This window comes from Microcebus murinus, chromosome 16 (genome assembly GCF_040939455.1).
Source record: "Microcebus murinus isolate Inina chromosome 16, M.murinus_Inina_mat1.0, whole genome shotgun sequence".
Taxonomy (NCBI): domain Eukaryota; kingdom Metazoa; phylum Chordata; class Mammalia; order Primates; family Cheirogaleidae; genus Microcebus; species Microcebus murinus.
Genome location: NC_134119.1, coordinates 56087938 through 56198737, shown reverse-complemented (window position 1 = coordinate 56198737; position 110800 = coordinate 56087938). Strand labels below are relative to the sequence as shown.

General features: G+C 62.9%; 24 non-coding genes and 4 pseudogenes across 24 annotated transcripts; all 28 read right to left on the bottom strand.

The window, feature by feature from the left end:
- Window positions 1-2798: 2798 nt before the first annotated feature.
- On the bottom strand, window positions 2799-2917 carry LOC142861219 (5S ribosomal RNA). Its single transcript, XR_012912586.1, has one exon. It is a non-coding gene; the product is annotated as a 5S ribosomal RNA (ribosomal RNA).
- A 3769-nt stretch (window positions 2918-6686) lies between these two features.
- On the bottom strand, window positions 6687-6805 carry LOC142861217 (5S ribosomal RNA). The gene has a single exon (XR_012912584.1). It is a non-coding gene; the product is annotated as a 5S ribosomal RNA (ribosomal RNA).
- Window positions 6806-10585: 3780 nt separating this feature from the next.
- LOC142861216 (5S ribosomal RNA) lies at window positions 10586-10704 on the bottom strand. Its single transcript, XR_012912583.1, has one exon. It is a non-coding gene; the product is annotated as a 5S ribosomal RNA (ribosomal RNA).
- Window positions 10705-14474: 3770 nt separating this feature from the next.
- LOC142861215 (5S ribosomal RNA) lies at window positions 14475-14593 on the bottom strand. The gene has a single exon (XR_012912582.1). It is a non-coding gene; the product is annotated as a 5S ribosomal RNA (ribosomal RNA).
- Window positions 14594-18373: 3780 nt separating this feature from the next.
- Window positions 18374-18492, bottom strand: LOC142861214 (5S ribosomal RNA). Its single transcript, XR_012912581.1, has one exon. It is a non-coding gene; the product is annotated as a 5S ribosomal RNA (ribosomal RNA).
- Window positions 18493-22260: 3768 nt separating this feature from the next.
- LOC142861213 (5S ribosomal RNA) lies at window positions 22261-22379 on the bottom strand. The gene has a single exon (XR_012912580.1). It is a non-coding gene; the product is annotated as a 5S ribosomal RNA (ribosomal RNA).
- Window positions 22380-26148: 3769 nt separating this feature from the next.
- On the bottom strand, window positions 26149-26267 carry LOC142861212 (5S ribosomal RNA). The gene has a single exon (XR_012912579.1). It is a non-coding gene; the product is annotated as a 5S ribosomal RNA (ribosomal RNA).
- Window positions 26268-30047: 3780 nt separating this feature from the next.
- On the bottom strand, window positions 30048-30166 carry LOC142861261 (uncharacterized; annotated as a pseudogene).
- Window positions 30167-33947: 3781 nt separating this feature from the next.
- LOC142861211 (5S ribosomal RNA) lies at window positions 33948-34066 on the bottom strand. The gene has a single exon (XR_012912578.1). It is a non-coding gene; the product is annotated as a 5S ribosomal RNA (ribosomal RNA).
- A 3778-nt stretch (window positions 34067-37844) lies between these two features.
- Window positions 37845-37963, bottom strand: LOC142861210 (5S ribosomal RNA). Its single transcript, XR_012912577.1, has one exon. It is a non-coding gene; the product is annotated as a 5S ribosomal RNA (ribosomal RNA).
- Window positions 37964-41743: 3780 nt separating this feature from the next.
- LOC142861209 (5S ribosomal RNA) lies at window positions 41744-41862 on the bottom strand. The gene has a single exon (XR_012912576.1). It is a non-coding gene; the product is annotated as a 5S ribosomal RNA (ribosomal RNA).
- A 3771-nt stretch (window positions 41863-45633) lies between these two features.
- LOC142861208 (5S ribosomal RNA) lies at window positions 45634-45752 on the bottom strand. The gene has a single exon (XR_012912575.1). It is a non-coding gene; the product is annotated as a 5S ribosomal RNA (ribosomal RNA).
- Window positions 45753-49529: 3777 nt separating this feature from the next.
- Window positions 49530-49648, bottom strand: LOC142861206 (5S ribosomal RNA). Its single transcript, XR_012912573.1, has one exon. It is a non-coding gene; the product is annotated as a 5S ribosomal RNA (ribosomal RNA).
- A 3770-nt stretch (window positions 49649-53418) lies between these two features.
- On the bottom strand, window positions 53419-53537 carry LOC142861205 (5S ribosomal RNA). Its single transcript, XR_012912572.1, has one exon. It is a non-coding gene; the product is annotated as a 5S ribosomal RNA (ribosomal RNA).
- Window positions 53538-57308: 3771 nt separating this feature from the next.
- LOC142861204 (5S ribosomal RNA) lies at window positions 57309-57427 on the bottom strand. Its single transcript, XR_012912571.1, has one exon. It is a non-coding gene; the product is annotated as a 5S ribosomal RNA (ribosomal RNA).
- Window positions 57428-61207: 3780 nt separating this feature from the next.
- On the bottom strand, window positions 61208-61326 carry LOC142861260 (uncharacterized; annotated as a pseudogene).
- A 3780-nt stretch (window positions 61327-65106) lies between these two features.
- Window positions 65107-65225, bottom strand: LOC142861203 (5S ribosomal RNA). Its single transcript, XR_012912570.1, has one exon. It is a non-coding gene; the product is annotated as a 5S ribosomal RNA (ribosomal RNA).
- A 3771-nt stretch (window positions 65226-68996) lies between these two features.
- On the bottom strand, window positions 68997-69115 carry LOC142861202 (5S ribosomal RNA). Its single transcript, XR_012912569.1, has one exon. It is a non-coding gene; the product is annotated as a 5S ribosomal RNA (ribosomal RNA).
- Window positions 69116-72891: 3776 nt separating this feature from the next.
- Window positions 72892-73010, bottom strand: LOC142861558 (5S ribosomal RNA). Its single transcript, XR_012912782.1, has one exon. It is a non-coding gene; the product is annotated as a 5S ribosomal RNA (ribosomal RNA).
- Window positions 73011-76782: 3772 nt separating this feature from the next.
- Window positions 76783-76901, bottom strand: LOC142861557 (5S ribosomal RNA). The gene has a single exon (XR_012912781.1). It is a non-coding gene; the product is annotated as a 5S ribosomal RNA (ribosomal RNA).
- Window positions 76902-80680: 3779 nt separating this feature from the next.
- On the bottom strand, window positions 80681-80799 carry LOC142861556 (5S ribosomal RNA). The gene has a single exon (XR_012912780.1). It is a non-coding gene; the product is annotated as a 5S ribosomal RNA (ribosomal RNA).
- A 3780-nt stretch (window positions 80800-84579) lies between these two features.
- Window positions 84580-84698, bottom strand: LOC142861555 (5S ribosomal RNA). The gene has a single exon (XR_012912779.1). It is a non-coding gene; the product is annotated as a 5S ribosomal RNA (ribosomal RNA).
- A 3794-nt stretch (window positions 84699-88492) lies between these two features.
- LOC142861554 (5S ribosomal RNA) lies at window positions 88493-88611 on the bottom strand. The gene has a single exon (XR_012912778.1). It is a non-coding gene; the product is annotated as a 5S ribosomal RNA (ribosomal RNA).
- A 3778-nt stretch (window positions 88612-92389) lies between these two features.
- On the bottom strand, window positions 92390-92508 carry LOC142861552 (5S ribosomal RNA). The gene has a single exon (XR_012912776.1). It is a non-coding gene; the product is annotated as a 5S ribosomal RNA (ribosomal RNA).
- Window positions 92509-96291: 3783 nt separating this feature from the next.
- Window positions 96292-96410, bottom strand: LOC142861374 (5S ribosomal RNA). Its single transcript, XR_012912639.1, has one exon. It is a non-coding gene; the product is annotated as a 5S ribosomal RNA (ribosomal RNA).
- A 3804-nt stretch (window positions 96411-100214) lies between these two features.
- LOC142861276 (uncharacterized) lies at window positions 100215-100333 on the bottom strand (annotated as a pseudogene).
- Window positions 100334-104108: 3775 nt separating this feature from the next.
- On the bottom strand, window positions 104109-104227 carry LOC142861363 (5S ribosomal RNA). The gene has a single exon (XR_012912637.1). It is a non-coding gene; the product is annotated as a 5S ribosomal RNA (ribosomal RNA).
- A 3799-nt stretch (window positions 104228-108026) lies between these two features.
- Window positions 108027-108145, bottom strand: LOC142861349 (uncharacterized; annotated as a pseudogene).
- Between the last annotated feature and the right edge of the window lie 2655 nt (window positions 108146-110800).

The following is a 110800-nucleotide window of genomic DNA, read 5'->3' as shown; positions in this document are numbered from 1 at the left end:
ACCCTGACCAGGTTCACCCGTGGGTGGGTGGCGAGCTAGCGGCATTCAGAAGAGCGAGGCCCGCAGTCTGTGCGGAAGACACCTGCGCTCGGGTGTGTGTGGCGGCGCGATTCACAAGCAGCTCTAGATGTTAAACCAAGGAGAAGCCAGGGAGTTCCCAACGCCCCAGGTGTCCTCAGCCCACGACTGGCTGCTGTGGGAATGCGAAGCCCGGCTCCTTGTCTCAGAGCGGGGTTCCCAGGAGGATCAGGCTGAAGCTGGGACTTGGCCTCAAAGTGTCCCCTCGCATGGCCACCCCCTTCCCCTTCCTGCTCCTCTACTCCTGGTGCCCCTCCATCCAGGGGCCAGACCTTAAAGAGTCACCGCAAGAGAATCCTGGTCCCAAAGGAGCCTTCTGGGGGACCGGTGCTGAGAGAGGTTGTGGGCATGGCCCGCTGGGGCTCTGCCCGACCCAGGGCTGAGAGATGCCACCTCCCAGCTCTGGGTCCCTGCAGGAAGTGTTGGCAAGCACAGGGCCGGTCCTCCAAAGGCCCAGGTGCAGGGAGCCCAGGCCAAGCAGCCTGTGGAAGAAGCCACTTGCCGTGCCACCCCGGGAACAGGACTGCAGGCCCCGCCCTTCCCACCTCCTCCTCCTCCTCCTCCTCCTCCCCCCCGCCCCGCCCCCACAGGGCACAGGGCTCAGAGACACCTCAGACTCTTGCTACCCAAAGTGCAAAGGGCATCAGTTGCTCCTCCAACACCCCCCCCCCCGCCCAGCAGACCACGTTGTCCAGCCAGCCCCCGGGCCTCCCTGGGGTGCCCAGCACAAAAGTGCAGACACCCACCGGACCCTCAGTCTCAGTTTTCGGAGGTTTTTGCCACTCTAAGGACCCGCAGGCCAGCTGGGCCTTCGGGCAGGACAGAGAGCCCCGGAATCCGACGTGGAGAGCTGCGTGTACGTCCCCATCAGGAGGCGGTCCCCACCTCCGCGGCTCTCCCCTTGCGGGGAGCGGCAGCCCAGCCGGCAGCCGCAGGGCCTCAGGGAAGACACCAGGCTGGGCCCCCGCGGCACAGCGGGGGCACGTCCCCCGCACTCACGCGACTTAGGGACGGCTGCTGGAGACTGCTGCGGCCACCCTGCTGCCGGGTTTCTGGAGGGCTTCCTGGAAGCAGCATCCACACCAAGCCCTTGGAAGGCCCAGGCGACGGAGGAGCCGGTCAGGCAGGGGCCGAGGACGGTGAGAGGCCGGGCGGGAAGGAGCGTGTCAGACAGGGGCAGAGGACGGTGACAGGCCGGGCGGGGAGGAGCCGGTCAGGCGGGGGCCCAGGACAGTGACGGGCCTGGCCGGGGAGGAGTGCGTCAGGCAGGGGCAGAGGAGACGGGCTGGGTAAGGGTTAGGGTTACAGTTAGGGCACAATTCACAATCCCAAAGACGTGGAAGCGACCCGAGTGCCCATCCATCCAGGAGTGCATCAATAAAATGTGGCACGTGGACACCACGGAGTGCCATTCGGCTGTGAGGAGCAGCGGTGAGAGGGCGCCTCTCGTGTTCTCCTGGCCAGAGCTGGAACCCGTTCCAGTAGGCCAAGTATCCCAAGAATGGACACACGAGCACCACGTGAGCGCGCTCACCAGCAAATTGGTACGAACGGATGGACGCCTAAGTGGACAGAGAGGAATCACCTTCATCGGGTGGGTGTCGGGCGGGTGGGGGGAGGGGAGGGGCATACACATCCATTAGGCATGGGGTGGGTGCGCACCGACTGGGGGATGGGCGCACTTGAAGCTCTGACCCGAGGGGGGAGGCTTGGAGAGGGCAAGGCACCCGACCTTAACATTGGTACCCCCACAATACGCTGGAACAACATGAGAGGTATATGAATAAGAACACAGGGGGGGCCGGGCGCGGTGGCTCACGCCTGTAATCCTAGCTCTCTGGGAGGCCGAGGCGGGCGGATTGCTCCAGGTCAGGAGTTCGAAACCAGCCTGAGCAAGAGCGAGACCCCGTCTCTACTAAAAATAGAGAGAAATTAATTGGCCAACTAATATATATAGAAAAACACAGCCGGGCGTGGTGGTGCATGCCTGTAGTCCCAACTACTCGGGAGGCTGAGGCAGCAGGATTGCTTGAGCCCGGAGATTGAGGTTGCTGTGAGCTAGGCTGACGCCATGGCACTCACTCTAGCCTGGGCAGCAAAACGAGACTCTGTCTCAAAAAAAAAAAAAAAAAAAAGAACACAGGGGGGAGGGCGGCACGGGCAACACATGTCACCTGAATACTTGTACTCCCATCATCTGCTTGAAAAGAGAGAGAAAAGAAAATGCAATCCTAGAGGTAAGAGACACTTTTTAAAAATAATGAATCCGAAGAGAAAAGTAAAAGGAGGCCTGTGGAGCAGGTCTGGGTGTGACTCCGGATCCCCCAACATCAGGTGCCACCACCAAAGATTCCTGCGTGTAGCCCATAGAACCCCAAAAGCAACGGGACGAGTTCTGGTCACATACTCCCTCAAAATGACATCCTGGCCTTCTTCTGGAACTCCCTCCCCTCTCAGACTCTCAAGGTTTCCTCCAGCGTGTCGGTTCCCACAGAGCAGACCTTTGGTCTGAGACCTGACAGTCCAGATGCCACGCATGCTGCCGCGTGGCGGCGGTGTCGCGGCTTGGGACAAGAGGAGGCCCCACGGTGCGGGCTGGGGCGCCAGGCACCGCGCGCGCGCTGAGGGTGGGGGTGACCCCCACCCCGGGCCGCCGCCGCGCTCCCAGAAAGGGGACAGAACAAGAGGCAAAAAAAAAAAAAAAAAAAAAAAAAAGCAGCAGCCTGTGGCACCCGGTATTCCCAGGCGGTCTCCCATCCAAGTACTAACCAGGCCCGACCCTGCTTAGCTTCCGAGACCAGACGAGATCGGGGGCGTTCAGGGTGGTGTGGCCCTAGACGGCGGCGGAGGGCGCCCCTGCCCCGCTCGAGAAGCCGAGCCTCTCTGGGCTTCCCCGCCGCCGCCTCCCGCCCCAGGCCCCGCGCCGGGCCGGGCCGGGCCGGCCGGGTCCCGCGGGCTCCCAGGGTCGGGGGTGATGGGCGGGGCGGGGCGGGGTGGGGGGCTGTCTCTCTATACACACACACACACACTCACACTCACTCACACTCACACAAGATGCGCCTCCACGGCTGGACTCGCCAAGGTGGAGCCCTCCCAGCCCCCCTCGTCTCCTCGCCCGGCCTCCTTCACCTACCCGCTGCCCACCCCCAGCGCGTCGCTGCCGCTGACTGCGCACGCGCGGGACGCTCGCCCTTTGACCCCAGCCAGGGGCCGCCCTCCCCCACAACCCCTTTCAGCTGCGCCCCCCCCTGGCCCTGTGGGTGGGCTGCCGCCTATTCCCCCGGGCCAGGGCTGGGGCACAGCCAGTGTATGGGGCGTCTCTCTCTGGGGATGTGTCCCATGGGTGGGGTGGGGTGGCGTGGTTTGGGGGGCGCTGAAGAAATCAGTCCCCTCCATCTCCTACCTCTGGAAAACGCCCAAGCCCGTGGAGAACTGCCGGCACCGCTTCGTGGGGGCCGGGACCCTCCTCCGTGTCCTCCTGTGGCCCAGTCCAAGGGGCCTGGGCCTGGCCGGGGCTGCATTGGACCCCGACCACCCTGGCGTGTGGACTCGCTAAAAATCGGCCATTAGATATTGGATTCCAGCTTCCTGGAGGTCATTTCACTAATGAGTGCACCGGAAAGAGTTTCCTAATCCATCTGTGAGGGTGGCAACTGAAAGAGAATTTTAAAGCTGACAGAATAGGCGAGGGAAGGCATAGGAGATTTCCACAGCCAGCAAGGAAGACTTTCCCGAAATGGAAGAAAGAAACGAGCAAACAGAGACACCGGTAGCCCGCCCGGAAAAGAGTCTGCCCCTGAGAGAAAGCACCCTGACCAGGTTCACCCGTGGGTGGGTGGCGAGCTAGCGGCATTCAGAAGAGCGAGGCCCGCAGTCTGTGCGGAAGACACCTGCGCTCGGGTGTGTGTGGCGGCGCGATTCCCAAGCAGCTCTAGACGTTAAACCAAGGAGAAGCCAGGGAGTTCCCAACGCCCCAGGTGTCCTCAGCCCACGACTGGCTGCTGTGGGAATGCGAAGCCCGGCTCCTTGTCTCAGAGCGGGGTTCCCAGGAGGATCAGGCTGAAGCTGGGACTTGGCCTCAAAGTGTCCCCTCGCATGGCCACCCCCTTCCCCTTCCTGCTCCTCTACTCCTGGTGCCCCTCCATCCAGGGGCCAGACCTTAAAGAGTCACCGCAAGAGAATCCTGGTCCCAAAGGAGCCTTCTGGGGGACCGGTGCTGAGAGAGGTTGTGGGCATGGCCCGCTGGGGCTCTGCCCGACGCAGGGCTGAGAGATGCCACCTCCCAGCTCTGGGTCCCTGCAGGAAGTGTTGGCAAGCACAGGGCCGGTCCTCCAAAGGCCCAGGTGCAGGGAGCCCAGGCCAAGCAGCCTGTGGAAGAAGCCACTTGCCGTGCCACCCCCGGGAACAGGACTGCAGGCCCCGGCCCTTCCCACCTCCTCCTCCTCCTCCTCCTCCTCCCCCCCGCCCCGCCCCCACAGGGCACAGGGCTCAGAGACACCTCAGACTCTTGCTACCCAAAGTGCAAAGGGCATCAGTTGCTCCTCCAACACCCCCCCCCCGCCCAGCAGACCACGTTGTCCAGCCAGCCCCCGGGCCTCCCTGGGGTGCCCAGCACAAAAGTGCAGACACCCACCGGACCCTCAGTCTCAGTTTTCGGAGGTTTTTGCCACTCTAAGGACCCGCAGGCCAGCTGGGCCTTCGGGCAGGACAGAGAGCCCCGGAATCCGACGTGGAGAGCTGCGTGTACGTCCCCATCAGGAGGCGGTCCCCACCTCCGCGGCTCTCCCCTTGCGGGGAGCGGCAGCCCAGCCGGCAGCCGCAGGGCCTCAGGGAAGACACCAGGCTGGGCCCCCGCGGCACAGCGGGGGCACGTCCCCCGCACTCACGCGACTTAGGGACGGCTGCTGGAGACTGCTGCGGCCACCCTGCTGCCGGGTTTCTGGAGGGCTTCCTGGAAGCAGCATCCACACCAAGCCCTTGGAAGGCCCAGGCGACGGAGGAGCCGGTCAGGCAGGGGCCGAGGACGGTGAGAGGCCGGGCGGGAAGGAGCGTGTCAGACAGGGGCAGAGGACGGTGACAGGCCGGGCGGGGAGGAGCCGGTCAGGCGGGGGCCCAGGACAGTGACGGGCCTGGCCGGGGAGGAGTGCGTCAGGCAGGGGCAGAGGAGACGGGCTGGGTAAGGGTTAGGGTTACAGTTAGGGCACAATTCACAATCCCAAAGACGTGGAAGCGACCCGAGTGCCCATCCATCCAGGAGTGCATCAATAAAATGTGGCACGTGGACACCACGGAGTGCCATTCGGCTGTGAGGAGCAGCGGTGAGAGGGCGCCTCTCGTGTTCTCCTGGCCAGAGCTGGAACCCGTTCCAGTAGGCCAAGTATCCCAAGAATGGACACACGAGCACCACGTGAGCGCGCTCACCAGCAAATTGGTACGAACGGATGGACGCCTAAGTGGACAGAGAGGAATCACCTTCATCGGGTGGGTGTCGGGCGGGTGGGGGGAGGGGAGGGGCATACACATCCATTAGGCATGGGGTGGGTGCGCACCGACTGGGGGATGGGCGCACTTGAAGCTCTGACCCGAGGGGGGAGGCTTGGAGAGGGCAAGGCACCCGACCTTAACATTGGTACCCCCACAATACGCTGGAACAACATGAGAGGTATATGAATAAGAACACAGGGGGGGCCGGGCGCGGTGGCTCACGCCTGTAATCCTAGCTCTCTGGGAGGCCGAGGCGGGCGGATTGCTCCAGGTCAGGAGTTCGAAACCAGCCTGAGCAAGAGCGAGACCCCGTCTCTACTAAAAATAGAGAGAAATTAATTGGCCAACTAATATATATAGAAAAACACAGCCGGGCGTGGTGGTGCATGCCTGTAGTCCCAACTACTCGGGAGGCTGAGGCAGCAGGATTGCTTGAGCCCGGAGATTGAGGTTGCTGTGAGCTAGGCTGACGCCATGGCACTCACTCTAGCCTGGGCAGCAAAACGAGACTCTGTCTCAAAAAAAAAAAAAAAAAAAAGAACACAGGGGGGAGGGCGGCACGGGCAACACATGTCACCTGAATACTTGTACTCCCATCATCTGCTTGAAAAGAGAGAGAAAAGAAAATGCAATCCTAGAGGTAAGAGACACTTTTTAAAAATAATGAATCCGAAGAGAAAAGTAAAAGGAGGCCTGTGGAGCAGGTCTGGGTGTGACTCCGGATCCCCCAACATCAGGTGCCACCACCAAAGATTCCTGCGTGTAGCCCATAGAACCCCAAAAGCAACGGGACGAGTTCTGGTCACATACTCCCTCAAAATGACATCCTGGCCTTCTTCTGGAACTCCCTCCCCTCTCAGACTCTCAAGGTTTCCTCCAGCGTGTCGGTTCCCACAGAGCAGACCTTTGGTCTGAGACCTGACAGTCCAGATGCCACGCATGCTGCCGCGTGGCGGCGGTGTCGCGGCTTGGGACAAGAGGAGGCCCCACGGTGCGGGCTGGGGCGCCAGGCACCGCGCGCGCGCTGAGGGTGGGGGTGACCCCCACCCCGGGCCGCCGCCGCGCTCCCAGAAAGGGGACAGAACAAGAGGCAAAAAAAAAAAAAAAAAAAAAAAAAAAGCAGCAGCCTGTGGCACCCGGTATTCCCAGGCGGTCTCCCATCCAAGTACTAACCAGGCCCGACCCTGCTTAGCTTCCGAGACCAGACGAGATCGGGGGCGTTCAGGGTGGTGTGGCCCTAGACGGCGGCGGAGGGCGCCCCTGCCCCGCTCGAGAAGCCGAGCCTCTCTGGGCTTCCCCGCCGCCGCCTCCCGCCCCAGGCCCCACGCCGGGCCGGGCCGGGCCGGCCTGGTCCCGCGGGCTCCCAGGGTCCGGGGTGATGGGCGGGGCGGGGCGGGGCGGGGCGGGGTGGGGGGCTGTCTCTCTCTACACACACACACACACACTCACACTCACTCACACTCACACAAGATGCGCCTCCACGGCTGGACTCGCCAAGGTGGAGCCCTCCCAGCCCCCCTCGTCTCCTCGCCCGGCCTCCTTCACCTACCCGCTGCCCACCCCCAGCGCGTCGCTGCCGCTGACTGCGCACGCGCGGGACGCTCGCCCTTTGACCCCAGCCAGGGGCCGCCCTCCCCCACAACCCCTTTCAGCTGCGCCCCCCCCCTCGCCCTGTGTGTGGGCTGCCGCCTATTCCCCCGGGCCAGGGCTGGGGCACAGCCAGTGTATGGGGCGTCTCTCTCTGGGGATGTGTCCCATGGGTTTGGTGGGGTGGCGTGGTTTGGGGGGCGCTGAAGAAATCAGTCCCCTCCATCTCCTACCTCTGGAAAACGCCCAAGCCCGTGGAGAACTGCCGGCACCGCTTCGTGGGGGCCGGGACCCTCCTCAGTGTCCTCCTGTGGCCCAGTCCAAGGGGCCTGGGCCTGGCCGGGGCTGCATTGGACCCCGACCACCCTGGCGTGTGGACTCGCTAAAAATCGGCCATTAGATATTGGATTCCAGCTTCCTGGAGGTCATTTCACTAATGAGTGCACCGGAAAGAGTTTCCTAATCCATCTGTGAGGGTGGCAACTGAAAGAGAATTTTAAAGCTGACAGAATAGGCGAGGGAAGGCATAGGAGATTTCCACAGCCAGCAAGGAAGACTTTCCCGAAATGGAAGAAAGAAACGAGCAAACAGAGACACCGGTAGCCCGCCCGGAAAAGAGTCTGCCCCTGAGAGAAAGCACCCTGACCAGGTTCACCCGTGGGTGGGTGGCGAGCTAGCGGCATTCAGAAGAGCGAGGCCCGCAGTCTGTGCGGAAGACACCTGCGCTCGGGTGTGTGTGGCGGCGCGATTCACAAGCAGCTCTAGATGTTAAACCAAGGAGAAGCCAGGGAGTTCCCAACGCCCCAGGTGTCCTCAGCCCACGACTGGCTGCTGTGGGAATGCGAAGCCCGGCTCCTTGTCTCAGAGCGGGGTTCCCAGGAGGATCAGGCTGAAGCTGGGACTTGGCCTCAAAGTGTCCCCTCGCATGGCCACCCCCTTCCCCTTCCTGCTCCTCTACTCCTGGTGCCCCTCCATCCAGGGGCCAGACCTTAAAGAGTCACCGCAAGAGAATCCTGGTCCCAAAGGAGCCTTCTGGGGGACCGGTGCTGAGAGAGGTTGTGGGCATGGCCCGCTGGGGCTCTGCCCGACCCAGGGCTGAGAGATGCCACCTCCCAGCTCTGGGTCCCTGCAGGAAGTGTTGGCAAGCACAGGGCCGGTCCTCCAAAGGCCCAGGTGCAGGGAGCCCAGGCCAAGCAGCCTGTGGAAGAAGCCACTTGCCGTGCCACCCCGGGAACAGGACTGCAGGCCCCGCCCTTCCCACCTCCTCCTCCTCCTCCTCCTCCTCCCCCCCGCCCCGCCCCCACAGGGCACAGGGCTCAGAGACACCTCAGACTCTTGCTACCCAAAGTGCAAAGGGCATCAGTTGCTCCTCCAACACCCCCCCCCCCGCCCAGCAGACCACGTTGTCCAGCCAGCCCCCGGGCCTCCCTGGGGTGCCCAGCACAAAAGTGCAGACACCCACCGGACCCTCAGTCTCAGTTTTCGGAGGTTTTTGCCACTCTAAGGACCCGCAGGCCAGCTGGGCCTTCGGGCAGGACAGAGAGCCCCGGAATCCGACGTGGAGAGCTGCGTGTACGTCCCCATCAGGAGGCGGTCCCCACCTCCGCGGCTCTCCCCTTGCGGGGAGCGGCAGCCCAGCCGGCAGCCGCAGGGCCTCAGGGAAGACACCAGGCTGGGCCCCCGCGGCACAGCGGGGGCACGTCCCCCGCACTCACGCGACTTAGGGACGGCTGCTGGAGACTGCTGCGGCCACCCTGCTGCCGGGTTTCTGGAGGGCTTCCTGGAAGCAGCATCCACACCAAGCCCTTGGAAGGCCCAGGCGACGGAGGAGCCGGTCAGGCAGGGGCCGAGGACGGTGAGAGGCCGGGCGGGAAGGAGCGTGTCAGACAGGGGCAGAGGACGGTGACAGGCCGGGCGGGGAGGAGCCGGTCAGGCGGGGGCCCAGGACAGTGACGGGCCTGGCCGGGGAGGAGTGCGTCAGGCAGGGGCAGAGGAGACGGGCTGGGTAAGGGTTAGGGTTACAGTTAGGGCACAATTCACAATCCCAAAGACGTGGAAGCGACCCGAGTGCCCATCCATCCAGGAGTGCATCAATAAAATGTGGCACGTGGACACCACGGAGTGCCATTCGGCTGTGAGGAGCAGCGGTGAGAGGGCGCCTCTCGTGTTCTCCTGGCCAGAGCTGGAACCCGTTCCAGTAGGCCAAGTATCCCAAGAATGGACACACGAGCACCACGTGAGCGCGCTCACCAGCAAATTGGTACGAACGGATGGACGCCTAAGTGGACAGAGAGGAATCACCTTCATCGGGTGGGTGTCGGGCGGGTGGGGGGAGGGGAGGGGCATACACATCCATTAGGCATGGGGTGGGTGCGCACCGACTGGGGGATGGGCGCACTTGAAGCTCTGACCCGAGGGGGGAGGCTTGGAGAGGGCAAGGCACCCGACCTTAACATTGGTACCCCCACAATACGCTGGAACAACATGAGAGGTATATGAATAAGAACACAGGGGGGGCCGGGCGCGGTGGCTCACGCCTGTAATCCTAGCTCTCTGGGAGGCCGAGGCGGGCGGATTGCTCCAGGTCAGGAGTTCGAAACCAGCCTGAGCAAGAGCGAGACCCCGTCTCTACTAAAAATAGAGAGAAATTAATTGGCCAACTAATATATATAGAAAAACACAGCCGGGCGTGGTGGTGCATGCCTGTAGTCCCAACTACTCGGGAGGCTGAGGCAGCAGGATTGCTTGAGCCCGGAGATTGAGGTTGCTGTGAGCTAGGCTGACGCCATGGCACTCACTCTAGCCTGGGCAGCAAAACGAGACTCTGTCTCAAAAAAAAAAAAAAAAAAAAGAACACAGGGGGGAGGGCGGCACGGGCAACACATGTCACCTGAATACTTGTACTCCCATCATCTGCTTGAAAAGAGAGAGAAAAGAAAATGCAATCCTAGAGGTAAGAGACACTTTTTAAAAATAATGAATCCGAAGAGAAAAGTAAAAGGAGGCCTGTGGAGCAGGTCTGGGTGTGACTCCGGATCCCCCAACATCAGGTGCCACCACCAAAGATTCCTGCGTGTAGCCCATAGAACCCCAAAAGCAACGGGACGAGTTCTGGTCACATACTCCCTCAAAATGACATCCTGGCCTTCTTCTGGAACTCCCTCCCCTCTCAGACTCTCAAGGTTTCCTCCAGCGTGTCGGTTCCCACAGAGCAGACCTTTGGTCTGAGACCTGACAGTCCAGATGCCACGCATGCTGCCGCGTGGCGGCGGTGTCGCGGCTTGGGACAAGAGGAGGCCCCACGGTGCGGGCTGGGGCGCCAGGCACCGCGCGCGCGCTGAGGGTGGGGGTGACCCCCACCCCGGGCCGCCGCCGCGCTCCCAGAAAGGGGACAGAACAAGAGGCAAAAAAAAAAAAAAAAAAAAAAAAAAGCAGCAGCCTGTGGCACCCGGTATTCCCAGGCGGTCTCCCATCCAAGTACTAACCAGGCCCGACCCTGCTTAGCTTCCGAGACCAGACGAGATCGGGGGCGTTCAGGGTGGTGTGGCCCTAGACGGCGGCGGAGGGCGCCCCTGCCCCGCTCGAGAAGCCGAGCCTCTCTGGGCTTCCCCGCCGCCGCCTCCCGCCCCAGGCCCCGCGCCGGGCCGGGCCGGGCCGGCCGGGTCCCGCGGGCTCCCAGGGTCGGGGGTGATGGGCGGGGCGGGGCGGGGTGGGGGGCTGTCTCTCTATACACACACACACACACTCACACTCACTCACACTCACACAAGATGCGCCTCCACGGCTGGACTCGCCAAGGTGGAGCCCTCCCAGCCCCCCTCGTCTCCTCGCCCGGCCTCCTTCACCTACCCGCTGCCCACCCCCAGCGCGTCGCTGCCGCTGACTGCGCACGCGCGGGACGCTCGCCCTTTGACCCCAGCCAGGGGCCGCCCTCCCCCACAACCCCTTTCAGCTGCGCCCCCCCCTGGCCCTGTGGGTGGGCTGCCGCCTATTCCCCCGGGCCAGGGCTGGGGCACAGCCAGTGTATGGGGCGTCTCTCTCTGGGGATGTGTCCCATGGGTGGGGTGGGGTGGCGTGGTTTGGGGGGCGCTGAAGAAATCAGTCCCCTCCATCTCCTACCTCTGGAAAACGCCCAAGCCCGTGGAGAACTGCCGGCACCGCTTCGTGGGGGCCGGGACCCTCCTCCGTGTCCTCCTGTGGCCCAGTCCAAGGGGCCTGGGCCTGGCCGGGGCTGCATTGGACCCCGACCACCCTGGCGTGTGGACTCGCTAAAAATCGGCCATTAGATATTGGATTCCAGCTTCCTGGAGGTCATTTCACTAATGAGTGCACCGGAAAGAGTTTCCTAATCCATCTGTGAGGGTGGCAACTGAAAGAGAATTTTAAAGCTGACAGAATAGGCGAGGGAAGGCATAGGAGATTTCCACAGCCAGCAAGGAAGACTTTCCCGAAATGGAAGAAAGAAACGAGCAAACAGAGACACCGGTAGCCCGCCCGGAAAAGAGTCTGCCCCTGAGAGAAAGCACCCTGACCAGGTTCACCCGTGGGTGGGTGGCGAGCTAGCGGCATTCAGAAGAGCGAGGCCCGCAGTCTGTGCGGAAGACACCTGCGCTCGGGTGTGTGTGGCGGCGCGATTCCCAAGCAGCTCTAGACGTTAAACCAAGGAGAAGCCAGGGAGTTCCCAACGCCCCAGGTGTCCTCAGCCCACGACTGGCTGCTGTGGGAATGCGAAGCCCGGCTCCTTGTCTCAGAGCGGGGTTCCCAGGAGGATCAGGCTGAAGCTGGGACTTGGCCTCAAAGTGTCCCCTCGCATGGCCACCCCCTTCCCCTTCCTGCTCCTCTACTCCTGGTGCCCCTCCATCCAGGGGCCAGACCTTAAAGAGTCACCGCAAGAGAATCCTGGTCCCAAAGGAGCCTTCTGGGGGACCGGTGCTGAGAGAGGTTGTGGGCATGGCCCGCTGGGGCTCTGCCCGACGCAGGGCTGAGAGATGCCACCTCCCAGCTCTGGGTCCCTGCAGGAAGTGTTGGCAAGCACAGGGCCGGTCCTCCAAAGGCCCAGGTGCAGGGAGCCCAGGCCAAGCAGCCTGTGGAAGAAGCCACTTGCCGTGCCACCCCCGGGAACAGGACTGCAGGCCCCGGCCCTTCCCACCTCCTCCTCCTCCTCCTCCTCCTCCCCCCCGCCCCGCCCCCACAGGGCACAGGGCTCAGAGACACCTCAGACTCTTGCTACCCAAAGTGCAAAGGGCATCAGTTGCTCCTCCAACACCCCCCCCCCCGCCCAGCAGACCACGTTGTCCAGCCAGCCCCCGGGCCTCCCTGGGGTGCCCAGCACAAAAGTGCAGACACCCACCGGACCCTCAGTCTCAGTTTTCGGAGGTTTTTGCCACTCTAAGGACCCGCAGGCCAGCTGGGCCTTCGGGCAGGACAGAGAGCCCCGGAATCCGACGTGGAGAGCTGCGTGTACGTCCCCATCAGGAGGCGGTCCCCACCTCCGCGGCTCTCCCCTTGCGGGGAGCGGCAGCCCAGCCGGCAGCCGCAGGGCCTCAGGGAAGACACCAGGCTGGGCCCCCGCGGCACAGCGGGGGCACGTCCCCCGCACTCACGCGACTTAGGGACGGCTGCTGGAGACTGCTGCGGCCACCCTGCTGCCGGGTTTCTGGAGGGCTTCCTGGAAGCAGCATCCACACCAAGCCCTTGGAAGGCCCAGGCGACGGAGGAGCCGGTCAGGCAGGGGCCGAGGACGGTGAGAGGCCGGGCGGGAAGGAGCGTGTCAGACAGGGGCAGAGGACGGTGACAGGCCGGGCGGGGAGGAGCCGGTCAGGCGGGGGCCCAGGACAGTGACGGGCCTGGCCGGGGAGGAGTGCGTCAGGCAGGGGCAGAGGAGACGGGCTGGGTAAGGGTTAGGGTTACAGTTAGGGCACAATTCACAATCCCAAAGACGTGGAAGCGACCCGAGTGCCCATCCATCCAGGAGTGCATCAATAAAATGTGGCACGTGGACACCACGGAGTGCCATTCGGCTGTGAGGAGCAGCGGTGAGAGGGCGCCTCTCGTGTTCTCCTGGCCAGAGCTGGAACCCGTTCCAGTAGGCCAAGTATCCCAAGAATGGACACACGAGCACCACGTGAGCGCGCTCACCAGCAAATTGGTACGAACGGATGGACGCCTAAGTGGACAGAGAGGAATCACCTTCATCGGGTGGGTGTCGGGCGGGTGGGGGGAGGGGAGGGGCATACACATCCATTAGGCATGGGGTGGGTGCGCACCGACTGGGGGATGGGCGCACTTGAAGCTCTGACCCGAGGGGGGAGGCTTGGAGAGGGCAAGGCACCCGACCTTAACATTGGTACCCCCACAATACGCTGGAACAACATGAGAGGTATATGAATAAGAACACAGGGGGGGCCGGGCGCGGTGGCTCACGCCTGTAATCCTAGCTCTCTGGGAGGCCGAGGCGGGCGGATTGCTCCAGGTCAGGAGTTCGAAACCAGCCTGAGCAAGAGCGAGACCCCGTCTCTACTAAAAATAGAGAGAAATTAATTGGCCAACTAATATATATAGAAAAACACAGCCGGGCGTGGTGGTGCATGCCTGTAGTCCCAACTACTCGGGAGGCTGAGGCAGCAGGATTGCTTGAGCCCGGAGATTGAGGTTGCTGTGAGCTAGGCTGACGCCATGGCACTCACTCTAGCCTGGGCAGCAAAACGAGACTCTGTCTCAAAAAAAAAAAAAAAAAAAAGAACACAGGGGGGAGGGCGGCACGGGCAACACATGTCACCTGAATACTTGTACTCCCATCATCTGCTTGAAAAGAGAGAGAAAAGAAAATGCAATCCTAGAGGTAAGAGACACTTTTTAAAAATAATGAATCCGAAGAGAAAAGTAAAAGGAGGCCTGTGGAGCAGGTCTGGGTGTGACTCCGGATCCCCCAACATCAGGTGCCACCACCAAAGATTCCTGCGTGTAGCCCATAGAACCCCAAAAGCAACGGGACGAGTTCTGGTCACATACTCCCTCAAAATGACATCCTGGCCTTCTTCTGGAACTCCCTCCCCTCTCAGACTCTCAAGGTTTCCTCCAGCGTGTCGGTTCCCACAGAGCAGACCTTTGGTCTGAGACCTGACAGTCCAGATGCCACGCATGCTGCCGCGTGGCGGCGGTGTCGCGGCTTGGGACAAGAGGAGGCCCCACGGTGCGGGCTGGGGCGCCAGGCACCGCGCGCGCGCTGAGGGTGGGGGTGACCCCCACCCCGGGCCGCCGCCGCGCTCCCAGAAAGGGGACAGAACAAGAGGCAAAAAAAAAAAAAAAAAAAAAAAAAAAGCAGCAGCCTGTGGCACCCGGTATTCCCAGGCGGTCTCCCATCCAAGTACTAACCAGGCCCGACCCTGCTTAGCTTCCGAGACCAGACGAGATCGGGGGCGTTCAGGGTGGTGTGGCCCTAGACGGCGGCGGAGGGCGCCCCTGCCCCGCTCGAGAAGCCGAGCCTCTCTGGGCTTCCCCGCCGCCGCCTCCCGCCCCAGGCCCCGCGCCGGGCCGGGCCGGGCCGGCCTGGTCCCGCGGGCTCCCAGGGTCCGGGGTGATGGGCGGGGCGGGGCGGGGCGGGGCGGGGTGGGGGGCTGTCTCTCTCTACACACACACACACACACTCACACTCACTCACACTCACACAAGATGCGCCTCCACGGCTGGACTCGCCAAGGTGGAGCCCTCCCAGCCCCCCTCGTCTCCTCGCCCGGCCTCCTTCACCTACCCGCTGCCCACCCCCAGCGCGTCGCTGCCGCTGACTGCGCACGCGCGGGACGCTCGCCCTTTGACCCCAGCCAGGGGCCGCCCTCCCCCACAACCCCTTTCAGCTGCGCCCCCCCCCTCGCCCTGTGTGTGGGCTGCCGCCTATTCCCCCGGGCCAGGGCTGGGGCACAGCCAGTGTATGGGGCGTCTCTCTCTGGGGATGTGTCCCATGGGTTTGGTGGGGTGGCGTGGTTTGGGGGGCGCTGAAGAAATCAGTCCCCTCCATCTCCTACCTCTGGAAAACGCCCAAGCCCGTGGAGAACTGCCGGCACCGCTTCGTGGGGGCCGGGACCCTCCTCAGTGTCCTCCTGTGGCCCAGTCCAAGGGGCCTGGGCCTGGCCGGGGCTGCATTGGACCCCGACCACCCTGGCGTGTGGACTCGCTAAAAATCGGCCATTAGATATTGGATTCCAGCTTCCTGGAGGTCATTTCACTAATGAGTGCACCGGAAAGAGTTTCCTAATCCATCTGTGAGGGTGGCAACTGAAAGAGAATTTTAAAGCTGACAGAATAGGCGAGGGAAGGCATAGGAGATTTCCACAGCCAGCAAGGAAGACTTTCCCGAAATGGAAGAAAGAAACGAGCAAACAGAGACACCGGTAGCCCGCCCGGAAAAGAGTCTGCCCCTGAGAGAAAGCACCCTGACCAGGTTCACCCGTGGGTGGGTGGCGAGCTAGCGGCATTCAGAAGAGCGAGGCCCGCAGTCTGTGCGGAAGACACCTGCGCTCGGGTGTGTGTGGCGGCGCGATTCACAAGCAGCTCTAGATGTTAAACCAAGGAGAAGCCAGGGAGTTCCCAACGCCCCAGGTGTCCTCAGCCCACGACTGGCTGCTGTGGGAATGCGAAGCCCGGCTCCTTGTCTCAGAGCGGGGTTCCCAGGAGGATCAGGCTGAAGCTGGGACTTGGCCTCAAAGTGTCCCCTCGCATGGCCACCCCCTTCCCCTTCCTGCTCCTCTACTCCTGGTGCCCCTCCATCCAGGGGCCAGACCTTAAAGAGTCACCGCAAGAGAATCCTGGTCCCAAAGGAGCCTTCTGGGGGACCGGTGCTGAGAGAGGTTGTGGGCATGGCCCGCTGGGGCTCTGCCCGACCCAGGGCTGAGAGATGCCACCTCCCAGCTCTGGGTCCCTGCAGGAAGTGTTGGCAAGCACAGGGCCGGTCCTCCAAAGGCCCAGGTGCAGGGAGCCCAGGCCAAGCAGCCTGTGGAAGAAGCCACTTGCCGTGCCACCCCGGGAACAGGACTGCAGGCCCCGCCCTTCCCACCTCCTCCTCCTCCTCCTCCTCCTCCCCCCCGCCCCGCCCCCACAGGGCACAGGGCTCAGAGACACCTCAGACTCTTGCTACCCAAAGTGCAAAGGGCATCAGTTGCTCCTCCAACACCCCCCCCCCCGCCCAGCAGACCACGTTGTCCAGCCAGCCCCCGGGCCTCCCTGGGGTGCCCAGCACAAAAGTGCAGACACCCACCGGACCCTCAGTCTCAGTTTTCGGAGGTTTTTGCCACTCTAAGGACCCGCAGGCCAGCTGGGCCTTCGGGCAGGACAGAGAGCCCCGGAATCCGACGTGGAGAGCTGCGTGTACGTCCCCATCAGGAGGCGGTCCCCACCTCCGCGGCTCTCCCCTTGCGGGGAGCGGCAGCCCAGCCGGCAGCCGCAGGGCCTCAGGGAAGACACCAGGCTGGGCCCCCGCGGCACAGCGGGGGCACGTCCCCCGCACTCACGCGACTTAGGGACGGCTGCTGGAGACTGCTGCGGCCACCCTGCTGCCGGGTTTCTGGAGGGCTTCCTGGAAGCAGCATCCACACCAAGCCCTTGGAAGGCCCAGGCGACGGAGGAGCCGGTCAGGCAGGGGCCGAGGACGGTGAGAGGCCGGGCGGGAAGGAGCGTGTCAGACAGGGGCAGAGGACGGTGACAGGCCGGGCGGGGAGGAGCCGGTCAGGCGGGGGCCCAGGACAGTGACGGGCCTGGCCGGGGAGGAGTGCGTCAGGCAGGGGCAGAGGAGACGGGCTGGGTAAGGGTTAGGGTTACAGTTAGGGCACAATTCACAATCCCAAAGACGTGGAAGCGACCCGAGTGCCCATCCATCCAGGAGTGCATCAATAAAATGTGGCACGTGGACACCACGGAGTGCCATTCGGCTGTGAGGAGCAGCGGTGAGAGGGCGCCTCTCGTGTTCTCCTGGCCAGAGCTGGAACCCGTTCCAGTAGGCCAAGTATCCCAAGAATGGACACACGAGCACCACGTGAGCGCGCTCACCAGCAAATTGGTACGAACGGATGGACGCCTAAGTGGACAGAGAGGAATCACCTTCATCGGGTGGGTGTCGGGCGGGTGGGGGGAGGGGAGGGGCATACACATCCATTAGGCATGGGGTGGGTGCGCACCGACTGGGGGATGGGCGCACTTGAAGCTCTGACCCGAGGGGGGAGGCTTGGAGAGGGCAAGGCACCCGACCTTAACATTGGTACCCCCACAATACGCTGGAACAACATGAGAGGTATATGAATAAGAACACAGGGGGGGCCGGGCGCGGTGGCTCACGCCTGTAATCCTAGCTCTCTGGGAGGCCGAGGCGGGCGGATTGCTCCAGGTCAGGAGTTCGAAACCAGCCTGAGCAAGAGCGAGACCCCGTCTCTACTAAAAATAGAGAGAAATTAATTGGCCAACTAATATATATAGAAAAACACAGCCGGGCGTGGTGGTGCATGCCTGTAGTCCCAACTACTCGGGAGGCTGAGGCAGCAGGATTGCTTGAGCCCGGAGATTGAGGTTGCTGTGAGCTAGGCTGACGCCATGGCACTCACTCTAGCCTGGGCAGCAAAACGAGACTCTGTCTCAAAAAAAAAAAAAAAAAAAAGAACACAGGGGGGAGGGCGGCACGGGCAACACATGTCACCTGAATACTTGTACTCCCATCATCTGCTTGAAAAGAGAGAGAAAAGAAAATGCAATCCTAGAGGTAAGAGACACTTTTTAAAAATAATGAATCCGAAGAGAAAAGTAAAAGGAGGCCTGTGGAGCAGGTCTGGGTGTGACTCCGGATCCCCCAACATCAGGTGCCACCACCAAAGATTCCTGCGTGTAGCCCATAGAACCCCAAAAGCAACGGGACGAGTTCTGGTCACATACTCCCTCAAAATGACATCCTGGCCTTCTTCTGGAACTCCCTCCCCTCTCAGACTCTCAAGGTTTCCTCCAGCGTGTCGGTTCCCACAGAGCAGACCTTTGGTCTGAGACCTGACAGTCCAGATGCCACGCATGCTGCCGCGTGGCGGCGGTGTCGCGGCTTGGGACAAGAGGAGGCCCCACGGTGCGGGCTGGGGCGCCAGGCACCGCGCGCGCGCTGAGGGTGGGGGTGACCCCCACCCCGGGCCGCCGCCGCGCTCCCAGAAAGGGGACAGAACAAGAGGCAAAAAAAAAAAAAAAAAAAAAAAAAAGCAGCAGCCTGTGGCACCCGGTATTCCCAGGCGGTCTCCCATCCAAGTACTAACCAGGCCCGACCCTGCTTAGCTTCCGAGACCAGACGAGATCGGGGGCGTTCAGGGTGGTGTGGCCCTAGACGGCGGCGGAGGGCGCCCCTGCCCCGCTCGAGAAGCCGAGCCTCTCTGGGCTTCCCCGCCGCCGCCTCCCGCCCCAGGCCCCGCGCCGGGCCGGGCCGGGCCGGCCGGGTCCCGCGGGCTCCCAGGGTCGGGGGTGATGGGCGGGGCGGGGCGGGGTGGGGGGCTGTCTCTCTATACACACACACACACACTCACACTCACTCACACTCACACAAGATGCGCCTCCACGGCTGGACTCGCCAAGGTGGAGCCCTCCCAGCCCCCCTCGTCTCCTCGCCCGGCCTCCTTCACCTACCCGCTGCCCACCCCCAGCGCGTCGCTGCCGCTGACTGCGCACGCGCGGGACGCTCGCCCTTTGACCCCAGCCAGGGGCCGCCCTCCCCCACAACCCCTTTCAGCTGCGCCCCCCCCTGGCCCTGTGGGTGGGCTGCCGCCTATTCCCCCGGGCCAGGGCTGGGGCACAGCCAGTGTATGGGGCGTCTCTCTCTGGGGATGTGTCCCATGGGTGGGGTGGGGTGGCGTGGTTTGGGGGGCGCTGAAGAAATCAGTCCCCTCCATCTCCTACCTCTGGAAAACGCCCAAGCCCGTGGAGAACTGCCGGCACCGCTTCGTGGGGGCCGGGACCCTCCTCCGTGTCCTCCTGTGGCCCAGTCCAAGGGGCCTGGGCCTGGCCGGGGCTGCATTGGACCCCGACCACCCTGGCGTGTGGACTCGCTAAAAATCGGCCATTAGATATTGGATTCCAGCTTCCTGGAGGTCATTTCACTAATGAGTGCACCGGAAAGAGTTTCCTAATCCATCTGTGAGGGTGGCAACTGAAAGAGAATTTTAAAGCTGACAGAATAGGCGAGGGAAGGCATAGGAGATTTCCACAGCCAGCAAGGAAGACTTTCCCGAAATGGAAGAAAGAAACGAGCAAACAGAGACACCGGTAGCCCGCCCGGAAAAGAGTCTGCCCCTGAGAGAAAGCACCCTGACCAGGTTCACCCGTGGGTGGGTGGCGAGCTAGCGGCATTCAGAAGAGCGAGGCCCGCAGTCTGTGCGGAAGACACCTGCGCTCGGGTGTGTGTGGCGGCGCGATTCCCAAGCAGCTCTAGACGTTAAACCAAGGAGAAGCCAGGGAGTTCCCAACGCCCCAGGTGTCCTCAGCCCACGACTGGCTGCTGTGGGAATGCGAAGCCCGGCTCCTTGTCTCAGAGCGGGGTTCCCAGGAGGATCAGGCTGAAGCTGGGACTTGGCCTCAAAGTGTCCCCTCGCATGGCCACCCCCTTCCCCTTCCTGCTCCTCTACTCCTGGTGCCCCTCCATCCAGGGGCCAGACCTTAAAGAGTCACCGCAAGAGAATCCTGGTCCCAAAGGAGCCTTCTGGGGGACCGGTGCTGAGAGAGGTTGTGGGCATGGCCCGCTGGGGCTCTGCCCGACGCAGGGCTGAGAGATGCCACCTCCCAGCTCTGGGTCCCTGCAGGAAGTGTTGGCAAGCACAGGGCCGGTCCTCCAAAGGCCCAGGTGCAGGGAGCCCAGGCCAAGCAGCCTGTGGAAGAAGCCACTTGCCGTGCCACCCCCGGGAACAGGACTGCAGGCCCCGGCCCTTCCCACCTCCTCCTCCTCCTCCTCCTCCTCCCCCCCGCCCCGCCCCCACAGGGCACAGGGCTCAGAGACACCTCAGACTCTTGCTACCCAAAGTGCAAAGGGCATCAGTTGCTCCTCCAACACCCCCCCCCCGCCCAGCAGACCACGTTGTCCAGCCAGCCCCCGGGCCTCCCTGGGGTGCCCAGCACAAAAGTGCAGACACCCACCGGACCCTCAGTCTCAGTTTTCGGAGGTTTTTGCCACTCTAAGGACCCGCAGGCCAGCTGGGCCTTCGGGCAGGACAGAGAGCCCCGGAATCCGACGTGGAGAGCTGCGTGTACGTCCCCATCAGGAGGCGGTCCCCACCTCCGCGGCTCTCCCCTTGCGGGGAGCGGCAGCCCAGCCGGCAGCCGCAGGGCCTCAGGGAAGACACCAGGCTGGGCCCCCGCGGCACAGCGGGGGCACGTCCCCCGCACTCACGCGACTTAGGGACGGCTGCTGGAGACTGCTGCGGCCACCCTGCTGCCGGGTTTCTGGAGGGCTTCCTGGAAGCAGCATCCACACCAAGCCCTTGGAAGGCCCAGGCGACGGAGGAGCCGGTCAGGCAGGGGCCGAGGACGGTGAGAGGCCGGGCGGGAAGGAGCGTGTCAGACAGGGGCAGAGGACGGTGACAGGCCGGGCGGGGAGGAGCCGGTCAGGCGGGGGCCCAGGACAGTGACGGGCCTGGCCGGGGAGGAGTGCGTCAGGCAGGGGCAGAGGAGACGGGCTGGGTAAGGGTTAGGGTTACAGTTAGGGCACAATTCACAATCCCAAAGACGTGGAAGCGACCCGAGTGCCCATCCATCCAGGAGTGCATCAATAAAATGTGGCACGTGGACACCACGGAGTGCCATTCGGCTGTGAGGAGCAGCGGTGAGAGGGCGCCTCTCGTGTTCTCCTGGCCAGAGCTGGAACCCGTTCCAGTAGGCCAAGTATCCCAAGAATGGACACACGAGCACCACGTGAGCGCGCTCACCAGCAAATTGGTACGAACGGATGGACGCCTAAGTGGACAGAGAGGAATCACCTTCATCGGGTGGGTGTCGGGCGGGTGGGGGGAGGGGAGGGGCATACACATCCATTAGGCATGGGGTGGGTGCGCACCGACTGGGGGATGGGCGCACTTGAAGCTCTGACCCGAGGGGGGAGGCTTGGAGAGGGCAAGGCACCCGACCTTAACATTGGTACCCCCACAATACGCTGGAACAACATGAGAGGTATATGAATAAGAACACAGGGGGGGCCGGGCGCGGTGGCTCACGCCTGTAATCCTAGCTCTCTGGGAGGCCGAGGCGGGCGGATTGCTCCAGGTCAGGAGTTCGAAACCAGCCTGAGCAAGAGCGAGACCCCGTCTCTACTAAAAATAGAGAGAAATTAATTGGCCAACTAATATATATAGAAAAACACAGCCGGGCGTGGTGGTGCATGCCTGTAGTCCCAACTACTCGGGAGGCTGAGGCAGCAGGATTGCTTGAGCCCGGAGATTGAGGTTGCTGTGAGCTAGGCTGACGCCATGGCACTCACTCTAGCCTGGGCAGCAAAACGAGACTCTGTCTCAAAAAAAAAAAAAAAAAAAAGAACACAGGGGGGAGGGCGGCACGGGCAACACATGTCACCTGAATACTTGTACTCCCATCATCTGCTTGAAAAGAGAGAGAAAAGAAAATGCAATCCTAGAGGTAAGAGACACTTTTTAAAAATAATGAATCCGAAGAGAAAAGTAAAAGGAGGCCTGTGGAGCAGGTCTGGGTGTGACTCCGGATCCCCCAACATCAGGTGCCACCACCAAAGATTCCTGCGTGTAGCCCATAGAACCCCAAAAGCAACGGGACGAGTTCTGGTCACATACTCCCTCAAAATGACATCCTGGCCTTCTTCTGGAACTCCCTCCCCTCTCAGACTCTCAAGGTTTCCTCCAGCGTGTCGGTTCCCACAGAGCAGACCTTTGGTCTGAGACCTGACAGTCCAGATGCCACGCATGCTGCCGCGTGGCGGCGGTGTCGCGGCTTGGGACAAGAGGAGGCCCCACGGTGCGGGCTGGGGCGCCAGGCACCGCGCGCGCGCTGAGGGTGGGGGTGACCCCCACCCCGGGCCGCCGCCGCGCTCCCAGAAAGGGGACAGAACAAGAGGCAAAAAAAAAAAAAAAAAAAAAAAAAAGCAGCAGCCTGTGGCACCCGGTATTCCCAGGCGGTCTCCCATCCAAGTACTAACCAGGCCCGACCCTGCTTAGCTTCCGAGACCAGACGAGATCGGGGGCGTTCAGGGTGGTGTGGCCCTAGACGGCGGCGGAGGGCGCCCCTGCCCCGCTCGAGAAGCCGAGCCTCTCTGGGCTTCCCCGCCGCCGCCTCCCGCCCCAGGCCCCGCGCCGGGCCGGGCCGGGCCGGCCGGGTCCCGCGGGCTCCCAGGGTCGGGGGTGATGGGCGGGGCGGGGCGGGGTGGGGGGCTGTCTCTCTATACACACACACACACACTCACACTCACTCACACTCACACAAGATGCGCCTCCACGGCTGGACTCGCCAAGGTGGAGCCCTCCCAGCCCCCCTCGTCTCCTCGCCCGGCCTCCTTCACCTACCCGCTGCCCACCCCCAGCGCGTCGCTGCCGCTGACTGCGCACGCGCGGGACGCTCGCCCTTTGACCCCAGCCAGGGGCCGCCCTCCCCCACAACCCCTTTCAGCTGCGCCCCCCCCTGGCCCTGTGGGTGGGCTGCCGCCTATTCCCCCGGGCCAGGGCTGGGGCACAGCCAGTGTATGGGGCGTCTCTCTCTGGGGATGTGTCCCATGGGTGGGGTGGGGTGGCGTGGTTTGGGGGGCGCTGAAGAAATCAGTCCCCTCCATCTCCTACCTCTGGAAAACGCCCAAGCCCGTGGAGAACTGCCGGCACCGCTTCGTGGGGGCCGGGACCCTCCTCCGTGTCCTCCTGTGGCCCAGTCCAAGGGGCCTGGGCCTGGCCGGGGCTGCATTGGACCCCGACCACCCTGGCGTGTGGACTCGCTAAAAATCGGCCATTAGATATTGGATTCCAGCTTCCTGGAGGTCATTTCACTAATGAGTGCACCGGAAAGAGTTTCCTAATCCATCTGTGAGGGTGGCAACTGAAAGAGAATTTTAAAGCTGACAGAATAGGCGAGGGAAGGCATAGGAGATTTCCACAGCCAGCAAGGAAGACTTTCCCGAAATGGAAGAAAGAAACGAGCAAACAGAGACACCGGTAGCCCGCCCGGAAAAGAGTCTGCCCCTGAGAGAAAGCACCCTGACCAGGTTCACCCGTGGGTGGGTGGCGAGCTAGCGGCATTCAGAAGAGCGAGGCCCGCAGTCTGTGCGGAAGACACCTGCGCTCGGGTGTGTGTGGCGGCGCGATTCCCAAGCAGCTCTAGACGTTAAACCAAGGAGAAGCCAGGGAGTTCCCAACGCCCCAGGTGTCCTCAGCCCACGACTGGCTGCTGTGGGAATGCGAAGCCCGGCTCCTTGTCTCAGAGCGGGGTTCCCAGGAGGATCAGGCTGAAGCTGGGACTTGGCCTCAAAGTGTCCCCTCGCATGGCCACCCCCTTCCCCTTCCTGCTCCTCTACTCCTGGTGCCCCTCCATCCAGGGGCCAGACCTTAAAGAGTCACCGCAAGAGAATCCTGGTCCCAAAGGAGCCTTCTGGGGGACCGGTGCTGAGAGAGGTTGTGGGCATGGCCCGCTGGGGCTCTGCCCGACGCAGGGCTGAGAGATGCCACCTCCCAGCTCTGGGTCCCTGCAGGAAGTGTTGGCAAGCACAGGGCCGGTCCTCCAAAGGCCCAGGTGCAGGGAGCCCAGGCCAAGCAGCCTGTGGAAGAAGCCACTTGCCGTGCCACCCCCGGGAACAGGACTGCAGGCCCCGGCCCTTCCCACCTCCTCCTCCTCCTCCTCCTCCTCCCCCCCGCCCCGCCCCCACAGGGCACAGGGCTCAGAGACACCTCAGACTCTTGCTACCCAAAGTGCAAAGGGCATCAGTTGCTCCTCCAACACCCCCCCCCCGCCCAGCAGACCACGTTGTCCAGCCAGCCCCCGGGCCTCCCTGGGGTGCCCAGCACAAAAGTGCAGACACCCACCGGACCCTCAGTCTCAGTTTTCGGAGGTTTTTGCCACTCTAAGGACCCGCAGGCCAGCTGGGCCTTCGGGCAGGACAGAGAGCCCCGGAATCCGACGTGGAGAGCTGCGTGTACGTCCCCATCAGGAGGCGGTCCCCACCTCCGCGGCTCTCCCCTTGCGGGGAGCGGCAGCCCAGCCGGCAGCCGCAGGGCCTCAGGGAAGACACCAGGCTGGGCCCCCGCGGCACAGCGGGGGCACGTCCCCCGCACTCACGCGACTTAGGGACGGCTGCTGGAGACTGCTGCGGCCACCCTGCTGCCGGGTTTCTGGAGGGCTTCCTGGAAGCAGCATCCACACCAAGCCCTTGGAAGGCCCAGGCGACGGAGGAGCCGGTCAGGCAGGGGCCGAGGACGGTGAGAGGCCGGGCGGGAAGGAGCGTGTCAGACAGGGGCAGAGGACGGTGACAGGCCGGGCGGGGAGGAGCCGGTCAGGCGGGGGCCCAGGACAGTGACGGGCCTGGCCGGGGAGGAGTGCGTCAGGCAGGGGCAGAGGAGACGGGCTGGGTAAGGGTTAGGGTTACAGTTAGGGCACAATTCACAATCCCAAAGACGTGGAAGCGACCCGAGTGCCCATCCATCCAGGAGTGCATCAATAAAATGTGGCACGTGGACACCACGGAGTGCCATTCGGCTGTGAGGAGCAGCGGTGAGAGGGCGCCTCTCGTGTTCTCCTGGCCAGAGCTGGAACCCGTTCCAGTAGGCCAAGTATCCCAAGAATGGACACACGAGCACCACGTGAGCGCGCTCACCAGCAAATTGGTACGAACGGATGGACGCCTAAGTGGACAGAGAGGAATCACCTTCATCGGGTGGGTGTCGGGCGGGTGGGGGGAGGGGAGGGGCATACACATCCATTAGGCATGGGGTGGGTGCGCACCGACTGGGGGATGGGCGCACTTGAAGCTCTGACCCGAGGGGGGAGGCTTGGAGAGGGCAAGGCACCCGACCTTAACATTGGTACCCCCACAATACGCTGGAACAACATGAGAGGTATATGAATAAGAACACAGGGGGGGCCGGGCGCGGTGGCTCACGCCTGTAATCCTAGCTCTCTGGGAGGCCGAGGCGGGCGGATTGCTCCAGGTCAGGAGTTCGAAACCAGCCTGAGCAAGAGCGAGACCCCGTCTCTACTAAAAATAGAGAGAAATTAATTGGCCAACTAATATATATAGAAAAACACAGCCGGGCGTGGTGGTGCATGCCTGTAGTCCCAACTACTCGGGAGGCTGAGGCAGCAGGATTGCTTGAGCCCGGAGATTGAGGTTGCTGTGAGCTAGGCTGACGCCATGGCACTCACTCTAGCCTGGGCAGCAAAACGAGACTCTGTCTCAAAAAAAAAAAAAAAAAAAAGAACACAGGGGGGAGGGCGGCACGGGCAACACATGTCACCTGAATACTTGTACTCCCATCATCTGCTTGAAAAGAGAGAGAAAAGAAAATGCAATCCTAGAGGTAAGAGACACTTTTTAAAAATAATGAATCCGAAGAGAAAAGTAAAAGGAGGCCTGTGGAGCAGGTCTGGGTGTGACTCCGGATCCCCCAACATCAGGTGCCACCACCAAAGATTCCTGCGTGTAGCCCATAGAACCCCAAAAGCAACGGGACGAGTTCTGGTCACATACTCCCTCAAAATGACATCCTGGCCTTCTTCTGGAACTCCCTCCCCTCTCAGACTCTCAAGGTTTCCTCCAGCGTGTCGGTTCCCACAGAGCAGACCTTTGGTCTGAGACCTGACAGTCCAGATGCCACGCATGCTGCCGCGTGGCGGCGGTGTCGCGGCTTGGGACAAGAGGAGGCCCCACGGTGCGGGCTGGGGCGCCAGGCACCGCGCGCGCGCTGAGGGTGGGGGTGACCCCCACCCCGGGCCGCCGCCGCGCTCCCAGAAAGGGGACAGAACAAGAGGCAAAAAAAAAAAAAAAAAAAAAAAAAAAGCAGCAGCCTGTGGCACCCGGTATTCCCAGGCGGTCTCCCATCCAAGTACTAACCAGGCCCGACCCTGCTTAGCTTCCGAGACCAGACGAGATCGGGGGCGTTCAGGGTGGTGTGGCCCTAGACGGCGGCGGAGGGCGCCCCTGCCCCGCTCGAGAAGCCGAGCCTCTCTGGGCTTCCCCGCCGCCGCCTCCCGCCCCAGGCCCCGCGCCGGGCCGGGCCGGGCCGGCCTGGTCCCGCGGGCTCCCAGGGTCCGGGGTGATGGGCGGGGCGGGGCGGGGCGGGGCGGGGTGGGGGGCTGTCTCTCTCTACACACACACACACACACTCACACTCACTCACACTCACACAAGATGCGCCTCCACGGCTGGACTCGCCAAGGTGGAGCCCTCCCAGCCCCCCTCGTCTCCTCGCCCGGCCTCCTTCACCTACCCGCTGCCCACCCCCAGCGCGTCGCTGCCGCTGACTGCGCACGCGCGGGACGCTCGCCCTTTGACCCCAGCCAGGGGCCGCCCTCCCCCACAACCCCTTTCAGCTGCGCCCCCCCCCTCGCCCTGTGTGTGGGCTGCCGCCTATTCCCCCGGGCCAGGGCTGGGGCACAGCCAGTGTATGGGGCGTCTCTCTCTGGGGATGTGTCCCATGGGTTTGGTGGGGTGGCGTGGTTTGGGGGGCGCTGAAGAAATCAGTCCCCTCCATCTCCTACCTCTGGAAAACGCCCAAGCCCGTGGAGAACTGCCGGCACCGCTTCGTGGGGGCCGGGACCCTCCTCAGTGTCCTCCTGTGGCCCAGTCCAAGGGGCCTGGGCCTGGCCGGGGCTGCATTGGACCCCGACCACCCTGGCGTGTGGACTCGCTAAAAATCGGCCATTAGATATTGGATTCCAGCTTCCTGGAGGTCATTTCACTAATGAGTGCACCGGAAAGAGTTTCCTAATCCATCTGTGAGGGTGGCAACTGAAAGAGAATTTTAAAGCTGACAGAATAGGCGAGGGAAGGCATAGGAGATTTCCACAGCCAGCAAGGAAGACTTTCCCGAAATGGAAGAAAGAAACGAGCAAACAGAGACACCGGTAGCCCGCCCGGAAAAGAGTCTGCCCCTGAGAGAAAGCACCCTGACCAGGTTCACCCGTGGGTGGGTGGCGAGCTAGCGGCATTCAGAAGAGCGAGGCCCGCAGTCTGTGCGGAAGACACCTGCGCTCGGGTGTGTGTGGCGGCGCGATTCACAAGCAGCTCTAGATGTTAAACCAAGGAGAAGCCAGGGAGTTCCCAACGCCCCAGGTGTCCTCAGCCCACGACTGGCTGCTGTGGGAATGCGAAGCCCGGCTCCTTGTCTCAGAGCGGGGTTCCCAGGAGGATCAGGCTGAAGCTGGGACTTGGCCTCAAAGTGTCCCCTCGCATGGCCACCCCCTTCCCCTTCCTGCTCCTCTACTCCTGGTGCCCCTCCATCCAGGGGCCAGACCTTAAAGAGTCACCGCAAGAGAATCCTGGTCCCAAAGGAGCCTTCTGGGGGACCGGTGCTGAGAGAGGTTGTGGGCATGGCCCGCTGGGGCTCTGCCCGACCCAGGGCTGAGAGATGCCACCTCCCAGCTCTGGGTCCCTGCAGGAAGTGTTGGCAAGCACAGGGCCGGTCCTCCAAAGGCCCAGGTGCAGGGAGCCCAGGCCAAGCAGCCTGTGGAAGAAGCCACTTGCCGTGCCACCCCGGGAACAGGACTGCAGGCCCCGCCCTTCCCACCTCCTCCTCCTCCTCCTCCTCCTCCCCCCCGCCCCGCCCCCACAGGGCACAGGGCTCAGAGACACCTCAGACTCTTGCTACCCAAAGTGCAAAGGGCATCAGTTGCTCCTCCAACACCCCCCCCCCCGCCCAGCAGACCACGTTGTCCAGCCAGCCCCCGGGCCTCCCTGGGGTGCCCAGCACAAAAGTGCAGACACCCACCGGACCCTCAGTCTCAGTTTTCGGAGGTTTTTGCCACTCTAAGGACCCGCAGGCCAGCTGGGCCTTCGGGCAGGACAGAGAGCCCCGGAATCCGACGTGGAGAGCTGCGTGTACGTCCCCATCAGGAGGCGGTCCCCACCTCCGCGGCTCTCCCCTTGCGGGGAGCGGCAGCCCAGCCGGCAGCCGCAGGGCCTCAGGGAAGACACCAGGCTGGGCCCCCGCGGCACAGCGGGGGCACGTCCCCCGCACTCACGCGACTTAGGGACGGCTGCTGGAGACTGCTGCGGCCACCCTGCTGCCGGGTTTCTGGAGGGCTTCCTGGAAGCAGCATCCACACCAAGCCCTTGGAAGGCCCAGGCGACGGAGGAGCCGGTCAGGCAGGGGCCGAGGACGGTGAGAGGCCGGGCGGGAAGGAGCGTGTCAGACAGGGGCAGAGGATGGTGACAGGGCGGGCGGGGAGGAGCCGGTCAGGCGGGGGCCCAGGACAGTGACGGGCCTGGCCGGGGAGGAGTGCGTCAGGCAGGGGCAGAGGAGACGGGCTGGGTAAGGGTTAGGGTTACAGTTAGGGCACAATTCACAATCCCAAAGACGTGGAAGCGACCCGAGTGCCCATCCATCCAGGAGTGCATCAATAAAATGTGGCACGTGGACACCACGGAGTGCCATTCGGCTGTGAGGAGCAGCGGTGAGAGGGCGCCTCTCGTGTTCTCCTGGCCAGAGCTGGAACCCGTTCCAGTAGGCCAAGTATCCCAAGAATGGACACACGAGCACCACGTGAGCGCGCTCACCAGCAAATTGGTACGAACGGATGGACGCCTAAGTGGACAGAGAGGAATCACCTTCATCGGGTGGGTGTCGGGCGGGTGGGGGGAGGGGAGGGGCATACACATCCATTAGGCATGGGGTGGGTGCGCACCGACTGGGGGATGGGCGCACTTGAAGCTCTGACCCGAGGGGGGAGGCTTGGAGAGGGCAAGGCACCCGACCTTAACATTGGTACCCCCACAATACGCTGGAACAACATGAGAGGTATATGAATAAGAACACAGGGGGGGCCGGGCGCGGTGGCTCACGCCTGTAATCCTAGCTCTCTGGGAGGCCGAGGCGGGCGGATTGCTCCAGGTCAGGAGTTCGAAACCAGCCTGAGCAAGAGCGAGACCCCGTCTCTACTAAAAATAGAGAGAAATTAATTGGCCAACTAATATATATAGAAAAACACAGCCGGGCGTGGTGGTGCATGCCTGTAGTCCCAACTACTCGGGAGGCTGAGGCAGCAGGATTGCTTGAGCCCGGAGATTGAGGTTGCTGTGAGCTAGGCTGACGCCATGGCACTCACTCTAGCCTGGGCAGCAAAACGAGACTCTGTCTCAAAAAAAAAAAAAAAAAAAAGAACACAGGGGGGAGGGCGGCACGGGCAACACATGTCACCTGAATACTTGTACTCCCATCATCTGCTTGAAAAGAGAGAGAAAAGAAAATGCAATCCTAGAGGTAAGAGACACTTTTTAAAAATAATGAATCCGAAGAGAAAAGTAAAAGGAGGCCTGTGGAGCAGGTCTGGGTGTGACTCCGGATCCCCCAACATCAGGTGCCACCACCAAAGATTCCTGCGTGTAGCCCATAGAACCCCAAAAGCAACGGGACGAGTTCTGGTCACATACTCCCTCAAAATGACATCCTGGCCTTCTTCTGGAACTCCCTCCCCTCTCAGACTCTCAAGGTTTCCTCCAGCGTGTCGGTTCCCACAGAGCAGACCTTTGGTCTGAGACCTGACAGTCCAGATGCCACGCATGCTGCCGCGTGGCGGCGGTGTCGCGGCTTGGGACAAGAGGAGGCCCCACGGTGCGGGCTGGGGCGCCAGGCACCGCGCGCGCGCTGAGGGTGGGGGTGACCCCCACCCCGGGCCGCCGCCGCGCTCCCAGAAAGGGGACAGAACAAGAGGCAAAAAAAAAAAAAAAAAAAAAAAAAAGCAGCAGCCTGTGGCACCCGGTATTCCCAGGCGGTCTCCCATCCAAGTACTAACCAGGCCCGACCCTGCTTAGCTTCCGAGACCAGACGAGATCGGGGGCGTTCAGGGTGGTGTGGCCCTAGATGGCGGCGGAGGGCGCCCCTGCCCCGCTCGAGAAGCCCAGCCTCTCTGGGCTTCCCCGCCGCCGCCTCCCGCCCCAGGCCCCACGCCGGGCCGGGCCGGGCCGGCCTGGTCCCGCGGGCTCCCAGGGTCCGGGGTGATGGGCGGGGCGGGGCGGGGCGGGGCGGGGTGGGGGGCTGTCTCTCTCTACACACACACACACACACTCACACTCACTCACACTCACACAAGATGCGCCTCCACGGCTGGACTCGCCAAGGTGGAGCCCTCCCAGCCCCCCTCGTCTCCTCGCCCGGCCTCCTTCACCTACCCGCTGCCCACCCCCAGCGCGTCGCTGCCGCTGACTGCGCACGCGCGGGACGCTCGCCCTTTGACCCCAGCCAGGGGCCGCCCTCCCCCACAACCCCTTTCAGCTGCGCCCCCCCCCTCGCCCTGTGTGTGGGCTGCCGCCTATTCCCCCGGGCCAGGGCTGGGGCACAGCCAGTGTATGGGGCGTCTCTCTCTGGGGATGTGTCCCATGGGTTTGGTGGGGTGGCGTGGTTTGGGGGGCGCTGAAGAAATCAGTCCCCTCCATCTCCTACCTCTGGAAAACGCCCAAGCCCGTGGAGAACTGCCGGCACCGCTTCGTGGGGGCCGGGACCCTCCTCAGTGTCCTCCTGTGGCCCAGTCCAAGGGGCCTGGGCCTGGCCGGGGCTGCATTGGACCCCGACCACCCTGGCGTGTGGACTCGCTAAAAATCGGCCATTAGATATTGGATTCCAGCTTCCTGGAGGTCATTTCACTAATGAGTGCACCGGAAAGAGTTTCCTAATCCATCTGTGAGGGTGGCAACTGAAAGAGAATTTTAAAGCTGACAGAATAGGCGAGGGAAGGCATAGGAGATTTCCACAGCCAGCAAGGAAGACTTTCCCGAAATGGAAGAAAGAAACGAGCAAACAGAGACACCGGTAGCCCGCCCGGAAAAGAGTCTGCCCCTGAGAGAAAGCACCCTGACCAGGTTCACCCGTGGGTGGGTGGCGAGCTAGCGGCATTCAGAAGAGCGAGGCCCGCAGTCTGTGCGGAAGACACCTGCGCTCGGGTGTGTGTGGCGGCGCGATTCACAAGCAGCTCTAGATGTTAAACCAAGGAGAAGCCAGGGAGTTCCCAACGCCCCAGGTGTCCTCAGCCCACGACTGGCTGCTGTGGGAATGCGAAGCCCGGCTCCTTGTCTCAGAGCGGGGTTCCCAGGAGGATCAGGCTGAAGCTGGGACTTGGCCTCAAAGTGTCCCCTCGCATGGCCACCCCCTTCCCCTTCCTGCTCCTCTACTCCTGGTGCCCCTCCATCCAGGGGCCAGACCTTAAAGAGTCACCGCAAGAGAATCCTGGTCCCAAAGGAGCCTTCTGGGGGACCGGTGCTGAGAGAGGTTGTGGGCATGGCCCGCTGGGGCTCTGCCCGACCCAGGGCTGAGAGATGCCACCTCCCAGCTCTGGGTCCCTGCAGGAAGTGTTGGCAAGCACAGGGCCGGTCCTCCAAAGGCCCAGGTGCAGGGAGCCCAGGCCAAGCAGCCTGTGGAAGAAGCCACTTGCCGTGCCACCCCGGGAACAGGACTGCAGGCCCCGCCCTTCCCACCTCCTCCTCCTCCTCCTCCTCCTCCCCCCCGCCCCGCCCCCACAGGGCACAGGGCTCAGAGACACCTCAGACTCTTGCTACCCAAAGTGCAAAGGGCATCAGTTGCTCCTCCAACACCCCCCCCCCCGCCCAGCAGACCACGTTGTCCAGCCAGCCCCCGGGCCTCCCTGGGGTGCCCAGCACAAAAGTGCAGACACCCACCGGACCCTCAGTCTCAGTTTTCGGAGGTTTTTGCCACTCTAAGGACCCGCAGGCCAGCTGGGCCTTCGGGCAGGACAGAGAGCCCCGGAATCCGACGTGGAGAGCTGCGTGTACGTCCCCATCAGGAGGCGGTCCCCACCTCCGCGGCTCTCCCCTTGCGGGGAGCGGCAGCCCAGCCGGCAGCCGCAGGGCCTCAGGGAAGACACCAGGCTGGGCCCCCGCGGCACAGCGGGGGCACGTCCCCCGCACTCACGCGACTTAGGGACGGCTGCTGGAGACTGCTGCGGCCACCCTGCTGCCGGGTTTCTGGAGGGCTTCCTGGAAGCAGCATCCACACCAAGCCCTTGGAAGGCCCAGGCGACGGAGGAGCCGGTCAGGCAGGGGCCGAGGACGGTGAGAGGCCGGGCGGGAAGGAGCGTGTCAGACAGGGGCAGAGGACGGTGACAGGCCGGGCGGGGAGGAGCCGGTCAGGCGGGGGCCCAGGACAGTGACGGGCCTGGCCGGGGAGGAGTGCGTCAGGCAGGGGCAGAGGAGACGGGCTGGGTAAGGGTTAGGGTTACAGTTAGGGCACAATTCACAATCCCAAAGACGTGGAAGCGACCCGAGTGCCCATCCATCCAGGAGTGCATCAATAAAATGTGGCACGTGGACACCACGGAGTGCCATTCGGCTGTGAGGAGCAGCGGTGAGAGGGCGCCTCTCGTGTTCTCCTGGCCAGAGCTGGAACCCGTTCCAGTAGGCCAAGTATCCCAAGAATGGACACACGAGCACCACGTGAGCGCGCTCACCAGCAAATTGGTACGAACGGATGGACGCCTAAGTGGACAGAGAGGAATCACCTTCATCGGGTGGGTGTCGGGCGGGTGGGGGGAGGGGAGGGGCATACACATCCATTAGGCATGGGGTGGGTGCGCACCGACTGGGGGATGGGCGCACTTGAAGCTCTGACCCGAGGGGGGAGGCTTGGAGAGGGCAAGGCACCCGACCTTAACATTGGTACCCCCACAATACGCTGGAACAACATGAGAGGTATATGAATAAGAACACAGGGGGGGCCGGGCGCGGTGGCTCACGCCTGTAATCCTAGCTCTCTGGGAGGCCGAGGCGGGCGGATTGCTCCAGGTCAGGAGTTCGAAACCAGCCTGAGCAAGAGCGAGACCCCGTCTCTACTAAAAATAGAGAGAAATTAATTGGCCAACTAATATATATAGAAAAACACAGCCGGGCGTGGTGGTGCATGCCTGTAGTCCCAACTACTCGGGAGGCTGAGGCAGCAGGATTGCTTGAGCCCGGAGATTGAGGTTGCTGTGAGCTAGGCTGACGCCATGGCACTCACTCTAGCCTGGGCAGCAAAACGAGACTCTGTCTCAAAAAAAAAAAAAAAAAAAAGAACACAGGGGGGAGGGCGGCACGGGCAACACATGTCACCTGAATACTTGTACTCCCATCATCTGCTTGAAAAGAGAGAGAAAAGAAAATGCAATCCTAGAGGTAAGAGACACTTTTTAAAAATAATGAATCCGAAGAGAAAAGTAAAAGGAGGCCTGTGGAGCAGGTCTGGGTGTGACTCCGGATCCCCCAACATCAGGTGCCACCACCAAAGATTCCTGCGTGTAGCCCATAGAACCCCAAAAGCAACGGGACGAGTTCTGGTCACATACTCCCTCAAAATGACATCCTGGCCTTCTTCTGGAACTCCCTCCCCTCTCAGACTCTCAAGGTTTCCTCCAGCGTGTCGGTTCCCACAGAGCAGACCTTTGGTCTGAGACCTGACAGTCCAGATGCCACGCATGCTGCCGCGTGGCGGCGGTGTCGCGGCTTGGGACAAGAGGAGGCCTCACGGTGCGGGCTGGGGCGCCAGGCACCGCGCGCGCGCTGAGGGTGGGGGTGACCCCCACCCCGGGCCGCCGCCGCGCTCCCAGAAAGGGGACAGAACAAGAGGCAAAAAAAAAAAAAAAAAAAAAAAAAAAGCAGCAGCCTGTGGCACCCGGTATTCCCAGGCGGTCTCCCATCCAAGTACTAACCAGGCCCGACCCTGCTTAGCTTCCGAGACCAGACGAGATCGGGGGCGTTCAGGGTGGTGTGGCCCTAGACGGCGGCGGAGGGCGCCCCTGCCCCGCTCGAGAAGCCGAGCCTCTCTGGGCTTCCCCGCCGCCGCCTCCCGCCCCAGGCCCCACGCCGGGCCGGGCCGGGCCGGCCTGGTCCCGCGGGCTCCCAGGGTCCGGGGTGATGGGCGGGGCGGGGCGGGGCGGGGCGGGGTGGGGGGCTGTCTCTCTCTACACACACACACACACACTCACACTCACACTCACACAAGATGCGCCTCCACGGCTGGACTCGCCAAGGTGGAGCCCTCCCAGCCCCCCTCGTCTCCTCGCCCGGCCTCCTTCACCTACCCGCTGCCCACCCCCAGCGCGTCGCTGCCGCTGACTGCGCACGCGCGGGACGCTCGCCCTTTGACCCCAGCCAGGGGCCGCCCTCCCCCACAACCCCTTTCAGCTGCGCCCCCCCCCTCGCCCTGTGTGTGGGCTGCCGCCTATTCCCCCGGGCCAGGGCTGGGGCACAGCCAGTGTATGGGGCGTCTCTCTCTGGGGATGTGTCCCATGGGTGGGGTGGGGTGGCGTGGTTTGGGGGGCGCTGAAGAAATCAGTCCCCTCCATCTCCTACCTCTGGAAAACGCCCAAGCCCGTGGAGAACTGCCGGCACCGCTTCGTGGGGGCCGGGACCCTCCTCAGTGTCCTCCTGTGGCCCAGTCCAAGGGGCCTGGGCCTGGCCGGGGCTGCATTGGACCCCGACCACCCTGGCGTGTGGACTCGCTAAAAATCGGCCATTAGATATTGGATTCCAGCTTCCTGGAGGTCATTTCACTAATGAGTGCACCGGAAAGAGTTTCCTAATCCATCTGTGAGGGTGGCAACTGAAAGAGAATTTTAAAGCTGACAGAATAGGCGAGGGAAGGCATAGGAGATTTCCACAGCCAGCAAGGAAGACTTTCCCGAAATGGAAGAAAGAAACGAGCAAACAGAGACACCGGTAGCCCGCCCGGAAAAGAGTCTGCCCCTGAGAGAAAGCACCCTGACCAGGTTCACCCGTGGGTGGGTGGCGAGCTAGCGGCATTCAGAAGAGCGAGGCCCGCAGTCTGTGCGGAAGACACCTGCGCTCGGGTGTGTGTGGCGGCGCGATTCACAAGCAGCTCTAGATGTTAAACCAAGGAGAAGCCAGGGAGTTCCCAACGCCCCAGGTGTCCTCAGCCCACGACTGGCTGCTGTGGGAATGCGAAGCCCGGCTCCTTGTCTCAGAGCGGGGTTCCCAGGAGGATCAGGCTGAAGCTGGGACTTGGCCTCAAAGTGTCCCCTCGCACGGCCACCCCCTTCCCCTTCCTGCTCCTCTACTCCTGGTGCCCCTCCATCCAGGGGCCAGACCTTAAAGAGTCACCGCAAGAGAATCCTGGTCCCAAAGGAGCCTTCTGGGGGACCGGTGCTGAGAGAGGTTGTGGGCATGGCCCGCTGGGGCTCTGCCCGACCCAGGGCTGAGAGATGCCACCTCCCAGCTCTGGGTCCCTGCAGGAAGTGTTGGCAAGCACAGGGCCGGTCCTCCAAAGGCCCAGGTGCAGGGAGCCCAGGCCAAGCAGCCTGTGGAAGAAGCCACTTGCCGTGCCACCCCGGGAACAGGACTGCAGGCCCCGCCCTTCCCACCTCCTCCTCCTCCTCCTCCTCCTCCCCCCCGCCCCGCCCCCACAGGGCACAGGGCTCAGAGACACCTCAGACTCTTGCTACCCAAAGTGCAAAGGGCATCAGTTGCTCCTCCAACACCCCCCCCCCCCGCCCAGCAGACCACGTTGTCCAGCCAGCCCCCGGGCCTCCCTGGGGTGCCCAGCACAAAAGTGCAGACACCCACCGGACCCTCAGTCTCAGTTTTCGGAGGTTTTTGCCACTCTAAGGACCCGCAGGCCAGCTGGGCCTTCGGGCAGGACAGAGAGCCCCGGAATCCGACGTGGAGAGCTGCGTGTACGTCCCCATCAGGAGGCGGTCCCCACCTCCGCGGCTCTCCCCTTGCGGGGAGCGGCAGCCCAGCCGGCAGCCGCAGGGCCTCAGGGAAGACACCAGGCTGGGCCCCCGCGGCACAGCGGGGGCACGTCCCCCGCACTCACGCGACTTAGGGACGGCTGCTGGAGACTGCTGCGGCCACCCTGCTGCCGGGTTTCTGGAGGGCTTCCTGGAAGCAGCATCCACACCAAGCCCTTGGAAGGCCCAGGCGACGGAGGAGCCGGTCAGGCAGGGGCCGAGGACGGTGAGAGGCCGGGCGGGAAGGAGCGTGTCAGACAGGGGCAGAGGACGGTGACAGGCCGGGCGGGGAGGAGCCGGTCAGGCGGGGGCCCAGGACAGTGACGGGCCTGGCCGGGGAGGAGTGCGTCAGGCAGGGGCAGAGGAGACGGGCTGGGTAAGGGTTAGGGTTACAGTTAGGGCACAATTCACAATCCCAAAGACGTGGAAGCGACCCGAGTGCCCATCCATCCAGGAGTGCATCAATAAAATGTGGCACGTGGACACCACGGAGTGCCATTCGGCTGTGAGGAGCAGCGGTGAGAGGGCGCCTCTCGTGTTCTCCTGGCCAGAGCTGGAACCCGTTCCAGTAGGCCAAGTATCCCAAGAATGGACACACGAGCACCACGTGAGCGCGCTCACCAGCAAATTGGTACGAACGGATGGACGCCTAAGTGGACAGAGAGGAATCACCTTCATCGGGTGGGTGTCGGGCGGGTGGGGGGAGGGGAGGGGCATACACATCCATTAGGCATGGGGTGGGTGCGCACCGACTGGGGGATGGGCGCACTTGAAGCTCTGACCCGAGGGGGGAGGCTTGGAGAGGGCAAGGCACCCGACCTTAACATTGGTACCCCCACAATACGCTGGAACAACATGAGAGGTATATGAATAAGAACACAGGGGGGGCCGGGCGCGGTGGCTCACGCCTGTAATCCTAGCTCTCTGGGAGGCCGAGGCGGGCGGATTGCTCCAGGTCAGGAGTTCGAAACCAGCCTGAGCAAGAGCGAGACCCCGTCTCTACTAAAAATAGAGAGAAATTAATTGGCCAACTAATATATATAGAAAAACACAGCCGGGCGTGGTGGTGCATGCCTGTAGTCCCAACTACTCGGGAGGCTGAGGCAGCAGGATTGCTTGAGCCCGGAGATTGAGGTTGCTGTGAGCTAGGCTGACGCCATGGCACTCACTCTAGCCTGGGCAGCAAAACGAGACTCTGTCTCAAAAAAAAAAAAAAAAAAAAGAACACAGGGGGGAGGGCGGCACGGGCAACACATGTCACCTGAATACTTGTACTCCCATCATCTGCTTGAAAAGAGAGAGAAAAGAAAATGCAATCCTAGAGGTAAGAGACACTTTTTAAAAATAATGAATCCGAAGAGAAAAGTAAAAGGAGGCCTGTGGAGCAGGTCTGGGTGTGACTCCGGATCCCCCAACATCAGGTGCCACCACCAAAGATTCCTGCGTGTAGCCCATAGAACCCCAAAAGCAACGGGACGAGTTCTGGTCACATACTCCCTCAAAATGACATCCTGGCCTTCTTCTGGAACTCCCTCCCCTCTCAGACTCTCAAGGTTTCCTCCAGCGTGTCGGTTCCCACAGAGCAGACCTTTGGTCTGAGACCTGACAGTCCAGATGCCACGCATGCTGCCGCGTGGCGGCGGTGTCGCGGCTTGGGACAAGAGGAGGCCCCACGGTGCGGGCTGGGGCGCCAGGCACCGCGCGCGCGCTGAGGGTGGGGGTGACCCCCACCCCGGGCCGCCGCCGCGCTCCCAGAAAGGGGACAGAACAAGAGGCAAAAAAAAAAAAAAAAAAAAAAAAAAAGCAGCAGCCTGTGGCACCCGGTATTCCCAGGCGGTCTCCCATCCAAGTACTAACCAGGCCCGACCCTGCTTAGCTTCCGAGACCAGACGAGATCGGGGGCGTTCAGGGTGGTGTGGCCCTAGACGGCGGCGGAGGGCGCCCCTGCCCCGCTCGAGAAGCCGAGCCTCTCTGGGCTTCCCCGCCGCCGCCTCCCGCCCCAGGCCCCACGCCGGGCCGGGCCGGGCCGGCCTGGTCCCGCGGGCTCCCAGGGTCCGGGGTGATGGGCGGGGCGGGGCGGGGCGGGGCGGGGTGGGGGGCTGTCTCTCTCTACACACACACACACACACTCACACTCACTCACACTCACACAAGATGCGCCTCCACGGCTGGACTCGCCAAGGTGGAGCCCTCCCAGCCCCCCTCGTCTCCTCGCCCGGCCTCCTTCACCTACCCGCTGCCCACCCCCAGCGCGTCGCTGCCGCTGACTGCGCACGCGCGGGACGCTCGCCCTTTGACCCCAGCCAGGGGCCGCCCTCCCCCACAACCCCTTTCAGCTGCGCCCCCCCCCTCGCCCTGTGTGTGGGCTGCCGCCTATTCCCCCGGGCCAGGGCTGGGGCACAGCCAGTGTATGGGGCGTCTCTCTCTGGGGATGTGTCCCATGGGTTTGGTGGGGTGGCGTGGTTTGGGGGGCGCTGAAGAAATCAGTCCCCTCCATCTCCTACCTCTGGAAAACGCCCAAGCCCGTGGAGAACTGCCGGCACCGCTTCGTGGGGGCCGGGACCCTCCTCAGTGTCCTCCTGTGGCCCAGTCCAAGGGGCCTGGGCCTGGCCGGGGCTGCATTGGACCCCGACCACCCTGGCGTGTGGACTCGCTAAAAATCGGCCATTAGATATTGGATTCCAGCTTCCTGGAGGTCATTTCACTAATGAGTGCACCGGAAAGAGTTTCCTAATCCATCTGTGAGGGTGGCAACTGAAAGAGAATTTTAAAGCTGACAGAATAGGCGAGGGAAGGCATAGGAGATTTCCACAGCCAGCAAGGAAGACTTTCCCGAAATGGAAGAAAGAAACGAGCAAACAGAGACACCGGTAGCCCGCCCGGAAAAGAGTCTGCCCCTGAGAGAAAGCACCCTGACCAGGTTCACCCGTGGGTGGGTGGCGAGCTAGCGGCATTCAGAAGAGCGAGGCCCGCAGTCTGTGCGGAAGACACCTGCGCTCGGGTGTGTGTGGCGGCGCGATTCACAAGCAGCTCTAGATGTTAAACCAAGGAGAAGCCAGGGAGTTCCCAACGCCCCAGGTGTCCTCAGCCCACGACTGGCTGCTGTGGGAATGCGAAGCCCGGCTCCTTGTCTCAGAGCGGGGTTCCCAGGAGGATCAGGCTGAAGCTGGGACTTGGCCTCAAAGTGTCCCCTCGCATGGCCACCCCCTTCCCCTTCCTGCTCCTCTACTCCTGGTGCCCCTCCATCCAGGGGCCAGACCTTAAAGAGTCACCGCAAGAGAATCCTGGTCCCAAAGGAGCCTTCTGGGGGACCGGTGCTGAGAGAGGTTGTGGGCATGGCCCGCTGGGGCTCTGCCCGACCCAGGGCTGAGAGATGCCACCTCCCAGCTCTGGGTCCCTGCAGGAAGTGTTGGCAAGCACAGGGCCGGTCCTCCAAAGGCCCAGGTGCAGGGAGCCCAGGCCAAGCAGCCTGTGGAAGAAGCCACTTGCCGTGCCACCCCGGGAACAGGACTGCAGGCCCCGCCCTTCCCACCTCCTCCTCCTCCTCCTCCTCCTCCCCCCCGCCCCGCCCCCACAGGGCACAGGGCTCAGAGACACCTCAGACTCTTGCTACCCAAAGTGCAAAGGGCATCAGTTGCTCCTCCAACACCCCCCCCCCCGCCCAGCAGACCACGTTGTCCAGCCAGCCCCCGGGCCTCCCTGGGGTGCCCAGCACAAAAGTGCAGACACCCACCGGACCCTCAGTCTCAGTTTTCGGAGGTTTTTGCCACTCTAAGGACCCGCAGGCCAGCTGGGCCTTCGGGCAGGACAGAGAGCCCCGGAATCCGACGTGGAGAGCTGCGTGTACGTCCCCATCAGGAGGCGGTCCCCACCTCCGCGGCTCTCCCCTTGCGGGGAGCGGCAGCCCAGCCGGCAGCCGCAGGGCCTCAGGGAAGACACCAGGCTGGGCCCCCGCGGCACAGCGGGGGCACGTCCCCCGCACTCACGCGACTTAGGGACGGCTGCTGGAGACTGCTGCGGCCACCCTGCTGCCGGGTTTCTGGAGGGCTTCCTGGAAGCAGCATCCACACCAAGCCCTTGGAAGGCCCAGGCGACGGAGGAGCCGGTCAGGCAGGGGCCGAGGACGGTGAGAGGCCGGGCGGGAAGGAGCGTGTCAGACAGGGGCAGAGGACGGTGACAGGCCGGGCGGGGAGGAGCCGGTCAGGCGGGGGCCCAGGACAGTGACGGGCCTGGCCGGGGAGGAGTGCGTCAGGCAGGGGCAGAGGAGACGGGCTGGGTAAGGGTTAGGGTTACAGTTAGGGCACAATTCACAATCCCAAAGACGTGGAAGCGACCCGAGTGCCCATCCATCCAGGAGTGCATCAATAAAATGTGGCACGTGGACACCACGGAGTGCCATTCGGCTGTGAGGAGCAGCGGTGAGAGGGCGCCTCTCGTGTTCTCCTGGCCAGAGCTGGAACCCGTTCCAGTAGGCCAAGTATCCCAAGAATGGACACACGAGCACCACGTGAGCGCGCTCACCAGCAAATTGGTACGAACGGATGGACGCCTAAGTGGACAGAGAGGAATCACCTTCATCGGGTGGGTGTCGGGCGGGTGGGGGGAGGGGAGGGGCATACACATCCATTAGGCATGGGGTGGGTGCGCACCGACTGGGGGATGGGCGCACTTGAAGCTCTGACCCGAGGGGGGAGGCTTGGAGAGGGCAAGGCACCCGACCTTAACATTGGTACCCCCACAATACGCTGGAACAACATGAGAGGTATATGAATAAGAACACAGGGGGGGCCGGGCGCGGTGGCTCACGCCTGTAATCCTAGCTCTCTGGGAGGCCGAGGCGGGCGGATTGCTCCAGGTCAGGAGTTCGAAACCAGCCTGAGCAAGAGCGAGACCCCGTCTCTACTAAAAATAGAGAGAAATTAATTGGCCAACTAATATATATAGAAAAACACAGCCGGGCGTGGTGGTGCATGCCTGTAGTCCCAACTACTCGGGAGGCTGAGGCAGCAGGATTGCTTGAGCCCGGAGATTGAGGTTGCTGTGAGCTAGGCTGACGCCATGGCACTCACTCTAGCCTGGGCAGCAAAACGAGACTCTGTCTCAAAAAAAAAAAAAAAAAAAAGAACACAGGGGGGAGGGCGGCACGGGCAACACATGTCACCTGAATACTTGTACTCCCATCATCTGCTTGAAAAGAGAGAGAAAAGAAAATGCAATCCTAGAGGTAAGAGACACTTTTTAAAAATAATGAATCCGAAGAGAAAAGTAAAAGGAGGCCTGTGGAGCAGGTCTGGGTGTGACTCCGGATCCCCCAACATCAGGTGCCACCACCAAAGATTCCTGCGTGTAGCCCATAGAACCCCAAAAGCAACGGGACGAGTTCTGGTCACATACTCCCTCAAAATGACATCCTGGCCTTCTTCTGGAACTCCCTCCCCTCTCAGACTCTCAAGGTTTCCTCCAGCGTGTCGGTTCCCACAGAGCAGACCTTTGGTCTGAGACCTGACAGTCCAGATGCCACGCATGCTGCCGCGTGGCGGCGGTGTCGCGGCTTGGGACAAGAGGAGGCCCCACGGTGCGGGCTGGGGCGCCAGGCACCGCGCGCGCGCTGAGGGTGGGGGTGACCCCCACCCCGGGCCGCCGCCGCGCTCCCAGAAAGGGGACAGAACAAGAGGCAAAAAAAAAAAAAAAAAAAAAAAAAAGCAGCAGCCTGTGGCACCCGGTATTCCCAGGCGGTCTCCCATCCAAGTACTAACCAGGCCCGACCCTGCTTAGCTTCCGAGACCAGACGAGATCGGGGGCGTTCAGGGTGGTGTGGCCCTAGACGGCGGCGGAGGGCGCCCCTGCCCCGCTCGAGAAGCCGAGCCTCTCTGGGCTTCCCCGCCGCCGCCTCCCGCCCCAGGCCCCGCGCCGGGCCGGGCCGGGCCGGCCGGGTCCCGCGGGCTCCCAGGGTCGGGGGTGATGGGCGGGGCGGGGCGGGGTGGGGGGCTGTCTCTCTATACACACACACACACACTCACACTCACTCACACTCACACAAGATGCGCCTCCACGGCTGGACTCGCCAAGGTGGAGCCCTCCCAGCCCCCCTCGTCTCCTCGCCCGGCCTCCTTCACCTACCCGCTGCCCACCCCCAGCGCGTCGCTGCCGCTGACTGCGCACGCGCGGGACGCTCGCCCTTTGACCCCAGCCAGGGGCCGCCCTCCCCCACAACCCCTTTCAGCTGCGCCCCCCCCTGGCCCTGTGGGTGGGCTGCCGCCTATTCCCCCGGGCCAGGGCTGGGGCACAGCCAGTGTATGGGGCGTCTCTCTCTGGGGATGTGTCCCATGGGTGGGGTGGGGTGGCGTGGTTTGGGGGGCGCTGAAGAAATCAGTCCCCTCCATCTCCTACCTCTGGAAAACGCCCAAGCCCGTGGAGAACTGCCGGCACCGCTTCGTGGGGGCCGGGACCCTCCTCCGTGTCCTCCTGTGGCCCAGTCCAAGGGGCCTGGGCCTGGCCGGGGCTGCATTGGACCCCGACCACCCTGGCGTGTGGACTCGCTAAAAATCGGCCATTAGATATTGGATTCCAGCTTCCTGGAGGTCATTTCACTAATGAGTGCACCGGAAAGAGTTTCCTAATCCATCTGTGAGGGTGGCAACTGAAAGAGAATTTTAAAGCTGACAGAATAGGCGAGGGAAGGCATAGGAGATTTCCACAGCCAGCAAGGAAGACTTTCCCGAAATGGAAGAAAGAAACGAGCAAACAGAGACACCGGTAGCCCGCCCGGAAAAGAGTCTGCCCCTGAGAGAAAGCACCCTGACCAGGTTCACCCGTGGGTGGGTGGCGAGCTAGCGGCATTCAGAAGAGCGAGGCCCGCAGTCTGTGCGGAAGACACCTGCGCTCGGGTGTGTGTGGCGGCGCGATTCCCAAGCAGCTCTAGACGTTAAACCAAGGAGAAGCCAGGGAGTTCCCAACGCCCCAGGTGTCCTCAGCCCACGACTGGCTGCTGTGGGAATGCGAAGCCCGGCTCCTTGTCTCAGAGCGGGGTTCCCAGGAGGATCAGGCTGAAGCTGGGACTTGGCCTCAAAGTGTCCCCTCGCATGGCCACCCCCTTCCCCTTCCTGCTCCTCTACTCCTGGTGCCCCTCCATCCAGGGGCCAGACCTTAAAGAGTCACCGCAAGAGAATCCTGGTCCCAAAGGAGCCTTCTGGGGGACCGGTGCTGAGAGAGGTTGTGGGCATGGCCCGCTGGGGCTCTGCCCGACGCAGGGCTGAGAGATGCCACCTCCCAGCTCTGGGTCCCTGCAGGAAGTGTTGGCAAGCACAGGGCCGGTCCTCCAAAGGCCCAGGTGCAGGGAGCCCAGGCCAAGCAGCCTGTGGAAGAAGCCACTTGCCGTGCCACCCCCGGGAACAGGACTGCAGGCCCCGGCCCTTCCCACCTCCTCCTCCTCCTCCTCCTCCTCCCCCCCGCCCCGCCCCCACAGGGCACAGGGCTCAGAGACACCTCAGACTCTTGCTACCCAAAGTGCAAAGGGCATCAGTTGCTCCTCCAACACCCCCCCCCCCCGCCCAGCAGACCACGTTGTCCAGCCAGCCCCCGGGCCTCCCTGGGGTGCCCAGCACAAAAGTGCAGACACCCACCGGACCCTCAGTCTCAGTTTTCGGAGGTTTTTGCCACTCTAAGGACCCGCAGGCCAGCTGGGCCTTCGGGCAGGACAGAGAGCCCCGGAATCCGACGTGGAGAGCTGCGTGTACGTCCCCATCAGGAGGCGGTCCCCACCTCCGCGGCTCTCCCCTTGCGGGGAGCGGCAGCCCAGCCGGCAGCCGCAGGGCCTCAGGGAAGACACCAGGCTGGGCCCCCGCGGCACAGCGGGGGCACGTCCCCCGCACTCACGCGACTTAGGGACGGCTGCTGGAGACTGCTGCGGCCACCCTGCTGCCGGGTTTCTGGAGGGCTTCCTGGAAGCAGCATCCACACCAAGCCCTTGGAAGGCCCAGGCGACGGAGGAGCCGGTCAGGCAGGGGCCGAGGACGGTGAGAGGCCGGGCGGGAAGGAGCGTGTCAGACAGGGGCAGAGGACGGTGACAGGCCGGGCGGGGAGGAGCCGGTCAGGCGGGGGCCCAGGACAGTGACGGGCCTGGCCGGGGAGGAGTGCGTCAGGCAGGGGCAGAGGAGACGGGCTGGGTAAGGGTTAGGGTTACAGTTAGGGCACAATTCACAATCCCAAAGACGTGGAAGCGACCCGAGTGCCCATCCATCCAGGAGTGCATCAATAAAATGTGGCACGTGGACACCACGGAGTGCCATTCGGCTGTGAGGAGCAGCGGTGAGAGGGCGCCTCTCGTGTTCTCCTGGCCAGAGCTGGAACCCGTTCCAGTAGGCCAAGTATCCCAAGAATGGACACACGAGCACCACGTGAGCGCGCTCACCAGCAAATTGGTACGAACGGATGGACGCCTAAGTGGACAGAGAGGAATCACCTTCATCGGGTGGGTGTCGGGCGGGTGGGGGGAGGGGAGGGGCATACACATCCATTAGGCATGGGGTGGGTGCGCACCGACTGGGGGATGGGCGCACTTGAAGCTCTGACCCGAGGGGGGAGGCTTGGAGAGGGCAAGGCACCCGACCTTAACATTGGTACCCCCACAATACGCTGGAACAACATGAGAGGTATATGAATAAGAACACAGGGGGGGCCGGGCGCGGTGGCTCACGCCTGTAATCCTAGCTCTCTGGGAGGCCGAGGCGGGCGGATTGCTCCAGGTCAGGAGTTCGAAACCAGCCTGAGCAAGAGCGAGACCCCGTCTCTACTAAAAATAGAGAGAAATTAATTGGCCAACTAATATATATAGAAAAACACAGCCGGGCGTGGTGGTGCATGCCTGTAGTCCCAACTACTCGGGAGGCTGAGGCAGCAGGATTGCTTGAGCCCGGAGATTGAGGTTGCTGTGAGCTAGGCTGACGCCATGGCACTCACTCTAGCCTGGGCAGCAAAACGAGACTCTGTCTCAAAAAAAAAAAAAAAAAAAAGAACACAGGGGGGAGGGCGGCACGGGCAACACATGTCACCTGAATACTTGTACTCCCATCATCTGCTTGAAAAGAGAGAGAAAAGAAAATGCAATCCTAGAGGTAAGAGACACTTTTTAAAAATAATGAATCCGAAGAGAAAAGTAAAAGGAGGCCTGTGGAGCAGGTCTGGGTGTGACTCCGGATCCCCCAACATCAGGTGCCACCACCAAAGATTCCTGCGTGTAGCCCATAGAACCCCAAAAGCAACGGGACGAGTTCTGGTCACATACTCCCTCAAAATGACATCCTGGCCTTCTTCTGGAACTCCCTCCCCTCTCAGACTCTCAAGGTTTCCTCCAGCGTGTCGGTTCCCACAGAGCAGACCTTTGGTCTGAGACCTGACAGTCCAGATGCCACGCATGCTGCCGCGTGGCGGCGGTGTCGCGGCTTGGGACAAGAGGAGGCCCCACGGTGCGGGCTGGGGCGCCAGGCACCGCGCGCGCGCTGAGGGTGGGGGTGACCCCCACCCCGGGCCGCCGCCGCGCTCCCAGAAAGGGGACAGAACAAGAGGCAAAAAAAAAAAAAAAAAAAAAAAAAAAGCAGCAGCCTGTGGCACCCGGTATTCCCAGGCGGTCTCCCATCCAAGTACTAACCAGGCCCGACCCTGCTTAGCTTCCGAGACCAGACGAGATCGGGGGCGTTCAGGGTGGTGTGGCCCTAGACGGCGGCGGAGGGCGCCCCTGCCCCGCTCGAGAAGCCGAGCCTCTCTGGGCTTCCCCGCCGCCGCCTCCCGCCCCAGGCCCCACGCCGGGCCGGGCCGGGCCGGCCTGGTCCCGCGGGCTCCCAGGGTCCGGGGTGATGGGCGGGGCGGGGCGGGGCGGGGCGGGGTGGGGGGCTGTCTCTCTCTACACACACACACACACACTCACACTCACACTCACACAAGATGCGCCTCCACGGCTGGACTCGCCAAGGTGGAGCCCTCCCAGCCCCCCTCGTCTCCTCGCCCGGCCTCCTTCACCTACCCGCTGCCCACCCCCAGCGCGTCGCTGCCGCTGACTGCGCACGCGCGGGACGCTCGCCCTTTGACCCCAGCCAGGGGCCGCCCTCCCCCACAACCCCTTTCAGCTGCGCCCCCCCCCTCGCCCTGTGTGTGGGCTGCCGCCTATTCCCCCGGGCCAGGGCTGGGGCACAGCCAGTGTATGGGGCGTCTCTCTCTGGGGATGTGTCCCATGGGTGGGGTGGGGTGGCGTGGTTTGGGGGGCGCTGAAGAAATCAGTCCCCTCCATCTCCTACCTCTGGAAAACGCCCAAGCCCGTGGAGAACTGCCGGCACCGCTTCGTGGGGGCCGGGACCCTCCTCAGTGTCCTCCTGTGGCCCAGTCCAAGGGGCCTGGGCCTGGCCGGGGCTGCATTGGACCCCGACCACCCTGGCGTGTGGACTCGCTAAAAATCGGCCATTAGATATTGGATTCCAGCTTCCTGGAGGTCATTTCACTAATGAGTGCACCGGAAAGAGTTTCCTAATCCATCTGTGAGGGTGGCAACTGAAAGAGAATTTTAAAGCTGACAGAATAGGCGAGGGAAGGCATAGGAGATTTCCACAGCCAGCAAGGAAGACTTTCCCGAAATGGAAGAAAGAAACGAGCAAACAGAGACACCGGTAGCCCGCCCGGAAAAGAGTCTGCCCCTGAGAGAAAGCACCCTGACCAGGTTCACCCGTGGGTGGGTGGCGAGCTAGCGGCATTCAGAAGAGCGAGGCCCGCAGTCTGTGCGGAAGACACCTGCGCTCGGGTGTGTGTGGCGGCGCGATTCACAAGCAGCTCTAGATGTTAAACCAAGGAGAAGCCAGGGAGTTCCCAACGCCCCAGGTGTCCTCAGCCCACGACTGGCTGCTGTGGGAATGCGAAGCCCGGCTCCTTGTCTCAGAGCGGGGTTCCCAGGAGGATCAGGCTGAAGCTGGGACTTGGCCTCAAAGTGTCCCCTCGCACGGCCACCCCCTTCCCCTTCCTGCTCCTCTACTCCTGGTGCCCCTCCATCCAGGGGCCAGACCTTAAAGAGTCACCGCAAGAGAATCCTGGTCCCAAAGGAGCCTTCTGGGGGACCGGTGCTGAGAGAGGTTGTGGGCATGGCCCGCTGGGGCTCTGCCCGACCCAGGGCTGAGAGATGCCACCTCCCAGCTCTGGGTCCCTGCAGGAAGTGTTGGCAAGCACAGGGCCGGTCCTCCAAAGGCCCAGGTGCAGGGAGCCCAGGCCAAGCAGCCTGTGGAAGAAGCCACTTGCCGTGCCACCCCGGGAACAGGACTGCAGGCCCCGCCCTTCCCACCTCCTCCTCCTCCTCCTCCTCCTCCCCCCCGCCCCGCCCCCACAGGGCACAGGGCTCAGAGACACCTCAGACTCTTGCTACCCAAAGTGCAAAGGGCATCAGTTGCTCCTCCAACACCCCCCCCCCCCGCCCAGCAGACCACGTTGTCCAGCCAGCCCCCGGGCCTCCCTGGGGTGCCCAGCACAAAAGTGCAGACACCCACCGGACCCTCAGTCTCAGTTTTCGGAGGTTTTTGCCACTCTAAGGACCCGCAGGCCAGCTGGGCCTTCGGGCAGGACAGAGAGCCCCGGAATCCGACGTGGAGAGCTGCGTGTACGTCCCCATCAGGAGGCGGTCCCCACCTCCGCGGCTCTCCCCTTGCGGGGAGCGGCAGCCCAGCCGGCAGCCGCAGGGCCTCAGGGAAGACACCAGGCTGGGCCCCCGCGGCACAGCGGGGGCACGTCCCCCGCACTCACGCGACTTAGGGACGGCTGCTGGAGACTGCTGCGGCCACCCTGCTGCCGGGTTTCTGGAGGGCTTCCTGGAAGCAGCATCCACACCAAGCCCTTGGAAGGCCCAGGCGACGGAGGAGCCGGTCAGGCAGGGGCCGAGGACGGTGAGAGGCCGGGCGGGAAGGAGCGTGTCAGACAGGGGCAGAGGACGGTGACAGGCCGGGCGGGGAGGAGCCGGTCAGGCGGGGGCCCAGGACAGTGACGGGCCTGGCCGGGGAGGAGTGCGTCAGGCAGGGGCAGAGGAGACGGGCTGGGTAAGGGTTAGGGTTACAGTTAGGGCACAATTCACAATCCCAAAGACGTGGAAGCGACCCGAGTGCCCATCCATCCAGGAGTGCATCAATAAAATGTGGCACGTGGACACCACGGAGTGCCATTCGGCTGTGAGGAGCAGCGGTGAGAGGGCGCCTCTCGTGTTCTCCTGGCCAGAGCTGGAACCCGTTCCAGTAGGCCAAGTATCCCAAGAATGGACACACGAGCACCACGTGAGCGCGCTCACCAGCAAATTGGTACGAACGGATGGACGCCTAAGTGGACAGAGAGGAATCACCTTCATCGGGTGGGTGTCGGGCGGGTGGGGGGAGGGGAGGGGCATACACATCCATTAGGCATGGGGTGGGTGCGCACCGACTGGGGGATGGGCGCACTTGAAGCTCTGACCCGAGGGGGGAGGCTTGGAGAGGGCAAGGCACCCGACCTTAACATTGGTACCCCCACAATACGCTGGAACAACATGAGAGGTATATGAATAAGAACACAGGGGGGGCCGGGCGCGGTGGCTCACGCCTGTAATCCTAGCTCTCTGGGAGGCCGAGGCGGGCGGATTGCTCCAGGTCAGGAGTTCGAAACCAGCCTGAGCAAGAGCGAGACCCCGTCTCTACTAAAAATAGAGAGAAATTAATTGGCCAACTAATATATATAGAAAAACACAGCCGGGCGTGGTGGTGCATGCCTGTAGTCCCAACTACTCGGGAGGCTGAGGCAGCAGGATTGCTTGAGCCCGGAGATTGAGGTTGCTGTGAGCTAGGCTGACGCCATGGCACTCACTCTAGCCTGGGCAGCAAAACGAGACTCTGTCTCAAAAAAAAAAAAAAAAAAAAGAACACAGGGGGGAGGGCGGCACGGGCAACACATGTCACCTGAATACTTGTACTCCCATCATCTGCTTGAAAAGAGAGAGAAAAGAAAATGCAATCCTAGAGGTAAGAGACACTTTTTAAAAATAATGAATCCGAAGAGAAAAGTAAAAGGAGGCCTGTGGAGCAGGTCTGGGTGTGACTCCGGATCCCCCAACATCAGGTGCCACCACCAAAGATTCCTGCGTGTAGCCCATAGAACCCCAAAAGCAACGGGACGAGTTCTGGTCACATACTCCCTCAAAATGACATCCTGGCCTTCTTCTGGAACTCCCTCCCCTCTCAGACTCTCAAGGTTTCCTCCAGCGTGTCGGTTCCCACAGAGCAGACCTTTGGTCTGAGACCTGACAGTCCAGATGCCACGCATGCTGCCGCGTGGCGGCGGTGTCGCGGCTTGGGACAAGAGGAGGCCCCACGGTGCGGGCTGGGGCGCCAGGCACCGCGCGCGCGCTGAGGGTGGGGGTGACCCCCACCCCGGGCCGCCGCCGCGCTCCCAGAAAGGGGACAGAACAAGAGGCAAAAAAAAAAAAAAAAAAAAAAAAAAGCAGCAGCCTGTGGCACCCGGTATTCCCAGGCGGTCTCCCATCCAAGTACTAACCAGGCCCGACCCTGCTTAGCTTCCGAGACCAGACGAGATCGGGGGCGTTCAGGGTGGTGTGGCCCTAGACGGCGGCGGAGGGCGCCCCTGCCCCGCTCGAGAAGCCGAGCCTCTCTGGGCTTCCCCGCCGCCGCCTCCCGCCCCAGGCCCCGCGCCGGGCCGGGCCGGGCCGGCCGGGTCCCGCGGGCTCCCAGGGTCGGGGGTGATGGGCGGGGCGGGGCGGGGTGGGGGGCTGTCTCTCTATACACACACACACACACTCACACTCACTCACACTCACACAAGATGCGCCTCCACGGCTGGACTCGCCAAGGTGGAGCCCTCCCAGCCCCCCTCGTCTCCTCGCCCGGCCTCCTTCACCTACCCGCTGCCCACCCCCAGCGCGTCGCTGCCGCTGACTGCGCACGCGCGGGACGCTCGCCCTTTGACCCCAGCCAGGGGCCGCCCTCCCCCACAACCCCTTTCAGCTGCGCCCCCCCCTGGCCCTGTGGGTGGGCTGCCGCCTATTCCCCCGGGCCAGGGCTGGGGCACAGCCAGTGTATGGGGCGTCTCTCTCTGGGGATGTGTCCCATGGGTGGGGTGGGGTGGCGTGGTTTGGGGGGCGCTGAAGAAATCAGTCCCCTCCATCTCCTACCTCTGGAAAACGCCCAAGCCCGTGGAGAACTGCCGGCACCGCTTCGTGGGGGCCGGGACCCTCCTCCGTGTCCTCCTGTGGCCCAGTCCAAGGGGCCTGGGCCTGGCCGGGGCTGCATTGGACCCCGACCACCCTGGCGTGTGGACTCGCTAAAAATCGGCCATTAGATATTGGATTCCAGCTTCCTGGAGGTCATTTCACTAATGAGTGCACCGGAAAGAGTTTCCTAATCCATCTGTGAGGGTGGCAACTGAAAGAGAATTTTAAAGCTGACAGAATAGGCGAGGGAAGGCATAGGAGATTTCCACAGCCAGCAAGGAAGACTTTCCCGAAATGGAAGAAAGAAACGAGCAAACAGAGACACCGGTAGCCCGCCCGGAAAAGAGTCTGCCCCTGAGAGAAAGCACCCTGACCAGGTTCACCCGTGGGTGGGTGGCGAGCTAGCGGCATTCAGAAGAGCGAGGCCCGCAGTCTGTGCGGAAGACACCTGCGCTCGGGTGTGTGTGGCGGCGCGATTCCCAAGCAGCTCTAGACGTTAAACCAAGGAGAAGCCAGGGAGTTCCCAACGCCCCAGGTGTCCTCAGCCCACGACTGGCTGCTGTGGGAATGCGAAGCCCGGCTCCTTGTCTCAGAGCGGGGTTCCCAGGAGGATCAGGCTGAAGCTGGGACTTGGCCTCAAAGTGTCCCCTCGCATGGCCACCCCCTTCCCCTTCCTGCTCCTCTACTCCTGGTGCCCCTCCATCCAGGGGCCAGACCTTAAAGAGTCACCGCAAGAGAATCCTGGTCCCAAAGGAGCCTTCTGGGGGACCGGTGCTGAGAGAGGTTGTGGGCATGGCCCGCTGGGGCTCTGCCCGACGCAGGGCTGAGAGATGCCACCTCCCAGCTCTGGGTCCCTGCAGGAAGTGTTGGCAAGCACAGGGCCGGTCCTCCAAAGGCCCAGGTGCAGGGAGCCCAGGCCAAGCAGCCTGTGGAAGAAGCCACTTGCCGTGCCACCCCCGGGAACAGGACTGCAGGCCCCGGCCCTTCCCACCTCCTCCTCCTCCTCCTCCTCCTCCCCCCCGCCCCGCCCCCACAGGGCACAGGGCTCAGAGACACCTCAGACTCTTGCTACCCAAAGTGCAAAGGGCATCAGTTGCTCCTCCAACACCCCCCCCCCCCGCCCAGCAGACCACGTTGTCCAGCCAGCCCCCGGGCCTCCCTGGGGTGCCCAGCACAAAAGTGCAGACACCCACCGGACCCTCAGTCTCAGTTTTCGGAGGTTTTTGCCACTCTAAGGACCCGCAGGCCAGCTGGGCCTTCGGGCAGGACAGAGAGCCCCGGAATCCGACGTGGAGAGCTGCGTGTACGTCCCCATCAGGAGGCGGTCCCCACCTCCGCGGCTCTCCCCTTGCGGGGAGCGGCAGCCCAGCCGGCAGCCGCAGGGCCTCAGGGAAGACACCAGGCTGGGCCCCCGCGGCACAGCGGGGGCACGTCCCCCGCACTCACGCGACTTAGGGACGGCTGCTGGAGACTGCTGCGGCCACCCTGCTGCCGGGTTTCTGGAGGGCTTCCTGGAAGCAGCATCCACACCAAGCCCTTGGAAGGCCCAGGCGACGGAGGAGCCGGTCAGGCAGGGGCCGAGGACGGTGAGAGGCCGGGCGGGAAGGAGCGTGTCAGACAGGGGCAGAGGACGGTGACAGGCCGGGCGGGGAGGAGCCGGTCAGGCGGGGGCCCAGGACAGTGACGGGCCTGGCCGGGGAGGAGTGCGTCAGGCAGGGGCAGAGGAGACGGGCTGGGTAAGGGTTAGGGTTACAGTTAGGGCACAATTCACAATCCCAAAGACGTGGAAGCGACCCGAGTGCCCATCCATCCAGGAGTGCATCAATAAAATGTGGCACGTGGACACCACGGAGTGCCATTCGGCTGTGAGGAGCAGCGGTGAGAGGGCGCCTCTCGTGTTCTCCTGGCCAGAGCTGGAACCCGTTCCAGTAGGCCAAGTATCCCAAGAATGGACACACGAGCACCACGTGAGCGCGCTCACCAGCAAATTGGTACGAACGGATGGACGCCTAAGTGGACAGAGAGGAATCACCTTCATCGGGTGGGTGTCGGGCGGGTGGGGGGAGGGGAGGGGCATACACATCCATTAGGCATGGGGTGGGTGCGCACCGACTGGGGGATGGGCGCACTTGAAGCTCTGACCCGAGGGGGGAGGCTTGGAGAGGGCAAGGCACCCGACCTTAACATTGGTACCCCCACAATACGCTGGAACAACATGAGAGGTATATGAATAAGAACACAGGGGGGGCCGGGCGCGGTGGCTCACGCCTGTAATCCTAGCTCTCTGGGAGGCCGAGGCGGGCGGATTGCTCCAGGTCAGGAGTTCGAAACCAGCCTGAGCAAGAGCGAGACCCCGTCTCTACTAAAAATAGAGAGAAATTAATTGGCCAACTAATATATATAGAAAAACACAGCCGGGCGTGGTGGTGCATGCCTGTAGTCCCAACTACTCGGGAGGCTGAGGCAGCAGGATTGCTTGAGCCCGGAGATTGAGGTTGCTGTGAGCTAGGCTGACGCCATGGCACTCACTCTAGCCTGGGCAGCAAAACGAGACTCTGTCTCAAAAAAAAAAAAAAAAAAAAGAACACAGGGGGGAGGGCGGCACGGGCAACACATGTCACCTGAATACTTGTACTCCCATCATCTGCTTGAAAAGAGAGAGAAAAGAAAATGCAATCCTAGAGGTAAGAGACACTTTTTAAAAATAATGAATCCGAAGAGAAAAGTAAAAGGAGGCCTGTGGAGCAGGTCTGGGTGTGACTCCGGATCCCCCAACATCAGGTGCCACCACCAAAGATTCCTGCGTGTAGCCCATAGAACCCCAAAAGCAACGGGACGAGTTCTGGTCACATACTCCCTCAAAATGACATCCTGGCCTTCTTCTGGAACTCCCTCCCCTCTCAGACTCTCAAGGTTTCCTCCAGCGTGTCGGTTCCCACAGAGCAGACCTTTGGTCTGAGACCTGACAGTCCAGATGCCACGCATGCTGCCGCGTGGCGGCGGTGTCGCGGCTTGGGACAAGAGGAGGCCCCACGGTGCGGGCTGGGGCGCCAGGCACCGCGCGCGCGCTGAGGGTGGGGGTGACCCCCACCCCGGGCCGCCGCCGCGCTCCCAGAAAGGGGACAGAACAAGAGGCAAAAAAAAAAAAAAAAAAAAAAAAAAGCAGCAGCCTGTGGCACCCGGTATTCCCAGGCGGTCTCCCATCCAAGTACTAACCAGGCCCGACCCTGCTTAGCTTCCGAGACCAGACGAGATCGGGGGCGTTCAGGGTGGTGTGGCCCTAGACGGCGGCGGAGGGCGCCCCTGCCCCGCTCGAGAAGCCGAGCCTCTCTGGGCTTCCCCGCCGCCGCCTCCCGCCCCAGGCCCCGCGCCGGGCCGGGCCGGGCCGGCCGGGTCCCGCGGGCTCCCAGGGTCGGGGGTGATGGGCGGGGCGGGGCGGGGTGGGGGGCTGTCTCTCTATACACACACACACACACTCACACTCACTCACACTCACACAAGATGCGCCTCCACGGCTGGACTCGCCAAGGTGGAGCCCTCCCAGCCCCCCTCGTCTCCTCGCCCGGCCTCCTTCACCTACCCGCTGCCCACCCCCAGCGCGTCGCTGCCGCTGACTGCGCACGCGCGGGACGCTCGCCCTTTGACCCCAGCCAGGGGCCGCCCTCCCCCACAACCCCTTTCAGCTGCGCCCCCCCCTGGCCCTGTGGGTGGGCTGCCGCCTATTCCCCCGGGCCAGGGCTGGGGCACAGCCAGTGTATGGGGCGTCTCTCTCTGGGGATGTGTCCCATGGGTGGGGTGGGGTGGCGTGGTTTGGGGGGCGCTGAAGAAATCAGTCCCCTCCATCTCCTACCTCTGGAAAACGCCCAAGCCCGTGGAGAACTGCCGGCACCGCTTCGTGGGGGCCGGGACCCTCCTCCGTGTCCTCCTGTGGCCCAGTCCAAGGGGCCTGGGCCTGGCCGGGGCTGCATTGGACCCCGACCACCCTGGCGTGTGGACTCGCTAAAAATCGGCCATTAGATATTGGATTCCAGCTTCCTGGAGGTCATTTCACTAATGAGTGCACCGGAAAGAGTTTCCTAATCCATCTGTGAGGGTGGCAACTGAAAGAGAATTTTAAAGCTGACAGAATAGGCGAGGGAAGGCATAGGAGATTTCCACAGCCAGCAAGGAAGACTTTCCCGAAATGGAAGAAAGAAACGAGCAAACAGAGACACCGGTAGCCCGCCCGGAAAAGAGTCTGCCCCTGAGAGAAAGCACCCTGACCAGGTTCACCCGTGGGTGGGTGGCGAGCTAGCGGCATTCAGAAGAGCGAGGCCCGCAGTCTGTGCGGAAGACACCTGCGCTCGGGTGTGTGTGGCGGCGCGATTCCCAAGCAGCTCTAGACGTTAAACCAAGGAGAAGCCAGGGAGTTCCCAACGCCCCAGGTGTCCTCAGCCCACGACTGGCTGCTGTGGGAATGCGAAGCCCGGCTCCTTGTCTCAGAGCGGGGTTCCCAGGAGGATCAGGCTGAAGCTGGGACTTGGCCTCAAAGTGTCCCCTCGCATGGCCACCCCCTTCCCCTTCCTGCTCCTCTACTCCTGGTGCCCCTCCATCCAGGGGCCAGACCTTAAAGAGTCACCGCAAGAGAATCCTGGTCCCAAAGGAGCCTTCTGGGGGACCGGTGCTGAGAGAGGTTGTGGGCATGGCCCGCTGGGGCTCTGCCCGACGCAGGGCTGAGAGATGCCACCTCCCAGCTCTGGGTCCCTGCAGGAAGTGTTGGCAAGCACAGGGCCGGTCCTCCAAAGGCCCAGGTGCAGGGAGCCCAGGCCAAGCAGCCTGTGGAAGAAGCCACTTGCCGTGCCACCCCCGGGAACAGGACTGCAGGCCCCGGCCCTTCCCACCTCCTCCTCCTCCTCCTCCTCCTCCCCCCCGCCCCGCCCCCACAGGGCACAGGGCTCAGAGACACCTCAGACTCTTGCTACCCAAAGTGCAAAGGGCATCAGTTGCTCCTCCAACACCCCCCCCCCCCGCCCAGCAGACCACGTTGTCCAGCCAGCCCCCGGGCCTCCCTGGGGTGCCCAGCACAAAAGTGCAGACACCCACCGGACCCTCAGTCTCAGTTTTCGGAGGTTTTTGCCACTCTAAGGACCCGCAGGCCAGCTGGGCCTTCGGGCAGGACAGAGAGCCCCGGAATCCGACGTGGAGAGCTGCGTGTACGTCCCCATCAGGAGGCGGTCCCCACCTCCGCGGCTCTCCCCTTGCGGGGAGCGGCAGCCCAGCCGGCAGCCGCAGGGCCTCAGGGAAGACACCAGGCTGGGCCCCCGCGGCACAGCGGGGGCACGTCCCCCGCACTCACGCGACTTAGGGACGGCTGCTGGAGACTGCTGCGGCCACCCTGCTGCCGGGTTTCTGGAGGGCTTCCTGGAAGCAGCATCCACACCAAGCCCTTGGAAGGCCCAGGCGACGGAGGAGCCGGTCAGGCAGGGGCCGAGGACGGTGAGAGGCCGGGCGGGAAGGAGCGTGTCAGACAGGGGCAGAGGACGGTGACAGGCCGGGCGGGGAGGAGCCGGTCAGGCGGGGGCCCAGGACAGTGACGGGCCTGGCCGGGGAGGAGTGCGTCAGGCAGGGGCAGAGGAGACGGGCTGGGTAAGGGTTAGGGTTACAGTTAGGGCACAATTCACAATCCCAAAGACGTGGAAGCGACCCGAGTGCCCATCCATCCAGGAGTGCATCAATAAAATGTGGCACGTGGACACCACGGAGTGCCATTCGGCTGTGAGGAGCAGCGGTGAGAGGGCGCCTCTCGTGTTCTCCTGGCCAGAGCTGGAACCCGTTCCAGTAGGCCAAGTATCCCAAGAATGGACACACGAGCACCACGTGAGCGCGCTCACCAGCAAATTGGTACGAACGGATGGACGCCTAAGTGGACAGAGAGGAATCACCTTCATCGGGTGGGTGTCGGGCGGGTGGGGGGAGGGGAGGGGCATACACATCCATTAGGCATGGGGTGGGTGCGCACCGACTGGGGGATGGGCGCACTTGAAGCTCTGACCCGAGGGGGGAGGCTTGGAGAGGGCAAGGCACCCGACCTTAACATTGGTACCCCCACAATACGCTGGAACAACATGAGAGGTATATGAATAAGAACACAGGGGGGGCCGGGCGCGGTGGCTCACGCCTGTAATCCTAGCTCTCTGGGAGGCCGAGGCGGGCGGATTGCTCCAGGTCAGGAGTTCGAAACCAGCCTGAGCAAGAGCGAGACCCCGTCTCTACTAAAAATAGAGAGAAATTAATTGGCCAACTAATATATATAGAAAAACACAGCCGGGCGTGGTGGTGCATGCCTGTAGTCCCAACTACTCGGGAGGCTGAGGCAGCAGGATTGCTTGAGCCCGGAGATTGAGGTTGCTGTGAGCTAGGCTGACGCCATGGCACTCACTCTAGCCTGGGCAGCAAAACGAGACTCTGTCTCAAAAAAAAAAAAAAAAAAAAGAACACAGGGGGGAGGGCGGCACGGGCAACACATGTCACCTGAATACTTGTACTCCCATCATCTGCTTGAAAAGAGAGAGAAAAGAAAATGCAATCCTAGAGGTAAGAGACACTTTTTAAAAATAATGAATCCGAAGAGAAAAGTAAAAGGAGGCCTGTGGAGCAGGTCTGGGTGTGACTCCGGATCCCCCAACATCAGGTGCCACCACCAAAGATTCCTGCGTGTAGCCCATAGAACCCCAAAAGCAACGGGACGAGTTCTGGTCACATACTCCCTCAAAATGACATCCTGGCCTTCTTCTGGAACTCCCTCCCCTCTCAGACTCTCAAGGTTTCCTCCAGCGTGTCGGTTCCCACAGAGCAGACCTTTGGTCTGAGACCTGACAGTCCAGATGCCACGCATGCTGCCGCGTGGCGGCGGTGTCGCGGCTTGGGACAAGAGGAGGCCCCACGGTGCGGGCTGGGGCGCCAGGCACCGCGCGCGCGCTGAGGGTGGGGGTGACCCCCACCCCGGGCCGCCGCCGCGCTCCCAGAAAGGGGACAGAACAAGAGGCAAAAAAAAAAAAAAAAAAAAAAAAAAAGCAGCAGCCTGTGGCACCCGGTATTCCCAGGCGGTCTCCCATCCAAGTACTAACCAGGCCCGACCCTGCTTAGCTTCCGAGACCAGACGAGATCGGGGGCGTTCAGGGTGGTGTGGCCCTAGACGGCGGCGGAGGGCGCCCCTGCCCCGCTCGAGAAGCCGAGCCTCTCTGGGCTTCCCCGCCGCCGCCTCCCGCCCCAGGCCCCGCGCCGGGCCGGGCCGGGCCGGCCTGGTCCCGCGGGCTCCCAGGGTCCGGGGTGATGGGCGGGGCGGGGCGGGGCGGGGCGGGGTGGGGGGCTGTCTCTCTCTACACACACACACACACACTCACACTCACTCACACTCACACAAGATGCGCCTCCACGGCTGGACTCGCCAAGGTGGAGCCCTCCCAGCCCCCCTCGTCTCCTCGCCCGGCCTCCTTCACCTACCCGCTGCCCACCCCCAGCGCGTCGCTGCCGCTGACTGCGCACGCGCGGGACGCTCGCCCTTTGACCCCAGCCAGGGGCCGCCCTCCCCCACAACCCCTTTCAGCTGCGCCCCCCCCCTCGCCCTGTGTGTGGGCTGCCGCCTATTCCCCCGGGCCAGGGCTGGGGCACAGCCAGTGTATGGGGCGTCTCTCTCTGGGGATGTGTCCCATGGGTTTGGTGGGGTGGCGTGGTTTGGGGGGCGCTGAAGAAATCAGTCCCCTCCATCTCCTACCTCTGGAAAACGCCCAAGCCCGTGGAGAACTGCCGGCACCGCTTCGTGGGGGCCGGGACCCTCCTCAGTGTCCTCCTGTGGCCCAGTCCAAGGGGCCTGGGCCTGGCCGGGGCTGCATTGGACCCCGACCACCCTGGCGTGTGGACTCGCTAAAAATCGGCCATTAGATATTGGATTCCAGCTTCCTGGAGGTCATTTCACTAATGAGTGCACCGGAAAGAGTTTCCTAATCCATCTGTGAGGGTGGCAACTGAAAGAGAATTTTAAAGCTGACAGAATAGGCGAGGGAAGGCATAGGAGATTTCCACAGCCAGCAAGGAAGACTTTCCCGAAATGGAAGAAAGAAACGAGCAAACAGAGACACCGGTAGCCCGCCCGGAAAAGAGTCTGCCCCTGAGAGAAAGCACCCTGACCAGGTTCACCCGTGGGTGGGTGGCGAGCTAGCGGCATTCAGAAGAGCGAGGCCCGCAGTCTGTGCGGAAGACACCTGCGCTCGGGTGTGTGTGGCGGCGCGATTCACAAGCAGCTCTAGATGTTAAACCAAGGAGAAGCCAGGGAGTTCCCAACGCCCCAGGTGTCCTCAGCCCACGACTGGCTGCTGTGGGAATGCGAAGCCCGGCTCCTTGTCTCAGAGCGGGGTTCCCAGGAGGATCAGGCTGAAGCTGGGACTTGGCCTCAAAGTGTCCCCTCGCATGGCCACCCCCTTCCCCTTCCTGCTCCTCTACTCCTGGTGCCCCTCCATCCAGGGGCCAGACCTTAAAGAGTCACCGCAAGAGAATCCTGGTCCCAAAGGAGCCTTCTGGGGGACCGGTGCTGAGAGAGGTTGTGGGCATGGCCCGCTGGGGCTCTGCCCGACCCAGGGCTGAGAGATGCCACCTCCCAGCTCTGGGTCCCTGCAGGAAGTGTTGGCAAGCACAGGGCCGGTCCTCCAAAGGCCCAGGTGCAGGGAGCCCAGGCCAAGCAGCCTGTGGAAGAAGCCACTTGCCGTGCCACCCCGGGAACAGGACTGCAGGCCCCGCCCTTCCCACCTCCTCCTCCTCCTCCTCCTCCTCCCCCCCGCCCCGCCCCCACAGGGCACAGGGCTCAGAGACACCTCAGACTCTTGCTACCCAAAGTGCAAAGGGCATCAGTTGCTCCTCCAACACCCCCCCCCCCGCCCAGCAGACCACGTTGTCCAGCCAGCCCCCGGGCCTCCCTGGGGTGCCCAGCACAAAAGTGCAGACACCCACCGGACCCTCAGTCTCAGTTTTCGGAGGTTTTTGCCACTCTAAGGACCCGCAGGCCAGCTGGGCCTTCGGGCAGGACAGAGAGCCCCGGAATCCGACGTGGAGAGCTGCGTGTACGTCCCCATCAGGAGGCGGTCCCCACCTCCGCGGCTCTCCCCTTGCGGGGAGCGGCAGCCCAGCCGGCAGCCGCAGGGCCTCAGGGAAGACACCAGGCTGGGCCCCCGCGGCACAGCGGGGGCACGTCCCCCGCACTCACGCGACTTAGGGACGGCTGCTGGAGACTGCTGCGGCCACCCTGCTGCCGGGTTTCTGGAGGGCTTCCTGGAAGCAGCATCCACACCAAGCCCTTGGAAGGCCCAGGCGACGGAGGAGCCGGTCAGGCAGGGGCCGAGGACGGTGAGAGGCCGGGCGGGAAGGAGCGTGTCAGACAGGGGCAGAGGACGGTGACAGGGCGGGCGGGGAGGAGCCGGTCAGGCGGGGGCCCAGGACAGTGACGGGCCTGGCCGGGGAGGAGTGCGTCAGGCAGGGGCAGAGGAGACGGGCTGGGTAAGGGTTAGGGTTACAGTTAGGGCACAATTCACAATCCCAAAGACGTGGAAGCGACCCGAGTGCCCATCCATCCAGGAGTGCATCAATAAAATGTGGCACGTGGACACCACGGAGTGCCATTCGGCTGTGAGGAGCAGCGGTGAGAGGGCGCCTCTCGTGTTCTCCTGGCCAGAGCTGGAACCCGTTCCAGTAGGCCAGGTATCCCAAGAATGGACACACGAGCACCACGTGAGCGCGCTCACCAGCAAATTGGTACGAACGGATGGACGCCTAAGTGGACAGAGAGGAATCACCTTCATCGGGTGGGTGTCGGGCGGGTGGGGGGAGGGGAGGGGCATACACATCCATTAGGCATGGGGTGGGTGCGCACCGACTGGGGGATGGGCGCACTTGAAGCTCTGACCCGAGGGGGGAGGCTTGGAGAGGGCAAGGCACCCGACCTTAACATTGGTACCCCCACAATACGCTGGAACAACATGAGAGGTATATGAATAAGAACACAGGGGGGGCCGGGCGCGGTGGCTCACGCCTGTAATCCTAGCTCTCTGGGAGGCCGAGGCGGGCGGATTGCTCCAGGTCAGGAGTTCGAAACCAGCCTGAGCAAGAGCGAGACCCCGTCTCTACTAAAAATAGAGAGAAATTAATTGGCCAACTAATATATATAGAAAAACACAGCCGGGCGTGGTGGTGCATGCCTGTAGTCCCAACTACTCGGGAGGCTGAGGCAGCAGGATTGCTTGAGCCCGGAGATTGAGGTTGCTGTGAGCTAGGCTGACGCCATGGCACTCACTCTAGCCTGGGCAGCAAAACGAGACTCTGTCTCAAAAAAAAAAAAAAAAAAAAGAACACAGGGGGGAGGGCGGCACGGGCAACACATGTCACCTGAATACTTGTACTCCCATCATCTGCTTGAAAAGAGAGAGAAAAGAAAATGCAATCCTAGAGGTAAGAGACACTTTTTAAAAATAATGAATCCGAAGAGAAAAGTAAAAGGAGGCCTGTGGAGCAGGTCTGGGTGTGACTCCGGATCCCCCAACATCAGGTGCCACCACCAAAGATTCCTGCGTGTAGCCCATAGAACCCCAAAAGCAACGGGACGAGTTCTGGTCACATACTCCCTCAAAATGACATCCTGGCCTTCTTCTGGAACTCCCTCCCCTCTCAGACTCTCAAGGTTTCCTCCAGCGTGTCGGTTCCCACAGAGCAGACCTTTGGTCTGAGACCTGACAGTCCAGATGCCACGCATGCTGCCGCGTGGCGGCGGTGTCGCGGCTTGGGACAAGAGGAGGCCCCACGGTGCGGGCTGGGGCGCCAGGCACCGCGCGCGCGCTGAGGGTGGGGGTGACCCCCACCCCGGGCCGCCGCCGCGCTCCCAGAAAGGGGACAGAACAAGAGGCAAAAAAAAAAAAAAAAAAAAAAAAAAGCAGCAGCCTGTGGCACCCGGTATTCCCAGGCGGTCTCCCATCCAAGTACTAACCAGGCCCGACCCTGCTTAGCTTCCGAGACCAGACGAGATCGGGGGCGTTCAGGGTGGTGTGGCCCTAGATGGCGGCGGAGGGCGCCCCTGCCCCGCTCGAGAAGCCGAGCCTCTCTGGGCTTCCCCGCCGCCGCCTCCCGCCCCAGGCCCCACGCCGGGCCGGGCCGGGCCGGCCTGGTCCCGCGGGCTCCCAGGGTCCGGGGTGATGGGCGGGGCGGGGCGGGGCGGGGCGGGGTGGGGGGCTGTCTCTCTCTACACACACACACACACACTCACACTCACTCACACTCACACAAGATGCGCCTCCACGGCTGGACTCGCCAAGGTGGAGCCCTCCCAGCCCCCCTCGTCTCCTCGCCCGGCCTCCTTCACCTACCCGCTGCCCACCCCCAGCGCGTCGCTGCCGCTGACTGCGCACGCGCGGGACGCTCGCCCTTTGACCCCAGCCAGGGGCCGCCCTCCCCCACAACCCCTTTCAGCTGCGCCCCCCCCCTCGCCCTGTGTGTGGGCTGCCGCCTATTCCCCCGGGCCAGGGCTGGGGCACAGCCAGTGTATGGGGCGTCTCTCTCTGGGGATGTGTCCCATGGGTTTGGTGGGGTGGCGTGGTTTGGGGGGCGCTGAAGAAATCAGTCCCCTCCATCTCCTACCTCTGGAAAACGCCCAAGCCCGTGGAGAACTGCCGGCACCGCTTCGTGGGGGCCGGGACCCTCCTCAGTGTCCTCCTGTGGCCCAGTCCAAGGGGCCTGGGCCTGGCCGGGGCTGCATTGGACCCCGACCACCCTGGCGTGTGGACTCGCTAAAAATCGGCCATTAGATATTGGATTCCAGCTTCCTGGAGGTCATTTCACTAATGAGTGCACCGGAAAGAGTTTCCTAATCCATCTGTGAGGGTGGCAACTGAAAGAGAATTTTAAAGCTGACAGAATAGGCGAGGGAAGGCATAGGAGATTTCCACAGCCAGCAAGGAAGACTTTCCCGAAATGGAAGAAAGAAACGAGCAAACAGAGACACCGGTAGCCCGCCCGGAAAAGAGTCTGCCCCTGAGAGAAAGCACCCTGACCAGGTTCACCCGTGGGTGGGTGGCGAGCTAGCGGCATTCAGAAGAGCGAGGCCCGCAGTCTGTGCGGAAGACACCTGCGCTCGGGTGTGTGTGGCGGCGCGATTCACAAGCAGCTCTAGATGTTAAACCAAGGAGAAGCCAGGGAGTTCCCAACGCCCCAGGTGTCCTCAGCCCACGACTGGCTGCTGTGGGAATGCGAAGCCCGGCTCCTTGTCTCAGAGCGGGGTTCCCAGGAGGATCAGGCTGAAGCTGGGACTTGGCCTCAAAGTGTCCCCTCGCATGGCCACCCCCTTCCCCTTCCTGCTCCTCTACTCCTGGTGCCCCTCCATCCAGGGGCCAGACCTTAAAGAGTCACCGCAAGAGAATCCTGGTCCCAAAGGAGCCTTCTGGGGGACCGGTGCTGAGAGAGGTTGTGGGCATGGCCCGCTGGGGCTCTGCCCGACCCAGGGCTGAGAGATGCCACCTCCCAGCTCTGGGTCCCTGCAGGAAGTGTTGGCAAGCACAGGGCCGGTCCTCCAAAGGCCCAGGTGCAGGGAGCCCAGGCCAAGCAGCCTGTGGAAGAAGCCACTTGCCGTGCCACCCCGGGAACAGGACTGCAGGCCCCGCCCTTCCCACCTCCTCCTCCTCCTCCTCCTCCTCCCCCCCGCCCCGCCCCCACAGGGCACAGGGCTCAGAGACACCTCAGACTCTTGCTACCCAAAGTGCAAAGGGCATCAGTTGCTCCTCCAACACCCCCCCCCCCGCCCAGCAGACCACGTTGTCCAGCCAGCCCCCGGGCCTCCCTGGGGTGCCCAGCACAAAAGTGCAGACACCCACCGGACCCTCAGTCTCAGTTTTCGGAGGTTTTTGCCACTCTAAGGACCCGCAGGCCAGCTGGGCCTTCGGGCAGGACAGAGAGCCCCGGAATCCGACGTGGAGAGCTGCGTGTACGTCCCCATCAGGAGGCGGTCCCCACCTCCGCGGCTCTCCCCTTGCGGGGAGCGGCAGCCCAGCCGGCAGCCGCAGGGCCTCAGGGAAGACACCAGGCTGGGCCCCCGCGGCACAGCGGGGGCACGTCCCCCGCACTCACGCGACTTAGGGACGGCTGCTGGAGACTGCTGCGGCCACCCTGCTGCCGGGTTTCTGGAGGGCTTCCTGGAAGCAGCATCCACACCAAGCCCTTGGAAGGCCCAGGCGACGGAGGAGCCGGTCAGGCAGGGGCCGAGGACGGTGAGAGGCCGGGCGGGAAGGAGCGTGTCAGACAGGGGCAGAGGACGGTGACAGGCCGGGCGGGGAGGAGCCGGTCAGGCGGGGGCCCAGGACAGTGACGGGCCTGGCCGGGGAGGAGTGCGTCAGGCAGGGGCAGAGGAGACGGGCTGGGTAAGGGTTAGGGTTACAGTTAGGGCACAATTCACAATCCCAAAGACGTGGAAGCGACCCGAGTGCCCATCCATCCAGGAGTGCATCAATAAAATGTGGCACGTGGACACCACGGAGTGCCATTCGGCTGTGAGGAGCAGCGGTGAGAGGGCGCCTCTCGTGTTCTCCTGGCCAGAGCTGGAACCCGTTCCAGTAGGCCAAGTATCCCAAGAATGGACACACGAGCACCACGTGAGCGCGCTCACCAGCAAATTGGTACGAACGGATGGACGCCTAAGTGGACAGAGAGGAATCACCTTCATCGGGTGGGTGTCGGGCGGGTGGGGGGAGGGGAGGGGCATACACATCCATTAGGCATGGGGTGGGTGCGCACCGACTGGGGGATGGGCGCACTTGAAGCTCTGACCCGAGGGGGGAGGCTTGGAGAGGGCAAGGCACCCGACCTTAACATTGGTACCCCCACAATACGCTGGAACAACATGAGAGGTATATGAATAAGAACACAGGGGGGGCCGGGCGCGGTGGCTCACGCCTGTAATCCTAGCTCTCTGGGAGGCCGAGGCGGGCGGATTGCTCCAGGTCAGGAGTTCGAAACCAGCCTGAGCAAGAGCGAGACCCCGTCTCTACTAAAAATAGAGAGAAATTAATTGGCCAACTAATATATATAGAAAAACACAGCCGGGCGTGGTGGTGCATGCCTGTAGTCCCAACTACTCGGGAGGCTGAGGCAGCAGGATTGCTTGAGCCCGGAGATTGAGGTTGCTGTGAGCTAGGCTGACGCCATGGCACTCACTCTAGCCTGGGCAGCAAAACGAGACTCTGTCTCAAAAAAAAAAAAAAAAAAAAGAACACAGGGGGGAGGGCGGCACGGGCAACACATGTCACCTGAATACTTGTACTCCCATCATCTGCTTGAAAAGAGAGAGAAAAGAAAATGCAATCCTAGAGGTAAGAGACACTTTTTAAAAATAATGAATCCGAAGAGAAAAGTAAAAGGAGGCCTGTGGAGCAGGTCTGGGTGTGACTCCGGATCCCCCAACATCAGGTGCCACCACCAAAGATTCCTGCGTGTAGCCCATAGAACCCCAAAAGCAACGGGACGAGTTCTGGTCACATACTCCCTCAAAATGACATCCTGGCCTTCTTCTGGAACTCCCTCCCCTCTCAGACTCTCAAGGTTTCCTCCAGCGTGTCGGTTCCCACAGAGCAGACCTTTGGTCTGAGACCTGACAGTCCAGATGCCACGCATGCTGCCGCGTGGCGGCGGTGTCGCGGCTTGGGACAAGAGGAGGCCCCACGGTGCGGGCTGGGGCGCCAGGCACCGCGCGCGCGCTGAGGGTGGGGGTGACCCCCACCCCGGGCCGCCGCCGCGCTCCCAGAAAGGGGACAGAACAAGAGGCAAAAAAAAAAAAAAAAAAAAAAAAAAGCAGCAGCCTGTGGCACCCGGTATTCCCAGGCGGTCTCCCATCCAAGTACTAACCAGGCCCGACCCTGCTTAGCTTCCGAGACCAGACGAGATCGGGGGCGTTCAGGGTGGTGTGGCCCTAGACGGCGGCGGAGGGCGCCCCTGCCCCGCTCGAGAAGCCGAGCCTCTCTGGGCTTCCCCGCCGCCGCCTCCCGCCCCAGGCCCCGCGCCGGGCCGGGCCGGGCCGGCCGGGTCCCGCGGGCTCCCAGGGTCGGGGGTGATGGGCGGGGCGGGGCGGGGTGGGGGGCTGTCTCTCTATACACACACACACACACTCACACTCACTCACACTCACACAAGATGCGCCTCCACGGCTGGACTCGCCAAGGTGGAGCCCTCCCAGCCCCCCTCGTCTCCTCGCCCGGCCTCCTTCACCTACCCGCTGCCCACCCCCAGCGCGTCGCTGCCGCTGACTGCGCACGCGCGGGACGCTCGCCCTTTGACCCCAGCCAGGGGCCGCCCTCCCCCACAACCCCTTTCAGCTGCGCCCCCCCCTGGCCCTGTGGGTGGGCTGCCGCCTATTCCCCCGGGCCAGGGCTGGGGCACAGCCAGTGTATGGGGCGTCTCTCTCTGGGGATGTGTCCCATGGGTGGGGTGGGGTGGCGTGGTTTGGGGGGCGCTGAAGAAATCAGTCCCCTCCATCTCCTACCTCTGGAAAACGCCCAAGCCCGTGGAGAACTGCCGGCACCGCTTCGTGGGGGCCGGGACCCTCCTCCGTGTCCTCCTGTGGCCCAGTCCAAGGGGCCTGGGCCTGGCCGGGGCTGCATTGGACCCCGACCACCCTGGCGTGTGGACTCGCTAAAAATCGGCCATTAGATATTGGATTCCAGCTTCCTGGAGGTCATTTCACTAATGAGTGCACCGGAAAGAGTTTCCTAATCCATCTGTGAGGGTGGCAACTGAAAGAGAATTTTAAAGCTGACAGAATAGGCGAGGGAAGGCATAGGAGATTTCCACAGCCAGCAAGGAAGACTTTCCCGAAATGGAAGAAAGAAACGAGCAAACAGAGACACCGGTAGCCCGCCCGGAAAAGAGTCTGCCCCTGAGAGAAAGCACCCTGACCAGGTTCACCCGTGGGTGGGTGGCGAGCTAGCGGCATTCAGAAGAGCGAGGCCCGCAGTCTGTGCGGAAGACACCTGCGCTCGGGTGTGTGTGGCGGCGCGATTCCCAAGCAGCTCTAGACGTTAAACCAAGGAGAAGCCAGGGAGTTCCCAACGCCCCAGGTGTCCTCAGCCCACGACTGGCTGCTGTGGGAATGCGAAGCCCGGCTCCTTGTCTCAGAGCGGGGTTCCCAGGAGGATCAGGCTGAAGCTGGGACTTGGCCTCAAAGTGTCCCCTCGCATGGCCACCCCCTTCCCCTTCCTGCTCCTCTACTCCTGGTGCCCCTCCATCCAGGGGCCAGACCTTAAAGAGTCACCGCAAGAGAATCCTGGTCCCAAAGGAGCCTTCTGGGGGACCGGTGCTGAGAGAGGTTGTGGGCATGGCCCGCTGGGGCTCTGCCCGACGCAGGGCTGAGAGATGCCACCTCCCAGCTCTGGGTCCCTGCAGGAAGTGTTGGCAAGCACAGGGCCGGTCCTCCAAAGGCCCAGGTGCAGGGAGCCCAGGCCAAGCAGCCTGTGGAAGAAGCCACTTGCCGTGCCACCCCCGGGAACAGGACTGCAGGCCCCGGCCCTTCCCACCTCCTCCTCCTCCTCCTCCTCCTCCCCCCCGCCCCGCCCCCACAGGGCACAGGGCTCAGAGACACCTCAGACTCTTGCTACCCAAAGTGCAAAGGGCATCAGTTGCTCCTCCAACACCCCCCCCCCCGCCCAGCAGACCACGTTGTCCAGCCAGCCCCCGGGCCTCCCTGGGGTGCCCAGCACAAAAGTGCAGACACCCACCGGACCCTCAGTCTCAGTTTTCGGAGGTTTTTGCCACTCTAAGGACCCGCAGGCCAGCTGGGCCTTCGGGCAGGACAGAGAGCCCCGGAATCCGACGTGGAGAGCTGCGTGTACGTCCCCATCAGGAGGCGGTCCCCACCTCCGCGGCTCTCCCCTTGCGGGGAGCGGCAGCCCAGCCGGCAGCCGCAGGGCCTCAGGGAAGACACCAGGCTGGGCCCCCGCGGCACAGCGGGGGCACGTCCCCCGCACTCACGCGACTTAGGGACGGCTGCTGGAGACTGCTGCGGCCACCCTGCTGCCGGGTTTCTGGAGGGCTTCCTGGAAGCAGCATCCACACCAAGCCCTTGGAAGGCCCAGGCGACGGAGGAGCCGGTCAGGCAGGGGCCGAGGACGGTGAGAGGCCGGGCGGGAAGGAGCGTGTCAGACAGGGGCAGAGGACGGTGACAGGCCGGGCGGGGAGGAGCCGGTCAGGCGGGGGCCCAGGACAGTGACGGGCCTGGCCGGGGAGGAGTGCGTCAGGCAGGGGCAGAGGAGACGGGCTGGGTAAGGGTTAGGGTTACAGTTAGGGCACAATTCACAATCCCAAAGACGTGGAAGCGACCCGAGTGCCCATCCATCCAGGAGTGCATCAATAAAATGTGGCACGTGGACACCACGGAGTGCCATTCGGCTGTGAGGAGCAGCGGTGAGAGGGCGCCTCTCGTGTTCTCCTGGCCAGAGCTGGAACCCGTTCCAGTAGGCCAAGTATCCCAAGAATGGACACACGAGCACCACGTGAGCGCGCTCACCAGCAAATTGGTACGAACGGATGGACGCCTAAGTGGACAGAGAGGAATCACCTTCATCGGGTGGGTGTCGGGCGGGTGGGGGGAGGGGAGGGGCATACACATCCATTAGGCATGGGGTGGGTGCGCACCGACTGGGGGATGGGCGCACTTGAAGCTCTGACCCGAGGGGGGAGGCTTGGAGAGGGCAAGGCACCCGACCTTAACATTGGTACCCCCACAATACGCTGGAACAACATGAGAGGTATATGAATAAGAACACAGGGGGGGCCGGGCGCGGTGGCTCACGCCTGTAATCCTAGCTCTCTGGGAGGCCGAGGCGGGCGGATTGCTCCAGGTCAGGAGTTCGAAACCAGCCTGAGCAAGAGCGAGACCCCGTCTCTACTAAAAATAGAGAGAAATTAATTGGCCAACTAATATATATAGAAAAACACAGCCGGGCGTGGTGGTGCATGCCTGTAGTCCCAACTACTCGGGAGGCTGAGGCAGCAGGATTGCTTGAGCCCGGAGATTGAGGTTGCTGTGAGCTAGGCTGACGCCATGGCACTCACTCTAGCCTGGGCAGCAAAACGAGACTCTGTCTCAAAAAAAAAAAAAAAAAAAAAGAACACAGGGGGGAGGGCGGCACGGGCAACACATGTCACCTGAATACTTGTACTCCCATCATCTGCTTGAAAAGAGAGAGAAAAGAAAATGCAATCCTAGAGGTAAGAGACACTTTTTAAAAATAATGAATCCGAAGAGAAAAGTAAAAGGAGGCCTGTGGAGCAGGTCTGGGTGTGACTCCGGATCCCCCAACATCAGGTGCCACCACCAAAGATTCCTGCGTGTAGCCCATAGAACCCCAAAAGCAACGGGACGAGTTCTGGTCACATACTCCCTCAAAATGACATCCTGGCCTTCTTCTGGAACTCCCTCCCCTCTCAGACTCTCAAGGTTTCCTCCAGCGTGTCGGTTCCCACAGAGCAGACCTTTGGTCTGAGACCTGACAGTCCAGATGCCACGCATGCTGCCGCGTGGCGGCGGTGTCGCGGCTTGGGACAAGAGGAGGCCCCACGGTGCGGGCTGGGGCGCCAGGCACCGCGCGCGCGCTGAGGGTGGGGGTGACCCCCACCCCGGGCCGCCGCCGCGCTCCCAGAAAGGGGACAGAACAAGAGGCAAAAAAAAAAAAAAAAAAAAAAAAAAAGCAGCAGCCTGTGGCACCCGGTATTCCCAGGCGGTCTCCCATCCAAGTACTAACCAGGCCCGACCCTGCTTAGCTTCCGAGACCAGACGAGATCGGGGGCGTTCAGGGTGGTGTGGCCCTAGACGGCGGCGGAGGGCGCCCCTGCCCCGCTCGAGAAGCCGAGCCTCTCTGGGCTTCCCCGCCGCCGCCTCCCGCCCCAGGCCCCACGCCGGGCCGGGCCGGGCCGGCCTGGTCCCGCGGGCTCCCAGGGTCCGGGGTGATGGGCGGGGCGGGGCGGGGCGGGGCGGGGTGGGGGGCTGTCTCTCTCTACACACACACACACACACTCACACTCACACTCACACAAGATGCGCCTCCACGGCTGGACTCGCCAAGGTGGAGCCCTCCCAGCCCCCCTCGTCTCCTCGCCCGGCCTCCTTCACCTACCCGCTGCCCACCCCCAGCGCGTCGCTGCCGCTGACTGCGCACGCGCGGGACGCTCGCCCTTTGACCCCAGCCAGGGGCCGCCCTCCCCCACAACCCCTTTCAGCTGCGCCCCCCCCCTCGCCCTGTGTGTGGGCTGCCGCCTATTCCCCCGGGCCAGGGCTGGGGCACAGCCAGTGTATGGGGCGTCTCTCTCTGGGGATGTGTCCCATGGGTGGGGTGGGGTGGCGTGGTTTGGGGGGCGCTGAAGAAATCAGTCCCCTCCATCTCCTACCTCTGGAAAACGCCCAAGCCCGTGGAGAACTGCCGGCACCGCTTCGTGGGGGCCGGGACCCTCCTCAGTGTCCTCCTGTGGCCCAGTCCAAGGGGCCTGGGCCTGGCCGGGGCTGCATTGGACCCCGACCACCCTGGCGTGTGGACTCGCTAAAAATCGGCCATTAGATATTGGATTCCAGCTTCCTGGAGGTCATTTCACTAATGAGTGCACCGGAAAGAGTTTCCTAATCCATCTGTGAGGGTGGCAACTGAAAGAGAATTTTAAAGCTGACAGAATAGGCGAGGGAAGGCATAGGAGATTTCCACAGCCAGCAAGGAAGACTTTCCCGAAATGGAAGAAAGAAACGAGCAAACAGAGACACCGGTAGCCCGCCCGGAAAAGAGTCTGCCCCTGAGAGAAAGCACCCTGACCAGGTTCACCCGTGGGTGGGTGGCGAGCTAGCGGCATTCAGAAGAGCGAGGCCCGCAGTCTGTGCGGAAGACACCTGCGCTCGGGTGTGTGTGGCGGCGCGATTCACAAGCAGCTCTAGATGTTAAACCAAGGAGAAGCCAGGGAGTTCCCAACGCCCCAGGTGTCCTCAGCCCACGACTGGCTGCTGTGGGAATGCGAAGCCCGGCTCCTTGTCTCAGAGCGGGGTTCCCAGGAGGATCAGGCTGAAGCTGGGACTTGGCCTCAAAGTGTCCCCTCGCATGGCCACCCCCTTCCCCTTCCTGCTCCTCTACTCCTGGTGCCCCTCCATCCAGGGGCCAGACCTTAAAGAGTCACCGCAAGAGAATCCTGGTCCCAAAGGAGCCTTCTGGGGGACCGGTGCTGAGAGAGGTTGTGGGCATGGCCCGCTGGGGCTCTGCCCGACCCAGGGCTGAGAGATGCCACCTCCCAGCTCTGGGTCCCTGCAGGAAGTGTTGGCAAGCACAGGGCCGGTCCTCCAAAGGCCCAGGTGCAGGGAGCCCAGGCCAAGCAGCCTGTGGAAGAAGCCACTTGCCGTGCCACCCCGGGAACAGGACTGCAGGCCCCGCCCTTCCCACCTCCTCCTCCTCCTCCTCCTCCTCCCCCCCGCCCCGCCCCCACAGGGCACAGGGCTCAGAGACACCTCAGACTCTTGCTACCCAAAGTGCAAAGGGCATCAGTTGCTCCTCCAACACCCCCCCCCCCGCCCAGCAGACCACGTTGTCCAGCCAGCCCCCGGGCCTCCCTGGGGTGCCCAGCACAAAAGTGCAGACACCCACCGGACCCTCAGTCTCAGTTTTCGGAGGTTTTTGCCACTCTAAGGACCCGCAGGCCAGCTGGGCCTTCGGGCAGGACAGAGAGCCCCGGAATCCGACGTGGAGAGCTGCGTGTACGTCCCCATCAGGAGGCGGTCCCCACCTCCGCGGCTCTCCCCTTGCGGGGAGCGGCAGCCCAGCCGGCAGCCGCAGGGCCTCAGGGAAGACACCAGGCTGGGCCCCCGCGGCACAGCGGGGGCACGTCCCCCGCACTCACGCGACTTAGGGACGGCTGCTGGAGACTGCTGCGGCCACCCTGCTGCCGGGTTTCTGGAGGGCTTCCTGGAAGCAGCATCCACACCAAGCCCTTGGAAGGCCCAGGCGACGGAGGAGCCGGTCAGGCAGGGGCCGAGGACGGTGAGAGGCCGGGCGGGAAGGAGCGTGTCAGACAGGGGCAGAGGACGGTGACAGGCCGGGCGGGGAGGAGCCGGTCAGGCGGGGGCCCAGGACAGTGACGGGCCTGGCCGGGGAGGAGTGCGTCAGGCAGGGGCAGAGGAGACGGGCTGGGTAAGGGTTAGGGTTACAGTTAGGGCACAATTCACAATCCCAAAGACGTGGAAGCGACCCGAGTGCCCATCCATCCAGGAGTGCATCAATAAAATGTGGCACGTGGACACCACGGAGTGCCATTCGGCTGTGAGGAGCAGCGGTGAGAGGGCGCCTCTCGTGTTCTCCTGGCCAGAGCTGGAACCCGTTCCAGTAGGCCAAGTATCCCAAGAATGGACACACGAGCACCACGTGAGCGCGCTCACCAGCAAATTGGTACGAACGGATGGACGCCTAAGTGGACAGAGAGGAATCACCTTCATCGGGTGGGTGTCGGGCGGGTGGGGGGAGGGGAGGGGCATACACATCCATTAGGCATGGGGTGGGTGCGCACCGACTGGGGGATGGGCGCACTTGAAGCTCTGACCCGAGGGGGGAGGCTTGGAGAGGGCAAGGCACCCGACCTTAACATTGGTACCCCCACAATACGCTGGAACAACATGAGAGGTATATGAATAAGAACACAGGGGGGGCCGGGCGCGGTGGCTCACGCCTGTAATCCTAGCTCTCTGGGAGGCCGAGGCGGGCGGATTGCTCCAGGTCAGGAGTTCGAAACCAGCCTGAGCAAGAGCGAGACCCCGTCTCTACTAAAAATAGAGAGAAATTAATTGGCCAACTAATATATATAGAAAAACACAGCCGGGCGTGGTGGTGCATGCCTGTAGTCCCAACTACTCGGGAGGCTGAGGCAGCAGGATTGCTTGAGCCCGGAGATTGAGGTTGCTGTGAGCTAGGCTGACGCCATGGCACTCACTCTAGCCTGGGCAGCAAAACGAGACTCTGTCTCAAAAAAAAAAAAAAAAAAAAGAACACAGGGGGGAGGGCGGCACGGGCAACACATGTCACCTGAATACTTGTACTCCCATCATCTGCTTGAAAAGAGAGAGAAAAGAAAATGCAATCCTAGAGGTAAGAGACACTTTTTAAAAATAATGAATCCGAAGAGAAAAGTAAAAGGAGGCCTGTGGAGCAGGTCTGGGTGTGACTCCGGATCCCCCAACATCAGGTGCCACCACCAAAGATTCCTGCGTGTAGCCCATAGAACCCCAAAAGCAACGGGACGAGTTCTGGTCACATACTCCCTCAAAATGACATCCTGGCCTTCTTCTGGAACTCCCTCCCCTCTCAGACTCTCAAGGTTTCCTCCAGCGTGTCGGTTCCCACAGAGCAGACCTTTGGTCTGAGACCTGACAGTCCAGATGCCACGCATGCTGCCGCGTGGCGGCGGTGTCGCGGCTTGGGACAAGAGGAGGCCCCACGGTGCGGGCTGGGGCGCCAGGCACCGCGCGCGCGCTGAGGGTGGGGGTGACCCCCACCCCGGGCCGCCGCCGCGCTCCCAGAAAGGGGACAGAACAAGAGGCAAAAAAAAAAAAAAAAAAAAAAAAAAGCAGCAGCCTGTGGCACCCGGTATTCCCAGGCGGTCTCCCATCCAAGTACTAACCAGGCCCGACCCTGCTTAGCTTCCGAGACCAGACGAGATCGGGGGCGTTCAGGGTGGTGTGGCCCTAGACGGCGGCGGAGGGCGCCCCTGCCCCGCTCGAGAAGCCGAGCCTCTCTGGGCTTCCCCGCCGCCGCCTCCCGCCCCAGGCCCCGCGCCGGGCCGGGCCGGGCCGGCCGGGTCCCGCGGGCTCCCAGGGTCGGGGGTGATGGGCGGGGCGGGGCGGGGTGGGGGGCTGTCTCTCTATACACACACACACACACTCACACTCACTCACACTCACACAAGATGCGCCTCCACGGCTGGACTCGCCAAGGTGGAGCCCTCCCAGCCCCCCTCGTCTCCTCGCCCGGCCTCCTTCACCTACCCGCTGCCCACCCCCAGCGCGTCGCTGCCGCTGACTGCGCACGCGCGGGACGCTCGCCCTTTGACCCCAGCCAGGGGCCGCCCTCCCCCACAACCCCTTTCAGCTGCGCCCCCCCCTGGCCCTGTGGGTGGGCTGCCGCCTATTCCCCCGGGCCAGGGCTGGGGCACAGCCAGTGTATGGGGCGTCTCTCTCTGGGGATGTGTCCCATGGGTGGGGTGGGGTGGCGTGGTTTGGGGGGCGCTGAAGAAATCAGTCCCCTCCATCTCCTACCTCTGGAAAACGCCCAAGCCCGTGGAGAACTGCCGGCACCGCTTCGTGGGGGCCGGGACCCTCCTCCGTGTCCTCCTGTGGCCCAGTCCAAGGGGCCTGGGCCTGGCCGGGGCTGCATTGGACCCCGACCACCCTGGCGTGTGGACTCGCTAAAAATCGGCCATTAGATATTGGATTCCAGCTTCCTGGAGGTCATTTCACTAATGAGTGCACCGGAAAGAGTTTCCTAATCCATCTGTGAGGGTGGCAACTGAAAGAGAATTTTAAAGCTGACAGAATAGGCGAGGGAAGGCATAGGAGATTTCCACAGCCAGCAAGGAAGACTTTCCCGAAATGGAAGAAAGAAACGAGCAAACAGAGACACCGGTAGCCCGCCCGGAAAAGAGTCTGCCCCTGAGAGAAAGCACCCTGACCAGGTTCACCCGTGGGTGGGTGGCGAGCTAGCGGCATTCAGAAGAGCGAGGCCCGCAGTCTGTGCGGAAGACACCTGCGCTCGGGTGTGTGTGGCGGCGCGATTCCCAAGCAGCTCTAGACGTTAAACCAAGGAGAAGCCAGGGAGTTCCCAACGCCCCAGGTGTCCTCAGCCCACGACTGGCTGCTGTGGGAATGCGAAGCCCGGCTCCTTGTCTCAGAGCGGGGTTCCCAGGAGGATCAGGCTGAAGCTGGGACTTGGCCTCAAAGTGTCCCCTCGCATGGCCACCCCCTTCCCCTTCCTGCTCCTCTACTCCTGGTGCCCCTCCATCCAGGGGCCAGACCTTAAAGAGTCACCGCAAGAGAATCCTGGTCCCAAAGGAGCCTTCTGGGGGACCGGTGCTGAGAGAGGTTGTGGGCATGGCCCGCTGGGGCTCTGCCCGACGCAGGGCTGAGAGATGCCACCTCCCAGCTCTGGGTCCCTGCAGGAAGTGTTGGCAAGCACAGGGCCGGTCCTCCAAAGGCCCAGGTGCAGGGAGCCCAGGCCAAGCAGCCTGTGGAAGAAGCCACTTGCCGTGCCACCCCCGGGAACAGGACTGCAGGCCCCGGCCCTTCCCACCTCCTCCTCCTCCTCCTCCTCCTCCCCCCCGCCCCGCCCCCACAGGGCACAGGGCTCAGAGACACCTCAGACTCTTGCTACCCAAAGTGCAAAGGGCATCAGTTGCTCCTCCAACACCCCCCCCCCCGCCCAGCAGACCACGTTGTCCAGCCAGCCCCCGGGCCTCCCTGGGGTGCCCAGCACAAAAGTGCAGACACCCACCGGACCCTCAGTCTCAGTTTTCGGAGGTTTTTGCCACTCTAAGGACCCGCAGGCCAGCTGGGCCTTCGGGCAGGACAGAGAGCCCCGGAATCCGACGTGGAGAGCTGCGTGTACGTCCCCATCAGGAGGCGGTCCCCACCTCCGCGGCTCTCCCCTTGCGGGGAGCGGCAGCCCAGCCGGCAGCCGCAGGGCCTCAGGGAAGACACCAGGCTGGGCCCCCGCGGCACAGCGGGGGCACGTCCCCCGCACTCACGCGACTTAGGGACGGCTGCTGGAGACTGCTGCGGCCACCCTGCTGCCGGGTTTCTGGAGGGCTTCCTGGAAGCAGCATCCACACCAAGCCCTTGGAAGGCCCAGGCGACGGAGGAGCCGGTCAGGCAGGGGCCGAGGACGGTGAGAGGCCGGGCGGGAAGGTGCGTGTCAGACAGGGGCAGAGGACGGTGACAGGCCGGGCGGGGAGGAGCCGGTCAGGCGGGGGCCCAGGACAGTGACGGGCCTGGCCGGGGAGGAGTGCGTCAGGCAGGGGCAGAGGAGACGGGCTGGGTAAGGGTTAGGGTTACAGTTAGGGCACAATTCACAATCCCAAAGACGTGGAAGCGACCCGAGTGCCCATCCATCCAGGAGTGCATCAATAAAATGTGGCACGTGGACACCACGGAGTGCCATTCGGCTGTGAGGAGCAGCGGTGAGAGGGCGCCTCTCGTGTTCTCCTGGCCAGAGCTGGAACCCGTTCCAGTAGGCCAAGTATCCCAAGAATGGACACACGAGCACCACGTGAGCGCGCTCACCAGCAAATTGGTACGAACGGATGGACGCCTAAGTGGACAGAGAGGAATCACCTTCATCGGGTGGGTGTCGGGCGGGTGGGGGGAGGGGAGGGGCATACACATCCATTAGGCATGGGGTGGGTGCGCACCGACTGGGGGATGGGCGCACTTGAAGCTCTGACCCGAGGGGGGAGGCTTGGAGAGGGCAAGGCACCCGACCTTAACATTGGTACCCCCACAATACGCTGGAACAACATGAGAGGTATATGAATAAGAACACAGGGGGGGCCGGGCGCGGTGGCTCACGCCTGTAATCCTAGCTCTCTGGGAGGCCGAGGCGGGCGGATTGCTCCAGGTCAGGAGTTCGAAACCAGCCTGAGCAAGAGCGAGACCCCGTCTCTACTAAAAATAGAGAGAAATTAATTGGCCAACTAATATATATAGAAAAACACAGCCGGGCGTGGTGGTGCATGCCTGTAGTCCCAACTACTCGGGAGGCTGAGGCAGCAGGATTGCTTGAGCCCGGAGATTGAGGTTGCTGTGAGCTAGGCTGACGCCATGGCACTCACTCTAGCCTGGGCAGCAAAACGAGACTCTGTCTCAAAAAAAAAAAAAAAAAAAAGAACACAGGGGGGAGGGCGGCACGGGCAACACATGTCACCTGAATACTTGTACTCCCATCATCTGCTTGAAAAGAGAGAGAAAAGAAAATGCAATCCTAGAGGTAAGAGACACTTTTTAAAAATAATGAATCCGAAGAGAAAAGTAAAAGGAGGCCTGTGGAGCAGGTCTGGGTGTGACTCCGGATCCCCCAACATCAGGTGCCACCACCAAAGATTCCTGCGTGTAGCCCATAGAACCCCAAAAGCAACGGGACGAGTTCTGGTCACATACTCCCTCAAAATGACATCCTGGCCTTCTTCTGGAACTCCCTCCCCTCTCAGACTCTCAAGGTTTCCTCCAGCGTGTCGGTTCCCACAGAGCAGACCTTTGGTCTGAGACCTGACAGTCCAGATGCCACGCATGCTGCCGCGTGGCGGCGGTGTCGCGGCTTGGGACAAGAGGAGGCCCCACGGTGCGGGCTGGGGCGCCAGGCACCGCGCGCGCGCTGAGGGTGGGGGTGACCCCCACCCCGGGCCGCCGCCGCGCTCCCAGAAAGGGGACAGAACAAGAGGCAAAAAAAAAAAAAAAAAAAAAAAAAAAAAGCAGCAGCCTGTGGCACCCGGTATTCCCAGGCGGTCTCCCATCCAAGTACTAACCAGGCCCGACCCTGCTTAGCTTCCGAGACCAGACGAGATCGGGGGCGTTCAGGGTGGTGTGGCCCTAGACGGCGGCGGAGGGCGCCCCTGCCCCGCTCGAGAAGCCGAGCCTCTCTGGGCTTCCCCGCCGCCGCCTCCCGCCCCAGGCCCCGCGCCGGGCCGGGCCGGGCCGGCCTGGTCCCGCGGGCTCCCAGGGTCCGGGGTGATGGGCGGGGCGGGGCGGGGCGGGGCGGGGTGGGGGGCTGTCTCTCTCTACACACACACACACACACTCACACTCACTCACACTCACACAAGATGCGCCTCCACGGCTGGACTCGCCAAGGTGGAGCCCTCCCAGCCCCCCTCGTCTCCTCGCCCGGCCTCCTTCACCTACCCGCTGCCCACCCCCAGCGCGTCGCTGCCGCTGACTGCGCACGCGCGGGACGCTCGCCCTTTGACCCCAGCCAGGGGCCGCCCTCCCCCACAACCCCTTTCAGCTGCGCCCCCCCCCTCGCCCTGTGTGTGGGCTGCCGCCTATTCCCCCGGGCCAGGGCTGGGGCACAGCCAGTGTATGGGGCGTCTCTCTCTGGGGATGTGTCCCATGGGTTTGGTGGGGTGGCGTGGTTTGGGGGGCGCTGAAGAAATCAGTCCCCTCCATCTCCTACCTCTGGAAAACGCCCAAGCCCGTGGAGAACTGCCGGCACCGCTTCGTGGGGGCCGGGACCCTCCTCAGTGTCCTCCTGTGGCCCAGTCCAAGGGGCCTGGGCCTGGCCGGGGCTGCATTGGACCCCGACCACCCTGGCGTGTGGACTCGCTAAAAATCGGCCATTAGATATTGGATTCCAGCTTCCTGGAGGTCATTTCACTAATGAGTGCACCGGAAAGAGTTTCCTAATCCATCTGTGAGGGTGGCAACTGAAAGAGAATTTTAAAGCTGACAGAATAGGCGAGGGAAGGCATAGGAGATTTCCACAGCCAGCAAGGAAGACTTTCCCGAAATGGAAGAAAGAAACGAGCAAACAGAGACACCGGTAGCCCGCCCGGAAAAGAGTCTGCCCCTGAGAGAAAGCACCCTGACCAGGTTCACCCGTGGGTGGGTGGCGAGCTAGCGGCATTCAGAAGAGCGAGGCCCGCAGTCTGTGCGGAAGACACCTGCGCTCGGGTGTGTGTGGCGGCGCGATTCACAAGCAGCTCTAGATGTTAAACCAAGGAGAAGCCAGGGAGTTCCCAACGCCCCAGGTGTCCTCAGCCCACGACTGGCTGCTGTGGGAATGCGAAGCCCGGCTCCTTGTCTCAGAGCGGGGTTCCCAGGAGGATCAGGCTGAAGCTGGGACTTGGCCTCAAAGTGTCCCCTCGCATGGCCACCCCCTTCCCCTTCCTGCTCCTCTACTCCTGGTGCCCCTCCATCCAGGGGCCAGACCTTAAAGAGTCACCGCAAGAGAATCCTGGTCCCAAAGGAGCCTTCTGGGGGACCGGTGCTGAGAGAGGTTGTGGGCATGGCCCGCTGGGGCTCTGCCCGACCCAGGGCTGAGAGATGCCACCTCCCAGCTCTGGGTCCCTGCAGGAAGTGTTGGCAAGCACAGGGCCGGTCCTCCAAAGGCCCAGGTGCAGGGAGCCCAGGCCAAGCAGCCTGTGGAAGAAGCCACTTGCCGTGCCACCCCGGGAACAGGACTGCAGGCCCCGCCCTTCCCACCTCCTCCTCCTCCTCCTCCTCCTCCCCCCCGCCCCGCCCCCACAGGGCACAGGGCTCAGAGACACCTCAGACTCTTGCTACCCAAAGTGCAAAGGGCATCAGTTGCTCCTCCAACACCCCCCCCCCGCCCAGCAGACCACGTTGTCCAGCCAGCCCCCGGGCCTCCCTGGGGTGCCCAGCACAAAAGTGCAGACACCCACCGGACCCTCAGTCTCAGTTTTCGGAGGTTTTTGCCACTCTAAGGACCCGCAGGCCAGCTGGGCCTTCGGGCAGGACAGAGAGCCCCGGAATCCGACGTGGAGAGCTGCGTGTACGTCCCCATCAGGAGGCGGTCCCCACCTCCGCGGCTCTCCCCTTGCGGGGAGCGGCAGCCCAGCCGGCAGCCGCAGGGCCTCAGGGAAGACACCAGGCTGGGCCCCCGCGGCACAGCGGGGGCACGTCCCCCGCACTCACGCGACTTAGGGACGGCTGCTGGAGACTGCTGCGGCCACCCTGCTGCCGGGTTTCTGGAGGGCTTCCTGGAAGCAGCATCCACACCAAGCCCTTGGAAGGCCCAGGCGACGGAGGAGCCGGTCAGGCAGGGGCCGAGGACGGTGAGAGGCCGGGCGGGAAGGAGCGTGTCAGACAGGGGCAGAGGACGGTGACAGGCCGGGCGGGGAGGAGCCGGTCAGGCGGGGGCCCAGGACAGTGACGGGCCTGGCCGGGGAGGAGTGCGTCAGGCAGGGGCAGAGGAGACGGGCTGGGTAAGGGTTAGGGTTACAGTTAGGGCACAATTCACAATCCCAAAGACGTGGAAGCGACCCGAGTGCCCATCCATCCAGGAGTGCATCAATAAAATGTGGCACGTGGACACCACGGAGTGCCATTCGGCTGTGAGGAGCAGCGGTGAGAGGGCGCCTCTCGTGTTCTCCTGGCCAGAGCTGGAACCCGTTCCAGTAGGCCAAGTATCCCAAGAATGGACACACGAGCACCACGTGAGCGCGCTCACCAGCAAATTGGTACGAACGGATGGACGCCTAAGTGGACAGAGAGGAATCACCTTCATCGGGTGGGTGTCGGGCGGGTGGGGGGAGGGGAGGGGCATACACATCCATTAGGCATGGGGTGGGTGCGCACCGACTGGGGGATGGGCGCACTTGAAGCTCTGACCCGAGGGGGGAGGCTTGGAGAGGGCAAGGCACCCGACCTTAACATTGGTACCCCCACAATACGCTGGAACAACATGAGAGGTATATGAATAAGAACACAGGGGGGGCCGGGCGCGGTGGCTCACGCCTGTAATCCTAGCTCTCTGGGAGGCCGAGGCGGGCGGATTGCTCCAGGTCAGGAGTTCGAAACCAGCCTGAGCAAGAGCGAGACCCCGTCTCTACTAAAAATAGAGAGAAATTAATTGGCCAACTAATATATATAGAAAAACACAGCCGGGCGTGGTGGTGCATGCCTGTAGTCCCAACTACTCGGGAGGCTGAGGCAGCAGGATTGCTTGAGCCCGGAGATTGAGGTTGCTGTGAGCTAGGCTGACGCCATGGCACTCACTCTAGCCTGGGCAGCAAAACGAGACTCTGTCTCAAAAAAAAAAAAAAAAAAAGAACACAGGGGGGAGGGCGGCACGGGCAACACATGTCACCTGAATACTTGTACTCCCATCATCTGCTTGAAAAGAGAGAGAAAAGAAAATGCAATCCTAGAGGTAAGAGACACTTTTTAAAAATAATGAATCCGAAGAGAAAAGTAAAAGGAGGCCTGTGGAGCAGGTCTGGGTGTGACTCCGGATCCCCCAACATCAGGTGCCACCACCAAAGATTCCTGCGTGTAGCCCATAGAACCCCAAAAGCAACGGGACGAGTTCTGGTCACATACTCCCTCAAAATGACATCCTGGCCTTCTTCTGGAACTCCCTCCCCTCTCAGACTCTCAAGGTTTCCTCCAGCGTGTCGGTTCCCACAGAGCAGACCTTTGGTCTGAGACCTGACAGTCCAGATGCCACGCATGCTGCCGCGTGGCGGCGGTGTCGCGGCTTGGGACAAGAGGAGGCCCCACGGTGCGGGCTGGGGCGCCAGGCACCGCGCGCGCGCTGAGGGTGGGGGTGACCCCCACCCCGGGCCGCCGCCGCGCTCCCAGAAAGGGGACAGAACAAGAGGCAAAAAAAAAAAAAAAAAAAAAAAAAAAGCAGCAGCCTGTGGCACCCGGTATTCCCAGGCGGTCTCCCATCCAAGTACTAACCAGGCCCGACCCTGCTTAGCTTCCGAGACCAGACGAGATCGGGGGCGTTCAGGGTGGTGTGGCCCTAGACGGCGGCGGAGGGCGCCCCTGCCCCGCTCGAGAAGCCGAGCCTCTCTGGGCTTCCCTGCCGCCGCCTCCCGCCCCAGGCCCCGCGCCGGGCCGGGCCGGGCCGGCCTGGTCCCGCGGGCTCCCAGGGTCCGGGGTGATGGGCGGGGCGGGGCGGGGCGGGGCGGGGTGGGGGGCTGTCTCTCTCTACACACACACACACACACTCACACTCACTCACACTCACACAAGATGCGCCTCCACGGCTGGACTCGCCAAGGTGGAGCCCTCCCAGCCCCCCTCGTCTCCTCGCCCGGCCTCCTTCACCTACCCGCTGCCCACCCCCAGCGCGTCGCTGCCGCTGACTGCGCACGCGCGGGACGCTCGCCCTTTGACCCCAGCCAGGGGCCGCCCTCCCCCACAACCCCTTTCAGCTGCGCCCCCCCCCTCGCCCTGTGTGTGGGCTGCCGCCTATTCCCCCGGGCCAGGGCTGGGGCACAGCCAGTGTATGGGGCGTCTCTCTCTGGGGATGTGTCCCATGGGTTTGGTGGGGTGGCGTGGTTTGGGGGGCGCTGAAGAAATCAGTCCCCTCCATCTCCTACCTCTGGAAAACGCCCAAGCCCGTGGAGAACTGCCGGCACCGCTTCGTGGGGGCCGGGACCCTCCTCAGTGTCCTCCTGTGGCCCAGTCCAAGGGGCCTGGGCCTGGCCGGGGCTGCATTGGACCCCGACCACCCTGGCGTGTGGACTCGCTAAAAATCGGCCATTAGATATTGGATTCCAGCTTCCTGGAGGTCATTTCACTAATGAGTGCACCGGAAAGAGTTTCCTAATCCATCTGTGAGGGTGGCAACTGAAAGAGAATTTTAAAGCTGACAGAATAGGCGAGGGAAGGCATAGGAGATTTCCACAGCCAGCAAGGAAGACTTTCCCGAAATGGAAGAAAGAAACGAGCAAACAGAGACACCGGTAGCCCGCCCGGAAAAGAGTCTGCCCCTGAGAGAAAGCACCCTGACCAGGTTCACCCGTGGGTGGGTGGCGAGCTAGCGGCATTCAGAAGAGCGAGGCCCGCAGTCTGTGCGGAAGACACCTGCGCTCGGGTGTGTGTGGCGGCGCGATTCACAAGCAGCTCTAGATGTTAAACCAAGGAGAAGCCAGGGAGTTCCCAACGCCCCAGGTGTCCTCAGCCCACGACTGGCTGCTGTGGGAATGCGAAGCCCGGCTCCTTGTCTCAGAGCGGGGTTCCCAGGAGGATCAGGCTGAAGCTGGGACTTGGCCTCAAAGTGTCCCCTCGCATGGCCACCCCCTTCCCCTTCCTGCTCCTCTACTCCTGGTGCCCCTCCATCCAGGGGCCAGACCTTAAAGAGTCACCGCAAGAGAATCCTGGTCCCAAAGGAGCCTTCTGGGGGACCGGTGCTGAGAGAGGTTGTGGGCATGGCCCGCTGGGGCTCTGCCCGACCCAGGGCTGAGAGATGCCACCTCCCAGCTCTGGGTCCCTGCAGGAAGTGTTGGCAAGCACAGGGCCGGTCCTCCAAAGGCCCAGGTGCAGGGAGCCCAGGCCAAGCAGCCTGTGGAAGAAGCCACTTGCCGTGCCACCCCGGGAACAGGACTGCAGGCCCCGCCCTTCCCACCTCCTCCTCCTCCTCCTCCTCCTCCCCCCCGCCCCGCCCCCACAGGGCACAGGGCTCAGAGACACCTCAGACTCTTGCTACCCAAAGTGCAAAGGGCATCAGTTGCTCCTCCAACACCCCCCCCCCCGCCCAGCAGACCACGTTGTCCAGCCAGCCCCCGGGCCTCCCTGGGGTGCCCAGCACAAAAGTGCAGACACCCACCGGACCCTCAGTCTCAGTTTTCGGAGGTTTTTGCCACTCTAAGGACCCGCAGGCCAGCTGGGCCTTCGGGCAGGACAGAGAGCCCCGGAATCCGACGTGGAGAGCTGCGTGTACGTCCCCATCAGGAGGCGGTCCCCACCTCCGCGGCTCTCCCCTTGCGGGGAGCGGCAGCCCAGCCGGCAGCCGCAGGGCCTCAGGGAAGACACCAGGCTGGGCCCCCGCGGCACAGCGGGGGCACGTCCCCCGCACTCACGCGACTTAGGGACGGCTGCTGGAGACTGCTGCGGCCACCCTGCTGCCGGGTTTCTGGAGGGCTTCCTGGAAGCAGCATCCACACCAAGCCCTTGGAAGGCCCAGGCGACGGAGGAGCCGGTCAGGCAGGGGCCGAGGACGGTGAGAGGCCGGGCGGGAAGGAGCGTGTCAGACAGGGGCAGAGGACGGTGACAGGCCGGGCGGGGAGGAGCCGGTCAGGCGGGGGCCCAGGACAGTGACGGGCCTGGCCGGGGAGGAGTGCGTCAGGCAGGGGCAGAGGAGACGGGCTGGGTAAGGGTTAGGGTTACAGTTAGGGCACAATTCACAATCCCAAAGACGTGGAAGCGACCCGAGTGCCCATCCATCCAGGAGTGCATCAATAAAATGTGGCACGTGGACACCACGGAGTGCCATTCGGCTGTGAGGAGCAGCGGTGAGAGGGCGCCTCTCGTGTTCTCCTGGCCAGAGCTGGAACCCGTTCCAGTAGGCCAAGTATCCCAAGAATGGACACACGAGCACCACGTGAGCGCGCTCACCAGCAAATTGGTACGAACGGATGGACGCCTAAGTGGACAGAGAGGAATCACCTTCATCGGGTGGGTGTCGGGCGGGTGGGGGGAGGGGAGGGGCATACACATCCATTAGGCATGGGGTGGGTGCGCACCGACTGGGGGATGGGCGCACTTGAAGCTCTGACCCGAGGGGGGAGGCTTGGAGAGGGCAAGGCACCCGACCTTAACATTGGTACCCCCACAATACGCTGGAACAACATGAGAGGTATATGAATAAGAACACAGGGGGGGCCGGGCGCGGTGGCTCACGCCTGTAATCCTAGCTCTCTGGGAGGCCGAGGCGGGCGGATTGCTCCAGGTCAGGAGTTCGAAACCAGCCTGAGCAAGAGCGAGACCCCGTCTCTACTAAAAATAGAGAGAAATTAATTGGCCAACTAATATATATAGAAAAACACAGCCGGGCGTGGTGGTGCATGCCTGTAGTCCCAACTACTCGGGAGGCTGAGGCAGCAGGATTGCTTGAGCCCGGAGATTGAGGTTGCTGTGAGCTAGGCTGACGCCATGGCACTCACTCTAGCCTGGGCAGCAAAACGAGACTCTGTCTCAAAAAAAAAAAAAAAAAAAAGAACACAGGGGGGAGGGCGGCACGGGCAACACATGTCACCTGAATACTTGTACTCCCATCATCTGCTTGAAAAGAGAGAGAAAAGAAAATGCAATCCTAGAGGTAAGAGACACTTTTTAAAAATAATGAATCCGAAGAGAAAAGTAAAAGGAGGCCTGTGGAGCAGGTCTGGGTGTGACTCCGGATCCCCCAACATCAGGTGCCACCACCAAAGATTCCTGCGTGTAGCCCATAGAACCCCAAAAGCAACGGGACGAGTTCTGGTCACATACTCCCTCAAAATGACATCCTGGCCTTCTTCTGGAACTCCCTCCCCTCTCAGACTCTCAAGGTTTCCTCCAGCGTGTCGGTTCCCACAGAGCAGACCTTTGGTCTGAGACCTGACAGTCCAGATGCCACGCATGCTGCCGCGTGGCGGCGGTGTCGCGGCTTGGGACAAGAGGAGGCCCCACGGTGCGGGCTGGGGCGCCAGGCACCGCGCGCGCGCTGAGGGTGGGGGTGACCCCCACCCCGGGCCGCCGCCGCGCTCCCAGAAAGGGGACAGAACAAGAGGCAAAAAAAAAAAAAAAAAAAAAAAAAAGCAGCAGCCTGTGGCACCCGGTATTCCCAGGCGGTCTCCCATCCAAGTACTAACCAGGCCCGACCCTGCTTAGCTTCCGAGACCAGACGAGATCGGGGGCGTTCAGGGTGGTGTGGCCCTAGACGGCGGCGGAGGGCGCCCCTGCCCCGCTCGAGAAGCCGAGCCTCTCTGGGCTTCCCCGCCGCCGCCTCCCGCCCCAGGCCCCGCGCCGGGCCGGGCCGGGCTGGTTGAGTTCGCCGGCCGGGTCCCGCTGGCTCCCAGGGACGGGGGTGATGGGCGGGGCGGGGCGGGGCGGGGCGGGGTGGGGGGGCTGTCTCTCTATACACACACACACACACTCACACTCACTCACACTCACACAAGATGCGCCTCCACGGCTGGACTCGCCAAGGTGGAGCCCTCCCAGCCCCCCTCGTCTCCTCGCCCGGCCTCCTTCACCTACCCGCTGCCCACCCCCAGCGCGTCGCTGCCGCTGACTGCGCACGCGCGGGACGCTCGCCCTTTGACCCCAGCCAGGGGCCGCCCTCCCCCACAACCCCTTTCAGCTGCGCCCCCCCCCTCGCCCTGTGGGTGGGCTGCCGCCTATTCCCCCGGGCCAGGGCTGGGGCACAGCCAGTGTATGGGGCGTCTCTCTCTGGGGATGTGTCCCATGGGTGGGGTGGGGTGGCGTGGTTTGGGGGGCGCTGAAGAAATCAGTCCCCTCCATCTCCTACCTCTGGAAAACGCCCAAGCCCGTGGAGAACTGCCGGCACCGCTTCGTGGGGGCCGGGACCCTCCTCCGTGTCCTCCTGTGGCCCAGTCCAAGGGGCCTGGGCCTGGCCGGGGCTGCATTGGACCCCGACCACCCTGGCGTGTGGACTCGCTAAAAATCGGCCATTAGATATTGGATTCCAGCTTCCTGGAGGTCATTTCACTAATGAGTGCACCGGAAAGAGTTTCCTAATCCATCTGTGAGGGTGGCAACTGAAAGAGAATTTTAAAGCTGACAGAATAGGCGAGGGAAGGCATAGGAGATTTCCACACCCAGCAAGGAAGACTGTCCCGAAATGGAAGAAAGAAACGAGCAAACAGAGACACCGGTAGCCCGCCCGGAAAAGAGTCTGCCCCTGAGAGAAAGCACCCTGACCAGGTTCACCCGTGGGTGGGTGGCGAGCTAGCGGCATTCAGAAGAGCGAGGCCCGCAGTCTGTGCGGAAGACACCTGCGCTCGGGTGTGTGTGGCGGCGCGATTCACAAGCAGCTCTAGATGTTAAACCAAGGAGAAGCCAGGGAGTTCCCAACGCCCCAGGTGTCCTCAGCCCACGACTGGCTGCTGTGGGAATGCGAAGCCCGGCTCCTTGTCTCAGAGCGGGGTTCCCAGGAGGATCAGGCTGAAGCTGGGACTTGGCCTCAAAGTGTCCCCTCGCATGGCCACCCCCTTCCCCTTCCTGCTCCTCTACTCCTGGTGCCCCTCCATCCAGGGGCCAGACCTTAAAGAGTCACCGCAAGAGAATCCTGGTCCCAAAGGAGCCTTCTGGGGGACCGGTGCTGAGAGAGGTTGTGGGCATGGCCCGCTGGGGCTCTGCCCGACCCAGGGCTGAGAGATGCCACCTCCCAGCTCTGGGTCCCTGCAGGAAGTGTTGGCAAGCACAGGGCCGGTCCTCCAAAGGCCCAGGTGCAGGGAGCCCAGGCCAAGCAGCCTGTGGAAGAAGCCACTTGCCGTGCCACCCCGGGAACAGGACTGCAGGCCCCGCCCTTCCCACCTCCTCCTCCTCCTCCTCCTCCTCCCCCCCGCCCCGCCCCCACAGGGCACAGGGCTCAGAGACACCTCAGACTCTTGCTACCCAAAGTGCAAAGGGCATCAGTTGCTCCTCCAACACCCCCCCCCCCCGCCCAGCAGACCACGTTGTCCAGCCAGCCCCCGGGCCTCCCTGGGGTGCCCAGCACAAAAGTGCAGACACCCACCGGACCCTCAGTCTCAGTTTTCGGAGGTTTTTGCCACTCTAAGGACCCGCAGGCCAGCTGGGCCTTCGGGCAGGACAGAGAGCCCCGGAATCCGACGTGGAGAGCTGCGTGTACGTCCCCATCAGGAGGCGGTCCCCACCTCCGCGGCTCTCCCCTTGCGGGGAGCGGCAGCCCAGCCGGCAGCTGCAGGGCCTCAGGGAAGACACCAGGCTGGGCCCCCGCGGCACAGCGGGGGCACGTCCCCCGCACTCACGCGACTTAGGGACGGCTGCTGGAGACTGCTGCGGCCACCCTGCTGCCGGGTTTCTGGAGGGCTTCCTGGAAGCAGCATCCACACCAAGCCCTTGGAAGGCCCAGGTGACGGAGGAGCCGGTCAGGCAGGGGCCGAGGACGGTGAGAGGCCGGGCGGGAAGGAGCGTGTCAGACAGGGGCAGAGGACGGTGACAGGCCGGGCGGGGAGGAGCCGGTCAGGCGGGGGCCCAGGACAGTGACGGGCCTGGCCGGGGAGGAGTGCGTCAGGCAGGGGCAGAGGAGACGGGCTGGGTAAGGGTTAGGGTTACAGTTAGGGCACAATTCACAATCCCAAAGACGTGGAAGCGACCCGAGTGCCCATCCATCCAGGAGTGCATCAATAAAATGTGGCACGTGGACACCACGGAGTGCCATTCGGCTGTGAGGAGCAGCGGTGAGAGGGCGCCTCTCGTGTTCTCCTGGCCAGAGCTGGAACCCGTTCCAGTAGGCCAAGTATCCCAAGAATGGACACACGAGCACCACGTGAGCGCGCTCACCAGCAAATTGGTACGAACGGATGGACGCCTAAGTGGACAGAGAGGAATCACCTTCATCGGGTGGGTGTCGGGCGGGTGGGGGGAGGGGAGGGGCATACACATCCATTAGGCATGGGGTGGGTGCGCACCGACTGGGGGATGGGCGCACTTGAAGCTCTGACCCGAGGGGGGAGGCTTGGAGAGGGCAAGGCACCCGACCTTAACATTGGTACCCCCACAATACGCTGGAACAACATGAGAGGTATATGAATAAGAACACAGGGGGGGCCGGGCGCGGTGGCTCACGCCTGTAATCCTAGCTCTCTGGGAGGCCGAGGCGGGCGGATTGCTCCAGGTCAGGAGTTCGAAACCAGCCTGAGCAAGAGCGAGACCCCGTCTCTACTAAAAATAGAGAGAAATTAATTGGCCAACTAATATATATAGAAAAACACAGCCGGGCGTGGTGGTGCATGCCTGTAGTCCCAACTACTCGGGAGGCTGAGGCAGCAGGATTGCTTGAGCCCGGAGATTGAGGTTGCTGTGAGCTAGGCTGACGCCATGGCACTCACTCTAGCCTGGGCAGCAAAACGAGACTCTGTCTCAAAAAAAAAAAAAAAAAAAAAGAACACAGGGGGGAGGGCGGCACGGGCAACACATGTCACCTGAATACTTGTACTCCCATCATCTGCTTGAAAAGAGAGAGAAAAGAAAATGCAATCCTAGAGGTAAGAGACACTTTTTAAAAATAATGAATCCGAAGAGAAAAGTAAAAGGAGGCCTGTGGAGCAGGTCTGGGTGTGACTCCGGATCCCCCAACATCAGGTGCCACCACCAAAGATTCCTGCGTGTAGCCCATAGAACCCCAAAAGCAACGGGACGAGTTCTGGTCACATACTCCCTCAAAATGACATCCTGGCCTTCTTCTGGAACTCCCTCCCCTCTCAGACTCTCAAGGTTTCCTCCAGCGTGTCGGTTCCCACAGAGCAGACCTTTGGTCTGAGACCTGACAGTCCAGATGCCACGCATGCTGCCGCGTGGCGGCGGTGTCGCGGCTTGGGACAAGAGGAGGCCCCACGGTGCGGGCTGGGGCGCCAGGCACCGCGCGCGCGCTGAGGGTGGGGGTGACCCCCACCCCGGGCCGCCGCCGCGCTCCCAGAAAGGGGACAGAACAAGAGGCAAAAAAAAAAAAAAAAAAAAAAAAAAGCAGCAGCCTGTGGCACCCGGTATTCCCAGGCGGTCTCCCATCCAAGTACTAACCAGGCCCGACCCTGCTTAGCTTCCGAGACCAGACGAGATCGGGGGCGTTCAGGGTGGTGTGGCCCTAGACGGCGGCGGAGGGCGCCCCTGCCCCGCTCGAGAAGCCGAGCCTCTCTGGGCTTCCCCGCCGCCGCCTCCCGCCCCAGGCCCCGCGCCGGGCCGGGCCGGGCCGGCCTGGTCCCGCGGGCTCCCAGGGTCCGGGGTGATGGGCGGGGCGGGGCGGGGCGGGGCGGGGTGGGGGGCTGTCTCTCTCTACACACACACACACACACTCACACTCACACTCACACAAGATGCGCCTCCACGGCTGGACTCGCCAAGGTGGAGCCCTCCCAGCCCCCCTCGTCTCCTCGCCCGGCCTCCTTCACCTACCCGCTGCCCACCCCCAGCGCGTCGCTGCCGCTGACTGCGCACGCGCGGGACGCTCGCCCTTTGACCCCAGCCAGGGGCCGCCCTCCCCCACAACCCCTTTCAGCTGCGCCCCCCCCCTCGCCCTGTGTGTGGGCTGCCGCCTATTCCCCCGGGCCAGGGCTGGGGCACAGCCAGTGTATGGGGCGTCTCTCTCTGGGGATGTGTCCCATGGGTGGGGTGGGGTGGCGTGGTTTGGGGGGCGCTGAAGAAATCAGTCCCCTCCATCTCCTACCTCTGGAAAACGCCCAAGCCCGTGGAGAACTGCCGGCACCGCTTCGTGGGGGCCGGGACCCTCCTCAGTGTCCTCCTGTGGCCCAGTCCAAGGGGCCTGGGCCTGGCCGGGGCTGCATTGGACCCCGACCACCCTGGCGTGTGGACTCGCTAAAAATCGGCCATTAGATATTGGATTCCAGCTTCCTGGAGGTCATTTCACTAATGAGTGCACCGGAAAGAGTTTCCTAATCCATCTGTGAGGGTGGCAACTGAAAGAGAATTTTAAAGCTGACAGAATAGGCGAGGGAAGGCATAGGAGATTTCCACAGCCAGCAAGGAAGACTTTCCCGAAATGGAAGAAAGAAACGAGCAAACAGAGACACCGGTAGCCCGCCCGGAAAAGAGTCTGCCCCTGAGAGAAAGCACCCTGACCAGGTTCACCCGTGGGTGGGTGGCGAGCTAGCGGCATTCAGAAGAGCGAGGCCCGCAGTCTGTGCGGAAGACACCTGCGCTCGGGTGTGTGTGGCGGCGCGATTCACAAGCAGCTCTAGACGTTAAACCCAGGAGAAGCCAGGGAGTTCCCAACGCCCCAGGTGTCCTCAGCCCACGACTGGCTGCTGTGGGAATGCGAAGCCCGGCTCCTTGTCTCAGAGCGGGGTTCCCAGGAGGATCAGGCTGAAGCTGGGACTTGGCCTCAAAGTGTCCCCTCGCATGGCCACCCCCTTCCCCTTCCTGCTCCTCTACTCCTGGTGCCCCTCCATCCAGGGGCCAGACCTTAAAGAGTCACCGCAAGAGAATCCTGGTCCCAAAGGAGCCTTCTGGGGGACCGGTGCTGAGAGAGGTTGTGGGCATGGCCCGCTGGGGCTCTGCCCGACCCAGGGCTGAGAGATGCCACCTCCCAGCTCTGGGTCCCTGCAGGAAGTGTTGGCAAGCACAGGGCCGGTCCTCCAAAGGCCCAGGTGCAGGGAGCCCAGGCCAAGCAGCCTGTGGAAGAAGCCACTTGCCGTGCCACCCCGGGAACAGGACTGCAGGCCCCGCCCTTCCCACCTCCTCCTCCTCCTCCTCCTCCTCCCCCCCGCCCCGCCCCCACAGGGCACAGGGCTCAGAGACACCTCAGACTCTTGCTACCCAAAGTGCAAAGGGCATCAGTTGCTCCTCCAACACCCCCCCCCCCGCCCAGCAGACCACGTTGTCCAGCCAGCCCCCGGGCCTCCCTGGGGTGCCCAGCACAAAAGTGCAGACACCCACCGGACCCTCAGTCTCAGTTTTCGGAGGTTTTTGCCACTCTAAGGACCCGCAGGCCAGCTGGGCCTTCGGGCAGGACAGAGAGCCCCGGAATCCGACGTGGAGAGCTGCGTGTACGTCCCCATCAGGAGGCGGTCCCCACCTCCGCGGCTCTCCCCTTGCGGGGAGCGGCAGCCCAGCCGGCAGCCGCAGGGCCTCAGGGAAGACACCAGGCTGGGCCCCCGCGGCACAGCGGGGGCACGTCCCCCGCACTCACGCGACTTAGGGACGGCTGCTGGAGACTGCTGCGGCCACCCTGCTGCCGGGTTTCTGGAGGGCTTCCTGGAAGCAGCATCCACACCAAGCCCTTGGAAGGCCCAGGCGACGGAGGAGCCGGTCAGGCAGGGGCCGAGGACGGTGAGAGGCCGGGCGGGAAGGAGCGTGTCAGACAGGGGCAGAGGACGGTGACAGGCCGGGCGGGGAGGAGCCGGTCAGGCGGGGGCCCAGGACAGTGACGGGCCTGGCCGGGGAGGAGTGCGTCAGGCAGGGGCAGAGGAGACGGGCTGGGTAAGGGTTAGGGTTACAGTTAGGGCACAATTCACAATCCCAAAGACGTGGAAGCGACCCGAGTGCCCATCCATCCAGGAGTGCATCAATAAAATGTGGCACGTGGACACCACGGAGTGCCATTCGGCTGTGAGGAGCAGCGGTGAGAGGGCGCCTCTCGTGTTCTCCTGGCCAGAGCTGGAACCCGTTCCAGTAGGCCAAGTATCCCAAGAATGGACACACGAGCACCACGTGAGCGCGCTCACCAGCAAATTGGTACGAACGGATGGACGCCTAAGTGGACAGAGAGGAATCACCTTCATCGGGTGGGTGTCGGGCGGGTGGGGGGAGGGGAGGGGCATACACATCCATTAGGCATGGGGTGGGTGCGCACCGACTGGGGGATGGGCGCACTTGAAGCTCTGACCCGAGGGGGGAGGCTTGGAGAGGGCAAGGCACCCGACCTTAACATTGGTACCCCCACAATACGCTGGAACAACATGAGAGGTATATGAATAAGAACACAGGGGGGGCCGGGCGCGGTGGCTCACGCCTGTAATCCTAGCTCTCTGGGAGGCCGAGGCGGGCGGATTGCTCCAGGTCAGGAGTTCGAAACCAGCCTGAGCAAGAGCGAGACCCCGTCTCTACTAAAAATAGAGAGAAATTAATTGGCCAACTAATATATATAGAAAAACACAGCCGGGCGTGGTGGTGCATGCCTGTAGTCCCAACTACTCGGGAGGCTGAGGCAGCAGGATTGCTTGAGCCCGGAGATTGAGGTTGCTGTGAGCTAGGCTGACGCCATGGCACTCACTCTAGCCTGGGCAGCAAAACGAGACTCTGTCTCAAAAAAAAAAAAAAAAAAAAGAACACAGGGGGGAGGGCGGCACGGGCAACACATGTCACCTGAATACTTGTACTCCCATCATCTGCTTGAAAAGAGAGAGAAAAGAAAATGCAATCCTAGAGGTAAGAGACACTTTTTAAAAATAATGAATCCGAAGAGAAAAGTAAAAGGAGGCCTGTGGAGCAGGTCTGGGTGTGACTCCGGATCCCCCAACATCAGGTGCCACCACCAAAGATTCCTGCGTGTAGCCCATAGAACCCCAAAAGCAACGGGACGAGTTCTGGTCACATACTCCCTCAAAATGACATCCTGGCCTTCTTCTGGAACTCCCTCCCCTCTCAGACTCTCAAGGTTTCCTCCAGCGTGTCGGTTCCCACAGAGCAGACCTTTGGTCTGAGACCTGACAGTCCAGATGCCACGCATGCTGCCGCGTGGCGGCGGTGTCGCGGCTTGGGACAAGAGGAGGCCCCACGGTGCGGGCTGGGGCGCCAGGCACCGCGCGCGCGCTGAGGGTGGGGGTGACCCCCACCCCGGGCCGCCGCCGCGCTCCCAGAAAGGGGACAGAACAAGAGGCAAAAAAAAAAAAAAAAAAAAAAAAAAAAGCAGCAGCCTGTGGCACCCGGTATTCCCAGGCGGTCTCCCATCCAAGTACTAACCAGGCCCGACCCTGCTTAGCTTCCGAGACCAGACGAGATCGGGGGCGTTCAGGGTGGTGTGGCCCTAGACGGCGGCGGAGGGCGCCCCTGCCCCGCTCGAGAAGCCGAGCCTCTCTGGGCTTCCCCGCCGCCGCCTCCCGCCCCAGGCCCCGCGCCGGGCCGGGCCGGGCTGGTTGAGTTCGCCGGCCGGGTCCCGCTGGCTCTCAGGGACGGGGGTGATGGGCGGGGCGGGGCGGGGCGGGGCGGGGTGGGGGGGCTGTCTCTCTATACACACACACACACACTCACACTCACTCACACTCACACAAGATGCGCCTCCACGGCTGGACTCGCCAAGGTGGAGCCCTCCCAGCCCCCCTCGTCTCCTCGCCCGGCCTCCTTCACCTACCCGCTGCCCACCCCCAGCGCGTCGCTGCCGCTGACTGCGCAGGCGCGGGACGCTCGCCCTTTGACCCCAGCCAGGGGCCGCCCTCCCCCACAACCCCTTTCAGCTGCGCCCCCCCCCTCGCCCTGTGTGTGGGCTGCCGCCTATTCCCCCGGGCCAGGGCTGGGGCACAGCCAGTGTATGGGGCGTCTCTCTCTGGGGATGTGTCCCATGGGTGGGGTGGGGTGGCGTGGTTTGGGGGGCGCTGAAGAAATCAGTCCCCTCCATCTCCTACCTCTGGAAAACGCCCAAGCCCGTGGAGAACTGCCGGCACCGCTTCGTGGGGGCCGGGACCCTCCTCCGTGTCCTCCTGTGGCCCAGTCCAAGGGGCCTGGGCCTGGCCGGGGCTGCATTGGACCCCGACCACCCTGGCGTGTGGACTCGCTAAAAATCGGCCATTAGATATTGGATTCCAGCTTCCTGGAGGTCATTTCACTAATGAGTGCACCGGAAAGAGTTTCCTAATCCATCTGTGAGGGTGGCAACTGAAAGAGAATTTTAAAGCTGACAGAATAGGCGAGGGAAGGCATAGGAGATTTCCACACCCAGCAAGGAAGACTTTCCCGAAATGGAAGAAAGAAACGAGCAAACAGAGACACCGGTAGCCCGCCCGGAAAAGAGTCTGCCCCTGAGAGAAAGCACCCTGACCAGGTTCACCCGTGGGTGGGTGGCGAGCTAGCGGCATTCAGAAGAGCGAGGCCCGCAGTCTGTGCGGAAGACACCTGCGCTCGGGTGTGTGTGGCGGCGCGATTCACAAGCAGCTCTAGATGTTAAACCAAGGAGAAGCCAGGGAGTTCCCAACGCCCCAGGTGTCCTCAGCCCACGACTGGCTGCTGTGGGAATGCGAAGCCCGGCTCCTTGTCTCAGAGCGGGGTTCCCAGGAGGATCAGGCTGAAGCTGGGACTTGGCCTCAAAGTGTCCCCTCGCATGGCCACCCCCTTCCCCTTCCTGCTCCTCTACTCCTGGTGCCCCTCCATCCAGGGGCCAGACCTTAAAGAGTCACCGCAAGAGAATCCTGGTCCCAAAGGAGCCTTCTGGGGGACCGGTGCTGAGAGAGGTTGTGGGCATGGCCCGCTGGGGCTCTGCCCGACCCAGGGCTGAGAGATGCCACCTCCCAGCTCTGGGTCCCTGCAGGAAGTGTTGGCAAGCACAGGGCCGGTCCTCCAAAGGCCCAGGTGCAGGGAGCCCAGGCCAAGCAGCCTGTGGAAGAAGCCACTTGCCGTGCCACCCCGGGAACAGGACTGCAGGCCCCGGCCCTTCCCACCTCCTCCTCCTCTTCCTCCTCCTCCTCCCCCCCGCCCCCCCCACAGGGCACAGGGCTCAGAGACACCTCAGACTCTTGCTACCCAAAGTGCAAAGGGCATCAGTTGCTCCTCCAACCCCCCCCCCCGCCCAGCAGACCACGTTGTCCAGCCAGCCAGCGGGCCTCCCTGGGGTGCCCAGCACAAAAGTGCAGACACCCACCGGACCCTCAGTCTCAGTTTTCGGAGGTTTTTGCCACTCTAAGGACCCGCAGGCCAGCTGGGCCTTCGGGCAGGACAGAGAGCCCCGGAATCCGACGGGGAGAGCTGCGTGTACGTCCCCATCAGGAGGCGGTCCCCACCTCCGCGGCTCTCCCCTTGCGGGGAGCCGCAGCCCAGCCGGCAGCCGCAGGGCCTCAGGGAAGACACCAGGCTGGGCCCCCGCGGCACAGCGGGGGCACGTCCCCCGCACTCACGCGACTTAGGGACGGCTGCTGGAGACTGCTGCGGCCACCCTGCTGCCGGGTTTCTGGAGGGCTTCCTGGAAGCAGCATCCACACCAAGCCCTTGGAAGGCCCAGGCGACGGAGGAGCCGGTCAGGCAGGGGCCGAGGACGGTGAGAGGCCGGGCGGGAAGGAGCGTGTCAGGCAGGGGCAGAGGACGGTGACCGGCCGGGCGGGGAGGAGCCGGTCAGGCGGGGGCCCAGGACAGTGACGGGCCTGGCCGGGGAGGAGTGCGTCAGGCAGGGGCAGAGGAGACGGGCTGGGTAAGGGTTAGGGTTACAGTTAGGGCACAATTCACAATCCCAAAGACGTGGAAGCGACCCGAGTGCCCATCCATCCAGGAGTGCATCAATAAAATGTGGCGCGTGGACACCACGGAGTGCCATTCGGCTGTGAGGAGCAGCGGTGAGAGGGCGCCTCTCGTGTCCTCCTGGCCAGAGCTGGAACCCGTTCCAGTAAGCCAAGTATCCCAAGAATGGACACACGGGCACCACGTGAGCGCGCTCACGAGCAAACTGGTACGAACGGATGGACGCCTAAGTGGACAGAGAGGAATCACCTTCATCGGGTGGGTGTCGGGCGGGCGGGTGGGGGGAGGGGAGGGGCATACACATCCATTAGGCATGGGGTGGGTGCGCACCGACTGGGGGATGGGCGCACTTGAAGCTCTGACCCGAGGGGGGAGGCTTGGAGAGGGCAAGGCACCCGACCTTAACATTGGTACCCCCACAATACGCTGGAACAACATGAGAGGTATATGAATAAGAACACAGGGGGGGCCGGGCGCGGTGGCTCACGCCTGTAATCCTAGCTCTCTGGGAGGCCGAGGCGGGCGGATTGCTCCAGGTCAGGAGTTCGAAACCAGCCTGAGCAAGAGCGAGACCCCGTCTCTACTAAAAATAGAAAGAAATTAATTGGCCAACTAATATATATAGAAAAACACAGCCGGGCGTGGTGGTGCATGCCTGTAGTCCCAACTACTCGGGAGGCTGAGGCAGCAGGATTGCTTGAGCCCGGAGATTGAGGTTGCTGTGAGCTAGGCTGACGCCATGGCACTCACTCTAGCCTGGGCAGCAAAACGAGACTCTGTCTCAAAAAAAAAAAAAAAAAAGAACACAGGGGGGAGGGCGGCACGGGCAACACATGTCACCTGAATACTTGTACTCCCATCATCTGCTTGAAAAGAGAGAGAAAAGAAAATGCAATCCTAGAGGTAAGAGACACTTTTTAAAAATAATGAATCCGAAGAGAAAAGTAAAAGGAGGCCTGTGGAGCAGGTCTGGGTGTGACTCCGGATCCCCCAACATCAGGTGCCACCACCAAAGATTCCTGCGTGTAGCCCATAGAACCCCAAAAGCAACGGGACGAGTTCTGGTCACATACTCCCTCAAAATGACATCCTGGCCTTCTTCTGGAACTCCCTCCCCTCTCAGACTCTCAAGGTTTCCTCCAGCGTGTCGGTTCCCACAGAGCAGACCTTTGGTCTGAGACCTGACAGTCCAGATGCCACGCATGCTGCCGCGTGGCCGCGGTGTCGCGGCTTGGGACAAGAGGAGGCCCCACGGTGCGGGCTGGGGCGCCAGGCACCGCGCGGGCGCTGAGGGTGGGGGTGACCCCCACCCCGGGCCGCCGCCGCGCTCCCAGAAAGGGGACAGAACAAGAGGCAAAAAAAAAAAAAAAGCAGCAGCCTGTGGCACCTGGTATTCCCAGGCGGTCTCCCATCCAAGTACTAACCAGGCCCGACCCTGCTTAGCTTCCGAGACCAGACGAGATCGGGGGCGTTCAGGGTGGTGTGGCCCTAGACGGCGGCGGAGGGCGCCCCTGCCCCGCTCGAGAAGCCGAGCCTCTCTGGGCTTCCCCGCCGCCGCCTCCCGCCCCAGGCCCCGTGCCGGGCCGGGCCGGGCCGTTTGAGTTCGCCGGCCAGGTCCCGCGGGCTCCCAGGGACGGGGGTGATGGGCGGGGCGGGGCGGGGCGGGGCGGGGTGGGGGGCTGTCTCTCTATACACACACACACACACTCACACTCACTCACACTCACACAAGATGCGCCTCCACGGCTGGACTCGCCAAGGTGGAGCCCTCCCAGCCCCCCTCGTCTCCTCGCCCGGCCTCCTTCACCTACCCGCTGCCCACCCCCAGCGCGTCGCTGCCGCTGACTGCGCACGCGCGGGACGCTCGCCCTTTGACCCCAGCCAGGGGCCGCCCTCCCCCACAACCCCTTTCAGCTGCGCCCCCCTTCCCTCGCCCTGTGGGTGGGCTGCCGCCTATTCCCCCGGGCCAGGGCTGGGGCACAGCCAGTGTATGGGGCGTCTCTCTCTGGGGATGTGTCCCATGGGTGGGGTGGGGTGGGGTGGCGTGGTTTGGGGGGCGCTGAAGAAATCAGTCCCCTCCATCTCCTACCTCTGGAAAACGCCCAAGCCCGTGGAGAACTGCCGGCACCGCTTCGTGGGGGCCGGGACCCTCCTCCGTGTCCTCCTGTGGCCCAGTCCAAGGGGCCTGGGCCTGGCCGGGGCTGCATTGGACCCCGACCACCCTGGCGTGTGGACTCGCTAAAAATCGGCCATTAGATATTGGATTCCAGCTTCCTGGAGGTCATTTCACTAATGAGTGCACCGGAAAGAGTTTCCTAATCCATCTGTGAGGGTGGCAACTGAAAGAGAATTTTAAAGCTGACAGAATAGGCGAGGGAAGGCATAGGAGATTTCCACACCCAGCAAGGAAGACTTTCCCGAAATGGAAGAAAGAAACGAGCAAACAGAGACACCGGTAGCCCGCCCGGAAAAGAGTCTGCCCCTGAGAGAAAGCACCCTGACCAGGTTCACCCGTGGGTGGGTGGCGAGCCAGCGGCATTCAGAAGAGCGAGGCCCGCAGTCTGTGCGGAAGACACCTGCGCTCGGGTGTGTGTGGCGGCGCGATTCACAAGCAGCTCTAGACGTTAAACCCAGGAGAAGCCAGGGAGTTCCCAACGCCCCAGGTGTCCTCAGCCCACGACTGGCTGCTGTGGGAATGCGAAGCCCGGCTCCTTGTCTCAGAGCGGGGTTCCCAGGAGGATCAGGCTGAAGCTGGGACTTGGCCTCAAAGTGTCCCCTCGCATGGCCACCCCCTTCCCCTTCCTGCTCCTCTACTCCTGGTGCCCCTCCATCCAGGGGCCAGACCTTAAAGAGTCACCGCAAGAGAATCCTGGTCCCAAAGGAGCCTTCTGGGGGACCGGTGCTGAGAGAGGTTGTGGGCATGGCCCGCTGGGGCTCTGCCCGACCCAGGGCTGAGAGATGCCACCTCCCAGCTCTGGGTCCCTGCAGGAAGTGTTGGCAAGCACAGGGCCGGTCCTCCAAAGGCCCAGGTGCAGGGAGCCCAGGCCAAGCAGCCTGTGGAAGAAGCCACTTGCCGTGCCACCCCGGGAACAGGACTGCAGGCCCCGGCCCTTCCCACCTCCTCCTCCTCCTCCTCCTCCTCCTCCTCCCCCCCGCCCCGCCCCCACAGGGCACAGGGCTCAGAGACACCTCAGACTCTTGCTACCCAAAGTGCAAAGGGCATCAGTTGCTCCTCCAACCCCCCCCCCGCGGCCGAGCAGACCGCGTTGTCCAGCCAGCCCCCGGGCCTCCCTGGGGTGCCCAGCACAAAAGTGCAGACACCCACCGGACCCTCAGTCTCAGTTTTCGGAGGTTTTTGCCACTCTAAGGACCCGCAGGCCAGCTGGGCCTTCGGGCAGGACAGAGAGCCCCGGAATCCGACGTGGAGAGCTGCGTGTACGTCCCCATCAGGAGGCGGTCCCCACCTCCGCGGCTCTCCCCTTGCGGGGAGCCGCAGCCCAGCCGGCAGCCGCAGGGCCTCAGGGAAGACACCAGGCTGGGCCCCCGCGGCACAGCGGGGGCACGTCCCCCGCACTCACGCGACTTAGGGACGGCTGCTGGAGACTGCTGCGGCCACCCTGCTGCCGGGTTTCTGGAGGGCTTCCTGGAAGCAGCATCCACACCAAGCCCTTGGAAGGCCCAGGCGACGGAGGAGCCGGTCAGGCAGGGGCCGAGGACGGTGAGAGGCCGGGCGGGAAGGAGCGTGTCAGGCAGGGGCAGAGGACGGTGACCGGCCGGGCGGGGAGGAGCCGGTCAGGCGGGGGCCCAGGACAGTGACGGGCCTGGCCGGGGAGGAGTGCGTCAGGCAGGGGCAGAGGAGACGGGCTGGGTAAGGGTTAGGGTTACAGTTAGGGCACAATTCACAATCCCAAAGACGTGGAAGCGACCCGAGTGCCCATCCATCCAGGAGTGCATCAATAAAATGTGGCGCGTGGACACCACGGAGTGCCATTCGGCTGTGAGGAGCAGCGGTGAGAGGGCGCCTCTCGTGTCCTCCTGGCCAGAGCTGGAACCCGTTCCAGTAAGCCAAGTATCCCAAGAATGGACACACGGGCACCACGTGAGCGCGCTCACCAGCAAACTGGTACGAACGGATGGACGCCTAAGTGGACAGAGAGGAATCACCTTCATCGGGTGGGTGTCGGGCGGGCGGGTGGGGGGAGGGGAGGGGCATACACATCCATTAGGCATGGGGTGGGTGCGCACCGACTGGGGGATGGGCGCACTTGAAGCTCTGACCCGAGGGGGGAGGCTTGGAGAGGGCAAGGCACCCGACCTTAACATTGGTACCCCCACAATACGCTGGAACAACATGAGAGGTATATGAATAAGAACACAGGGGGGGCCGGGCGCGGTGGCTCACGCCTGTAATCCTAGCTCTCTGGGAGGCCGAGGCGGGCGGATTGCTCCAGGTCAGGAGTTCGAAACCAGCCTGAGCAAGAGCGAGACCCCGTCTCTACTAAAAATAGAAAGAAATTAATTGGCCAACTAATATATATAGAAAAACACAGCCGGGCGTGGTGGTGCATGCCTGTAGTCCCAACTACTCGGGAGGCTGAGGCAGCAGGATTGCTTGAGCCCGGAGATTGAGGTTGCTGTGAGCTAGGCTGACGCCATGGCACTCACTCTAGCCTGGGCAGCAAAACGAGACTCTGTCTCAAAAAAAAAAAAAAAAAAGAACACAGGGGGGAGGGCGGCACGGGCAACACATGTCACCTGAATACTTGTACTCCCATCATCTGCTTGAAAAGAGAGAGAAAAGAAAATGCAATCCTAGAGGTAAGAGACACTTTTTAAAAATAATGAATCCGAAGAGAAAAGTAAAAGGAGGCCTGTGGAGCAGGTCTGGGTGTGACTCCGGATCCCCCAACATCAGGTGCCACCACCAAAGATTCCTGCGTGTAGCCCATAGAACCCCAAAAGCAACGGGACGAGTTCTGGTCACATACTCCCTCAAAATGACATCCTGGCCTTCTTCTGGAACTCCCTCCCCTCTCAGACTCTCAAGGTTTCCTCCAGCGTGTCGGTTCCCACAGAGAAGACCTTTGGTCTGAGACCTGACAGTCCAGATGCCACGCATGCTGCCGCGTGGCCGCGGTGTCGCGGCTTGGGACAAGAGGAGGCCCCACGGTGCGGGCTGGGGCGCCAGGCACCGCGCGGGCGCTGAGGGTGGGGGTGACCCCCACCCCGGGCCGCCGCCGCGCTCCCAGAAAGGGGACAGAACAAGAGGCAAGAAAAAAAAAAAAAAAAAAAAGCAGCAGCCTGTGGCACCCGGTATTCCGAGGCGGTCTCCCATCCAAGTACTAACCAGGCCCGACCCTGCTTAGCTTCCGAGACCAGACGAGATCGGGGGCGTTCAGGGTGGTGTGGCCCTAGACGGCGGCGGAGGGCGCCCCTGCCCCGCTCGAGAAGCCGAGCCTCTCTGGGCTTCCCCGCCGCCGCCTCCCGCCCCAGGCCCCGCGCCGGGCCGGGCTGGGCCGTTTGAGTTCGCCGGCCGGGTCCCGCGGGCTCCCAGGGACGGGGGTGATGGGCGGGGCGGGGCGGGGGGGCTGTCTCTCTATACACACACACACACACTCACACTCACTCACACTCACACAACATGCGCCTCCACGGCTGGACTCGCCAAGGTGGAGCCCTCCCAGCCCCCCTCGTCTCCTCGCCCGGCCTCCTTCACCTACCCGCTGCCCACCCCCAGCGCGTCGCTGCCGCTGACTGCGCACGCGCGGGACGCTCGCCCTTTGACCCCAGCCAGGGGCCGCCCTCCCCCACAACCCCTTTCAGCTGCGCCCCCCTTCCCTCGCCCTGTGGGTGGGCTGCCGCCTATTCCCCCGGGCCAGGGCTGGGGCACAGCCAGTGTATGGGGCGTCTCTCTCTGGGGATGTGTCCCATGGGTGGGGTGGGGTGGGGTGGCGTGGTTTGGGGGGCGCTGAAGAAATCAGTCCCCTCCATCTCCTACCTCTGGAAAACGCCCAAGCCCGTGGAGAACTGCCGGCACCGCTTCGTGGGGGCCGGGACCCTCCTCCGTGTCCTCCTGTGGCCCAGTCCAAGGGGCCTGGGCCTGGCCGGGGCTGCATTGGACCCCGACCACCCTGGCGTGTGGACTCGCTAAAAATCGGCCATTAGATATTGGATTCCAGCTTCCTGGAGGTCATTTCACTAATGAGTGCACCGGAAAGAGTTTCCTAATCCATCTGTGAGGGTGGCAACTGAAAGAGAATTTTAAAGCTGACAGAATAGGCGAGGGAAGGCATAGGAGATTTCCACACCCAGCAAGGAAGACTTTCCCGAAATGGAAGAAAGAAACGAGCAAACAGAGACACCGGTAGCCCGCCCGGAAAAGAGTCTGCCCCTGAGAGAAAGCACCCTGACCAGGTTCACCCGTGGGTGGGTGGCGAGCTAGCGGCATTCAGAAGAGCGAGGCCCGCAGTCTGTGCGGAAGACACCTGCGCTCGGGTGTGTGTGGCGGCGCGATTCACAAGCAGCTCTAGATGTTAAACCAAGGAGAAGCCAGGGAGTTCCCAACGCCCCAGGTGTCCTCAGCCCACGACTGGCTGCTGTGGGAATGCGAAGCCCGGCTCCTTGTCTCAGAGCGGGGTTCCCAGGAGGATCAGGCTGAAGCTGGGACTTGGCCTCAAAGTGTCCCCTCGCATGGCCACCCCCTTCCCCTTCCTGCTCCTCTACTCCTGGTGCCCCTCCATCCAGGGGCCAGACCTTAAAGAGTCACCGCAAGAGAATCCTGGTCCCAAAGGAGCCTTCTGGGGGACCGGTGCTGAGAGAGGTTGTGGGCATGGCCCGCTGGGGCTCTGCCCGACCCAGGGCTGAGAGATGCCACCTCCCAGCTCTGGGTCCCTGCAGGAAGTGTTGGCAAGCACAGGGCCGGTCCTCCAAAGGCCCAGGTGCAGGGAGCCCAGGCCAAGCAGCCTGTGGAAGAAGCCACTTGCCGTGCCACCCCGGGAACAGGACTGCAGGCCCCGGCCCTTCCCACCTCCTCCTCCTCTTCCTCCTCCTCCTCCCCCCCGCCCCCCCCACAGGGCACAGGGCTCAGAGACACCTCAGACTCTTGCTACCCAAAGTGCAAAGGGCATCAGTTGCTCCTCCAACCCCCCCCCCCGCCCAGCAGACCACGTTGTCCAGCCAGCCAGCGGGCCTCCCTGGGGTGCCCAGCACAAAAGTGCAGACACCCACCGGACCCTCAGTCTCAGTTTTCGGAGGTTTTTGCCACTCTAAGGACCCGCAGGCCAGCTGGGCCTTCGGGCAGGACAGAGAGCCCCGGAATCCGACGGGGAGAGCTGCGTGTACGTCCCCATCAGGAGGCGGTCCCCACCTCCGCGGCTCTCCCCTTGCGGGGAGCCGCAGCCCAGCCGGCAGCCGCAGGGCCTCAGGGAAGACACCAGGCTGGGCCCCCGCGGCACAGCGGGGGCACGTCCCCCGCACTCACGCGACTTAGGGACGGCTGCTGGAGACTGCTGCGGCCACCCTGCTGCCGGGTTTCTGGAGGGCTTCCTGGAAGCAGCATCCACACCAAGCCCTTGGAAGGCCCAGGCGACGGAGGAGCCGGTCAGGCAGGGGCCGAGGACGGTGAGAGGCCGGGCGGGAAGGAGCGTGTCAGGCAGGGGCAGAGGACGGTGACCGGCCGGGCGGGGAGGAGCCGGTCAGGCGGGGGCCCAGGACAGTGACGGGCCTGGCCGGGGAGGAGTGCGTCAGGCAGGGGCAGAGGAGACGGGCTGGGTAAGGGTTAGGGTTACAGTTAGGGCACAATTCACAATCCCAAAGACGTGGAAGCGACCCGAGTGCCCATCCATCCAGGAGTGCATCAATAAAATGTGGCGCGTGGACACCACGGAGTGCCATTCGGCTGTGAGGAGCAGCGGTGAGAGGGCGCCTCTCGTGTCCTCCTGGCCAGAGCTGGAACCCGTTCCAGTAAGCCAAGTATCCCAAGAATGGACACACGGGCACCACGTGAGCGCGCTCACGAGCAAACTGGTACGAACGGATGGACGCCTAAGTGGACAGAGAGGAATCACCTTCATCGGGTGGGTGTCGGGCGGGCGGGTGGGGGGAGGGGAGGGGCATACACATCCATTAGGCATGGGGTGGGTGCGCACCGACTGGGGGATGGGCGCACTTGAAGCTCTGACCCGAGGGGGGAGGCTTGGAGAGGGCAAGGCACCCGACCTTAACATTGGTACCCCCACAATACGCTGGAACAACATGAGAGGTATATGAATAAGAACACAGGGGGGGCCGGGCGCGGTGGCTCACGCCTGTAATCCTAGCTCTCTGGGAGGCCGAGGCGGGCGGATTGCTCCAGGTCAGGAGTTCGAAACCAGCCTGAGCAAGAGCGAGACCCCGTCTCTACTAAAAATAGAAAGAAATTAATTGGCCAACTAATATATATAGAAAAACACAGCCGGGCGTGGTGGTGCATGCCTGTAGTCCCAACTACTCGGGAGGCTGAGGCAGCAGGATTGCTTGAGCCCGGAGATTGAGGTTGCTGTGAGCTAGGCTGACGCCATGGCACTCACTCTAGCCTGGGCAGCAAAACGAGACTCTGTCTCAAAAAAAAAAAAAAAAAAGAACACAGGGGGGAGGGCGGCACGGGCAACACATGTCACCTGAATACTTGTACTCCCATCATCTGCTTGAAAAGAGAGAGAAAAGAAAATGCAATCCTAGAGGTAAGAGACACTTTTTAAAAATAATGAATCCGAAGAGAAAAGTAAAAGGAGGCCTGTGGAGCAGGTCTGGGTGTGACTCCGGATCCCCCAACATCAGGTGCCACCACCAAAGATTCCTGCGTGTAGCCCATAGAACCCCAAAAGCAACGGGACGAGTTCTGGTCACATACTCCCTCAAAATGACATCCTGGCCTTCTTCTGGAACTCCCTCCCCTCTCAGACTCTCAAGGTTTCCTCCAGCGTGTCGGTTCCCACAGAGCAGACCTTTGGTCTGAGACCTGACAGTCCAGATGCCACGCATGCTGCCGCGTGGCCGCGGTGTCGCGGCTTGGGACAAGAGGAGGCCCCACGGTGCGGGCTGGGGCGCCAGGCACCGCGCGGGCGCTGAGGGTGGGGGTGACCCCCACCCCGGGCCGCCGCCGCGCTCCCAGAAAGGGGACAGAACAAGAGGCAAAAAAAAAAAAAAAGCAGCAGCCTGTGGCACCTGGTATTCCCAGGCGGTCTCCCATCCAAGTACTAACCAGGCCCGACCCTGCTTAGCTTCCGAGACCAGACGAGATCGGGGGCGTTCAGGGTGGTGTGGCCCTAGACGGCGGCGGAGGGCGCCCCTGCCCCGCTCGAGAAGCCGAGCCTCTCTGGGCTTCCCCGCCGCCGCCTCCCGCCCCAGGCCCCGTGCCGGGCCGGGCCGGGCCGTTTGAGTTCGCCGGCCAGGTCCCGCGGGCTCCCAGGGACGGGGGTGATGGGCGGGGCGGGGCGGGGCGGGGCGGGGTGGGGGGCTGTCTCTCTATACACACACACACACACTCACACTCACTCACACTCACACAAGATGCGCCTCCACGGCTGGACTCGCCAAGGTGGAGCCCTCCCAGCCCCCCTCGTCTCCTCGCCCGGCCTCCTTCACCTACCCGCTGCCCACCCCCAGCGCGTCGCTGCCGCTGACTGCGCACGCGCGGGACGCTCGCCCTTTGACCCCAGCCAGGGGCCGCCCTCCCCCACAACCCCTTTCAGCTGCGCCCCCCTTCCCTCGCCCTGTGGGTGGGCTGCCGCCTATTCCCCCGGGCCAGGGCTGGGGCACAGCCAGTGTATGGGGCGTCTCTCTCTGGGGATGTGTCCCATGGGTGGGGTGGGGTGGGGTGGCGTGGTTTGGGGGGCGCTGAAGAAATCAGTCCCCTCCATCTCCTACCTCTGGAAAACGCCCAAGCCCGTGGAGAACTGCCGGCACCGCTTCGTGGGGGCCGGGACCCTCCTCCGTGTCCTCCTGTGGCCCAGTCCAAGGGGCCTGGGCCTGGCCGGGGCTGCATTGGACCCCGACCACCCTGGCGTGTGGACTCGCTAAAAATCGGCCATTAGATATTGGATTCCAGCTTCCTGGAGGTCATTTCACTAATGAGTGCACCGGAAAGAGTTTCCTAATCCATCTGTGAGGGTGGCAACTGAAAGAGAATTTTAAAGCTGACAGAATAGGCGAGGGAAGGCATAGGAGATTTCCACACCCAGCAAGGAAGACTTTCCCGAAATGGAAGAAAGAAACGAGCAAACAGAGACACCGGTAGCCCGCCCGGAAAAGAGTCTGCCCCTGAGAGAAAGCACCCTGACCAGGTTCACCCGTGGGTGGGTGGCGAGCCAGCGGCATTCAGAAGAGCGAGGCCCGCAGTCTGTGCGGAAGACACCTGCGCTCGGGTGTGTGTGGCGGCGCGATTCACAAGCAGCTCTAGATGTTAAACCCAGGAGAAGCCAGGGAGTTCCCAACGCCCCAGGTGTCCTCAGCCCACGACTGGCTGCTGTGGGAATGCGAAGCCCGGCTCCTTGTCTCAGAGCGGGGTTCCCAGGAGGATCAGGCTGAAGCTGGGACTTGGCCTCAAAGTGTCCCCTCGCATGGCCACCCCCTTCCCCTTCCTGCTCCTCTACTCCTGGTGCCCCTCCATCCAGGGGCCAGACCTTAAAGAGTCACCGCAAGAGAATCCTGGTCCCAAAGGAGCCTTCTGGGGGACCGGTGCTGAGAGAGGTTGTGGGCATGGCCCGCTGGGGCTCTGCCCGACCCAGGGCTGAGAGATGCCACCTCCCAGCTCTGGGTCCCTGCAGGAAGTGTTGGCAAGCACAGGGCCGGTCCTCCAAAGGCCCAGGTGCAGGGAGCCCAGGCCAAGCAGCCTGTGGAAGAAGCCACTTGCCGTGCCACCCCGGGAACAGGACTGCAGGCCCCGGCCCTTCCCACCTCCTCCTCCTCCTCCTCCTCCTCCCCCCCGCCCCGCCCCCACAGGGCACAGGGCTCAGAGACACCTCAGACTCTTGCTACCCAAAGTGCAAAGGGCATCAGTTGCTCCTCCAACCCCCCCCCCGCGGCCGAGCAGACCGCGTTGTCCAGCCAGCCCCCGGGCCTCCCTGGGGTGCCCAGCACAAAAGTGCAGACACCCACCGGACCCTCAGTCTCAGTTTTCGGAGGTTTTTGCCACTCTAAGGACCCGCAGGCCAGCTGGGCCTTCGGGCAGGACAGAGAGCCCCGGAATCCGACGTGGAGAGCTGCGTGTACGTCCCCATCAGGAGGCGGTCCCCACCTCCGCGGCTCTCCCCTTGCGGGGAGCCGCAGCCCAGCCGGCAGCCGCAGGGCCTCAGGGAAGACACCAGGCTGGGCCCCCGCGGCACAGCGGGGGCACGTCCCCCGCACTCACGCGACTTAGGGACGGCTGCTGGAGACTGCTGCGGCCACCCTGCTGCCGGGTTTCTGGAGGGCTTCCTGGAAGCAGCATCCACACCAAGCCCTTGGAAGGCCCAGGCGACGGAGGAGCCGGTCAGGCAGGGGCCGAGGACGGTGAGAGGCCGGGCGGGAAGGAGCGTGTCAGGCAGGGGCAGAGGACGGTGACCGGCCGGGCGGGGAGGAGCCGGTCAGGCGGGGGCCCAGGACAGTGACGGGCCTGGCCGGGGAGGAGTGCGTCAGGCAGGGGCAGAGGAGACGGGCTGGGTAAGGGTTAGGGTTACAGTTAGGGCACAATTCACAATCCCAAAGACGTGGAAGCGACCCGAGTGCCCATCCATCCAGGAGTGCATCAATAAAATGTGGCGCGTGGACACCACGGAGTGCCATTCGGCTGTGAGGAGCAGCGGTGAGAGGGCGCCTCTCGTGTTCTCCTGGCCAGAGCTGGAACCCGTTCCAGTAAGCCAAGTATCCCAAGAATGGACACACGGGCACCACGTGAGCGCGCTCACCAGCAAACTGGTACGAACGGATGGACGCCTAAGTGGACAGAGAGGAATCACCTTCATCGGGTGGGTGTCGGGCGGGCGGGTGGGGGGAGGGGAGGGGCATACACATCCATTAGGCATGGGGTGGGTGCGCACCGACTGGGGGATGGGCGCACTTGAAGCTCTGACCCGAGGGGGGAGGCTTGGAGAGGGCAAGGCACCCGACCTTAACATTGGTACCCCCACAATACGCTGGAACAACATGAGAGGTATATGAATAAGAACACAGTGGGGGCCGGGCGCGGTGGCTCACGCCTGTAATCCTAGCTCTCTGGGAGGCCGAGGCGGGCGGATTGCTCCAGGTCAGGAGTTCGAAACCAGCCTGAGCAAGAGCGAGACCCCGTCTCTACTAAAAATAGAAAGAAATTAATTGGCCAACTAATATATATAGAAAAACACAGCCGGGCGTGGTGGTGCATGCCTGTAGTCCCAACTACTCGGGAGGCTGAGGCAGCAGGATTGCTTGAGCCCGGAGATTGAGGTTGCTGTGAGCTAGACTGACGCCATGGCACTCACTCTAGCCTGGGCAGCAAAACGAGACTCTGTCTCAAAAAAAAAAAAAAAAAAGAACACAGGGGGGAGGGGGGCACGGGCAACACATGTCACCTGAATACTTGTACTCCCATCATCTGCTTGAAAAGAGAGTGAAAAGAAAATGCAATCCTAGAGGTAAGAGACACTTTTTAAAAATAATGAATCCGAAGAGAAAGGTAAAAGGAGGCCTGTGGAGCAGGTCTGGGTGTGACTCCGGATCCCCCAACATCAGGTGCCACCACCAAAGATTCCTGCGTGTAGCCCATAGAACCCCAAAAGCAACGGGACGAGTTCTGGTCACATACTCCCTCAAAATGACATCCTGGCCTTCTTCTGGAACTCCCTCCCCTCTCAGACTCTCAAGGTTTCCTCCAGCGTGTCGGTTCCCACAGAGCAGACCTTTGGTCTGAGACCTGACAGTCCAGATGCCACGCATGCTGCCGCGTGGCCGCGGTGTCGCGGCTTGGGACAAGAGGAGGCCCCACGGTGCGGGCTGGGGCGCCAGGCACCGCGCGGGCGCTGAGGGTGGGGGTGACCCCCACCCCGGGCCGCCGCCGCGCTCCCAGAAAGGGGACAGAACAAGAGGCAAGAAAAAAAAAAAAAAAAAAAAAGCAGCAGCCTGTGGCACCCGGTATTCGGAGGCGGTCTCCCATCCAAGTACTAACCAGGCCCGACCCTGCTTAGCTTCCGAGACCAGACGAGATCGGGGGCGTTCAGGGTGGTGTGGCCCTAGACGGCGGCGGAGGGCGCCCCTGCCCCGCTCGAGAAGCCGAGCCTCTCTGGGCTTCCCCGCCGCCGCCTCCCGCCCCAGGCCCCGCGCCGGGCCGGGCCGGGCCGTTTGAGTTCGCCGGCCAGGTCCCGCGGGCTCCCAGGGACGGGGGTGATGGGCGGGGCGGGGCGGGGCGGGGTGGGGGGCTGTCTCTCTATACACACACACACACACTCACACTCACTCACACTCACACAACATGCGCCTCCACGGCTGGACTCGCCAAGGTGGAGCCCTCCCAGCCCCCCTCGTCTCCTCGCCCGGCCTCCTTCACCTACCCGCTGCCCACCCCCAGCGCGTCGCTGCCGCTGACTGCGCACGCGCGGGACGCTCGCCCTTTGACCCCAGCCAGGGGCCGCCCTCCCCCACAACCCCTTTCAGCTGCGCCCCCCTTCCCTCGCCCTGTGGGTGGGCTGCCGCCTATTCCCCCGGGCCAGGGCTGGGGCACAGCCAGTGTATGGGGCGTCTCTCTCTGGGGATGTGTCCCATGGGTGGGGTGGGGTGGGGTGGCGTGGTTTGGGGGGCGCTGAAGAAATCAGTCCCCTCCATCTCCTACCTCTGGAAAACGCCCAAGCCCGTGGAGAACTGCCGGCACCGCTTCGTGGGGGCCGGGACCCTCCTCCGTGTCCTCCTGTGGCCCAGTCCAAGGGGCCTGGGCCTGGCCGGGGCTGCATTGGACCCCGACCACCCTGGCGTGTGGACTCGCTAAAAATCGGCCATTAGATATTGGATTCCAGCTTCCTGGAGGTCATTTCACTAATGAGTGCACCGGAAAGAGTTTCCTAATCCATCTGTGAGGGTGGCAACTGAAAGAGAATTTTAAAGCTGACAGAATAGGAGAGGGAAGGCATAGGAGATTTCCACACCCAGCAAGGAAGACTTTCCCGAAATGGAAGAAAGAAACGAGCAAACAGAGACACCGGTAGCCCGCCCGGAAAAGAGTCTGCCCCTGAGAGAAAGCACCCTGACCAGGTTCACCCGTGGGTGGGTGGCGAGCCAGCGGCATTCAGAAGAGCGAGGCCCGCAGTCTGTGCGGAAGACACCTGCGCTCGGGTGTGTGTGGCGGCGCGATTCACAAGCAGCTCTAGACGTTAAACCCAGGAGAAGCCAGGGAGTTCCCAACGCCCCAGGTGTCCTCAGCCCACGACTGGCTGCTGTGGGAATGCGAAGCCCGGCTCCTTGTCTCAGAGCGGGGTTCCCAGGAGGATCAGGCTGAAGCTGGGACTTGGCCTCCAAGTGTCCCCTCGCATGGCCACCCCCTTCCCCTTCCTGCTCCTCTACTCCTGGTGCCCCTCCATCCAGGGGCCAGACCTTAAAGAGTCACCGCAAGAGAATCCTGGTCCCAAAGGAGCCTTCTGGGGGACCGGTGCTGAGAGAGGTTGTGGGCATGGCCCGCTGGGGCTCTGCCCGACCCAGGGCTGAGAGATGCCACCTCCCAGCTCTGGGTCCCTGCAGGAAGTGTTGGCAAGCACAGGGCCGGTCCTCCAAAGGCCCAGGTGCAGGGAGCCCAGGCCAAGCAGCCTGTGGAAGAAGCCACTTGCCGTGCCACCCCGGGAACAGGACTGCAGGCCCCGGCCCTTCCCACCTCCTCCTCCTCCTCCTCCTCCTCCTCCCCCCCGCCCCGCCCCCACAGGGCACAGGGCTCAGAGACACCTCAGACTCTTGCTACCCAAAGTGCAAAGGGCATCAGTTGCTCCTCCAACCCCCCCCCCCCCCCGCGGCCGAGCAGACCGCGTTGTCCAGCCAGCCCCCGGGCCTCCCTGGGGTGCCCAGCACAAAAGTGCAGACACCCACCGGACCCTCAGTCTCAGTTTTCGGAGGTTTTTGCCACTCTAAGGACCCGCAGGCCAGCTGGGCCTTCGGGCAGGACAGAGAGCCCCGGAATCCGACGTGGAGAGCTGCGTGTACGTCCCCATCAGGAGGCGGTCCCCACCTCCGCGGCTCTCCCCTTGCGGGGAGCGGCAGCCCAGCCGGCAGCCGCAGGGCCTCAGGGAAGACACCAGGCTGGGCCCCCGCGGCACAGCGGGGGCACGTCCCCCGCACTCACGCGACTTAGGGACGGCTGCTGGAGACTGCTGCGGCCACCCTGCTGCCGGGTTTCTGGAGGGCTTCCTGGAAGCAGCATCCACACCAAGCCCTTGGAAGGCCCAGGCGACGGAGGAGCCGGTCAGGCAGGGGCCGAGGACGGTGAGAGGCCGGGCGGGAAGGAGCGTGTCAGGCAGGGGCAGAGGACGGTGACCGGCCGGGCGGGGAGGAGCCGGTCAGGCGGGGGCCCAGGACAGTGACGGGCCTGGCCGGGGAGGAGTGGGTCAGGCAGGGGCAGAGGAGACGGGCTGGGTAAGGATTAGGGTTACAGTTAGGGCACAATTCACAATCCCAAAGACGTGGAAGCGACCCGAGTGCCCATCCATCCAGGAGTGCATCAATAAAATGTGGCGCGTGGACACCACGGAGTGCCATTCGGCTGTGAGGAGCAGCGGTGAGAGGGCGCCTCTCGTGTTCTCCTGGCCAGAGCTGGAACCCGTTCCAGTAAGCCAAGTATCCCAAGAATGGACACACGGGCACCACGTGAGCGCGCTCACCAGCAAACTGGTACGAACGGATGGACGCCTAAGTGGACA